This window comes from Eubalaena glacialis, chromosome 1 (assembly GCF_028564815.1).
Source record: "Eubalaena glacialis isolate mEubGla1 chromosome 1, mEubGla1.1.hap2.+ XY, whole genome shotgun sequence".
NCBI classification, from domain to species: domain Eukaryota; kingdom Metazoa; phylum Chordata; class Mammalia; order Artiodactyla; family Balaenidae; genus Eubalaena; species Eubalaena glacialis.
The window spans coordinates 35,977,364-36,121,542 of NC_083716.1; the positions used below are offsets into that span (position 1 = coordinate 35,977,364).

Here is a 144,179-nt window from a genome sequence, read left to right on the forward strand (position 1 = left end):
AGAAACGATCAGGAGACTATTGGGGAAATGGCTAGAGACTTGTTAGCATTGCCTCTGTTTCCTGAAATCTGGATTCTTTCACTACATTGGTTTATTGGTGCCAGTTACTATGCAAATTGTGTTGTGAGGGTGAGGATATACCACAATGACTGTCAACATCCCTCTCAAAGCTCATAATCTAATGGGAGGACAAACAAACATCAATTACTGTGGTTGTGATAAAAGTGCTAAGTGGTACAGAAGAAGGAGAAAGTTTGGCTCAGCCTACTGGAGTTGATAGGATCTGAACTGGGCTCGGTAGGAGCAGGGCTTTGGTTGGTGGGAGGTGGGGGGTGATCGATCATTTGCTATTTCTTCCTTCTGGGCATGATTCTCCATTTGATGGTAATCCTGGCACCCCCAAATTCCACAGCAGGGGTTTGGGTGTCAAGCAGGGCTCTACACGGCTTCCAGCAAAATACTGTCAGCAAATTCCTCGGCCACACAACAAGCAGAGGCTGGCTCTTAAACTCAGCTGGGGTGCGGACTCCTCCGTAACTTTCTAAACTGGTGAAAAGATCAGAGCTGAGCCTGTGTTGACAAAACACTAAGAACTGGGTAAACTGGCTCTGTTCTCAAGTGGAGGCGTGGCAGAGACTGATTAGCAGGTCAGAAAACTGTTTCCTTTTTTCCTTGGTTGTGTCCTCCAGCCTTCCCTGAGGCCTTCCCCTGTTCTGGCCCCTGACATGGGGTTAAAGTAAAATGGGCTACATTTTGAGCACTTTCCATGCACAGTCCTCCCAAGTTCTTTCCCACTATGCAACAGCCTTGCGAAGGGTGATGCTAAAAGGTGAAGGGAGTTTTGCTCAGAGGATGCTGCTTTCCTACCTTGCTGAACGCCTGGGGTCTCTAGCCACCTCCATGGTATCACTAACCTAAGACAAAGCTTCAGGCACTGTAACAATGGGGCAGAGATATGAATCATCGCAATATTCTGACTTAAATGTCTTCAGCCCAACTAGAATTCACAAGGGAAGTTATTAATGAAACAAAGCTGTTATCTAAGTAGCTGAAGAAAGCAGACTGTCTTTCAAATCACTTGGGCCTTTCTTTCGTACTCAATTACTTTCAGAAGATGATTTGAATTAGATTAATTTAACAAAAAAAGAAATTGTTCTAAAGTGTATGTGGACACACACCTCAAGTATTATTCGAGGGCCAGTCTGCCATCTTAAAAGTAAACAGTTCAGAAATCTTTAGAAAATGTTTATCGTCTCAAACATTCAACAAATATTCACAAAATTTGCTACAGTAATACTTAATTGAAACTTTTAAATGAAGGTTATGATCTGCAACTACTGATAATGAAGAATGACAGACAGCAATAAATTATGCCATCAAAATTTTAATAACAAAGATACTATTTTTAACATGGTCAAATATACTTGGCTAAGTCCAGATCTTAAAAAACAAAAGTGTCTAGCCCAACAGTACAACCATACAGCTTTGTACAGAACATTCCATAGATCACCAGAAAATACAGTTGAGCACAAAAATAAAAAATATTTAAAGAGAATCTCTAAGCAGCATTTTATTTCTGCAAAACAGACATATAGTACTGATTAAATATCTACAAGTGCTTTTCCTTTACAAAAATACATATATTCTTAATAGACTAAGTCATTAACAATGACCTGGTAATCTTTCACTTCAATTTGAATGATTTATAAGCTAAATCTTACAACCACAAAAAGGTTTTTATTTGTATTAAGATGTTACCACTTTTGACCAAAAAAAAAAAAAAAAGCTTAAAATATTTTATATTTCAAAGGAAAATTAGCAACATAACTGTACAATATAGTCTATGATGGTTTTATTTAAAGTGAGGGCTACTCTATTGAAAACTGGTGCTTGCTGTCGTGTTGCCAGATGCAGGAACGCAGCAGAACACTGGTGCTCCCCCCACAAGCTCTTGTCGACCACAGCTTCATAAGGACACTTGGGCCCCCATCCCCATTCAAAAAAATACAGCAAAAGAAAACCAACCCCAAACAACGTTAGGCTGATCCCATTCCATTTCTAATGTGCAGAACTCCTGCTCTGCTGGACTGATGTGAAGTCCATGGATACATAATCTATTCACTATCTCTGCACTGCCCAGAAATATTTAATCTTCAGTTTGTACTAGATTAGTTTCTTATTCCGTGAAGCTCTGAAAGATGGAAGAAAACTGGACCCAGTATTTAGTATGTTTCACTTGATTCTAGATTTAAAGGTAATTAAAATTAAAAAGCATTTCTGAATAATGACTCAAGTTTTGAATCCTAGAGAAAGGGGCATAACAAGTATTCGGACACATGCTAATGAGCATTTAAAATAATTTATTTTTGTTTAATTTTGTAACTTTCTGAAAAGGAAGTGCTCGAGCATTTTAATTCTATTTGAAAATATAGTAAGGATAGCAAATAAACACACTTGTGAAAACTACATTACATTAGGAAGAGAATCACTTTTAAATTATTTGGGAAAATGCCACTGTTTTAAGAAAAAACTATGAAAACCCTTTAATGTATATTTGAGTACATTTTAATGAACTTTCAATCTGAACTTTTTTCAACAAAATATTGAACTAGGTATATCAAGTAAATCCAGAACTAGTTGGTTATTTTGTGCTTTCAAAGGGTTTGAGTTTCTAGTATATTTAATATTTTTCAATTTTTATAAACCAGATCTGGCAGACATGTTATATTCCTTATTGTAGGGATAGGTATATATCTTAAAATAATAGCATTTCATGTTTTTATGTTTCTAACCCAGAAAATTAAAGTTACGGCAAACTCACTCATTTTTGTAATTCCCACAACCAATATCTATATCTCACTGGTATAAAGCATAGCCTGCTGGAAAATTCCTTATGGTAAACCAGAGTATATAATGGAGTGCATCCATCTTTATCCAATCCAATGCGGTTTACCAGGTGGCCTGTCAGGAAGACTTCATAATGTGAGCTTCACTTGAGATGGCCCACAGCATGGGCTCCCCAAAAGATCGGTGTGAGGACAGGGCTTAACCTGGTGTATATGCTCTTCATCTGGGGCTTATCTTGCCGAATTTGGCTGTATGGCTAGATTCTAAAAACAAAGTCATTGCTGAGAAACAAGACAAAGAGTTACTTTTAAAAAAAAAACCACAGGCCTTTAGAAAAATTTTGCTTTTGAATACAGAAAAAGCATTTACTTATGTGAATCCAACAGAATGCACTATTTTCTATTACAAGTAAGCATGTCTGCACTTTTACCAAAGTCTGTCTTTAATAAAATTTCTCATATTACTAAGAACCCAGGAACTAAATAAGCATAATTTTAGTCTGTATCGCCTCCATGGAATAAAAAGCTTCTCAAATTAGAATTTAAAATCTCAATTTCAATTTTCTTTTCAAAGTATGTATTTCTCCCACTTTTCATCCAGAGGGAGGCTATTTGTTGTGTTAATCTCTTTTTCACCTTTGAGGATTTCCTAAGATCTGTCAGATGGTGCTGGAAAAACAAGAAACATAGCTGAAAGGAAGTACGTTCTGATTATTGCAAGAAAAACCTGCATTTGATTGATCTTACCATGAAAATTAAGTTTAAAGCCTTTCTTTGGTGATATTTTAGCAATTACTCAAGGTTATTGCCTAATTATATAAAAGTAACTTGCAGTCTAAAAATTGCCAACCTCCAAACAGTTAAACTGTCTCTCTAACATGGTTATTAACAGTAAAATGTCTTTGGTGATAACTATTTTCTTATGAAAATCTTTCAAAAAGAGATTATTCTAACTTACAAGAGCCTATTTAGATACAAAACCATTGATAAGAGACAGGGACAGAAAACTCAAAATTTATGCAGTAAATCTAAAACAGAAATGCACTTTAGCAATGAGGCACTTTCTCTTAAATAGTTCAATAAAGCTAAACAGTTCACAATATTATATAACATACTTTTTTCCCCTTAAAGAATCATTTTAAGTTACACATAGTTGAGCAAACTCATTACATTTATAAAATGTGGCATATTAATATGGGACAGATTTTTAATGCATGAAGAAAAATACTTTTCTAAAAGTAGTTAAAAGACATCACCCCAAGGTATCTGGACCCCAGACTGAATGACCTAATACTACCTCATCAGTGAATCTTTTAGTTTATTTGTTTTTATACTTAAAAGTATTCTGTTAATCTGGAGAAAGGGCCATATTTGGATTTTTCTGTTAACTAATGTGATTACTTCCGTTAAAGTGATATCTATAAATAAAGCACAGGCCTTCTTTAGATCCAAGGTTCCTTGACCCTTGTACATCTATGATATCTAAAGCAGAGAAAACAGATTACAAAATCTTTTATGGAAGTAAAGTTCTTTCAGTTTGTTGCTTAAGAAACAAGAGATTAAAGAAAAACTTAATTTAGTTTTATTCTCCAATTTTGCATTCAGATGATTATTCCTATAGGCTATTTGTATAAGGAGTTTATCTTACTAGCACCCCAAGTTTGTAAAACTAACCACCTGTGTATTTTTGCCTGTAAATTTTTCTATACCTCGTTTCTTACAAATTCCACAACCTGACTCGGGATAATTAACTAGGGATTAGTGTATTACTAGACATGAAAGTAGTCCCATACTTAGAAAACCATAGTTGAATATATATGAAGAAGTCTGTGGTTCTAATAGTAATACCACATTACTCAGGACCATCATAAAACGTGTACCTTTCCCCATATAACTGACGCCCTTCTTTATGCAAGGTTTTCACATGTTTTGGCACATATTCCATTGCATTTCAATAAAAGTGTTAATATATTAACATTAAATAAAGGAATTTTATATAAAAGTATTCTCAGTTCCATAATTGCTTCCTATATATTTCCTTGGAAAATAGTGACATTACATAAGATGAGGCAACAAGCCAAATTTAATGAGATCACGTATATAAAACTCATTTAAGGCTGCAAGTTTTGTCTGGGGACCCAAAAACATCCAGGTCTCATTTGTGGTTTTTAAAATGCACTCTCAATTTATTTTGAGTTAATTAAAATCAGCTTCCATAAGTAATCACTGACCTAGATGTGACAAGTTTACAAGAAATCTAAAAATTTCTTTGGGATGTCAAGGAACTGCATTTGACAGCGTAGCAAAATAATTTCTGTAGCTGGGGAGTAAATTCAGTTTCTGGTTTAGGGTAATGGTCTGTGCCAACCATTTTTAAAGAGTAAACAAAAATCTGCCTTTTAAATTCTCTTTGTGAGCCCCTCCAAGCACAAACACAGTCTAACAAAGTGAAATTTTAAAAGTATTGCCATAACCTTTTTCACAAAAGTCAGGCCAAAAACAACAGAAAACTTTAGACTTTTTGACTTAAAACAAAGATATAAGGAAAAGATAATTATGACGTTTCAGCCTTTTATATTGTGAAATGCATCAAGATTTAGCTGTATTTTGTATGTGTTTCTTGGTGGTACACTGTTTTATTTCTAAGAAGCATTTTGAGATTCAGAAGGCATTACCTTGTGATACATTTTACCGGAAAATGTAGCACATCTACTATGTATACAGTATAAAAACTATGTGTGTAACACACAGATTGTGCTCATGTCAGATTTCTAGAACAAATATTTTTTCCTAACTTTCAAAATTATTTCCTAAGTATATCAGAGGTTAACTTTGAAACTGAGGAAATAGGCCTAAGTTTCAAAGCAATTACTAAAACTTAATTTCCAAAGAAGTTTATGAAAAATAATGTAAATGTTAAGAGGTTTAAAATGAAGTTCTTCATATAATTTAAGGTGACAAGACTTTTTTTGACTTGCAGACTCATCTCAAAATGAATGGAAGACTTAAAAAAAATGCAAACTCAAGGACATTATCATAGCTCTGACCTTAAAGAACTTATGTATAAAACAATAATCCCATTTCCCCCTGATTACTACAGGATCTAAAATGAAATATCCTCAAACCATTAATTCTGGTTAGCATATTTATCTACTACACTGCACTTTTTCTATTTTATGCATATGGTTTGGAAATGTGACAGGTTACTAACAGTTTTAATCTACAATTGCTTTGAGATTTTTGAAATCCATAAAATAGCTAATGTCACCTGCTCTAAAAATCCTAATACTTAAATCATCATAACCTTCTGCATGCCACAATGACACACACCTAAGGCCAACTGAAAAAGGGAAACAATGTACTTCATTAGATAAGAGCCACAGTATAACAATGCACACATAAAGTGGGCTACATGACGGCGATGACATTTCATGAAGCAGCACCCGCTCGTCATAAGGCATCATGAAAGATTAACCTCACTTACACATTAATTTTGTTAGAAGTAAATGTGATCAGCTGCCAACATTTCAAATGGTTGTGAATCTCACTTCAGCTCTCCAAGAAGTCACATACGTTTTCTGGAGGGTGAACAGGCCCTCCCTGTGCGACTGGTAGACTACACAGACAGATGACTCAAAATGCCTACAATTATGATGTGCTCTAATATAAAGAACAATTGGAATTCTTCCCCAAAGGACTTGCACACTCAAGAGTGAACTATTTTGCACACAAAAAGCTTACTGAGAACAGGACAGTGGCACAAGGACCACTTTTCTAAATATATTTCCCATACAAAATAATTTCAAGATATAATAATTATTAGTTCCTTGTACAGTACTCTATTTAAACAAGAATTAATCAAATAGTAAGTATGTGAAAACTGCAACACCACAAAGATTGAGCCATATTACTAGTGTAATCAAACATGAGAACAATCTTGGAACAGGCAAGCAAAATATTCAGAAGGCTGAATCGTGGCTGCACACCTAACTGATTTCAACCATGACTTGTATTGTACACTGTGAGACAGCACAGATACCTTATGCAGATGGTTCAGTAGCAGAATGGCACTTGGTTTGCTCTTAATAGAAACAACAAAAATGCAACTGACAATCTAGAGACAGACAATGGCCTTATTCGCATGCTGCAAGTCTGGTTGTGCCCCCCCAGTCCACACGCCGTTCACTGTGCAGTCTGTCGATGAGTAAACACGTAGTGCAGGATTCGTTCAGTGGGATCTAGGCCCCGTGGTCTAACCAAAATCAATCCTTGGTCGATACTGCAATACCATGGGGTATGACTATAAAATAAAAGCAGATGATGAATAAGACTGCTGATATAAAAACAATATAGATTATACATAAAAGACTTTAAGAATGTGCAGTTATAGCTTACAGTATTTCCTGGTACTGGTGATTATGACAATTAAGGTTGTAATTAAGACTATATTTTTAAACGGCTACTATTTTCTAGAATCAGTCAAGTTTTCCATAACTGGCAACAAAGGTCAAGCTGGAAGGCCTGCAGATGTCATACTGCTTGCATATGTGAATAGTACTAATGTTAATACTTAGGGCGAGGCAGGGCCTGTGGAGGATGGAAAGCTCTCACCTGCAGTCACCTGTGGGGCTGAACAAGACAAGCCCGCAGGCCGGACTCCGTCAGGGCTGCTGTTTGCGAGAGCCCATCGAGTCACGAATTAACAAAGACCTCCTGCTATGAATCTAGGAAAACTGGGATAGTGTTTACAAATCACACATCTTAACTTTGACACTTCTTTTTAGGATTTAAAGCTTAACTGTCATTTAAAAGATGTTGAAAAACAAGTAACTGTTAGACGAAACCGCCTCCTTTCAATAGTTGATACTACTAAATATTTGGACTTGACTATTATATAACTGAATGGTTCAGACTGTCCTTCGGTTTTGCTCTACGTAGGGAAGGTATCATACATCAACATACAGCACTAGAGAGGAAACAGCTTCCTGTGGTAAAAGCCACACTGCTACTTCGTCTTTTTTACCCTCTGTTTTGTCATATCACATAGAACTCAAACATCAAAGTCAGAAAGGGTCTGTAGAACCAATGGTTTTCCTTTTCTTAAAGGTGCAGATTCCCCTTTTTAAAATGAAATTTCCAGGAGCTACTTTTATGAAAACAAGAAAGGGCTGAGATGGCTACTGACTTGTTTCCCCCCTTGTCTCTGTGTAGGTGAATGCAAAAATCCTGTCTTTCTTTCCTATAGACAAAAGTGGTAGACTGAGATTCCAGAACCCTGAAAATGACTGTTTCGGTAGGTATCATCGCTATGCTACATCCTGGGAAGTCTCTCTCACCATTCAGCTCAGGGTTGGACTGGAGGGTAGGAATAAAAATTCCTAGATCTTGCTGTTCCCAGCTGAAGAAGTAAGGTGATGCCCTACAGTTTTCTAAGGACTGGAGTAAAAGTCACAGTCTCTCAGGGTTTCCATGGTCTAAATCTATTGTGGTTAAATTTTGCTTCCTTGTTTTTATTTAAACTTTATTCTGTTCCCTCTGAATCAGAATATCTGTGAGTGGGACACAGAAATCTGTATTTTACAAAACTCCCTGGGTTTTCTGAAGTTCAGGCCGAGTTGGAGACTGCTACCTAGACATCATATTAACCTAACTTGACTACTTCCCATCCTACCTGACCCAACCCAGAGCTTGCCTCTCATTATAATAATCTTTCTAGCTTTGCTTTCCATTCCTGTTGAATCTGCATACTTTCTGCAAATAATTAAGTCACTTGTTCAAAAATCCATTCATCATGCATAGAAGAATCCATCACCAATTCTACTAGGATGTACGAAGAGAGGGAAGTAAAATGGCTTGGTTGTCAGTGGTTGGGATTTTCTCAGTTTTTGGCTGAAAATGGTTTTGTCTTCTCCTCCAAGTAACCATTTGTATGTGTGTGTGTCCTATGACAATGTGAAGTTTAAGAATTACTGGTGTTACAAAACTGGAAATGGTTAAGGTAAACCTTAAGTCCTACTTGTGTTTCAGCTTGCCTTCCGAAGTAAAATGGCACTGCACGCACTGCAATGCAATGTGGCCTATCACTCCCCTTAGTGTCGCGGGACTGCGCTGAGGGGCGACTGCCAGTCCTCGGTCTCGTCATTTAGTAAAAGAATCCATACTTCCAAAGTGTATATATTTCACATGTGATAATTTTAGAAAACGATAAAAATTGACTGGTTGATGTACTATTTTTCTTAAAAAATAAATTATTTACCATAAAAGTAACTTGGTTTTAGATTTAGAAAATATAGAAAACCACCAAGAAAAAAAGGAGAATCATTTAAATCCCATACCCAAAGATAACCACCATAGTCATTTTAATGTACATCCATCTAGTCTTTTTGTCTACATTATTTTTCTTTTTAAAACTGGAATCACGCTACACATATTGTTTGGTAAATAATTTTGTCCATAAAAGAATTTTGTCCATTAAAAAAATTTCATAAACTTATTTCTACAGTATTTAATATGGTCATATGTGATCATTTTTAAAGGCTACATATGATTCCTTTATAGAAATGTACAATAAATTATCAACAAATCTTTTACTGTATATTTTAATTTCTTTTTTTTTGCTATTATAAATTTATTGTGACCCAATGATCTATTCCCCACTCCCCAACCTATCTCCCCTGCACCCTTAGGATTGGTTCCTAGAAGTAGAACTGCTGATTCAGACAGCATAAGCATTTTAAAAGGCTTTTTGGTAAATGCTATCACACTGGACTTTAAGAAAGTTGTTCTATTTTTACATTTCTGGAAGAAATATGAGTGCTCATTCTTCAGTAGCCTCATCAATAATGAGTACTATTCCTTTCCTCTCTCTTAATTTGGAAATTTAATAAGCATAAAATAGTATTTTATTTCTTCTTCCATTTTGACTTCTAAATAAGTTAACCATCTTTATATGTTTACTAGCCAGTTGTGTTTCCTTCTTTTGTGATTTGTCTTATCATGTCTTTTGTTCATTTTTCTATGGAAAGGTGAACCCTGTCCTACAGATTTGTATGGATTCTTTACGTATTAGGGCAGCAAATCTTTCTGTCATATATTGCAAATATTCCTTATTTATGGTATTTTTGCCATGTACTTTTCAGTATTAGTAGTCAACTTGGTTTGTTTTCTTCCCTTTTACAAGTACAATGAGAAAGGCCATCCTCACTCTGAGGTTAGTTAGTTATGTTTTCTTCCTGATCTTTGATGGTATCATTTTTAATGTGTACCATTTTAGCCATGAAAAACACCTATAATGGGAGGTATGGATTGAATCCCCCCACCCCATCACCACCACCAAAAGTCTCAGCACAATTAACTGAAAACAAACCCTACTAGATCACATCCCACCCCAACATATATGCTCCAAGTTCCCCGATTCCCCGGTCAACTGCTGTCTCTGCTCCAGGCCCTTGGCCACCTTGCAGCCCTCAAACCACCAGACACAACCACATCTCTGGATCTTTGCACTGCGTGCCCTAGGCCTAGAGGGCCCTACCCCAGACAGACACACAGCTATTACTCTCACTTCTTTCTGACCAAAAATCCCCAACTCAAAGAGGTCTTCTCTTGGCTATCTTATCTAAAATATTCTATTTATCTACTTTAATTTTTCTTCTAACACTATAAATTTTACTCATTTATCTTTCATCTGTTATCATTAGAGTATAGGTTCCATGAAGGAAATGAATTTTTTTTTACTTCTGTGTTCCCAGGGCCTAGAAGATTGCCCAGTGCATAATTAAGGGCTCAATAGATATTTGTTAATCTTTTTACCCTCCACTAATTTGAAATACTCTTGATAGATTCATGTTCCTGAGCTATTCTTTTTATTCATGTGTCTATGTTTAAGATAGTACCGGATTTTAATTACTTCGGCTTTAAAATACATTTCAGTAGGTGGCCATGCATGTGCCCCGTGATTACTCATTTAAAAATGGGACTGACCAGAGGCACCAAGTTATATTTCCTGATGAACTTCAGAATGACTGACTTTGTCAAGTTAAACAAGAATCTGGTAAAAAATGTGTTTGAAACTATATTAAACTTCATAACTTAATTATGGGAAGAACTGACATCACTATAATATTTAATGTACTAAATTTCCTGTGCGCAAAGTGGGATTGTGGTTACATATGAGAAGGTCTTTGATCTTAGGAAACATATGCTGAAGTATTTAGAGGTCGACTGTCATGATACGTGCAATTTAATTTCAAGCGGCTCTGTAAAGAAACAATAGATATATTTATAAAGAGATGAACAAGATAAGGAGAAGAGGAAGAGGGAGAAAGGGGGGCAAAAAATGTAGCAAAATGTTAATTGGTAAATCTAAGTAAAAGATATTCCTTTGTATTACATCAACTTTGTTGTTTTGAAAATTTTCAAAATAAGAAGCTTGCAGGAAAAATTAGGACTTAACATCAAATTTTATCAAATGCCTTTTCAGCATCTACTAGTATTTATTTGACTTAGTGTTTTTAGGATGTAATATATATATAATTTCCCTCTCCCCAGCATGAAGCCATTCTTGCATTTCTGATTAAAATACTACTTAGTCTTGGTTTATTATTCTTCTAGCATATTATTTTAGTATATTTAGTATGTTATTTATCATCTTTGTTTTTATGTTCAAAATAAGATTTGATACTCATTTTCTAATTGCAGGTTCTCTGTCAGTTTCTGCTTTCACGATTATGTTACCTTTGTAAAATGCATTTGGAAAAATTCCATCTTTTTCAATGACTTAAACCAATTTAGAATGAGAATGATCTATTCCTTGAAAATATGAGAGAACGTGACCATTAAAAGTAGTTTTATATTTAGGTATCTGTAATTTAATTTTTTTTACGTCTTCCAAAATTTACATTTTCTTCTTGGGTGAATGTTGGTCCACTATTATTTTCCTAGAAAACTGTCTATTTCATGAAATTTTCACAAAATTAAAACATTTAATAGTATAAAGCTACACATATAATACCTTCTTATAATAGTGATAATTTTTTCCTTGAAATTTTCTAGGTGATTTTTGGCTAAAGATGTTCTGACAGGACTATACTCTATAATGAAGTGTTGAAGTAAGAAAAGGAAGTATGTGTGGATTTTTGAAAATTTGGTCTTATTCTAGTTCTCTAAAACTTTAGATCAGAGTTTAAGAATATCTCTATTTCTCAGGAAATAAATAGACATCAGTGCCAAGAGTAAAAGCAAAAAGCCATGTATGTATGAGTTATAACTAAAGGCAGGAGCAGCACTACAGTTCATCCCCAAATCAGCCGTGAAGCTAAAGTCAGCTGAAACATCTACGCATCTCTCACCAGCTCAGTTAAATTATTTACTCACCCCTCACCCTCAACTGCATAATATAAGGAGAAGGATGAGTTTTTTTTCTCCAAATGATTTTCTATTGGCCTTTATAGTTGCTAAATGTGCTTACTCCATTACTAAAAACAACAGGACTTAAAAAGTGTGTATTAAGAAACACACATTTTAATGACAGTGTGGGGATTTCCACAATCACAGCACTGACAATGAGACTGAGGGAAATTCTAGATAAAATGCTAATTTAACATTTTTGATTTGAAGTGGTTCTTCTAATACTTAACATATATTTATTTGTCCCAACCCTAAAATTGCAACATCAGAGGTAAGTCTGCTAGTAAAGTTTGTTATATAATTACAATTCTCCTTTCTTGGCTCCAAGGAAATAATTATGAAGACTACTTTAATTTCTGGGATAAAAGAACAATGGAGATTTTTAAGAAATGCCATGGTTAATCCATGGATTAAGGTTGATCATAGATCATCTCTATACTCAACAGTAATCCTTACTATTCTACACTTAGTCTCTTCTGTTTTCCAAATTTTTAAAATGTACTTATATTAGATAAACTTTTCTCAGAGGTATGTTCCCGTTTTCTCAGTGCATTACTAAATCAGTTCACTATCATTTCTGCGCTAGAAGAGGTAACTCAAGTACAGTCCTTAGGACAGGGCCTAGTAAGCAAGCTCACAACTGCATTTAGCTGTTGCTGTTATTTAGCTTCACCTAATCTGGCCTTTTATCTTTCACTTGTGGGTGAATGATTAAAAAAACACACACACAAAGAAGTGTTAAGTATAGAGCAGAGATCCAATACGGAGCAGAGATTTCTCATGGGCTGAAACCGGTAATTATTAAAAATTCCTGAGGCATAAATAATGGCCTTAACATTTATAACTTCATTTTTAGTTTGGCAAAATAAAATAGATAATTCAAGAGAACTAAAATAATGGGAAACTTTGGGGATATAAGTTGAAAAGACGAAGTTTTGTAGCTCAAGTGAGTCTTAGTTTTGCAAAGTTACATGTCTTAGGAACTTGAGTTTGGGGTGAAAGCAGTCACCTTTGTGGCAGGCAGGCATCATAGGGTCATATGTACAGTCGTGAGTGCCTCTTACCTGATACAAAGGGCCATCCTGAGGGCAGACTTGCGAAGCTGAGCAGTTCAGACACCGAAACTGCGGAGGAGATGAACTCATCAGATAAGAGGCATCCACAACTGGATACATATTTAAAATATTTTAACGTCAAACATGAGTCAACATGATTAAGTAAACACTTTCCAAAATATGGTAGTTGTTTTTGGAAAAAGTCTTTAATAACTTAGTGACTGGTAAATTTTAGCTTGAAATTATTTTAGTCTCTAGATATATGAGTTTTGTTAATATTCTGCAAATATTTACCAAAACGGTGACCTATCCTTTCCATCTCCTCTTCAAATACTAAATTCCTGAGAAAACCCTCGCCTTCTCAATCCAGGAGGGGCCCTCTTTCTTCCAACTTTTCCTGTGAGTAATCTCTCCTAGATCTCCTCTTCAACCACCCTGAGAGGGAACACTGTTTGAGGATCTCAGAGCTCTGAGAGGGGCAGGGAACTTGCCTCAGCCTGTAAGCGATCCATGTTCTGTTTTAGATTAGGTTCTTTATATTCCTCCGATTAGACTCTTAGTCTCCATAACTATTTTAATAGCATTAGATTGTGAGCTCTTTGAGTCTGAATCTTATTCATATTCGCAATCTTAAGAGCTAAGGCACAGAACTGGCACACAGCAGCCACTCAAATGTTTTATGAGTAAATCAATGAATGAACATATTTTTAAACTAGTGAGTAGATTCATTTCTAAATCTACCATCTTTTAACGGTTAACCATTCATATTAAAAAATCATTCCTAAATCTTGATTTTTCAATATTATCCTGAACCCTTATTAAGCATAAACATGTTAACTGTAATGGAATTATGAAACATAACACACTTTAAAATTATGCATATATGAATTCAACATCGTGTGCTTTTTCAAAACAGAAAAAAAAAAAGATTAAAAATATGTGAGATACAAATTAACCAGGATAAATCTAACATCCCAGAGCAGGTTTTTAAAATATACTTTGGAAGAATATTTAAGTAAGCAATTATTAAAACAAATACACTGGTAGCTTTTAAAATAAAATTTTAGATATTTTCCATTTCCTGAAAGACTTTAGCAATTTTTTCCCTAGAAGTTAGTCCTTGAATTTCTGTACTGGGCTCATCAACATGCTGTAAGACACGCCCAGCACTGCTATCGTTGACAACCTTCCCCCTTCTCTCCGAAGACTCCCCACACTGGGGCCTATCAGACTTTGCCTAACTACGCAAGTCCCAAATAGCATTTAACAAGTAAAGAGAGTAGAAAGAGGCAAATTTCACTGTTTTTTTTTTTTTTTTTTTCCTATTAATCTCTTTGGTATCAGTCAAGGTAGATGTTTGTTTTTCCTAAAATTGCTTGGTAATGCAAAGAAAGCAAAGCAAGACAAACGTGGTGCGGTAACTTTAGGTAGGGGCTGGCAGTGGTTGTTGGAAGAGAGAAAACCAATCAGGATTATCTGGGAAAAGGGGGAGTCCTGAGAGTAGGTACTCAACCTACCCAAGGAAAGGTAAGCAGGAAGAACATGAGTTCAGGGTGAAAGCTGAGGCTGAAGAGACAGAGATATTAACAGTTAGCTTGCAGACATGAGACTAAGTGTAGGAGGAGAGAATTATAATAATAATGAAAGCAAACATACATACGCTATTAATAAAATAACATTTATTATGTCTGGCACTCTGCTAAGTACTTTATTATATAATATTTCATTCTTACTAAAATTTTTCAAGATAGGTATTATTACCCCAATTTTAAGGACCAAAAAACTGAGGCAAAACTATGCAGCGGGATACAACTGGGAGGAAATAGCTGCAAAGTACATAATAAAAGATGAATATCCAGAATACATAAAGAGCTCCTAGGAGTCAGTAAGAAAAAGATAAACTTCACAATGGAAAAAAGGGGCAATGGATATGGAAAGAAACTTCACACAAGAAATACAAAATTGAAAATATGAAGTGTTGGTGAGGGTATCAGAAAATGGGCACTCATACATTATTGGTATGACTATAAACTGCTAAAAACTTTTTAGAGGACAATTTATCAGTATCTATCAAAATTTTAAACATGCATACTCTGCTGTAAATCCACATCTGGAATTTAGCCAATAAATATGCTTCCACCTGTGCAAAAAGATATACACACTGGAATACAGCATTGTTTGTAATGTCAAAATATTTGAAAAAAATCTAAATGAGTCAAATCAAACGAGTATATTAATCAAATTATGCTACAGCCACACAAGTGGAATACTATCAACTTGTTACAAATAATTATTTTAAAATTTACTGATTCTCCACAAGACATATTAACAAATGAGAAAAAGAAGCTGCAAAACAATACATATGAACCCGTTTATGTTTCAAAAAATGTGATGAACACTGCATGGATATTATAAACAGAATCCATGTAATTAGATTGGTGATTAAGTTCCTTCTAAACTGAGGTCTAATTCTTCAATTCTACACCCTCAATTTATGGATGTGGAAACTACAGGGCAGGCCAGTGGTCATGGATCATGTCCCCTAAAATCATCTTACTCAAAGGGTGGCCCAAATATCAGGTGCACCGGCAACGCCTGGGAGCTTGTCAGAAATGCAGAATTTCTGTCCTCACCCCAGAACTACTGAATCAGAATCTGTATTTTACCAAGATTCCCCAGGTGTTTTGTGATTTGCATTAAAGTTTGAGAAGCAATGGTTTAAAAAAAGGTACATTTTCTCCCACTAATAAGCAAAAGATGAACACCAATCTTGAGGTGCAAATACTGTTATGAACAGAAAAATTTCTGGGACTTAGCTAAGTTTGACTGGATATTTGATTCCTAAAGATAAAAGTCTTTCAAAAATGCATCACAATGAAGACAAGGATCCAGAAAGAGCACAGAGGACAGAAAGCAGGCTGAGCCTGAAGTGAAACCGTCCCAGGATAAAGGGGAGGAGTGGCCCAGATGCTGTGTGGCACAGGCAGAAATGTCCTGCTCCTGAGGAGTGGAGGCAAAACTGACTCCCCGAGGTTCCCCCTAGGAGTCTAGCAAGAGGACAAGGCCAAGAGGTGATCTGAATACGGGGGATCCTGCCTGAGGCAAAAGACCCAGAAAGGCAGAGGTGGCATCCAACATGAAGAGGGAAGAAAACCACAGACTCTACTCAGAGACACAGAGAAGAGTCCAGAACTTCAGAGGGCACCCCACAGCACCAAACAGAATAAAAGACTGCAAATGTCAGCCAAGTCAATCAAGAAATTTAATCCAATGCCAATCACAATCCCATTCTCAAGCTCACCTAAACAATAAAGGGGGAAAACTAGCCAACACAATATAAAAAATAATAATAATGAGCTTTTTCCTAACAGATGCTGATAGACATCATAAAGTAACCTAGAAGGCCCAACTATTTTCCTTATAAGTTAGTTTGGACTTTATTTAAATATATCCCAAAGAAAATGGACAATTGAGGAGTTTTAGATAGGGGTGTTATGTGATCAGATTTTTATAAAAGCTATGATGTGAAATGCTGGTGTAGGATAAGTCCTACTCAGAAGAACAAAACAATGTCCAGGAACATAGATATACACATCTGCATGTGTACACATATGTCTAGATACATATGCACAGATAATGGTGACATCTCAAAACAATGAGGCAAAGTATGACTTATGCAATAAACTGTATTTCTGGCAAAAAATTCTTAGAATAAGTTTTAGAGTCTTAGCCTTGTTGTAGGTGTGTGTGTGTAAATGAACAAATCCCAGGTAGATTAAAATGTTTTAATATAAAAAAGTACCAGAAGTAAGTGAAAGAACCATAAGGCGGTCATTAGTTTAGGAAATATGCCGACCCCAGCCCAAGACAGAGCCAGTTAGCAATGCCAGTAGAGACAGTAACGAGAGCTTTTCAGACAATCTGGCATCTTGCTGGCAATGAAGGGTAGAGATGGGAAAGGATGTGACTGCAATAAATATGCTGGAAGGGGCTTAATCAAGAAAGAATTGTTTTATTGTTAGTTTGTCCATTCACTCCAACTGTCAGAATTCATCAATTATAATAACTCATAATTAACTGGAACATGAGCAAAAATTTAAAATTTGTTTAACAGAAAACAAATGGGAAACAGACTGAAATAAACAAAGTGATCTTTAGGCTATATTTTGCCTAACTACTACCTTATAAAAGACAAAACTTTCATTCAATTTACTCTTCAAACAAATACTTACTGAGTATCTGTACTAGGCACTGCTTTAGGTGCTGGAGACTGAGCAGTGAACAAATAATCATTCCTACCCTCAGGCTACATTTTAGTTGGGGACAAACAATAAACATACAGAAGAGGCATAGTGATGGTATGAAATACTGTGGAGAACGGCAAGGCATGACAAGGGGTTAAGAGTGCCAGATCAGGAGAGGGGTTGGACTATTAACGGAAGTCAGAGGCCTCACTGAGGAGGGGATGTAGAAGCAAAATTCTCTGAGTGAAGGGGGTAAAGGGAACAAGTTAGGTGGATATTTGGGGAGGCAAGGGCAAGCCTGGCATGTTAGAGGAAACAAACACAGAGGCCAGTGAAGCGAGAGGAGGGAGCAAAGGGTAAGAGCAAAGATGTCTTTGGGGAAAACTGTGTGGGGTCCACCATCTATAGGTCCCTGGAAGGACTTTGGCTTTTATCTAAATGCCATTAGATGGTAAGGGAGAATTTAGAGCACAGAAGCGACATGTTCTAACTTGTGTTAAGAGGGTCACTCTGGCTGCTGTGTTGGGTGAAGATGGGAGGGGGCACAGGTGGCAGCAAGAGTAGAAGCATGGGATAGGGAGGGTAAGAGGGAGACGCAAGAGGGAGGAGATATGGGGATATATGTATAGGTATAGCTGATTCACTTTGTTATACAGCAGAAACTAACACACCACTGTAAAGCAATTATACTCCAATAAAGATGTAAAAAAATAAAATAAAAAACTAAAACACATAGCTGTGAGAAATTAAAGATGTTAAAAAAAAAAAAAAAAAGAGTAGAAGCATGGAGCCCAGTTAAGAGACTTTTATAGAAATTCTGAAGAAGAGTGCCAGTGGCTTGGACCAGAGTGACAGAAGAGGAGGTGATAAGGTGTAACTGGATTCTCATTATTGTATTTTGACGGTAGAGGTCAAAGAATTTGCTAAGGATGGATGAAACTCATCAGGACTGACTTTAGGGATTTGGGTCTGAGAAACTGGAAAAATGGAACTATTAATCTTGGAACTGCTGAGAATGTGAAGGCTGAGGGAGAAACAGGTTTAGAGGAGGAGAACAAACAAAAAACAGGGTTGTCAAGCCAAAAAAATGAAATGGGCTATTACTTTACTGTTGTACTAAGTATAAAATGTGGTATTTTTTTCTATTTATTGGTTGTTTTCACCTGAATAAAAATAAGGTACTAAACCATTTTTTTGAACCAATTTTTATTAAAATATGCCTTAACCAGGGAATTTAAACTATTTGGAAATGTGTAATCAGAAGCACAACTGTAGTAGACTGGTTTCTCTTTATTAATAACAATTTCTATGAATTAGCTCTTTCATGCTTTGACATTAAAATAACTGGCAGTGTGGGAGACCTTTGGGAAGGGATCTGGTGAAGGACAAGTGAGTATCAGTAGATGTCTTGCAGTGGATGACGAGTTACAGCTCTTCAACCTTAAGGCAAACCTATTCATAATGATGATATCAAGCACTAACACATACTGAAGTGTCCAATGAACTATCAAAGAAAGCTAAAATTACACCAATATTGTGGTATTACTATTATGTGTAATACCACAATATTTAGGCCCCAGCAGGGCCAGGCAGGAGAACTGACTACATCTGTAATCTGCACTTGGTACCCGAAACATTCTGGTTAGATGGATTAAATGAGAGTGATGTATGTACAACCATTTAAAAATATATAAAATGTCATAGGCAAGTAGTAATTTACCAAATACAAAGACAATTAGAATAAAAAAAAAAAGGAGCCCTAGAGAGGTTTCATGAGTTCCTCAAGGCACACAACCAGTTGGTGGCTGGGACTAGAACATAACTTATTCCTCCTGGTCACGAGAACTCAGCCTCACAAGGAAGGCGTCATCCAAGTGGGATGTGAATAGAAAAAAATTCTGAATTAAGAAGTTACGTGCTTCATTTATTATTGTATCATACCAAGACAGTTCTTCTGAAAAAAAAAAAAAAAAGTTCCATAGATGTTTACATTCAACATAAGTATGTTTTTGAGCCACTGTAATTGTGTGAGGCTGCATTTCTTAATTTTGTGTTTTTTATAATTACTACTGTATTCCTTACTGCTACATATCAGCGTTATAATCCCTAGCCCCTCAAATTTCCCTAATATCAATGTTACATATAACTCAGATAAGATACACTTGAACCTTCTAATTAACCCTAATCAAAGATATAGTTCAAAATACAAACTCTTTTTGGGTTTTTAAAAAAATTTTCTTAGTTTCCTCCTTTTAATCATCTCTCCCATATTGCCTGGGGCCTAAGGTACAACAATCTAATTCTGGCATCAGAAACCACTGCAAACTCACTTACCCTTCGGTCCGATTTTATACTTTCAATGTAAAGGTGGTACCTGAAAAAAAGATTATCTAGATTCTACCCTATCTGTTTCCTCTACCACAAACAAAAAATATCTTAACCATTAAACATACTAGTCAGGGCAGAACTTAAAAGTTCCCATAATTTACTGGGGTTTAAAAAAAGGTAAGTGCTATCTCCTCCGTCTCTAGGTTAGCTGAGTTCTGAACATATTCAAACTGATGTTTTAAACTTACCTTAAATATAACAAAACCACATCTAACACACATCTCAGCCTTGTACTTGGGACCAACCATCATGGAGTAGCTGAGAAACAGTAAGAGGAACCAGTTTCTTCCCTCCCAAGCTAGTTTTTTTTTTTTTTAAAGTGTCTAAGTAACTGTTAAATTTGAATAACATAATGGTAAAGAACTAAATATACACGTAGGTAAATATAAAAGCAATTTACGTTTTCGCCTCTTAGTCGCCATCTTGTCATGTAGATGAACTCCATAGTATGATCCTTCCCCATAATTTCACCATTGCACAGCACATCCAACTTTAAAAAGAATAGTTAAAGATCCATTAACATAAATAATTCTCAATTCATAAGTGTTTTACACTTTTTTTTCCAAATTTCAAAAAAGATTCAAATATTTATATCAAAATAGAAGTAGTGTCCATTATTTGAAAAGAACACTGGATCTTTCTATTAAAAGCACTGCCTCATCTCATAGGTATTAACAATTCAGATATAATTAACATGAATGACTGTCTGTCTTGTCCCACATACCTCTATCTCAAGTTCATCACCTAATTTTGAAACGTAATGTGAACTTTCTTAGTCTATGTCTCTGTGCAGCCTTTGAGATTTAGACATATTTCTGTGATTTCTTACTGAATGAGAAGGAATTGTGGAAACCTTATAATTCCTCATGGCACATTTGGCTTATGAATTCATCTCTCATTTGAAGGAGCTGCTTTCCTCCTCTGCATTAGTTTATATTTGCAGTGGGTAAATGAATGGATATGGATACATGATTTTTGGGGGCTTCAAGGCATTCAAGCTGACAGAACAATTAGGACCAGGCCACAGGCCTGCGTCTCCCAGGGCTCTCCACCTCTCTGCTCTGCTTAGCTGGTAACCTGCATAATATTTACCATGCCGTCTTCCCACCTTGTATGGAACTTCAAAAAAGGGTCATACTTATCAATGCTCACTTTTGCTCTAGAGTTGCAGCAACCAAACAACCCCTGCTCCCCCCAAGTCCTTAACAAGGCCACAGGAGCTGTGGCTATGATTTATGAATTCAACAAAGCAACATTAAACAAGCATTTATCATAGATCCCTATAAATGAAACATTTCTGTTCTCTAGAGATTAAAAGCAAACTGATAGGATTTAATTTAAAGTGTGGAAAGGAGGAAGAAGAATGGCTTTTAAATAATTCTTGTCTGGCTAGAGAGAGACTGGAGTTTTGAACTTTAAGTCTAAAATGAGTATAGTTCCAATTGTACTAGATAAATTATTAGCTAAATTATATTGATTTTTGGATGATTTATGGTGACTTAAATGGACCTCAGAATGTTTTTCAGACACCATTTTATTTTTAAAAGAACAAAGTAGATAGTCTTATTTTCTTTATCTTGCCTGTAAAATAAATTCATAAGCAAAGAGGTAGAGGGACTTACTTAGGATGCAATTCCCAACTAGGTACGCAGCTTCTATTATAGTCATTTGAAAACCAAACCATCCTGTCCCAGTTACCAGTGCTGTTACAGACGCTTCAGCTGTCAGGTATTTCATTAAATCATCCCCTTACATGTGGGGCAGCAAAATAAGGGGGGAACAGTAAATATTACTAAAAATCATAGGGAAAGTTCTTTGCATTGGGATAGATAAGGAGATGTCAGTGAATTCAGTTTCTCCCCCTTCCATCCTTTCTATAGAAAAGTCTATAGAGAAATGTATATAGTAAGTGCCAGCGGTAAGACTCTATGAGAGTAACAGTTCTCTCAGCTCTAACAACTTCCTGAAAACTAGAAAATAACTCAATGAGTCACGCTTGAAAGTAAGGAAATAAAACTGCAGGTGGTATTTTGCAAGAAGAGAATAAAGAGCAAAACCAAATTATAAAAACAATTTCATTTTCTATTTCACTGTGTTTATATCTATAAATCTTTTTTTTTCTTTTACTTTTATCAAGTACATATGGCTTTAACATTCACAATTTTTTTCCTAATGTAAAAGTTACTATCTCTGGAAATTTTTTTATAGGACCAAACACATAAGAATTAATTCTTAATCCACAGATTAATTAGTCATCTGCAAGACATTTTAAAATAAGGTCAGGTTCAGAGGTTTCCTCAAAATACAGACTTAATACTTGTCAATGCCTATGTTCAAATCCTGTTTAATTTCTGCTATGACTGTTCATATGAATACTATTGTACATAAGCCTGAAAAACTACTTTTCCTTTGATGTCTCTGTTTATACAGGAAGCTAGCCTCGATCTTTAGTTGTTTTAGATGCGACTAGTGGAACTCAAAGGGGAGGAAGAGGAAATTCATACAAGTTGCAAGACTGCCGTTTGGGCAGGTGAGAAATGGTAGCCACATCTCCTTGTAAGGGATAGCCAGAGCTATAGGGTCATAAACATTCTCTAACACTGCACACATTACAAGCTGTACTGTGATCAACATCAGGGCAACTGACTTCTCCTGTAAGAAACTTGTAGACTACATGTATGCAGATGCAGTATGTTGGTTTTACTTAGGTCTAAGCAAATATCATTTTTGCATGTTATAGAACTAAATGAACATTACAAAATCCCCTTGATAAAAAGACAATGTTTTACATTCTGAAAAAGAAGTCTATAAAGAATTCATTAAAATGGATTGAAAGGTCTCAGATTGAAAAAAAAAGACATACCATAAAGCATGCTGGCATTAAAAAAAAAAAAAGTATCCATTTAGCTGGGATATTTATTTCAAGAATACTTAATGTTATTTAAATATCTCCTCTAATTATAAAACATTAAGTTTATTAGTATCATGTTTTAGTCAGGACGTTAAATTCAAAAACACAGATTAAACAAATAGAATATTACATTCCAAAAATTTTTAACATGAAAGTAACCAGTTTCCACAAAATTAATTTGTTAGAATTTTACTTCAGATTAGAATTATCAAAATGATCAAGATTAGATTATTAACTTACCTCATAAGAACTTGGAAGTTTTAGTTTTAAACTTAGAAATTTTTTAATAGTTCCCACAGTTACACGTGTAGAACACCGAATGAATTTCTTCATTAAACCCTAAAGGAAATAAAGATTACTAATGAAAATATTTTACCTCGCTTTTAATAACACTACAGGTGTCATTCCCACTATCATTTTGAGTATTTTCAAGACGTATTCTGAAAATGTTTCAATTTACAGCTCTTTAGTACTTGTGAGTAAAAATGTTCCTAATTCTTGGGTACTTAGATGATATTCTTCAAGAATATCATGTACCATCATGTGTACTAGGAAAATCCTTGCAAACATGCAATCTGCATTCCTCTAAACCTTTTGGTAAAGAATACATCATGAGTTTAATTGAAAATAAAGTCACAAAAAGCATATAAAATATTTTGTCACTTTTGAAAGAATTAGGCACCTTAAAAAAAACTATCAAACATAAAAATTTTTTTTTTTAAAAGCAGTGATTTCAAATGGGGCTCTGAGGAGACTTTGGATTCAACAGAGAGAAGCCAGTTAGGCCACAAGATCCCCACCAACTAGAAGTCGTGTAGTATGAACTCTTGGTTGGGGAGAAATATGCCCAGTCAGTGTCTGATGGGCTGTGGCAGTACTTTACTGGAAAAACAATGTTGTATATGCCTTGATTTTTCGCATTTCGTTAGCAGTACTAATTCATTCATTAAGCCTGAACATCACTAAAATATAAGAACCAATCTAGAATGGACACCCAAAATGAGTCAAAATGAGGTTGTAGACATGATAAACATGAACCAATTTGTGAAACAAAACTATATTCCCAAACCTTAAAAGTTATCAATACTAAAAACAAAAACAAAACCCAGCAATTGAATTTTTTAAAGGTATAAAGTGTTACTTCTACTTATGTTTAGGAAATTAGGTCAACAATTTGGAGATGTTCTTTAATCCACTAAGTCAAAAAGTAGAACTCTCCAGTCAAAATATATTCCTAGCAAAATATATTTCCCAGCCAAGACCAAAAGAAACTAACCTACAAATGACACCTGATCACAATTCAGATGGTAAAGTACCCATTAAAAGAAAACAGAAGTTAAAAGTCACATCTAAAGCAAGACGTGTATTCTACCCATTTCAAATGGGAAGACTGACATTCTAGTCAGCATGAAAACAAAGTGACAGATACACACATAGATGTTCTCTCTGTTATCTGCTCACATCATCTCAACCTCATCAAGGTTTCCTATCGTTTTCTTGCTCTAAACAGCTAATAAATAATTGTTAGCATGTTTCATAGGTCCCAGTTAAGTCAGAGAATAATGTGAGGGTACTGGAAGACCCTTTAAGTGTATTCTTATCCGCGAGAAAGTCTAATGTTGAAAGAACCTGCAGAAATGACCTGGCGTCATTACTTACAACCTTCTTAAAATTATTAGTAAGTATAGAGATGTCAGAAGAGCAAAGATTTTAAAAAGTAGGCAAAAGCTTATTTCTGGAATTCATAATCCAATAAGGTTTGACATCGATCGCTAACAAAATTCCATCTTGGATTATTTAATATTTGATTTGTAAGTACTTTGGAAATAAAAATATAACAATTATGCATTCTCTCTATAAAAATGTAACTACACCAAATTAACCTTGTTGTTTCCTAGCTAGGTGCACTTGGGAACTGCTGTATAGCTCTCTGAAAAGTAGTTGACATATCTTAAGAGGAGTAATGACAATTAAGGGCGATCAGTAGATGATGATAAGGCAGGTGGGGCGAACCTTAAAGAGATGACCCTAAGAGCAGTGCTTCTTCCCTAACCATTTCATTTCATGACACACATAGGAGATGGAAACATTCGTACTACACGCAGAGGGGTTAAAAGGGAGACCCCTGGGGCAGTGGATGTGTAGCCCAGACCCTGCTCTGCTGCCCTGAGGGGATCAACATTTCAGCACACCTGTACATTTGAAGAAGTAATACATGGAAAAGGTTTGGTTTGTGTTTCAAGAATGTTAACTTCCCCTTTCATGGAACAATCCCCTTGCCTTTTAACCTGTCCCTTCTAACTCAGGCCAGAAGAGGAACACTTCCAAAAAGGCTCCTTTCTGCTTCTAAGGTGGTTACCCTAGAGGCTTTTTTTTTAAAGAGCTCCTGACTTATTTATTTATTTATTTATTTATTTATTTATTTATTTATTTGGCTGTTTTGGGTCTTTGTTTCTATGCGAGGGCTTTCTCTAGTTGTGGCAAGCGGGGGCCACTCTTCATCGCGGTGCGCGGGCCTTTTCACTGTCATGGCCTCTCTTGTTGCGGGGCACAGGCTCCAGACGCGCAGGCTCAGTAGTTGTGGCTCATGGGCCTAGCTGCTCCGCGGCATGTGGGATCTTCCCAGACCAGGGCTCGAACCCGTGTCCCCTGCATTGGCAGGCAGATTCTCAACCACTGCACCACCAGGGAAGCCCCCCTAGAGGCTTTTTTTTTACTCTTTATCCCTTTGTTTTTAGAAGAGTTATAAAGACTAGATCTGAAGTCAGATAGTGGTCCATGTCACAAGTTAGACGGGCTTCCAGTTCTAGGATACACTTCAACAAATTCTAGTTCTTGTGATAATGATTATTGAATTTTTTGTTTTTGTTTTTAAGCCCAAACACCTTACAATGTTTTTTCTCTCGTCTTCAGAATGGTATGGTTAGTATCTCCACCAGCTAACGTAATTGTCGAGCTTGACTTTTTTTGACTTCTAAACAAATTGAAATATAATTCAAACACTACAGAAGTCACCATTTAAAGCACACAATTCAGTAGTTTTTAGTATATTCGTGAGGCTGTGCAACCATTACCACTATTTGGTTCCAGGTCATTTTCATCACCCCCAAAGAAACTCCATACCCACCAGGTGTCACTACTCATTCTTCCCTGTCCCCAGACCCTGACAACTGCTAATCTAACCTTCTCTGTGTATGGAACTGCCTATTCTGGACATCTCATATAAATGGAATCATACAATATGTGTTTGGCTTCTTTCACTTAGCATAATGTTTTCAAGGTTCATTCATGTTGTACATGTTGTAGCATGTATCAGTATTTAATTCCAGTTTATAGCTGACTAATATTCCAATGGGAAGATTTATCACATTTTATCCATTCATAAGTTGATGGACATCTGGGCTGTTTTCACTGTTTGGCTATTACGAATAATGTTGTTATGAACATTCATGTACAAGATTTTGTGTGAACATATGTTTTCAATTCTCTTGAGCATGTATTCAGGAGTGGAAATGTTGGGTCATATGGTAACTCTGTTAAACTTTTTGAGGAACTGCCAAACTGTTTTTCACAGCAGCTGCAGCACTTCACCTTACCATCAGTAATGTATAAGGGTTCCAATTTCTCCACATTCTACCCAACATTTATTATTTTCCTTTTTTAAAAATTATAGCCATTCTAGTGGATGTGAAGTGGTACCTCATGGTGATTTTTATTTGCATAGCCCTAATGACTAATGATGTGTAGCATATTTTAATGTGCTTATTGGCTATCAGACATTTCTCCAGGGAAAATATACAATTCAAATCCCTTGCCCACTTAAAAAAAAAAGATTATCTTTTTGTTGTTGACTTGTAAAAGCAGTTTATACATTCTGGATACAAAGGCTTATCATACATGTGATTTGCAAATACTTTCTCCCATTGTGCAGGTTGTCTTTTCACTTTCTTGATAGTGTTCTTTGATGTACAAAAGTTTTTAATTTTGATAGTCTAATTTAACTTTCTTTTGATGCTTGTCCTGATGGTGTCACTTCTAAGAATCCACTGCAACATCCAAGGTCATGAAAACTTATCCCTATGTTTTCTTCTAAGAGTTTTATAGTTTCAGCTGTTACATTTAGGTATTTGATCCGTTCTGAATTAATTTTTGTACATAGCATGAGGTAGGGATCCGAGTTCATTCTTTACATGTGGATATTCAGTTCTTCTAGCATCATTGGTTGAAAGATTATTCTTTCTCCTTGAATTAACTTGGCCCCGTGTCGAAAATAAACTCATCATACATATATGGATTTATTTCTGACTCTCAATTCTGTTTCACTCATTTATATGTTTACGCTTATGCCAGTATCACACCGTCTTGATTACTAGAGCTTTGAAGCAGGTTTTGAAATTGTCCTTCAATGTTTTTGTTCTTTAGAGTGTTTTGACTATTCCAGGTCCCATAAAAGGCAGTTAGAATTGTGGTTAGAATTTTCATTGAATATGAAGAGCAATTTGGGTAGGACTGCCACCTTAGCAATATTAAGTAAGTCTTCTAATTCAGAAACATGGGATGCCCTCCCATTTATTGAGGCCTTCTTAAATTCTTTTGCTGTACTGTAGTTTTCAGTACACAAATCTTACACCTTTTTTGGTTAAACATATTCCTCCTAAGTATTTTATTCCTTCTGATTCTACTGTAAAATGAAATAACTTTTTTAACTTTCATTTTTGGATTGTACATTTCCCATTTATTCCTAGTTCTTGTATCCTGTAACCTTGCTAAGCTTGTTTTCTAGCTAACATACTTTTTCTGTGGACTCCTAAGGATTTTCTATATACAAGACCATACCATGTGCAAACAGAAATAGTTTTACTTCTTTTCTAGTCTGGATGATTTTAGTTTCTTTTTCTTGTCTTGTTACTCTAGCTAGAAACTCTAGCACAATATTGAATAGAATTGGTGAAAGCAGACATCCTTGTCTTATTCCTGATCGAAGGGGAAAAGCTTTCAACATTAACTATGATGACAGCTGTGGGTTTTTTGTAGATACCTTTTTCAGGTTGAGGCAGTTCCCTTCTAGTCATAATCTGTTGAGTGTTTTTACCAAGAAAGAGTACTGGATTTTGTCAAATGCTTTCTCTTCATCTACTGAGATGATTATGTAGTTTTCACACCTTTATTCTAGTAATATGGTATATCACCATTGAACCAACCTTGGTCATGATGTACAATCCTTTTCATATGTTGCTGGATTCAGTTGGCTAGTATTTTCTTGATTTTTGCATCTGTATTCATGAAGAAAACTGGTCATAATTTTCCTTTCTTCTAAAGTTTTTTTTTGCAATTTTAATTGTGGTAAAAAACACAGAACACAAAACTTACCGTCTTAACTGTTTTTAAGTGTATACTTGAGCAGTGTTGTGTATACTGACACTGTTGTGAAACAGATCTTCAGAATTTTTTCACTGGGACAAACTGAAAACCTTACACTAACAACTCCTTTTTCCCCCTCCTCCCAGCCCCAGTAAAAAGCATAATACTGTCTGTATTATGATATAGATACCTCAAGTGGAATCACATAGTGTCTGTCTTTTTGTGACTGGCTTATTTCACTTAGCGTAATGTCCTCAAGTTCATCCATGTTGTAGGACATGACAGGATTTCCTTCGTTTTAAAGGCTGAATAATTAAAGGCTGTATCCACTATATACACCACATTTTGTTATCTGTTGATGGATATGTGGAATGCTTCCACCTCCTTGGCTACTGTGAATAGTGCATCTATGAACATGGGTGTCCAGACTCTGCTTTAAATTCTTTTGCATATATACCCAGAAATGAGATTATTGGATCATAAGGTAATTCTGTTTAATTTTTGAAGGAATCGCCACATTGTTTTCCATAGGGGTTGCACAATTTACAATTTCACCAGTAGTGCACAAAGGTTCCCACGTCTCTATGTCCTTACTGACCCTTGCTATTTTCTGTTTTGTTTTTGACAGTAGCCATCCTAAAGGGTGATATATTATTGCGGTTTTGGTTTTCATTTCTCTGATAATCAGTGATGTTGATTGAGCATCTTTTCATATGCCTGTTGGCCATTTGTATATCACCTTTGGAGAAATGTCTATTTAACCCCTTTGCCCAATTCTTAATTGGATTATTTATTTTTGTTGTTGAGTTTCAGAGTTCTTTATATATTCTGGATATTAACCCCTAAAGTTATGCAAATGCTGGAGAGGGTGTGGAGAAAAGGGAACCCTCTTGCACTGTTGGGGGGAATGTAAATTGATACAGCCACTATGGAGAACAGTATGGAGGTTCCTTAAAAAACTAAAAATAGAATTACCATATGACCCAGCAATCCCACTACTGGGCATATACCCAGAGAAAACTGTAATTCAAAAAGACACATGCACCCCAATGTTCATTGCAGCACTATTTACAATAGCCAGGTCATGGAAGCAACCTAAATGCCCATTGACAGACTAATGGATAAAGAAGATGTGGTACATACACGCAATGGAATATTACTCAGCCATAAAAAGGAACGAAATTGGGTCATTTGTAGAGACGTGGAGGGACCTAGAGACTGTCATACACAGTGAAGTAACTCAGAAAGAGAAAAACAAATACCGTATATTAACACATATATGTGGAGTCTAGAAAAATGGTACAGATGAACCGGTTTGCAAGGCAGAAATAGAGACACAGATGTAGAGAATAAACATATGGACACCAAGGGGGGGAAGTGGCGGGGGGGCTGTTGGTGGTGGTGGGATGAATTGGGAGACTGGGATTGACATGTATACACTAATATGTATAAACTAGATAACTAATAAGAACCTGCTGTATAAAAAAAAAAATTAAAAAAAAAAAGGAAGTCTAAAGAAAACAAAACAAAAAAACCCCTAAAGTTATGATTTGCAAATATTTTCTCCCATTTTGTAGGTTGTCTTTTCACTCTCTTGATTGTGTCTTTTGATGCACAGAAGTTGTGATGTCTTTGGTTTTGGCATCAGGGTAATAATTGGCCTATAGAATGAGTTGGGAAGTATTCCTCTTCTATCTTTTGGAAGAGTTTATGAAAGACTGGTGTTAATTCTTACTTAAACATTTGGGATTTGCTTTGCGGGAACATTTTTCTTTTTAAATTACTAATTTCATCTCTTTGCTTGTTATAGGTCTTCAGATTTTAATATTTCTTCCTGAGTCAGTTTTGGTAGTTTGTGTTTTTCTAGGAATTTTCCATTTCATCTAGGTTATCTAATTTGTTGGCATACTATTTTTCATAGCATTCCCTTATAATCCTTTCTATTTCTGTAAGGTTGCTAGTAATATTCCTTCTTTCATTCCTGATTTTAGTAAGTTGAGTCCTCTATCTTTCTTTGTCCAGTAAAAGATTTGCCAATTTTCATCTTCTCAAAGAACAAATATTTGGTTTCATTAACTTTCTTTGCTGCTTTTCTATTCTCTTTCATTTTTCCCCAATCAAATCTTTTAATTAATTGCTTTCTTCTGCTTCCTTTTAGTTTTTCCTTTTTCCAGTTTCTTAAGATAGAAGACTAGGTTATTAATCTGAGATCTCCCTTCTGTTTTAATGTAGGTGTTCATAAGTATAAATTTCCCTCTAAACACTGCTTTCGCCACATCCCATTAGTTTTGGCATGTTGTGCTTTCATTTTCATTCATCTCAAAGTATTTTCTAATTTCCCTTGTGATTTCTTCTTTCACACATTGTTTATTTAGGAATCTGTTGCTTAATTTCCACACACTTGTGAATTTTGACAAATTTCCTCCTGTTATTGATTTCTAATTTCATTCCATTGTGGTTGGACAATATACTTTGTATGATTTCAATCCTTTTAAGTTTATTGAAACTTCTTCTGTAGCCTAACATAAGGTCTATCCTGAAGAATGTTCTATATGAGCTTGAAAAGAATGTGTATCCTGCTGTTGTTGGGTACAGCAGTTCTATTAGGTCTAGTTAATTTTGGTGCTGTTCAAATCTTCTATTTCCTTATTGACCTTTTTTTTCTAGTTGTTCTATCCATTATTAAAAGTGTGGTATTGAAGTCCATTATTGAAAGTGGTATTATTGTTGAATTGTCTATTTTTCCCTTCAATTCTGTCAGTTTTTGCTTCATATATTTTGGGGCTCTGTTGTTAGGTGCATTTATAACTGCTATATTTCTTTGATGGATTAACATTTTTTATCATTATAAAATGTCCATCTTTGTTTCTGATAATTTTTGTCTGAAAGTCTATTGCCATTCCTACTCTTTCGGTTACTGTTTGCATGGTATTTTTCCATTCCCCTACTTTCAACCCATTTGTGTCTTTGAATCTAAGCTATGTCTCTTGCAGACAACATAGAGTTGTATCATGTATTTTTAATGCAGTCTGCCAATACTTGCCTTTAACTGGAGAGTTTAATCCATTTCAAGATAATTACTGTTAGGGAAGGATTTATATCTGCCATTTAAAAAATTTGTTTTCTGTTGTATCTTCGGTCTTTTTGTTCCTCTGTTTCTCAATTACTGTTTTATCTTGTGTTGAAATGATATACTACAAAATGCCTCTTTAACTGCCTTGTCATTTCTTTTACTATGTATTTTCAAGTGACTTTCTTTGTGATTTCCCTGAAGATTACAACTGACATCTAAATTTATAACAGTCTACTTTGGAATAATACTATCTTAATTCCAATAGCATAGAAAAATTTGCTCCTATGTAGCTGCTTCCCACCCCCCAGCCCCCTGCTGTTACTGTCTCAAATTACATCTTTATACTTAGTGTGCCCATTAACATAAATTTAGAGTTACTGCTTTATGCAGTCATCTTTTAAATCAGATAGGAGAAAAAAAGTTTACACACAAAACATACTTTACTTTTGTCTTTTATATTTACTTGTACAGTTACCTTTACTAGTGGTCTCTATTTATTAATGTGGATTTGAGTCCTGTCTAAGTGTCCTTTTGTTTAAGCCTGAAGGACGCCCTTCATTATTTGCAGAGAAGGTCTGGTAGTGACACAGTCTCTTAGTTTTTGTTTACCTGGCAGTGTTTTAAATTCTCCTTCCTTTTAGAAGGATATAAATTTTTGATGGACATAGAATCCTTGGTTGACAGGTTTTTTTCTTTCAGCACTTTGCATATGTCATCCTACTGCCTTCTGGCCTTTATAGCTTCTGATGAGAAATCAGCTACTAACCTTATTGAATATCCCTTGTAACTGATGAGTCACTTCTTTATTGTTGCTTTCAAGATTTTCTGTCTTTTAACAGTTTGATTATGGTAAGTCTAGCTATGAATTTCTTTGAGTTTATCATAACTGGAGTTTGTTGAGCTTCTGGGATGTTTAATGTTTTTCATCAAATTTGGGAAGTTTTGGGCCAAAAACTTCAAATATACTTTCTGTCCTTTTCTCTTCTTCTTTGGGGACTTCCATTATGTGTATGTTGGTAAGTCTGATGCTATCCTACAGGTCTCCGAGTATCCGCTCATTTTTCTTCATTACTTTTCTTTCTGTTCCTCAAACTGAGTAATCTCAATCTATCTTCAAGTTTTGGGGTTCATTTCCTATGACTCAAATCTGCCACTGAACCGCCTCAGTTAATTTTTCATTTCAGTTATTGCACTTTTCAACTCCAGAACATTTAAAAAAATAATTTCTATCTTTTAATTAATATTCTCTAGTTGGTGAGATTGTTCTTGTACTTTCATGTAGATGTTTAGGTATAATTTCTTTTAGTTCTTTGTACATTAAAAAAAATTTTTTTATTGGAGTATAGTTGATTTACAGTGTTGTTAGTTTCAGCTGTACAGCAAAGTGAATCAGTTATACATATACAAATATCCATTCTTTGAGCTATACAGTAGGTTCTTATTAGCTATCTATTTTATATATATTAGTGTGTATTTGTTAATCCTAATTTCCTAATTTATCTGCTCCCCCTCCCTTCACCTTTGGTAACCATAAGTTTGTTTTTTACATCTGTGACTCTATTTCTGTTTTGTCAATAAGTTCATTTGTACCATTTTTTTAGATTCCACATGTAAGTGATATCATATGATATTTGTCTTTCTCTGGCTTACTTCACTTAGCATGATAATCTCTAGGTCCATCCATGTTGCTGCAAATGGCATTATTTTGTGCTTTTTTTATGGCTGAGTAATATTCCATTGTATATACGTACCACATCTTCTTTATCCATTCCTCTGCTGATGGACATTTAATTTGCTTTGATGTCTTGGCTATTGTAAATAGGGCTGCGATGAACAATAGGGTGCATGTATCTTTTCAAATTACAGTACTCTCCAGCTATATGTACCAATTTACATCCCCACCAACAGTGCAAGAGCGTTCCCTTTTCTCCACACCCTCTCTAGCATTTATTGTTTGTAGATTCTTTGATGATGGCCATTCTGACTGGTGTGAGGTGATACCTCATTGTAGTTTTGATTTGCATTTCTCTAATAATTAGTGATGTTGAGCATCTTTTCAGGTGCTTTTTGGCCATCTGTATGTCTTTTTTGGAGAAATGTCTATTTAGATCTTCCACCCATTTTTTGATTGGGTCATTTTTTTTTTTGATATTGAGCTGCATGAGCCATTTGTGTATCTTGGAGATTAACCCGTTGTCAGTTGCTTCAGTTGCAAATATTTTCTCCCATTCTGTGGGTTGTCTTTTCGTTTTGTTTATGGTTTCCTCTGCTGTGCAAAAGCTTTTAAGTTTCATTAGGTCCCATTTGTTTATTTTTGTTTTTATTTTCATTACTCTAGGAGGTGAATCAAAAAAGATATTGCTGTGATTTATGTCAGAGTGTTCTGCCTATGTTTTCCTCTAAGAGTTTTATAGTATTTGGCCTTACATTTAGGTCTTTAATCCATTTTGAGTTTATTTTTGTGTATGGTGTTAGGGAGTGTTCTAATTTCATTTTTTAACATGTAGCTTTCCAGTTTTCCCAGCACCACTTATTGACGAGACTGTCTTTTCTCCATTGTATATCTTGCCTCCTTTGTCACAGATTAGTTGACCCTAGGTATGTGGGTTTATCTCTGGACTTCTATCCTGTTCTGTTGATCTATATTTCTGTTTTTGTGCCAGTACCATACTGTTTTGATTACTGTAGTCTTTGCACATATTTTAAATGGATGATTTTAAAATGTATATTTAGTCAAGTTCAGTGTCTGGGCATCTTCAGGGACATTTTCTATTGACCGCTTCTTTTCCTATATATGGGCTATACTTTCTTGTTTCTATCTGTCTCATAATATTTTGTTGAAAACTGAACATTTTAAATAATGTGGTAACACTGGAAATCAAATTCCTGCCTGCTCCTCAGGGATTGCTGTTGTGGCTTTTTCTTGTTTCTCATTGTTTAACAACTTTCCTAAACTAATTCTGTAAAGCCTGTATCCTTTACAGTATGTGGCCACTGAAGTTTCTACCTAGTGGTCAGCTAACAACTGAACAGAGATTTCCTTATACACCTGGACCCAGTTAAGTCTCCTGGTCTTTGCTGAGGGACTCTGTATGAGTTTTGGGGTACACCTCCAACACTCAACCAGGTTGTTGACAACTCTGCCTAAGTCTTCACTTCCTGCTTGTGCAGAGCCTCAAGGTCAGCCAAAGGTGACAGTTTAGGGCCTACTAGTTGACTCTGAAAGTTTTTGCCAGCTTTTTCACTGCTTTTAGGGAGGAGCAAATTTTTGGCAGTCCTTACCCTACTATTTTCATTACCTTCTTGCTCTTGACTTTTGAACTGAAGTAGGTATACTGTATAAACAATACATGCAACTACTACACCACCACATTTGAGAATCTCATCCTACTACAGAGGAATGAGATGGTTGAGAAGGCTATAAAGGAATGCAGGCATAACTTCTCTGTCTTTAAGCAGTATATAATCCAGTTTCAAGGACAAAACACACACCAAAAAAGAGAAAAGACAATATCAGTGCCTGGTACCTTTAGGAACACAATAAATGCTGATTTAATAAATAAATGCAAGTCTTACAGAATTTCAGAAGGGATTCACTAAGGTGGAAAAAACGTCACAAAAAATAGAGGTCTCTTGGGTCTTGACAGAAGTCTAGGACAATGGTGAGAAGAGGGAAGAATATGCCAAAAAGGAAGGATTATTCAAAGCTTTAGAGGGTTTTAAATATTCTTAATACAAGCCTTTATATATTCTGGATGCAAATCCTTTGTCAAATATGGGTGCCAACTTTTATGTTGGTATTCACAAATAAATGACAATAATCATGTGTCTTAAGAGACAGATTCACTGATGGGAATAATGGGAGATAAACTCATCAAGATAGGGGTTAGTGAAAGAGCCTGAATGCTAACACAAGGAGTTAATACTTGATTCTAGAATGTGGCAAACTATGGCCATGGCCCTCAAGCCAAATCTGGCTATCTGTTTTCATAAGTAAAGTTTAACTGGAACACAGCCAAGCCAGTTTGTTCACTATTGTCTATGGCTGCTTTAGTGCTAAAATAAGCAAGCTGAGTAGTTGCAACAAAGCCCATATGGCCCACAGAGCCCAAAGTACTTACTACTTGACCCTGATAGTGGCCATGAGTGCTTGCACACACTCAGGCTGAAGCCTCAGCCCTCGATAATAAAAGAAATTAAGGATACAGGAAACAGTTCAGACTACTTTCAAAAATCTAGATATAAGGTGAGCAGCAGTGGACTGAGGGGAATTTTGCAGGACTTATGACTGGTTGAAGGGGAAGGGTAGAAGGTCAAAAACGTCCAAGATTTTGAATTTCTATGATTGGTTGAAAGATAGTAGTGAACCAAATGTAAAATAGATAGATAGCTAGTGGGAAGCAGCTGCACAGCACAGGGAGATCAGCTTGGTGCTCTGTGACCACCTAGAGGGGTGGGATAGGGAGGGGATATGGGGATATACGTATACGCATAGTTGATTCACTTTGTTATACAGCAGAAACTAACACACCACTGTAAAGCAATTATACTCCAATAAAGGTGTTAAACAAAAATAAATAAATAAATAAATAAAACTTAAAAAAGAAAAAAAAAGATGGTAGTGATAATTGAAACAGCATGTTTGGAGTAAAGTTAGGTGGAAGTACAGTATAACGAATTTGTCTTTAAACATGTTAAGTTTTATGTATTAGTGAAACTCCCAACTAGGATACTGAAAGTAGTTAGAGATATAATACTTCAACTTGGGAGTGATGGCAGGTTTGGAAAGGGGGATTTAAAAGTTCTTTGAATAGCTGAAAACACAAAAAATAGAAGTGACCTCCTAGGATGACTGTAGAGAAAGAATAATTGAGTGGAGGACTAGGTATTAGCTATACTCACATATATAAAGCAGAAGACAGGAAGAAGTAGTCAGTGGAGACAGTATAGGAGTGGCCAGAGAGAAAAGGTGAGAATTGGGGTAGCACAGTATATGCCATGTAGGCTGTAAAAGTTGTTTTAAGAATGAAGGCACAAGGATGGAGAAAAGTCTATAAAGGAAAGAGTGAAAAGATAAAAAGTCAACTGGAATGGCAAAGCGTCCAAGATGCCAAAAAGAATATCAAGGCAAGGGGTAGTTAATTTTTCAGATGAATTTCTAAAATGCAATGTTTTATAACTTTCATACTAGAAATCCTGCAGAGAAGTAGACTTCACATTTATTTATGAAGAGATATTCCACCTTTCTATTGACTTAATTTTCACTACAAGATAATAACTCATGTACTAGAGAGCTAAAGGATGATCATAATCTCTATTAAGAAAAACATCCGCAAAAGAGGGTTACAGAAATGACTGGGAATAAGAGAGAAATGTTAAGGTATTAAAAATTGATGAAAAGACTGACAAAAAGGAAAGGGTGCTGCACCAGGGCATAAAAGCCAATAGAGAAGCCTGGAAGGATAAATAGGTACAGTGGCCACTTCTCTAAATACTGCTGTACTCTATTACATGCCTTGTCCAACCAACCTCTCTTAACTAAATCAATTATCTTATTGTATTATAACTGTTTGTATGTGTAAGACCCAACCAAAAGTCCTTGAGTGAAAATACTTATTATTTACATCTTCACTGACTAATATCCACATAGTGGATAAACATTCATTGAATCACTATGCTAACACATATTTCTTTTTGCAAGATGCTGGGAAAACTTAATCAGAGTTGAAAAATTTTGTTTTTAACTTCCTAACAGGAAAATTTCATTAAATGTATTAGTAAAAAATTCAACTCACTGGCCTACAGATCACACAGAGGAAGTAAAGGAAAAGTTCACAGGTACTTTATGACATCCATCAAAACCAATTATGTTGTTCATAAAATGTATTAGCCATGACATGGATAGTTTTTTTGAATTGCAAATAAAAACAGAGAAACAAAACAGAAAATCAGAAGAGGATGAATAAAAGGTTGAAGATGCTTCCCAACATGAAATGATCTGAGTCTGAGTTGGTGACTACACTTAAAAAGGGAAAAACAGTGTATATGAACTCCCAACAAAGGTATAAAAGGAGGTTGAAAGAGAAATACAGGCGTGATTCTCCTCATTGGCCACTAGGTGGTGGCAGTGACCCAGGACGGTTCAGTTGTGAGGTTTAGAAATCAGGAGCCTAAAGTAAGCAACTGCTTGGCTATTTGCAGGTAAGAGACTGTCGGAGAATGACATTCTATTTGTTTATGTTAATAAAAATTTGAAAGCAAACATTCTGAAACAGGAAAATTCATCAACAAGTTATGAAAGGTTTACTATAAAATGATGATTAAAAAAACAACTGTACTTGTCCACTCACCTTTACTACATTGTCCCCTGATTGTCCATTATTTCGTAAACAATCTAGACATATAGCAATTTGTGGGTCACTTCTGTGATAGTCTTTATCATCTTGATTTTCATCACCTTCTTCATCTACTTTAGGTTTGTCAACTTTTGAAGTATCATCTGTATAATTTAAATAAAGCTAAGTTAACTCAGTTGATTTTATAGTTAAGCAACAATATACTAACCATGAAAACAAAAATAAACTTTAAAAAACATTTCTTAACAGTTCTTGATGAAGAATAACTGAAACGTTTAGTACCTTTAAATGTCCCAACCACTCAACAATGGAAATATTTTAAAAAAACCATCAGTGACTTATGAACATAGCTTACGACTTCTAGGCTCACTGGGACATCCAAATGAAAGATTCAGGACTAGCTATATTTGGTCACAAAAATGACTGCCATTAGTGATGAGACCACTTAGAAATTGATAAGATATAAAAATACTTCCAAATTCTATGTATATTCAAAATTTAAAACCAAGTACTCTTTTCAAACTAAAATATTCTCTAAGTTCTCAAAATTTCAAATTATTAGATATTCATAAAATTAGCTAGTGAAATAAGAATGAATTAGCTTTTTTAACATGTATGTAACTGTGACATTAAAACACCATCAAAGAAATCTGAGTAGCATTTATAAACAAATGTATTTAACCTATGAAATACCAGAAGGCTACATATAATGCAACTATATATGTTGATTCATTCATTTACTGAGTGCCTTTAACTCTGTTAAGACTAAGCCTGAGGAAACAATATTGAAACTGTAGTGTTATCATCCTCACCCTTATCGTGTCAGAGTATTTAGAAGGAGGTACAGGCAAGTAAAGAAAACAGACGGAGAAGTCAATAAGGACTTTGATATAAGAGGTAAGATAGACCAGGTGGGCACATATAACAGAGTTAATAAACCCAAACTCTGGGGTGAAGCAGAGATTCAGGGGAGATTTCCAGATAAAATGTCTGTAAGCTGAAACTTGAAAGAATTAGTCAGCCAAGCATTACAGTATAGAAAATCCCAGGGAAAAAAAGACCACTTAGCTCCTCTTTAATGACTGTAGTAAAAGCATTACAGATGTATCATACAGGGCAGGTGGGTTCTCTCTTCTGCCTTTTTATATAGAACCCACATAGACAGGAGCGGCCTTCTATGAACCAAGATCCAGCTCCAAGAAAAGGTCCAAATTCTTCACCCAAACTAAAGACCAAATATGATAAAATACTTTAAAAAGGCAGAAATATGGGAAAAGGGAGATAAACACAAAGTAGGCTACAGTCCTTTGCTAGTTAATCTGTAAGACACACAGTCATGGACTAACCCGACCACATAGCTTCTGATGACAAGCCCTGGCTCCTGTCCTCTTGAAAAAGTAGTCAAAAACTGGAACATTCAGTCAATTTTTAACCTATATTTTTAGTATAGAACTACTGTCTAAATTGCAATTTACACTTGGGTAAAACAAGCCTTTAGTTAAGTCGTTTTTTGCCAGGCTTGGCTTCTTTGCCCATTTCGGTGTTTTGATTATAGATTAAAAATAACCCCTTGCTACCTTATTCCAATCATTCAAAACTATTCTCAAACCTCCCCTGCTATAGGAAGCCAGCCCTGCACAGTTAAGTTGAACTAAAAAAACTCTGATCCCCATTTTACATATGAAGAGAGAAAGCCATTTTAATGATATGTAATTGACAATCCTGTGAATCTTAAAACCAGGGATGGAAGACTGAGCTCACAAGTGAGCCTATAAAAACAGACATACATCCTTGAAAGATTTCAGTGGTATTTTTAGGCCATCTTGAAACAAACCTCATATTTAATGTCAATAGGAAAGGATACTACTTCCTTATAATTTCAGGTATGTTGTACTTTTTTTTCTTTTGTGTGAATTATATACATACTAAAAACATTACTCTGCCCAGTAATGTTTGCCACTTTCCTTAATTATTAAAAATTACTGATTTCTGGGTCTCCTGGGACCCAAAAGGGAAATTTGGTCACTTAGCACAGGTGATGGGGAAAATTCCCATAAGTGCCTAGAAATATTTTTCAAATCTTAGGATATATAAATTTGTATCATCTGAGCTCTACCTATGAAAAGTTCATTCCAGATTATCAGAGCATAGCAAGAACCTCTGATCTGGCTCTCAGCTACATCCCAGTTCCCTCTCCTATTAAACATACAAAATAAAATAAAACAGCAAACGCCTCACTGTTTAGTTGCAGGCTATGGCTATTTCTTACTTCAGTCTCCTTTAGCTCTCCAGCTAATATTGCTATAAGCTGCGGTCACTTTTCTGTTTTATCTCCTTTTTCTCTTTCCAATTTCCTCAATTTCCAATTACCTTCAACTGGACTGACTCCAGATTTACATGCATTTATATAAAATCTCATGATTCTATATAAAAAGTTCATAATCAGAGAAAGGTTCAGAATATAAAGGGGTACATGAATTGTACCCCTTGTACAGGAGAAACTTGAGCTTGAAGAGAGAGATTAGTTCACCACAGCTACAAAAAGCTGACCCATTTGAGAGATTCCATCAGATATAGAAGTAAAAAAAAAAAATCACCTTGTCCATTTTCTTGAGGCTTGTTTTTCTTCCAAAATTCAGACTCACGCTCAAGTTCTTCTAATTTAAAAGAAAAAATTATAAAAGTAATAGAAACACAATCATGAAGTCTTTAACAGAAATGGTGATTTCACAAAACACAAAACTCTGCAAGAACCCAAAGAGCAACTTACGTTCTCGTAGTCCAGGGACCAACTTAAATATAATTTCCTCTAATGTGTTATCCAACCTTCCAAAGAGGAAAAAAGAGAATATACAAACAATGAAGACATCAAAATCCAATAGGTAAACCATTTAAGATCTGCATCTCACATATACTACAAAATATAGAACATACACAGTTTTGGCACAAGTACCACACCCAACTGCTCTGCGAGTGGAGCACACCTATTTCTAGCCTGTCCCGGTGGAACACAGATTCCAAAAATGGTCCCGTCCCCAGCTCTCTCTACAACCTTGCCCCTCTGAACAGGACTTTGATAAAGGGATGGAGTCTATTTCTCCACTCTGAGAATATGGGCCAGCCCTGAAACGTGCTCGGGCCAAAAGGATGTGGCACAAGTGACACTGCTTAGCTCTGAGCGCAAGCCTTATGAGGCATATCACGTGCTTTGGTGTGTTTTCTTAGAATCCTGTCACCATTAGAACAAGTCTGGAGGACGTGACACTATGTCCAAGGAGCCAAGCTGCCCTGCTGAGGCCATCTCACACTAGGTCATGGACAGCCCAACCCAACAGGACAGAACCCAGGCTAGGATAAGCAGAGCAGCGACTGACCAGCCTCTGACTGCAGTCACCTGAGCGAGCCCAGCCGAGACCAGCAGACCCACCTGGATCTGTGAACCACACAGAACTGTGAGGAATAATAAATGCTTTTACTGTTGTGTTCAGCATGAAATTTAGGGGTGGTTTGTTATACAGCAATAGCTGATGCAGCCAGCTATTGCTTTCAAAATCTCTACCACAACTCTGGCTCTTTCCTATGAAAGAAATAATCTCCAGTCTTCTCTTCTGAGAAATTTAGACCATTTTTCCTAGATAAAAACCGTAAATATTTATCTCGACATTTTTCTCGTCTCCTTTTCCTGCTGTATCTGAGCATAACTCTTCCTTTCCATGGCTGTCATTTCTTTATCTTGTCCTCCTGAAACACCCTTTCCGCTCGTCTCCGTCACCCTGCTCAGCTGCATTACTCTCCTCCAACTGAAAACACGGATACGTTTCTCACATCTACAAAACCCCCAAACCCTGGCTTAACCTATTGTCTTTTCAAGCTGTTAGCAGATACGCAACCTCTTCTTCCAACTGGAAAAACTATGAAATCACAGTTGACATTATTTCTGTCACATATTTTTGCTTCTTTTACTCGACTGAACTCCTCAAATCATCCATAACTTCCATAATGAATAGATTTAAAATTTTTTTGAGAGCTAAAATTTAAAAAATCTTAATTACTTTTAAAGTCATTTTTCTCCTCATTGCTCTGCAGCAGTTTATCAGTGCTGCCTGACGCTGCCTCCTTGAAAATTTCCTTTCCTGGTTTTTCTTTTTTTCTGTCAACTCCCTTTGTCCCCAAGATATTTTTCTTTTCCAACTACCTCTACATCTGAGTATTCTCCTTTGCTCTGCTCTCTGCACCCTTTGACCTTTTCTACAGGTTGCCTTCCTTGAAGATCTCACCCACTTTTGTGACTTCAAAACTAACATATAGGCAGATAACATATATATACACACACACACATTGCATCTCTCTGCTGAGTCAAGTTCCATACTTCCAACAGATGCTGAATATCCCAAGCACCTCCTTTTGTTCATATATGTCAAGACTATCTTATCTATTCTCCTTCAACAAAATACTGAATACCTCTGTCTTACTTTTTAAAAATTAAATTTAGAAATGATACCATATCATTCCCAAATAGGCTCAAAATGCAAGCATTATTTTAACCTACCTGTCTCTCCTGCTTCACATATTTACTCACCAAGCCCCAGACAGCTGCTTCTCAATGTTTCTCCCACCCAGTCTTTCCACATTTCCCATCCTTCCGTTCCCTCAATTACCACCCTATTTAGAGGACAGCATAGAGAGATTTCCCTTTACCTTGACATGCTCATGATGAATTTTCCTTAAGCACTAATTTGATCATTATTTGCCTGCTCAAGAACTAATTTCTTCCTACCACCTGGCTTCAAGTGTTAATATAACTTGAGTCCAACCTACAAAGTGTAACTGGTGCTGCTCTCTTGTCACTCTTCTCTAGCCAACTGACTTGCTCAATTATCCCCAAGAATGCCTTGCCTTTTCCAATCTGTTTTCCTCCCTCATGCTCTTCATCCTGGCTCAAATACTCTTTTCCAGTTCCTACTCTCCAACCAAGCTGATGTTACCTGATTCTTCAGGACTTACCTACTAACTCCTTCACAAAGTTTTCCCAGACTATTTAATAGTAGCAGTGTTGAAGAGAAGTATTATTTCTCTTCTTCTTAATATTTGTTTTATCAATGTAATACACATGTATAATTTACAAATAAAACTTCCCCGTAACCTTATATGAAAATACAACATTTTTATGCCCCGCCCTCTCTGTTCCTGATTCTTACAACCCCAGGGGCAACCGCTTTCAAATCCAAGCTGTTTCGTCTAGTATTTACTTTCATATTTCTATATATATGATAGATAGATAGACAGATGATAGATTAAAAAACAAAGCCATTCTTTCTCTGCTGTCTAGGTTTTTCTGACCTCCTTCTGTGGGAGATAAAGGTTTATCTCTCTGGTATCATCCTGCCATGCCCCTTTCCCCCCAACATACGTTTTCCCAACTCTCATCTTCCTAATAGTCTTACTGCCATTTTTAAAATAATGAGTGTTTACATGGTTAGGATTATCTAAATATTCACAGTGTACTCTGATTAAAGATATCCCCTCCTTCAACTTTTTTCTTTCCCTGGCGTTAGTAATTGCTTTCTTTTCTTCATCTGCTACATACCCATTCCCAAATTCTCTGAAAGAATTTCTTCTTACTATGCACAAATGGTTCAGGAATCAACTAGTTCCATTCCTGTCCCCGTGGGACATCACTCCTCACCAACGTCATGTTCTCGCTGCCCTCGCCGTCCATTCAGGATTACCCCACAGCAGCCATTACAGCCACAGCGTGCATGCACCTTTGACCCCCCTGTCCCTCCCTCACTTGCTCAAAATCATTTGGTGTGACCACACCACCAGTCCAATCCAGCTCTCTATCACCTTCTACCCATGGGCTGGAAAGCCCAACCACACCCCTTCAAATTCGTAACTACAGCCCAGGTGTGCCTTTCAGGTGGCCAGGACTCACACTACACTTCCCAGTCCATTTATTCTCTTACTTTCCTGGACAACACACTTTCTTCTCTCGCCAACCCCTACACCTGCCTTTTCCGTCCTTACTCTTGGCTGATAAACATCTTCTCCTCAGTGAGACACAAACTTGCACAGACTCTGACCACCACATCTACCTATGGCATCTGCACCCATGTCTACTCTGCCCTCCTACCTGCTGCTACACATGCCCTGTATGAAGCCAGTCCCTTCTATTAGATTTCACTCCCTCTCAACCACCCAAGAACACTGCTTCAGCAATGCCCCCTCTCCCCAACTCTCCTATTATTACCTTTTTGCTCTTTCCTGGATTATTCCCTTCACACATGCCATTATTTCTCCCACATCACAACAAAATAGAAAAGCCTTCTTGACTGTACTTCTCTGAATGGTTACCACCCCATTTCTTTGCTCCCACTCCCATTTGTGGCAAAACTTTAAAAAGTTGTCTATACTCACTGTTTCTAATTCTTCTTCCTCCCTTTCTCTCTTGTAACAATCCAGTTAAGTTTTTGCCTCGCAGCTCTACTGAAAGTGCTCTTGTCAAGGCTGATGACCTCCAAGTTGCTAAATCCAACTGTCAACTCTGTCTTCACCTTACAACATCAGACACAGTCCATCACTCCCTCTTCTTTGCTTGGCTTCCAAGCCGCACACTTGGATCTTCCCTCTCCTATACTGACTGCCTTTTCAGTTTCCTTTGCTGGTTCTTCCTCCTCTCCCTGACCTCTCAATGTTGGAATGCTCCAGGGATCAATCCTTGGTCCTCTACTCTTCTCTCTGCACTCACACCCTTACATGATCTCATCCAGTCCCCCAGTTTTAAATACTGTGTACATGCTGAAGACTACCAGATATTTAACCCCAGCCAGACCTCTCCCCTGGAATCACAGACTTGTATATTCACCTGCCAACTTCTCTCTTCTCTGAAATGATTAACAGACTCAACTTGTCCAAATCCAAACTCCCCATCTACCTGTCCCCCAAACCTGCTCTATCCTTAGTCTTCCTTATCTCAGTTAATGACAACCCCATTCTCTAATTGCTCAGGTCAGAGATCAGGTCCACAATCTCTGAGCTCCTGGCCCACTACCCAGGCTCCCTTGCTGCTCCTCAGACAAGTTGCAGGTGCCCTCCTAACTCCTGACTCAGGCCGTGTGCACTGGCTGCTCCCCTGATCTGAAACAGGCACGCTTTCCCCAGATTTATGCATGGCTAATTCCCTCAGAGACAGCAATTCTGTGCTCAAATCTCATCTTCTCAATGAGGCCTATCCTCACCATTTTACTTAAAACTGGCATCTGTCCCTCCCTTCACACCCCTGATGCCCCTCACTTGCAGCACCTTCTCAGAGTTGCTGATTCAGAGGGTCTGAGGCAGGGCCCAAGAACTGTCATTTCTAATAAGATACTAATGGTTTGGGGACCACACTTTGAAAACCAATGGGCCAGACATTTACTTATAGACAAATTATTCCAACTATAGGCACTAACATAAAAAAGAAGTCTAAAATGTAAGACTTGCAAATCCAGACTTACAGAATGATGGCAAACATCACATAGAGATGAAGTTAATAAGGGCTCTCTAGAGAATATCTAATTCTGTTTTACAATGGGTACTTTCCTGAGATTGCACAGTTGATCTATGGTAGAGCTATGGTAGGAACAGTGGGAAGAAAACGGGCTTAGTGGTGAGGACACCTGGCTTGTAGCTGGGAAGTGACATTTGAGTTTGCTAGGACCTTAGGCAATGTTGTCACTTCTATAAATTTCAATTTCTAATCTTGAAAAAGGATTTGGATTAGGATCTTATGTAGCACTTCTATCTTTAAAAATACATGATTATACTTCTTTTTATTATTACTCTTTATTTGGTATAATGATTATACCACTAAGTAAATGGTAAAAAGGTAGTTATTTTTAAAATTCTTTTAAGTTTTACATGAATGGTTGTACACTCTTTTTGAATATATGATACATTTTTAAAAATTAATAGTATCAAGATTATTCTCCCTGACCATCAGGTCTGCCCTCTTTCCACTACGGTGTAGCTCAGCAAATATAGAGTATTTTGTAGAATATTAAAATACTGAAAATAGGGGACTTCCTTGGTGGCACAGTGGCTAAGAATCCGCCTGCCAGTGCAGGGGACACAGGTTCGAGCCCTGGTCCAGGAAGATCCCACATGCCGCGGAGCAACTAAGCCCGTGTGCCACAACTACCGAGCCTGCGTTCTAGAGCTGTGAGCCACAACTACTGAAGCCCGTGTGCCTAGAGTCCGCGCTCCACAACAAGAGAAGCCACCGCAATGAGAAGCCTGCACACCACAACGAAGAGTGGCCCCCGCTCGCTGCAACTAGAGAAAGCCGCGTGCAGCAACGAAGACCCAACACAGCGAAAATAAATAAATAAATTTAAAATACTGCAAATAACTACAACTTAAGTAACTTAAGCAACTTAAAGTAACTTAGAGCCTGAGACAAAGTTATAATTTTTAACTTGGAAATGTGTTTCTTAAATATTTAATATGCACAGCCTTATTTTTTGTTTCCTCTTAATAAAATACTTTAAATTGAAATAAAATGCTTTAAAATGAAAATCATAAAACCTACATTAACTGAGTCAAAGAGCTAACAAATATGATGCATATTAAAAATTAAGAGTTTATATAATTTATTTAAGTTAGTTGAACTAAAAATACATTTACGTACCTCAACATTTCTAACGGGTTTGTCTCATGAACCTGGTTGCCACACCTTGGACAATCATTGCTGTCTTCAAAGTGCTGGACAATACAAGTCTTACAGACTGAGAAGAAAAAAAGATGTTAGGTTAAAATACATCACTTGAACTTAATGTAATTAGAAATAGTCCTTAAAAATTATCTACTACATGTAAAATACCATTCTTTAATCAATAAAACCTTAACATTATAACACTATAAAAAAACCCAACTGAAGTAAAGCCTGCTGCCACAATATAAAAAGTACAGACTATTCTGCTTATTGTTTTTCTTAAATATATTCACAAACCAAACAATTTATTCATAGCACTATAAAAAAAGCTGATGCGTTGCCATGATATGATAGGATGATATGATGAAACGATGAATTGATAGGATTTTCATTTAAAGAAGTAGGACAAGGAAAGGTAAAAGCTGGTAAGTCAGGCCCATCCTTTCTTCTCCAAATAAAAATCAAATCTGAAGCACAAAATCTGCGTAAATTAAAGATTCACTTTCCATGCAATGTTGAAAAAACTTGAAAATCTAGTACGTTATCTTTAGAGATTTTAGAAATTTACCCCCAAACTGGAAATATGAAAAAAATATTCTTGTTAAAATTATCTCAAAATGAAATAGGGCTAGAAAGTACTCATAAATGTAAGCTTTGAACATACAGAATCTCAAATTCAAATATTTATGTGTGTGTGAAATTATTAATTACAAAACCATGGATTTTCTATGTAGCTCTATTTAGAAGACTGATGGTATCTGCAGATGTGGAACTCGCGGATATGGAGGGCCGACTGTAAGGGACTTGAGACTTAGAAGATTTTGGTATCCACGGGGATCTTGGATAAATTAGCAAAATTGATGGATGGCAAAATAAAAATATACATATTATAAAAAAAAAAGCTGGTAAGCCTGCATTTATTTCTTTTACTAAAAGTTTATCTGAATGCAACATAAATAGTTCTTAATAATACTTGAGAGTTTTCAGTATGTCTGGATTACTTTTTACTGGCAGGGTGCTTCTGGGACAAGCCAGGAGCTACAATGGAACTCCTGGCCTGTGCAGAGTATGATGAGTCTGTGCTCACAGACACTATAATTCCAAGGGGCACGAAGTATGGGTAGTGACATCAAGCTGGTACAAAAGCATAAGAGGTAAACCGAAAGAATGACTGAGAATCTGAAAGGGATAATTAAGATTTTAAATAACGATTATAAACAAAGACAACAGAAATATGATTTGTGGCTTTTCGGCCACAAGCCTATACAGCCTATACTGTAATACTCCAAATAATACTCCAAATAATACTAATCTTTCTGGTTATGAATCTCTCCCACCTTTTCCCTAAGCTTCTTACCTACCAACTGTCTTGCTCAAAAACCTTTGACATATTTACAGCATCTGAACTATAAGAATTTTTCAATCCAATTCCCTATTCCAATACCTCCTCCTGCATTTTATTACCCTGTGAAATCTTAAATTTTCACCTGGTACTGATCAGCTCCCCCTTTTACAACTCCATTACAAACTACTTTCCCCCCTCCTTAAGCCCCACACTATCTAAAAGAAGTAAAAGTTTATGTAAACAATTGATCAAGAGTAAACACTAGGATTCCTACCACTGAGATTAGGTCTGAAAATTCAAACACATCACACATACTGGTCAGAGCAACAATGGTCAGGGAAGAATTCTCCTCAGTAACTAATTTTAAAATGATCAGTACATACAGAGAATAATATCTTGGTATTTCCTTTCACTTATTTATTCATTGATTCAATAGCCAAGCATTGTACTAGAAGTTGGGGGTGCAGGGGTAAACAAAACAAAGTCCATACCCTTATGGAGCTTATGTTCTATTTGGGAAGTGAAAGAATTTTAGTTAGTAATAAGCGATATTTACAAAACAAACAGAAAAATGATAGAGTGGGTGTGTGTTCGTGTGCAAGAGAGAGAGAGAGAGAGGGAGGGAGGGAGGGAGGGAGGAAGGGGGGAGAGGGACGGAGGGGGCGAGAGAGAGACGGAGGGGAAGAGGGAGGGAGGGGGAGGGAGAGAGGGAGGGGGAGAGAGAGAGGGAGGGGGAGGGAGGGAGGGGAGGGAGGGGAGGGAGGGAGGGGAGAGGGAGGGAGGGAGGGGGGAGAGAGGGAGGGAGGGGGAGAGAGGGAGGGAGGAGGGGGAGGGGGAGAGAGAGAGGGAGGGGGAGAGAGAGAGGGAGGGGGAGAGAGAGAGGGAGGGGGAGGGAGGGAGGGGAGGGAGGGGAGGGAGGGAGGGGAGAGGGAGGGAGGGAGGGGGGAGAGGGAGGGAGGGAGGGGGGAGAGGGAGGGAGGGAGAGGGAGAGGGAGGGAGGGAGGGGGAGAGGGAGGGAGGGGGGGAGAGGGAGGGGGAGGGAGGGGGAGAGAGGGAGAGAAAGAGGGAGGGAGGGGGAGAGAGAGGGAGGGGTGAGAGAGGGTGGGAGGGAGAGAGAGAGGGAGGGAGAGAGAAAGAGAGAGAGAGGGAGAAAGCGCGAGAGCGCACACGTGCATGCTGGGGGCTGGTAGCTATGTTAGGTAAGAGTGATCAGGGTAGGACTTCCTAAGAAGGTAACATCTGAGCAGATTTTTTTGTTGTAAGAGTACACCCGAGTCCCCTATTCTCTACCTCTTTTTACCATGACATACAGCTATTAGGGTAACAACCCTTTACTATAATTCTCACAAAATTTGGATGAAGACAGTATTAGAAAACCTTAAAACAGAAAAAGCGTAGATATGAATATATCTGTCCTCCAAATTTCTTGGCCTCCAAAACATTCTAAATGTCTTTTAAAAAGTTAATGTTTGGGAGGGAGGGCTGCCTTGCTAAGCCATACTGAGGTAGAAGGAAAAAAAGCTCAATTCTTTTGCAGATTGCTGGTATTTGCTCTTTTCCCAGGGACACTAGATCAATCTCTGAAATTTGGGAAAGAAGGCAAATAGTACAGATAAGAGGCAAGAATGAAGGGGTATTATAAAGCCTGATCTTGTCCTGAATCTCTGATCCTGCCCTGGGGCTCTGTTGTTCAAAAGGTTTATCATGATCAAGGTATTCAGGAATTCCTGGTTGTCTACCGGCCTTGGCCAAACAGAGAGGCACATGACATGCCCAGAGCAAGTCTTCATCTGGGTCAGCCAAAAGGCTAAGGGCAGGAGCCTATCCTCCCAGGGGCAAAGATACTAATCTAGGTTGTTCAAGAAAGAAATGTGAGGCTCATTTGTCCAGAGGTGCACACAGTTTCAAGAATAAGGCTGCTTAAGGCCAAGGCAGCCCCAGTGCTCAAGGATGCTGATGGGGAATATTAATCTGTATTCTAGATCTGGACTGTCCAACATGATAGCCACTAGCGGCATGTGGCTCCCAAGCACTTGAAATGTTGCTACTTCAAGTTGAGATGTGCTGTAAGTGTAAAACACATGCCAGATTTTTAGAATGAAAAAATGTTATATTAATTACATGTGGAATTGATAATATTTTAGACATTGAATTAAATAAAATATATTAAAACTAATTTCATTTGTTTTTTTTAAGTGGCTACTGGAAAATTTAAAATTACACAGGTGGCTCACATTTTATTTCTACTGAACAGTGCTGAACAGAGGGAGATAGAAAGCCCCATCAGGAGGTGAATTTATTTTTCACATCAACATTTGAGATACAGTATCTTATTCTTCTTTTGCAGATGAAGGAGAAGAGGTTTTTACAAGCTAGGTAACCTGCCTTCCCTGATGAATGGCAGCACAGAGACTTGAATCCAGGTTTTCTGATATGAAATCAAATTTTGCAGATTAAAAAAATGTTTTTAACTTTACAAAGGAAAAGAATGTAATGTAGAAATACCATCCCCCCAAAACATCTTTAGCATCTCTGCTAAATCTGACCACCAAGTAAACATGACAGATAAGCCATCCCATAGGGCGTAGGAATTAACCTTACTACATAAAATATTACATTAAAAGAACTTAAAAAAATTTTTTACAGAGGCTAAGGCCCATAATTGTCTTTAATTAAATTTTTTTCAAATAATTTAAGAGAAAAATTTAAGATGTTGAAATATAATATTTTTACTCTAGTTTTCTTTTTTGTTCAGATGATTTGGTGGTGGATGCCATCATTTTCATCATAATCATTAACAATTAAAAGGTTTATGTAACAGGTACCACCCAAACACTTCAAAATATATTTAATTTGACACAATTTCATAATTTAATATTCATTAAAACCCCATTAATTAGGTAATATTATTAGGCCTCTTACAGATGAAGAAACTGAATAGAGAACTTCAGCAATTTGCCAAAAATCATGGAGCCAGTAAATGGCGAAAGCCAAGATTTGAATCAAGAGCCCATTTTCTTACCCAATGCATACCTATATGCTACATTGTCTTCTAATTTTATATCTATACATCTAAAGTATACAGAAAAAGAATGCCTTATCCCTTGATTTGGGAGCCTTAAATATGTCCACTTGTAGAATTAGAACTCCTTTTAAACTGAATATTTTGCACAAAATAGCCCTTTTAAGTAGCTTATATATTCTTAAAAAAAAAAATTCTAGAAAATACATCTCCCACATGCTTTTAAAAGCTGTTAAATAAAGCACAAACTTATATAAATTAGAACCTGAGGAAATACAGGCCAGAAGTTCAGTGAAACTGAAAAAAAAAAAAGTTAAATGAGAATTTGCTTTCCCTTAGACGCTTAAAAAAAAACTCATCACTACAAAACTGACCTTTGATTCTTAGTTTATAATTTGGTTTATACGAGCTGAAAAACACATTTTAAAAATATCTTAAAGACTTAATACTAAGCTGTCTAACTGCTCAACTGCTGTACTGGCTAACTCAATTGGTCCAAGAATGATGTTTAAAAAGGTCCCAGTCTGCGGTTAAGACTGTGTGTGGAGACCAAGGAGAGACTTCATCCTCACCAGCCACTGTATAGAGAGATGCTGGAGCCAGCAGAAACACCTGGTCAGAAAGGGAGTTAGGCTCACCAAAGATATCCCCAGTTGGAAAAACACTTAAATGGTAACAAGTGTTAACATTTACTGAGCATTAACCAAATATCAGGCTCAGGGCTTTGTATGGCTTACTGTACGGACTGCTATCATCCTCCTCTGGCAAAGGAGGAATGCGATACCGGAGAGCCTGAGCAGGCTGCCCACATCTGCCCAGCTGTGTAGCAGACATGGCACCCAACCCCAGGCTGGATGTGCAGCTCAAGGCCTAAAATCCAAACCACTACGCAACACATCTTAAAATCAATACCATTTGGTCCCGAGCACCAGGATTTCATATTTTTACCTGATCTTTATATTTAGCTCATCACAACCATCATTAAACTTCTGCCCAAAGCTTACTAAGTGAAATCGTTCCTTTTACCATGTCTTAGATTTGAACTAGGTTGTTACACAAATTAGCAGGGAAAGAGTCATTGTGTCATCTAAAGCAGTGGTTTTCAAATTCAGACGGACACCACAATCACCAATGAGATTTTTTAAAAGAACGGATTCATGGTCCCCATCCCAGACCAATTAAATCAAAATCTCTGGGAGATGAGCGCCAGGACTCTAACTGTGCAAAGCGCTCACTGAAGCAGCCAGAAGACAACCGGGAAAACCCCGCCACAAAATCCTTCCCGGCTAGTGCCTCAGTGAGGCCGCCCCATTCCAGGATGTGGCCCTCTGCCAAATCCTAACCAGAAGCCACTTTATCATTCACCATTAGGGAATCACCGACACAGGACAAAACATAATCAAAAGAATATGCGATTAATGTGTTATCTCTCTATAATGCAGACTTACATGAGAAGCCCAGGCAGTATGGCACAGTTGTTCTAGATAAAAGATAATCTTGAGGCAGACAGCTGGATCTGAATCCCAGGTTCTGCCATTAGGCAAATTACTTTGTGCTTCTCTGTACAGGGAGATAAGGGTATCTATCTCACAGGGTTCTTAGAAGGATTAAATGAGATAATATATGTAAAATGTGTAAACGAGTGGTAACTTAAATAAATATGAGCTATCACTAAGTTAGATTGCTGGATGAGCATAAAATCATAATAAAAAGAATCAGTAATCGAATATTGAATGGCATCAGACCATGATTAGTTTGACGCATCTATCTTAAGTAACAGATGACCTTGCTAATGGAACTTGAAATGTCTATCATGTACTGGTATTAACCCTCTGCAGCCATGTTCACCCTAGAGATAGTTTTGCAACTCAAGTATGATATTTATGGCACACTGCTTCACCTGAGTGGGAACTGCCTATCTTTGCATGTATGATACTTCTTTTTCTGGGGTTGAGGGTCCAAGATTGACCAACACTTTCACATTATACACTCCTTCCTTAACTTTATATGTTTAGTACAATTCTAGCACAGTCCCACTGGTCTAGGAGAAACCCTGTTGTGTCTCTTCCTGATCACTTTGCATATACCTGCTCTGAAGCACCATTTTATATTGATTCCATAGTTTAACTATTAAAAGGCTATCCTATTTTTTGTATTTTCAAGTTCTTGAGGGGAGCGGGTTCTTCACAACAGGTACAAAGCCCATTTGTTGTTGCTATCTTGGATGTATGGTCTGCCCACATCTCTCATAGAAAGCTAACTTCCCAGCTTTTAATGACACAGTGATCTACGGAAATTTCTCTTCTTGAGCACCAATTCTGTTATCACTGATAATAAACCAATAACAGTCTTTTCTCTCATGTCCTTGGTCGTGTCATTCATTAGTAATGCTCTGTTTATTAAAAGTGATCAAAGGCTGACTTCGTTAAAATCACCTGAGTGTGTTGGTTTTATCTGTCAACATAGAAGCATATTTTTTCCTCCTTCCTCAAGCACATCACTATCTTCATGTGCCTTTCTTAATAACACTCATTTGATACAGTTCACCTTTGAAAAATATGTTATCTACTAACAGTTTATAAGTAAACTGTGGTCATCTGCAAAGAGAAGAGGTATCAATTTGCTTTTGATACATGCTTACATGTGAAACTGACATAATTTATTTTTAAAGTTTTCCAGAATAGCTGTAATTTGCTTCCATGAGACAGTATCTCCTGGTTTTACTCATATAAGGAAATAATGAACATCTTATGTTATACATGGCACAGTTCTTTCAAAGGCCTACATGAGTTGCAATTTCTTGGAGAACACTAAGGATAGCATTACTTTCTACTGAGGAGAATGCTTTATTCTTGTTTTTGCCAGGACAGAGGGACAGGCAGCAAGGCAGAGCCTGCTGGACAGGGTCAGGACACAGTCTTGGGGCTTCAGCACAGTAGGGGAATCTGAGACCAAGCAGGTCAGGAGACCACAAAGTCCAGGAGGGCCTTCCACAGACAGGCTTATGGAGTCAAGTGGGACTCCAGGGTGAGGGCAGACTCTAGTAGGTCAGTGAGTGTAATAATGACCTCATTCCCTTCCTTATCAACATAAATTCCATGACCAATCAGATAATCACTTCCTCACACAGACTCTAAATAGCTTTGCTCTACTTCAACTCTTCTTCCCTTCTCTTCTTTTGTCATACTTGCTCAGTTAAACTATTAACCCTAGCTAAATCCAACTCTCTGCATACTCTGCTCTGCAAGATTACAGATGAACATTGTGGGAGAAAAACATGCATCATGCTGATTGGTCTCTCACCTTAAATTCATGACCATGACCCTCAAAAATGGGTCCTTCATCTGCCAGGCAGTCACCCTCAATGCCCTAATTCCATATGCTCTTCACCAATGCTTCATACCTTTTCTCCTCTCTCCTCAAGCCCTCACTTATCCTCCCCCATCTCCACTCTCCACTGATGACCTCACTTCCTGTTCTACTGAAAACAAAAGGAAAGAAGAAAAAAAAAGGAAACAGAATTTATATCACCATACCTACTCACTCACTAACATCTAAACTTTGTGGTCTTGCCTGTTTCTAGAACTTTCATGTGTCAATCTCTGTTCACTAGACCCCCTTCCAACGACCCCAGAACATTGCTCCATTGCTTCTCTCTCGCCTGTGTCAGTCTTCTGCTATCTGCTGAAGATTCCTATCAACATTCAAACACATTATTTCCCCATCTTTAAAAAAAAGAATCAAACTTCTGTTGACCCTACTTCCCTTGTCAGCTATCACTCCATTTCAGAGTTACCTATACTCTCTCTCTAATACCTCTCTTCCCATTCTTTTTTCACCCCTTCTTTACCTTCATTAAGGTGAAAGACTTACATAATCATTGTACATTATCAAAACAATGAAATTAAAACACTTCCATCCTCTCACACCCACCCAGACTTCCACTCCTTACCACTCCACTGAAAGTGCTCAGCGAGATTATCCATGGCGCCCGTGCTGCTCAGCCTGGGCCTTCCTCAGTCCCATCTTACTCAACACAACTGACTCGGCCGGTCCCTCCTCCTCGACACTATGTGTTTGCTTTGTCTCCCAGGACCCACTCTGTTTTCCTCCTACCTCACTGCCTCCTCCCCCTCCGCACCCAGGGCTCAGCCTTGGCCATCACCCCTTCTCCATCTGTGCTCACCCCCTTGACGCTCTCACTGATTAAATATGATCTAAATGCTGATCATCTCCAGACTCATATGTCCAACTCCCAACTGGTTGGGATCAGGTATCTGATCAGCCAACTCCTTTACCTTCTTAAATCTGTTCAACTGCCACCTTCCTGATGAGGCCTACCCTGAGCACAGGCTTACCTTAAGTGGTCACACCTTCTCACTGACTGCCCAATTCCCTGTACCCAGCTTGACCTTCCCTTTTTCTGTAGCATTTATCACCAGAGTGTACCATCATTTATACACTCTGACTTACTGCCTACTATGCTGCCTGATGTGTCCCAGGTGCCCAGAGTAGTACCTGGAGGAGGAGGTGCTCAGTAAATATTCGTGGAATAAATGAGGACACAGGGGTTAGGAATAGCAGAGGGAGCCACGATTTTAGGACTCACAGGAGCACTACTGTAGTCAAGTCAGAAATCAGCCTAGATTTTCAACTAAGGCAAGGGAAGAGATTCTGAATTCACTAGTAATTTTCTTGACAATTAAAATGAGTTAATTCAACATAAGCTACATAATTTTCTAAAATAAAATGATCATTTTCTATTAACCGAGTAATGTCAGCGGTTGAGCATTCTGAGAGAATATAGCTTTGTTCACCGGTTTCTGAATTTCTGATATATATATATACACACGTCTGGCAAAAACCAGTATGTTATAAAACACCAGTAGATATGATACATCTTCAAAGTACCCAAACAGAAATTATCTTTGGCCTCCTCTACACTGGTTGGACTCTACTTGTTCATAATGTTTACACTCAACCTTTGTGCTAGACTCTTAAACATACCTGTACACCGACCACGATTTCTAACTCTGAATACATTTGGTTTTTAGGTTACATATTTTTCTCTCAATCCATCACTGGTATCAGTTCCAACTCATCCTGACCTAGATATAATTTATCCTCAGAAACCAATAAAGAAGACAACTTATTTGTTATCCCCTAGTTTTGTCTTTTAGTGTCCACTATGAATCTTTGCTCAGCTGTTCAAACATTCTTTACTATCTAATGCATAGTTTCAAAAGCTAAAAGAACCATACATCTGATATAATTCTTCTTAACATTATTACCAATAATAGATGACACCAAGATTGTTTAAGGCCTATAATTATTCTTTCCTATTTAAAAAGAATCATCAAAATGAACACTATAATCATTTTCATGAATGACTAGTTTCTGCCAAAATATTGTTTGAAATATGTAACATCAGTTATACCAATGACCTCATTTCTACCACAACCCTAGAACATTATATTTGCACCTACTGAAAGTACAGTTTCAAGCACGGTTTCTATTTAGGTTTAAGTACGGTTTAAGTACGGTTCCTATTTAGGCCTTTGATTATTACTCTAAAAACAAGTAAGTCTTGACTCTAAAAATCAAATTTTATAAAGAATACATTCTTGGAAAGTTCAATTTATATCTCTTCTTCATTATAATGGCTATCATTCAGAATTATTAATAAATTCAGATCCTGATTGGGTACATAATGACAGGTATACAGTCATGAAAACATAGTTAGAAGAGGCTTACTATATATATTTTGAAAATTCACATGCTGCTTAAAGAAATTTTAGAAAATGTAGACTAGCAGAAAGAAGAAAAAATAAAATTAGCAAATATCCCAATTTATTATGAAGAGGTACCTGAGTCAGACAGGAATAGGAACCTAGCTCTAGCACTTATTAGCTGTGTTACTTAACCTTTCTGAGTTTTGTCTCTGTGAAAAACACTAGCATGAGAATCTGAAATACTCTTCCCTCAAACTTTTCATAGCGTGCTCCTTCCTATTATTTACGCTCTCTGCTCAGATGGTAACTTCCAAGCAAGACCTTATTCTGTCTTATTTTTCTTCATAGTATGTGTTATACATAGAATCTAAAATTATATCATTCACTTGCTTTTTGTCTGTTCTATTGCAACATAAATTTAGGAGGACAGACTATATCTGTATTGTTTATTGCTGTCTTCCCACTGCCTAGAGTAATGACTGGCACAAGGTAGGTGCTAATAAACATTTGCTGACTGATTTAATAATACCACCTAACTAGAAGGGTTCTTGGGAAGATTAAATAAGGCAATGCACGTAAAGCCCATGACCCCCAATATAACATTCAATAAATAACAGCCATTATCTTAATTTTATTAGCATTTACTTCAATTACTGTATGATTAAAAGTACAAACTGCTTACTTCTAGAGACGCTGGTTATTATTAATGTCTGGTCCACAGCGTGCTTCTCAGACTTTAGTGAATCACAAAATCACCTGAAGGGCTTGCTATTACACCAATTTCCGGCCCTCTCCCCAGATATCTGGATTCAGTAGGTCTATGGTAAGGCCTGAGAATGTGCACTTCTAACAAGCTCCCAGGTGATGATGCTGCTGGTCTGGAGGCTGCACTTTGAATAGCAAGTATATGTGGCATAAGATTTTTAAACACTGAGTATCAACATATCAACAGTTTTCTGTACCTTAATTAAATACTTGTGTATTTATGATACTTGTTCAAAAAACAATAAATGATGATAGAACTTAAATTTTACCATCTTATGATTAAATTATTCCTTCATTCTTACATAGTACTACATAAAATTACCGAGTCCCTTAACTGTCACATCAATTATATTTAATTATCAATTAACCCTTCTTCTTTACATAAATTGAAAACTAAATACAACGTTTTTCCAAAGAATTCATCTTAGTTAAGGGACTACCACCATAATTTCTGAAAAGGCAGAAAGAAGAAAGCTTTCTTTTCCTGTACCACAGAATTCCATGTCTATAACCTTCCTTTTTTTCTGAGGAAAGAATCATCAGATTCTTAAAGAGGCCTCTAGCCACAAAAGAGTTAAGAACCAATGCACTGTGTTCTGCACATTTTAGCTGCTGGAACAAAGCTCCTTTGTTCTTAATTTAAGTGAAAAGTCTTTCATTTTAAGTCAACAACCTATACAACCACCAGCAAATACACTCTAAGCAACCTCAAAGATTTCTCAGGACCCTGGTGCAAGAGACAGAGCATCCCTTAATTTAGAACCACCAATCTCTACTCCCCAATCCTGCGTCTCTCCCTCTCCCTCTCCCTACCCATGACCCACAAAGCTCCCACCTATATTTTAGAAGACAGTTTTTGAAAATCCGTAATTCCTAACCCACACTATCTACATGCCTTTCAAGCTACCTTTCACTGCATTTGAATCTTGGAAAGGAAAAACACACAATAAACCAATCAACTGATTGACCATTTATTTATTCATTTAAGCTTTTACTGAGCACTCAAGTACCAGGTACTAAGGATACACTTAAGCTAAATCTGCCTATGGGAGTAGACAGGTGGCATATGTTGGAGTAGACGAGCTTTAAAGGATGGGCGGCTGCTAGCCAGGCATACAGGAGACGTTCCAAGCAGAGCAAGCAGCTGAACCATGTGTGTGCAGTGTGTGTGTGTCAGGTGGTGGGGGGAGGGAGAGGGCAGAAATCAGTCACAGCTGCGTAGCTTTAATTTATCCTGAGGGCAGTAGAGTACCTTTAGGAAATTTTGGGTTGGCTGAAGTGTGAGCGATGAAGACAGTAAGCCCTTGTAAATGATCACCACTGACACAGCTTAGGAGTGGGCTGCAGGGACTTTGGTGAGAAGGAATGAGGGACTGAGCGAGAAAGGTCACAGGGGATGAGAGCGAAGGGACAGATTCAAGAGAGATTACAGAGAGAGACCAGACAGAACTTTGCCCCTGTTTTGTTAGTGAGGGTAAAGAGAGTCAAGCATGGAGCATATTTCTTGCTTGGACAACTGAATGTTGGCATCCCGTTCATTCACTTTTAGGTAATGTTAAGTTCCAGGAGGCTTCAGGACATCTAAGTGGACATCCAGTGGGATTCTGACGCTCAGAATAAAGATTTGGGAGACATCAGCATAGGTAGTTGAAGTCTCAGAGGAGGTGAGTTCACATAGAAAAGAAAAAAATAGATCCAAATACACCTGTAGAAATTTCTTCTTGGCTTATGAGTTTTGCTTAGCAGAGTTTAAGTTCCAAATTTATCTTATTTACCACTCTACTCCACCGGCTAGCAAAGTGCCTGACATCTAGTTCTTTATTTTAGAGAATTCAATAATTATTTGTGTGAACAAGTTTATTTCCTTAGGTTTGTTACGTTGTAAAAATTACCTCATAGACATGTAACCACATGTAACCTAACAAACCACACATTTGTTAGGTTGTTAAAATTACCTCATAGACATGTGGATTTAGTTCATCTAGCATTAAGTGATCATTTAAACGGAAAACTCATCTGTATTTTAAATTTTTACCTCATTTTAAAGTTTTATTATCTTTTTATCAAACGTCCTTGGTCTGCTGAAGGGAGCTGGTATTAGTAGTTGAGGTATGAGCCTACTTAAAGATGGGGCTTTTATAAGCCCTTTTTTTTTTTTTTTTTGCGACTCCTTGTCAGAAGTGTGGGACATTCTGCGCTGCCATCTCTGCCTCCCCCTTCCTTCTGACTGGCTTGCCCCTTTCTCTGTCTTCCACAGAGCTGAGTGCTAAGAACACCAAGGGCTGCTGCAGTCAGACAGAGTCTGCTGTCATTTTGTCCCTTGTTTCTACATCCACAGGGAAGCCAGGCAGTGTTAGCTCCAGAATTTCTTAATGGGAGAACAGGGGATCAACAAACTGATTTGAGGAGAGAGAAGAATCAAGATGCATGTGCAGAGTAATCTGAAAGAGTAAAGTAACTCCGTTTATCCATATCAAAGCAGGGAGAGCCACTCATGATCTCTACACCTCCCACCCCAAAGCACCTCCACTGTAGCCAGGCCCAAGCGTTTATGTCCCTGCCTGAGAAGGCCTTGGGCCCATGGCTTTAGGAATTTCAGAAAACACTCTTTTTGGTTCCTTCTCTGGCATTCATTCTGCTGCAACATCCTGACATATATCTGCTATTACATCATTCTGTTTCCTTATTTTCATCGCACTTACCAGCATCCAAATTTATTGATATTTTATACATTCCCTAACTTGATTACTATTCCTTCACTTGACCAGAGTTCTGAAGGGACTGGTCCTAAAGTCTGATTTTGCTCACCAATAATAAAGCTCCATTTACACATTTCAAACTCGAATAGTAAGAACAAAATCTTTCTCTTTTATTATGAGTTTTCATAATAAGAACTATTGTTTACCCATTCTTTACTTACAGTATCATAAAATTATAGTCTATGTACACAGTTATTTTAATAAGATATTTTTTATATGCCAAAGTCAAGATGGAAACTATTAGGGGGTACCTCAATGTCACTTAACACTTCTCACTTTCCTCCTGTCCCATTTGGCCATCTTCTCTATTGTATACTGATCCCAAATCATTGTACCACATATATCTGTCCCACCTTATACCTAAGAAAACCAGGTAACATCAAAGAGCCAACCAATGATTAAGGAACATGCTTTACAGTACTATTTATTTTATCAACACAAATAGGGGAATATTTTGCAAGTGGGATAGTTTTTGCCTGTAAGCCCCAGTATGAATACAAACCAAAAAATATATAGAAATCCAAGGACCAGAAAGTGCGTAAAGCTTAGCACTACAGAATCCTCAGGTCTCCTAAGACACTGGGTTGAGTGCCTGACTCCACCATCATTTACTCTACTGTTCTGTGTTCTCTGTGGATCTAAGAGGCCATATTTGTGTCTTTTAATCACAACTCTGCCATGTTCATTCTCTCTCAGTAAAGGGGCTTGCTGACTGCCAAAGGACTTCTCAGGCCAGAATGACACGAGCTGTTAAACGGTCACCTATCCCTTTAGACCGTAAATTGTCGTTGCAAACATAAACATAACCCTTGCTTATAAACTTATTGTTTATACTTCTAGAATCTTTTGTTTTTCCTTCAAAAAAGTAACATTTAGGAAATTCCGTGGTGGCGCAGTGGTTGAGAATCCACCTGCCAATGCAGGAGACACGTGTTCGAGCCCTGGTCTGGGAAGATCCCACGTGCCGCAGAGCAACTAAGCCCGTGCGCCACAACTGCTGAGCCTGCGCTCTGGAGCCCGTGAGCCACAACTACTGAGCCTGAGTGCCACAACTACTGAAGCCCACGTGCCTAGAGCCCGTGCTCCACAACAAGAGACGCCACCGCAATGAGAAGCCCATGCACCGCAATGAAGAGTAGCCCCCGCTCGCCACATCTAGAGAAAGCCCACGCGCAGCAACGAAGACCCAACGCAGCCAAAGTAAGTAAATAAATAAAATAAATAAATTTATATTAAAAAAAATAACATTTAAACTGGGATTTCATTATGTCCCAAAGAAAATTTTCTTTCAGAAGAACAAATATAAAATCTGTATTATATAGATAAAAACTGGAGAAGTTGTGCTTTCTTCTCATCTGCCAAACAGAACTGGCAGGTTTTGCTGGAGAAATCCAAATATAAAAACAATGCACTAGGGCTTCCCTGGTGGCGCAGTGGTTGAGAATCTGCCTGCTAATGCAGGGGACACGGGTTCGAGCCCTGGTCTGGGAAGATCCCACATGCCGCGGAGCAACTAGGCCCGTGAGCCACAACTACTGAGCCTGCGCGTCTGGAGCCTGTGCTCCGCAACAAGAGAGGCCACGATAGTGAGAGGCCCGCGCACCGCGATGAAGAGTGGCCCCCGCTCGCCGCAACTAGAGAAAGCCCTCGCACAGAAACGAAGACCCAACACATCCAAAAATAAATAAATTAATTAATTAATTAAAAAAATTTAAAAAAAAAAAACAAAAAAAACAAAAAAAAAAAACAATGCACTAATGTCAGAAGAAGCAAAACAAAACAGACAGTGGACCATGTCCAGGTGCCATGTTTCGTGTAGTGGGAAACAGGAAAGTATAAGACAAAGTCCCCACTCTAGAGTAGCCACATCCTACTGGTTCTTCCTCCAAAATACATCCACAGTCAATCATTCTTCCCTGCCTCCATCTCACACCTCATTACCCTGGCTGAAGGCCCCATAATCTTTCAGCTGACCTGCAGCAATAGCCTTCTCACTGATTAGCTGTTCCTTAAACTTGCCAAGGGCATTCCCACCTCAAGGCCGTGTACTTGCTTTTCCCTCTGCCTGGAATGCTCTTCCCATATATCCAGAGTTCAATCCCTTCAGGTTTCTGTCCAAATGTAATCATATCAAAGAGGTCAACCCTGACACACTATATAAAATAACCCCAACTCTCCTATCTACAATCCTTCTTTGTTCTTCATAGTATTTAACACAATCTAACGTGGCATGTTTATTATTGGTTTTCCCCTTTCTTGAGAGCAGAGATTTTTGACTACCTTGTTCAGTGCTGTATCCTCTGTGCCTAGAATGGTGCCTGGCACATAGTAGGTATTCAATAAATATCTGTTTGATGATGTTTAACTGATAACTGTTCAAGTTAGATAATGATACAGTGCAACAGTAAATGAGCATTTCAAGACAGTTCATAGTTAACTGGTAATTGAACAGCATGGGCCCAGTGATACCTCCAAAAAGTATACATCAACATCACTTGGAGAGGTTTTCCGAAATACACATGTCCAGACCTCATCACAACACCCACCAATCTCTCCAGGTGGAGTTGTGAAAAAGTTTACGTTTAAACAGCTTCCTAGGTGACTATTTTTTTTTGTGGTAAAATATTTATAAAATCTGCCATTTTAACAACTAACAGGTGATTCTTTTTTTGCAACCCTGTTTAAAACTACTGGTATAATAGTATGTAAGTTAAGCAGAGGGAGAATAGCTGAAGGGGGGATTAAAAAAATGTCCCAGGTTATCTTAGAAAGAGCATGGGCTTTGGAGCTGAATACAGGTCTACTACTCATAAGCTGCGAGACTGGGCAAGTGACTTAGCTCTTAAGCTTCCACACCCACAAGTGAAGATAATCTCTATACCCTCTCTGTCTCCCCACATCCCCTCCAAACTGCTTCAAGGTTACTGTAAAGCTAAAATGAAATCAAGTATATAAAGTATCTACTTTGGTGCACATAACAGGCATTAAACTAGAACTTACTGGAATTACCTTCACTGAAATAGGAAAATAAATTCATACTGGCAAAAACACAAAAAATAGGTGAAATCCTGGCCTAAGTGGCTATAAAAATGTCTCTTTCTCTACTGATAGGACAGGTGAAAAAGAAACTTGTCAGGAGTTCCAGATATGATCATTCGTTAGAACAGAGATTCTCAAACTTGTGCGTGCTTCAGAATCACCTGGAGGGATTGTTAAACACAGATGTCTGGGCCTACTCCCAGAGTGTTTCTGTAATTCTGGGGGAAGGCCTGATAATCTGCATTTCTAACAAGTTCCCAGGGGATGCTGAGGCTGTTGGTTACTGGTCAAAGGGTACAGTTTCAGTTATACAAGATGAATAAGTCCTAGAGATCTACTGTACAGCATAGTGCCCACGGTTAACAATACTGTGTTGTACACTTAAAAATTTGCTAGGAGGGTAGATTTTACGTTGTGTTCTTATCACAATAATAATAATAATAAACAAGAGGGTAAGAGAAAACTTTTGGAGGTGATGGATAAGGTTTATGGCATTGATGTGGTGATGATTTCATGCGTATATACTTATCTCTAAACTCATCAAGTTATACACATTAAACACATATAGCTTTTTTATGTCAACCATACCTCAATAAAGTGATTTTAAAAAACCCACAATGAACTAATAAAGTATGCATATCCTAAAAAAATCTGAGCATATTAACTCTTTCAGTAAAATTTTTAAAAAGAGAAAACCTAAAATAGTTCACATAAAAAAAAACTATAACCAATAAGTGCTTATGATTTTCAGAACATTTTAAAATCAGATAAAAGCCAACTATAACAATTTAAAAAAGAAACAAGAAAAAATTCATACCACTGGAATCCCAGTGAGAAATTCAATTCTGAAAATAAATTCAAAGTTAATTCTTAGAATACTCATTGCTTTAAAAGTTAAAATCTAGAGGAAAAAGAAACCCAAAATGTGGTAGTTTTAAAAGAAGAAGTGTAACCCAAAACTTCTGATAGGTAGATGACAAAATAAAGAATACTTACAGGTATGGAGGCATTCCGTCACTGTAGTTGGCTTGATCAGATACCCTTTACAGATATAGCAAGTGATGTAAGGATTGAAATCTTTCACCAAGTGTTTCCTCTGGGTAGCCATTCGTGGTTAGCTAGGACTGGCTCTAGTAGTTCAGGCAAACAGGGGTATTAAGTGGATGAAAGTCTGATCCCAGGAGCTGGTGTGGAGTTCCCAACTGGATGTCCTGAGGCATGAGAACTAACATCCAGACTTCTCATGAGATCGCTGGTCATCACTCCTTTTGGTGGTTCTGCTTTCCCATATCTTCTTCCACAGTAATTTTAAAAAGACGAGAAAAAAAGGTGTCAAATTCCTCGTACTGTATTAACACCAATGTATTAGCAGCAAGTATTACATGTTCCAAACTGGGTGAACAGGTGAACAGAACATTTCCCTCACTGTAACATTAATTTGTAAACCTGCTATGATTAAGTCAGAATAAGGACAAATTCACCCAATCCTGAGGCCTCAACTATCACCTCTATACAAATGACACCTGAGGCTATTAACTCTGGTTTTGATATCTTTACCTCTTGAGTAATGCATTTTAACTATCTGCTTGACTGCTCTATTAAGAGTTTCTGCCAACACAAGCTAAAAGATTCAAAATTGAAGTCATTATCCTCCCTATCGAAATGCTCCCTATTTCCATTCTGTACTCCACACCTAGTCGGTAATCAAATCAAATGGATGTCCTTTTCCATTCCATCCACAGCCATCCTACTCAAATATTACCTCTCCACCTGCAGCCCAACTTATGTTCTACGAAGTTTATTTTATTCTGTCACATTTGGATCCTCTTCTCAAAGAATGTCAGTGTCTCCTCTTTACTCTGTAACAGAGAAACCTTTAAATTTCTCAGCTTGTCGTATAAGACCCTCCACAGACGGACCTTAACATACCAAAGCTCAGGAAAACGGGAAGGATGGCTCTTTCCATAGTCCATTCTGCAGGTCCTATGCCTTCCATCCAAACAGCCCTTCTGCTCCCCTATCTAGAGCCTACCTATTCTTCAAACCCTTTGCCAAAGCTATCCTCAGTGTAATCGCCCCGGTTTTTTTTACCCTTATTTCTCTCCTGTTACGTTTTCCTTCTATTTTTATTTACAGTTACATTCATTCTTAATCTCCTCTATTAGACTGCAAAATCTTAAACAGACAGCAGTCACATTTAGTAAATGTATAACCTGGGCAATGTTACTTATCGTCTCTAAGTCTTAAGGTTTTTTAAACTGTAAAATGAAAACAAGAATGCGGGCCTCCTACAGTTGTGACGACTAAATGAGACAACATACATATAGCTAGCACACTGTAAAAACTGAATGTCATTAATTTTTTTTTAACTTTTAACTTTTTTTTTTTCCAGAAACGTCTAGCATGGCTTGTCCATATGGTTACTTTAAAAAGTTTTAAAGGTTTCTTACAACAAACGTGTCCTCTTAGATAACACAACATGAAAAAGAGGTGTGGACTTCCCAAGTTAATTCTATAAACAAAAACTTTTCTATCTCAGCTATTAACTCATAGGTTAAGTATAAAGCAACCGGAGAGGTAAAAGGCATCGTTCCATCTTCCATCGACAGACACATCGCCACTGAGAATATGCACGTAATAGGTTCTGCAAGTAATCATCCTATCCGCTCAGGAAATCGTGTCGAGGGTGTAACAGAAAGAGAGCGTAATTATGAGACGGGGGGTCTGGGTTCTGGTCCTGAGCCCCTGTATGACCTGCAGCAAGGCACTTATTATCCGTGCCTGGATCTCGGCCTCCTCCTCTATATACTGGGATTAACGGCCCTGCCTTTCTCACAGGTTTGCTACGAAGCTCCAAAGTCAGACAAAGTCCTCTGAAAGCGGACATGCACAGTCCCGACCCGGGGTGGGATTATGATTTTAAGCCATAGAGCCCTGTCACCAAGAAGGTTAAAGGAAACAAGTACTTGCAGTGACGGGGCGGGGGCAGGAGGGAACTTTTCCTCGTCCTCCGGCAGGACCCGGTAGCACTGCCCTAGGCGGTCCCAGCACAAGCCTCCCCGCCCGCCTGGCAGGTGCGCGGGCCAGGGCCCGGGGGACGCGCCGCTCGGGCCGGGCCGGGGCTGCGCCTGGGAGGACGCGCCGCCTCTCCCAGGGCCGTGCGCCCGCCGCCTTCTCCGCCCCCGAGCGCAAGGCGCGACCTCGAAGCCCCCAGACCCCAGCAGGCCACCCCCGTCCCCGCCCCCGAAGAGCTCTCCCGGCTCCAGGCGGGGCCTGCCGCGGCAGGTGCTTGGAGGTGCCGCTCCGGCTCCCGGCGCAAACTTGGGCAGGGAGCGCAGGGGCGGCCGAGTTCCGGCCCTTCGGCCGCTCTCCAGCCAGCCGGGTACCTACCCCGCGGCTGCCGCCACCGCCGCTCCTCGCCGCCAGCGCGCCGGCCTCCGAGGGAAGGAAAGTGAAAGAGAAACAGCGCCTGCCGCGGCCTGGCCGGTCCCCGCGCCCCGTCCGCCCTCCCCCTGCAGGCGGGAGCGCGCCGGCTCCGCGGGGCCACTCGACTCGGGCCCGATAGGGCGCGGCGGGCTTCGGGCCCAGGGCCGGTGCCGCCTCCAAGGGCAACTCCACCCCCTTCCAACCGCCGGCCGGCCCCGCCCCCGCCACGCCCCCCGCCGCCACGCCCGCAGGCCACGCCCGCCCGCCCGAGCTCCTCGCAGGTACCCCGGCCGCCCCGCCGCCCGGGTTCCAGGGCGACGGTAGATTTGACCAAATTTTATCTCAGTTCTTCTCCTCACCACCGACCCCTCCCAGTTGTTTTCATCATAACAATGTCTAGCATATTTTCCCTGGCGGGTTTACAAGCGATGGTCGGTGCTGAGAATGAGTCACCCTGCGAAATTGTCTACTCAGCTGCGTCTTCCCCAAACTAGCCCCACGTGGGCCGCGGTGGGGACGAAGACCGCTTGATTTGCACCCTATTTAAGAACCACTAAGGAACTCGTTACTGGGCGGGGGTGGGTGGGGGGTCTGGAGATCAGGATCAACGACAACTGGAAGCAAGGGAGAACGATGGGGGTGGGGGGGTGTTCGTGGAAAGGTGAAGTGTTCTTACTGCTTGCAAGGTTCAAAACCAACCAACCAACCAACCCCAGTTCTCTTTCTAGTGGACTTTAAGAACTACAAGAGCAAAAAATTTATTCAAAAGCATACATTAAAGGATTCCTCAAAGTCATTCAATCCTAATACACTGCATTTCACAAACTTACAAATTTCTACTACAGCCAGTATTTTGCTAAACATAAATTAGACTTGGTTCTTTGTTGCTTAGAAGACTGCAATCCAGTAATCCTAAAATAGCAGGCAAATCAGCGTGGTGTCCACCAGTAAACAAAAGTTCAAAGGAACATCCCAAAGGGTATCTGCCAAGGGCAACTTTCAATCTTGTGTGTTAGAAAGAGGAAAAGGTGCTGCAATTACATCATCTTTGCCTCTGGAGAAGTGAGGGCAGTGATGGCTAGGGAGCTGACAGTAATGGAGAAGGGATGTTGGGAAATTAGTGCAAAGTATTTGCCTTACCTCCAAATGACATGAGTCACCTTACTTACTACCAGAGTGGAGATGGCTCTAGTGGCAAAACAAGGAACCCAGTGACCACTGGTCTAGCAGGGTGCAAGTGTTCAAAGATCCATTTCGAATTTAAAATACACCAAGAAGAAGACTAGACAGCTTTAAAAAACATCCAATTTATAATTAAACTTAGGTAGAGTGGACATAACCTTTAAAAATTACCATTTTTAACATCATAGCAGGAGCAATACATTTTCTGAAACAGTTTTCAATGACCACATTTTCATTGTCCTTATAAGAACCATTCTGCAAAAGTATACATGCCAATTTCCAAGCTGGGATCAACTTCAGCAAGTCCCGGCAATCACAACCAGCAAAGAAAACAAGTCCGATAAAATGACTTTATAGCGGCAGGATTCCTCTCCAGATCTTTCATCTTGGAAACGAACTAAACATATCAATATGTGAAAAGTCACCCTATTTCTAGTATATTTAAAATATGTAATGGGGGACTTCCCTGGTGGCGCAGTGGTTAAGACTCCGCAATCCCAATGCAGGGGGCCTGGGTTCAATCCCTGGTCAGGGAACTAGATCCCACATGCATGCCGCAACTAAGAAACCCACCTGCCGCATCTAAGACCTGGCACAACCAAATAAATAAATAAAATAAATATTAAAAAAAATAAAATATGTAATGGAAGATATCACTGTATAAACTACAACATATACATTATGACTTATTTTCCTAATTTGCATCTGAAGCTATTTTAAATGTATTTTTAAAGAATAACACTTAATGAAGTCCAGGGGGCTTAAGTGTTATTGGCAATCAACACTAAGTGGGGTTAATCAGCATTCCCTGAGGAGACGAGCTTGAGACGGATATTAGGAGGACTTACATTAGCAATGGAGGGAGGGGTCACAAATATGCTACAGAGCAGTACCTGAAGATAGACATGGAGGTGGGGTTGCCATAATGAAACTGCAAAGGGTGGACTTGGAAGTGGGGAGAGAATGACAGCCTTTGTAAGAAAATCTGTGCTTCGTGTCCCGAGGCAGCATGGTTTGTAGTAAAGTGTTCAGTAGTTTCTCCTTTCCCCTCTTCAGCTACCACCCCACCTTGCCCGTTTCAAGAAAAAAAATGCACACACAAAAAAAAGAAAAAACAAAACCTCAAACATGTGTCTGGTTAAAAAGATAACAAAAAAAATGGCGAGAGGGAATGTTAAGAAGGGGCAAGTTTCCTGACTCATGTGTAAGTTCTGAGGATTTAAACATAGGATGTTTAAACATAGGATGTTCTGACTGTGGGGACTGGAACAAACCATAGAAGCCTCAGTATGAGGGGGTGGCTTTGATAACAAATCTCAAAAACCAGTGGGACCCTCAAGTAAACAAAGGCCTGGGAGCAACTAGCTATACAGGACCAGGAAAGAGAAGAGGCAGATAAAAGATCATAGCTGAGAGTCCCCTTATCACTAATCTACTTGAGCTGTCTCATTTTACAGATGTAGAAACCAAGATCCTGAGAAGTGGCAAATTCATAATCACAGAGCTCATTTTGGTAAAGCCAAGACCAAAACAAAGGTACCAGTTCCATATTATTTACACGTCTTAAGAGAACTTCTCAAACCCAAGAAGTTAAGAGGGGTTAGGTAAGAAAAAGATGAACTTACAAGGAAATAAAGGAACAAAGGGAGGGAAGAATAAATGAAGGGAGGGAGGGAAATAGCGACTACAGAGTACTTAGCAGTGAACTGGCCAGTGGTGATTTCCCATCAAAGCAGCAAAATCCCACAGTGATAACTTCTTTCATTTGATCATTGATCCAGATTCTTCCAGGAAACCACAACTGGCTCTTGACAACCCTTGGAACTACTTGAAGCTATCTGCGTACCTAACAAATGTTTTCATTACTTTATACTTTATGTCTAGAGTTTTATTTCAGTTAAGGCTGGGCCATGGATGGGTAATTCTCTACTGAAAAGTTCACATTCCTTCCTTGCCTAATAAATACATCATCGATGAACAGATGTTTAATAGCATAACATTTTAAAAGAGTTACGTCTTTACATTTCCCTGAAATATTAAATGACTTTTCCATGATTGTCAATTATTTTATATACCTAAGTATGCTATTTAAGCTTTTAACATAGACTATAACATAAAACTACCCTCTGTAATCTAAAAGTCATCCTACAGAGATTTTAGAAAATATTAAAATTTAAAGTGTCCTACTGGGCCTAAATGTATTTATTTTATGACCATGGATATTACAGCTCAAAATCTATGACTGCCTAAAATCAATGATGGAGGAATGGGAGGGAACAGAGAACTGAAGGACTTCCAATCACCCTTGACCATGTGTCTTTTTCTCTTAACATAACCCTCCCTTGTAATCAATAATTCTCAAGGACTCTCTCTGCTAAATGTCCCTTGAATCCTTTAACTTAACCTACCCTGGTTCAGATCACCATCATTTCTACCCCCACCCCCCATTACTTCAATGAACTCTTAGACTGTCTCCCTACAGCTCTTCTCTGCCAAACCACTCTCCATAGCACAGAGAGAGGACCCTTTCTAACTGACAATTTGATCATGCTGCTCCCTGACTTAAAAAACCCCTTGCTCTTAAGATAAAGCCCAAATACCTAATAAGCCCACCCCATATCCCTGTCACTTCTACAGCCTCTCCATTGAACTCCATGCTGCAGTCATAATGAACCTTTTTACCCTCTAGCGCTAGAGATGGCTGTTCTTTCAAATGAGCATCCTGTCCCAATCCCATCCCAATCCCCTCCCCACCCTTGCTAAATCTGCCCAACCCTTATTTATTCTTTGGGTATCCGATGATCTCAAAGGCCACATTCTCAGAAACCTCAAAGTAGCTGAGGCGCCTCCTTGATATACATACACTATATATATATATACACACACACACACACACACACACACACACACACACACACATATAGTGCCGTGTGTGTGTGCGTGTGTATATATATAGCAACTCATCCTTATTCTCTCAAGTCCCACATTACACTGTCTTGTATTACCTGGTTAACTTGTCTGAACCAACTGCTAGCGCATAAGCCCAGTGGATCCATCACTTGACTGTGCATGCCTAGCAGAGTGGATGGCAAACAGTAATCATTCAAATAAATATTGACTGAAAAACTGAATAACTGCACACACTCTAAGACATTCTGTGTATTTTGGGGGGGATTTCTTCTTGGAGGGATCCTTACAAAGGATACGTTAATCCCTGCCCTCCAGGACTACTAATTAAAATCACACCAGGGAGTAGAGACTTATCCACAAGAAACAATTATGGAGCAGTACACCAAATTTATTAAAAAAGTGTCAAATGAAAGAGAATCAAATGACAAAAACTCCAGTTGAAAGAAGTACTGTGGGTGGCCAAGAAACTAGCCCTGCATGCTTAAGATGCTGCCAGTTACAAAGACAGCAAGGCAAACTACCAAAAGCTATGGATATGAAAAATAAATGAGAAGTCAGTCAAAATACTAAAAGTGAGAACAGATAAATAGCATTAGGAACAGAGACAAGATTAGTCTGCTAAAGACTGTGCAACTAGCTTAATAAATATTTTAAAGTGCTTTAGATACATTACGCTGAAGGGACAAACCAACCAAATTTTCTTTTCTCCCTTGAGAGGCAGAAAAAACTAGCTGTATTTTCCTCACTGTGATGTCAACAGTTGGCTGGAGCAAGTTCCACTTATACTGGAAGAGCAGAGAATGGAACTAAAATAGGCACAGACTATAAGGAAAAACTGGATTTACTCCATCAGGGCTACCATAGTTTAAAACATCAGTACAGGGCTTCCCTGGTGGCGCAGTGGTTGAGAATCTGCCTGCCAATGCAGGGGACACGGGTTCGAGCCCTGGTCTGGGAAGATCCCACATGCCGCGGAGTAACTAGGCCCGTGAGCCACAATTACTGAGCCTGCGCGTCTGGAGCCTGTGCTCCGCAACAAGAGAGGCCGCGATAGTGAGAGGCCCGCGCACCGCGATGAAGAGTGGCCCCTGCTTGCTGCAACTAGAGAAAGCCCTCGCACAGAAACGAAGACCCAACACAGCCAGCAATCAATCAATCAATCAATCAATCAATCAATAAATAAATACTCAATACAGAACCACAACTGTTATTTTGAGAGGTCAGATTAAATCCCTGAAGATCATAAATGCACAAATGACTTAAATGCAGAAACTTAGAAACTTAGAATATTCCATCAAATCTGAATGTAGATGATTCTAAGTTAGAAGTGACAATAGAAAAATTAGGAAAAAAATGTTCTATCCAAAAAAAAAAAAGATATGAAATTCAATTGGGGCAAATGCAATATAGAAACTTAGTGACATCGACATTCAAATATCAGAGAAAAGCAGGCACACGAATTGAAAAAGTCCTAACTTTACAGGTAGCTGTGGTTTAGAAGAAAGGACACTGTACCCAGAGTCAAGAGAACGTGGTTTTAGTAAGAACAAGTCCCTTAACTTCCCTTGGCTTCATTTTCTTCCTATGAAAATTGAGACTAATATTACCTTAATCACTGGCCTACAGGGAAGATTTTCTCTTATACTTGTGCATTGTTATAATGAGCATATATAAGATTACATAAGTGAGAAATTTTTTTGTAAGTTGTAATTGATAAAGGACTGCAAAAATATAAAGTATAAGTAGGAATTCTGTGGACCACCAGCAGTTGAATAGTACCTAGTAATCCTGTCCCACCCAACAGAGGCCCTGATAGTAAGATATATCCAAGAATGTTTGTAGAATGAGTGAGACACTCCTGGCAGGGCAGTGGAACCAGGACACAGCATAAAGTAAGGCATGCAATGGTCAGAAAGCACTCCTTCCTCTGAGCTCAATACTCATCACACTCGATTTTTACAAAAAAGATGGGGAAACCTAAATAATTCACTGAGCAATTCAAAGTTGTACAAAGAAAACTAGTTCCACAAAAATGCTTAATAATTTGGGTTAGTTCAACATTGTCGAAGTGGTATGTTAAATCTTTGTTCACTCCCCTTGAATGAAGGGGTAGCAAAAATGTTTTCCATTAAAATGCAAATTCTCCAGGCAGGGTCATAATTAAGCCCTTATGAGCCATCTCAAGCTATCTGTTCTCAGCTAACGAGGATTAGTAGGATTCTTAGTCCATAGGCAGGGAGAACAGACAGGAAGGACATGAGGCTCTAGTTATGAGTTAACACTTTAGCAGGGTATTAACTGTAACACTTTGTTGGCTGGGAGGCTGGGGAGCCATCAGGAGGAAGGAAAGCAGATCTGAAAAGAGGAGGATGCCAAACCACCAAAGGCAATCTCCTCTCTTGTGCTTCACAGTTCCATCTTGGACTAAAAACAAAAACAAAAACAAACAAAAAAAGGACGTTTTGAAAACAAAAGGCAAGTTAGTGTCTTCACACTGTCTTGAACTATTCAAAGACTTAATGACTAAGATACTGAACAAGTTTTGTCCAGGTTTGCAGAAAAGCTAAGAGAAAACTGGCTTTAATTAAAGCAGTGGCGGGGAGGGAGGGATTAGCTATAGTATTAGATAGGCATTCTTAATTCTTGACCTGCAGGATGACAAACCCTGTAATAGTCTCAGAAGCTTCTTGATGGTTCAAGAAGAGAGAAACAGTATTTGTCTACAACGGTTCCTTCATTTCTGTCTGTTGAAAGGGGTTCTCCCGGATGACTGGAAAAACTCCTGCCAGTTATCAAACCTTCTTTTGATACCTTCTTGAAGAGAAGCTGAAAAAAGCACCAGTATCAAAGCGTCTCTGATTAGATGATGAATGAGAATACAAGATGGCTGCATAGAAAACAGTTAACAGAGCATAAACCCCATGAGGGCCAGGACTTTATCATTACTGCTGTATCCCTTGAATCAAGTCTAGAACATAATATGGGACTTCCCTGGTGGTCTGCACTTCCACTGCAGGGGGCATGAGTTCGATCCCTGGTCGGAGTTAAGATCCCACGGGCCGCACAGCACGGCCAAAAAAAGTCTAAAACCTAATAGGCTCTCATTAAATATGTGTTGAATGAAGGAATGTATAAGCAAATAAACGAATTCTGACTTCGCAGCCAACTGCCCATGTTCAAATTCTGGTACAATCTCGTACTACTCTGTGTTCTAGGGCAAAGAACTGTTTTCTGCCTCAGTTTTCTCACTGCTTAAATGGATATAATATAAGTACATACCTCAGAGGAATTTTTATGAGGATTATATGAGATACTATAAGTAATACACTTAGTACATAGTAAGCTAACAAATGCTTGCTGAGTTAATTTTAAGAATTTCATATCTAGACAAAACAATGAAAACATAGGACATAATTTAAGGCCTGATGAGAAACAAATACTTAGAACAAATGCCTTCATACAATTTATCTGCTTTTAGGATGTACATGGAGGTAACAGTTAGTCACCTAACTTTCCTACCAGGTGTCCTTCCTCCTCCTCCAAGAATTTTAAAAGATTACTCTCTAAGTGGTAAGTGTGTAAAATATGAAAACCATGGCTTAAATTACTCATCAAGATGAAATCAAGAAATAGGATGTACACAGCAGTGTAGAATTTTATGAACATTTAAAACTTCAACTGAGTGACCTGGGTATAGTCTCAGATATTAAGAAAAGCTGATCAGCTTACCCTGGTCCAAGACAAGTGGTGAGTCAGTCAGGGAGAAGGCTAGGATTTTCCTGTTTCTGTAAAGCATAGTTCCTTCAATTAAAAAGTTATGGATAAGCTAGTCACAAAGGATGAATATCGTATTTTTCCACTTATATGAGGTACTTAGAGTAGTCAAATTCATAGAGACAGAAAATAGAATGGGAGTTGCCAGGGGCTTGGGGCTGGCGGGGGGGAGCGATGGGAACGAAAAGTTATTGTTTAATGGGTACAGAGTTTCTGTTCGGGAAGATGAAAAAGTTCTGGAGCTCGATGGTGGTGATGGCAGTACAACAATATGAATGTACTTAATGCCTCAGAACTGTACACTTAAAAATGGTTAAATGGTAAAATTTGTGTTATGTTTATTTTATCACAATTTTTAAAAAGTTCTGGGAAAAAAGATCTTCCTTTTTTAAAAAAGGAAAAAGAAATCACCAGCAAACAGTAAGACCCTTGGCAAGTCACTTCATGAGCCCTGATCTGCCCATCTATAAAACCGCTTTAGACTTGGGATACATCATCTCTAATGGGCCTTGAAAATCTTCAATTATATGGTTGTACAACTTGGGAGCACTACCTAGAGCGAACTGCATCTGTAATGAGTCAGGTGGGAACATTTTATGCCTCGTGGGCCATATGATATCTGTTTCAACCATGCAACTCTGACCATATAGGGCAAAGGCTGCCAAAGACAGTATGTAAACAAATGGATGTAGCTAATTTCCAATAAAACTTTATTTAAGAACCAGGCAGTGAGCCAGATTTGGCCCTTGGGCTGTAGTTTGCCAGCTCCTGACTTAGAGAATATCTCTGTGAACATGCATAGATGACTGCAATTAAAAACTTACCTATATCCCAGGGTTGAAAACTTCTATAGTGGCAATAAGCTTCTGACGACAGTCTCAAACCAAAATGTTTTTAGTGCAACATTTTAAACTAACTTTAAGATTTCTATTTTCCAGGCAATGAGGAGGATATAGTGGCTTAACTATGAGAAGGGGGTCATCCTCATCACTGTCATCATCATCAAACAGCTAGGAGAGTTAGAAACAATCTTTTATTCCTCTTTGTAAAGGTTTGCATAATCTGATATTTCTCCTAAGTCACGATGCAGAAAGTTTACCAACAAAAGGAAAAGGAATATTAAACAAAAACATTCTCTCCTGTTTGCCAAAGAGCAGGCTTAGTCTCTCACCTCCGACTTCAAAACACCAAATTGTCCTAGTGGCATTTAAAGAAGTACTTCCCCATTCTACCTGGGATTCTAGAGTGCTGATCTGAGAGAAAACACAGGGCTTCGAGGGGTAAGCCTTCTGCTTACATACTGATGGACAGTGCTGCAAGCTGGCCTGACCCGGGGAAGCCATGCTGGAGTGTGTGTACATGTCATCTTCAGCCTCACTGCGGCCTGGACCCTGGTCTCAGAAGAAGGCCTGAAGGACAGGGAGGTGAGCGTTCACCTTCCCATCTCCTTTGCCCTTTGAAGGACAACAGCTGCAACAAGAGAGAGCACATTTGAAATAAGAATACTGAGTCTCTGGGAACTAGATCTGGCCTCATAGCCTAGGGACAAGGAGGGATGCTTCGATTTCTACAGATGCTAAACAAAGAAATTTACACAGCCCAAGTACTAATGATATTCGCCCCTTCTAGCTTTTTGGATGACTGTTACATGTAAATCAAGAAGGATCTGTGAACAGGGGAAAAGAGTTTCAAAGTACTTTTCACTCAAGTCATCAAGACTGAGGACCATTCACTACTATATTGTTGAATTACAAAAGGGGAGGCTTTGACATTAGATCATGTAAATGCTGGCATTTTTAATTTACTAAATTAAGAACACTGCAGAAAAGTCCAAGGAAGAGAGGTAATTACATGTATTCATTTATGCTTTTAAAAGGTAAGTTTTGTCAAGAATTGTTCTTGATTTGAACAACTTACAATGATATTTCACTTCCTAAAATTCAAGAAGGATGATATTTATCACAAATACTGACAAGGAAGTTAACTGGAATTTGATGATTATAAATTAGTAGACCACCATTTCCTTTACAGTATTTCCTGAACAATTTGTTCTTTAACCCTCTTTACCAATGAAGCCTGAAGTTTTAGGTGAAGTACTCATTTCCACTGGAAAAGGAGAGAATTTCTGTAGTTAGAAACTGAATTTATTAGCATTGGCATGAATGCTTGTATGAAGCCTTTATGTCATATAAGTTAATTCACTTTAGAAGTATCCAACAATAAACACTAGTCATTAATAAAACTGAATAAATAGAATCTAACTGTTAAAAGTTGAGGGGCTTCCTTGGTGGCGCAGTGGTTGACAGTCTGCCTGCCGGTGCAGGGGACACGGGTTCGAGCCCTGGTCTGGGAGGATCCCAGGTGCTGCGGAGCAACTAGGCCCGTGAGCCACAACTACTGAGCCTGCGCGTCTGGAGCCTGTGCTCCGCAACAAGAGAGGCCGCGATGGTGAGAGGCCCGCGCACCACGATGAGGAGTGGCCCCCGCAGCTAGGGAGGGCCCTCTCGCAGAGGCGAAGACCCAACGCAGCCATAAATAAATAAATAAATAATTTAAAAAGTTGACATTTATAATACCCATACTCAACAACAATGTGAATATTTCATACTTTTGTATTTTATTCATTAACGTCATTATTTTAATTGCCACATTAAAGATTAAATATTAAAAAAAAAAGATTAAATATTACATGTTAAACATCTGCACAGATTTCTTCTAAATGCCTGTTATGGGTTGAATTGTGTGCCCCCAAAAGACACATATAAAAGTCTTAACCCCTGGAACCTGTGAATGTGACTTTATTTGGAGAAAAGGTCTTTAAAGGTATAATCAAGTTACAATGAGGTCACACTAGAGTAGTTGGGCTCTTACTTTAAGAGGACTAGCGTACTTATGAGAATAGGAGACAGACAAACAGGGAGAACATCATGTGAAGACACAGAGGCGCAGAGAGAAGACGGCCACGTGACGAGAGCAGCAGAGACTGCAGCAGCAGCAGCAGAACTGCATGCTGCAGGGGAGGAAATTCTCTCCAGGCGTGTTTCCACGGGGAGGGGGGGGGGGGATACAACTCAGCTACCACTGGGTTAAAGAACTCAAGGACACTGATCAAATTTCGGATCATGGCTACAGGAAATGAGAGAGAATCTGTCCAGGCACACACAGAAGGATTTAGAAACAAACAAACAAAGAAACAAAAAACCCAGCATGGAGAATCCATTTGAATTGGTTACCATATTTCCAGTAGTACTGACTGGCAGACAGCCATGACGGACGAACGGATGAATGGACTGACCAAAAGGCTAACACGTGTGGAGACACATGGGGTATAGGAATGGAGCTGAGAGAAAGCTAAGGGTGATTACGCTAGGGTCTGAGGAAGACAAAGAAGAAAAGGGGTCAACTGAACTGAAAAGCAAGGGAGGAGTAGTGAATCCCCATTCACATTAATGTAATCTTCCCCAGTGTACAAGCCAGAATATGGTTGTTTTAAAATCAATTTATACTGCACTTAATTCTAGATATTCTTTTTGATCAGTTCACAGGAAATCTGATATAGATTAACATTTACAATATCTGGCATAGAATTAATTTGTGCTACATATAACCAAACAGTTACAGAGATTACTTGATACATATATATACAAACACACATGTACACACACATATGCATGGTATATTTTAAAGACTGTATGGGCTAAGAACTAGAGAGATGTATTTCTTCAAACATTAGAGTCACACTCACTTTTAACTGATTATCTCTTCTATGCTTTATAAGAGACAAATATCAAGACTAATTAACAGCTGATGACGCCAGTCAATGCCTGGCATTATGTTTGAAGCAATATATCAGAACTACTAGCATTTGTAAACCTTGACCCTGTAAACCATTTAAACTGCACATAAGGACACTCTATACCACATATGGTAACATCTATAATATTCAGAATCAAAATATAGACAAGTAGCACTTAGGAAGTAAAACTTACTGTGATAAACAAAAATGTGAGTGTTTTGTAGTGCTATCCTTTGAAGATACTGTTTCTTCATGTAGTATAATGCTCATGCTGTAAGTTTTCTCATACAGTTTCTACCATGAAGATAGGACTGAAGTGCAACTTATATCTTTACAAAGACAGATGACACCAAGCTTAGTAAAAATGCAAACTTCCTAGTACAACGATGAATTCAACTTATTTTCAGCTAAAGGTTTTATAGTTAAAAGAAAGAAAAGCTTCAAGAAAAGGCATGAAACAGAATTCTTGTTTTTATATAAGGAGCTGCCTTCCATTTTCTTACCCACCCAAAGTGTAAAGACAACAGACAGAAGTAGCATGCAGGAGTTAACCGCAGTTAGACACTACAATCCTTGTAGGGATATTCATAGTTATTTTCCACTTTGAGTTATTCAGATTCAGTTCTCTATCTCATCCCTGTCAGCACAGCAGCCTCTGGGTACACAGTACGAAATATTAACCAAGTGGGGACAAAAAAAAAAAAAGCAAACAAACTTCCAGTTACTTCTGGCCCAATAATTCATTTCCTCTAACCAACCAGCGTAAGAGTTCCCTGTGGCCGTTGAGGGACACTGCCAATTACTCTGACCAAATCATTCCTGAATGACTGTCAAGCATGATCATTCCTAAAAATCTGTGAAATGGAGATGTGGTGGGAACGGAATGGCCTCACTCAACACGTCATCCTCTATGCTTTCCTGTTCCTTCTTGTACATAAAGGCTGGAATTCGGTGACACCTTTAAAATCCTATCTCAGATGCCGTCTAGGCAAAAGGCAGCCCCACGAACCCTCCTCAAGCTTCACTCAACCTATCCTGCAGGTCAGAGTCAGCTTTCTAAAGCCACTGCTTCTCTCCCTTGGTCAACAACAAATAATGTAGTGAGGTCTACCAAGTACCCAGCAATGTCCTCATCTAACAAATGAAACCATGGCACAGAGAGTTTGCATGACAACTAGGACCATACAGCTCACGATGGATGGAGGAGGCGTGGAACCCCGCAGGGCAGTTCCAGGACTGCTCTGGTGCTGCTGGACCACCTTCCAGACCACTTTGCCCTGCATAAGCATAGCACCTCTGGAGCCTGGAACCAGACAACCTTCATCACCCTAGCTCCACTCTCTCCAACACAGCACCTCCTCTCCACAGCTGCAGCGAGCTTCTCACTGTCCCGCAAACACAATGTGAACACCAACCTCTAACCTTGGCTTATTTGTACTGCTCCCCACCAAATGGGATGCTCTAGTTCCTCCTCCTCACCATCCAGGAAGGCCAACTACAATTCTACATCTTCTCAAATTGTTCCTTCTTCCAGCCTTCCCACCTCATTTGAGTCTCTCTTTTCTGAGAACTGCTAGAGACCCGTGCACCCGATGTTTAATGAGTTTTGGATGAGTACTGATGTTTGGTGTTTATGCGGTCTACCAGGTCAGGTGGGAAAACATCCTGGAGGCAGGGACAGACAGGACCCAGCATAGGTTCGTGAACCGAGCAGATGCTCAATACATGCTGCTGATTTTATAACAACCTCACGGCAATACACTAAGTAAAATGAATGCAGCACACTGTCATGAAACACCTGGGAAATCATCTCAAGACTTCTGGGGCACAAGTAAGGCGCACATAACTTCCAGAGTATTCTTCAACTGAACAACCGATTTCCCCAGCTGATCATGCCAACTAAGAAGGCATTTCTGTGTTTAGATAGCACCAGTCTATGCATATGTGAGAGTGTAAACAGCCAGGGACTGACACTTGAGCAGTGTTCAAACACAGCACTGGAAAGAGAATGAGGGATCCCAGTTTGTTGGAATCAAAATGATGTTTTGAAAAGGCTGATAAGATGGAAAATGAAAATAAAATGCACCCAGTTGCCGTTCTTTTTCGCTCTGGATCATTTATTTAACAAACTCTTCCTAGTACCTCCACGTTAAACACTGTTTGGGGCACTGTGAAGGATGCTGTCATAGTCCCACACAGGTTTTGGTGAAGCAGCTCACCTGAGAATTTTTCAATGTCAGAATGAGCTATTTATGCTTTTACATTTGAATGAGGTGAAACTTGCACTCTGAATATCATCAGAGTTCAAACACAGTTTTGAGAAGTTATAAAGATACACAGAGATATGGGTCAGAATCTGAAGCATTTCTGATTTTCCGTGATTTTTTTAAAGAGTAACTCACAGGAGAGGGAAAGAGAGGGACCAAACACAGCAGAAAGCAGGTGTGGTCTAATCGGTACCAGGTGTCTAGCACGAGGCACTAGGATAGCCTTTCTGCTTCCCACAGGGCCTTGGCACCCAGCCACGGCCCAGCCCCTGAGTACCCTAACAGTGGACTGCACAGACCACAGGTTCTTCTGGCCCCATGCTTCTATGGCAACCACTGAACCTCTGTGGGACAATCATCTCTTACTGGGCTAAGCCAATGATACAGCCTGATATTAGAAACCTTCAGGTGGCATACTCTAACAAAGAACACTTAAAGGGTATCTACTTGTTGATATATCTTACTAGGAGATTGCCAGGTTAGCTTTTAGATGTAATGTTTTCATAGTGTGGCTATATTAAATACCCTTCTGTAATACATACATGACTCAAAGAGGGAGAATAAAATCCCTACTAACTTCGCACAGTTCAAGGAGCACACAAATATGTGCTGTGACCATGAGAGGAATCACAAGAGCAGTGGCACTTTCTGGCAGAGAAGGGGGCTCTGACAGCAGGTAGATTCCCTGCAATAAGGGGAAGAGGGCCTAGCACCCCTCAGCAGGGAGGTGGGAGCCAGCCTCCTGGAAAGAAGGGGAAGCTAAGGGAGAGCCCTGGGATGTACGAAGTTGTAAACCATTCATAAGTGAGAAAGTGCCCAAGCTTTTCTGAAGTCTACTACTATTATCACCTGTCTCCTTAAATGTGAGAAAGAGCAGAAAATACAAATGGTAGAGATTCAAGCAAACAAAAACAAACACTCATTTTGGAAATCTTCTGAACTCCATTAAATGAGCTGGCATGTGCACATTGGTTCCACACTCACTCACTCCCCAAGCCTGATCAATACCTGCTAAATGAGGATGACTATAACTTGATAACAGCAGGTGTCTTAGTTCAGGCTGCTAGAACAAAATACCATAAACTGGAATGGCTTATAAACAACAGAAACGTTTCTCACAGCTCTGGAGGCTGGAAGTCTGAGATCAGGGTGGCACCATGGTTGGGTGCTGGTGAGAGCCCTCTTCTGGTTTGCAGGTGGCTGACCACGGTTGTATCCTCACACATGCGAAGAGCAGAGTAGAGGAAGCAAGCTCTCTCGTGATTCTTTGGCTGCACTGCAAGGCATGTGGGATCTTGGTTCCTCGACCAGGGTTTGAACCCTTGCCCCCTGCAGTGGAAGCCCAGAGCCCTAACCACAGGACCACCAGGGAAGTCCCATCTCTCATGATTCTTATAAAGGCACTAATCCACTCATGAGGGATCCACCCTTAGGACTTAATCTAACCTTAATTCTCTCCCAAAGGCCCACCTTTTAACACCATCATATTGGGGGTGGGGAGACATGATTTCACCACGGGAATGTTGGAGGACACAAACATTCAGCCGATAAGATTAGGTGTCCTCTGATTTGTCATGCGTCCTCTAAGACCACCATAGAGGGATTCCCACACTTGTAAAGTTCACTTCTATGAGGAAGACACCATCAATTTTTAATAGGATAAAGTAGGGGAAATATGAAAGTTAGAGGCCAGATGTTAGGAAAAAAAAGATTACTGATAAAAATGTAAATAGATTATACAAGATGACTAAGCAGTACAAAATACCACATACATTTGGAATTTTTATGAATGTAGTGGTCACAAACTGCAGATGGCCAAGGTGCCAACAACCATCTGTCTAGAAATACCTTTTAATGGGAAAAAGGAAATTATTTGACTAAAGGCCACTGAAATCTACCAATGACAAGAAGCTCATAACTCCGACAGAGAAAAAAAAGGGGGGGAAGAAAATGAACATTTATTTTTTGATGAGGAGAGTTGAAACTACCTATCTCCCCTAGGTATCAATAAAGTTCCATCTGACTAATGGAGAATACCAGTAGAGACACCCTCCACTGAGGTTGTCACTATTTCTCCTGATCCCAGGAATCAGCTGAAGCCAGCTCCCTGGAAGGTCAGGATTTCTAGAGAAATGCAAAAATAAGATGAGTGAGAGGAATACAGCTTTCCTCATCATCATGATTTCTGGGAATCAAGTAGCAGGGGCATGGCTATTCTCTCCCCCATGCCTACCAGAGCTCATACACTCTTCAAAAGATCAGGCTCTACAACTGTGACCCTATTTCTGTTTCGTAAAGAGGTTCATTTATACCATTTTTTTAGATTCCACATATAAGTGATATCAAATGATACTTGCCTTTCTCTGACTTACTTCACTCAGTATGATAATCTCTAAGTTTATCTATGTTGTTGCAAATGGCATTATTTTGTTCTTTTTATGGCTGAGTAATATTCCATTGTATGTATGCACCACATCTTCTTTATTCATTCCTCTGCTGATGGACATTTAGGTTGCTTCCATGTTCTGGCTATTGTAAATAGTGCTGCAATGAACACTGGGGTGCATGTATCTTTTCGAATTATGGGTTTCTCTGGATATATGCCCAGGAGTGGGATTGCTGGGTCATACAGTAGTTCTATTTTTAGTTTTTTAAGGAACCTCCATACTGTTCTCCATAGTGGTTGTATCAATTTACATTCCCACCGACAGTGCAAGAAGGTTCCCTTTTCTCCACACCCTCTCCAGCGTTTATTGTTTGTAGATTTTTTGATGATTGACATATACACACTACTATATATAAAATAGATAACTAATAAGAAGCTACTGTATAGCACAGGAAACTCTACTCAATACTCTGTAATGACCTATATGGGAACAGAATCTAAAAAAGAGTGGATATATGTATATGTATACCTGATTCACTTTGCTATACAGCAGAAACTAACACAACATTGTAAATCAACTATACTCCGCTAAAAATTAATTGAAAAAGAAAAAATGTCACTAAATTGTAAAAAAAAAAAAAAAAAATCAGTCTCTTCCATGTTAATGAGGGGAATTTTTCATGGTAATACAGGGAGAGCAAGACAGTTTTAAGTCTTCCAGATCAGCCTACAAACCCCTACACCTTTGCTCCTTCAACTGCGGTCCAAAGACTGCCAGCATCAGCACCATCAGGGAGCTTGTTAGGAATGCAGAATCTGGGGCCCCAGGTGATTCGTATGCAATTAAAATTTTAGAAGCACTGTGAATGTACTAAAAATATTTCTTACTCCTGGGATTAGGTATTTCTCCCCACATGCTAGGGGTCAGTGCAGTTAGGCCAAGTCTAGGACGATCTGAGCATCAAAATGAATGATAGTAAGGGATTATAACACACTGAATTTAAAGAAGCCATGAGTCCATATTTATAACAAATGACTGAATGGGTAAGTGGAAGCTCTTCTTTACAATGGAAGGCCAACTTATAACTATATAAGTGACGAAAGAGTTAGAAAAATCACCATTTTGCAACTACCATCATTATAATGGTTCAGGCAAGAATCTCCAGGGATCCTAAAGCCATTAGGTGAACGTTTGTTGGGGGACTAGGATATTTACACAGTTTTGCAGTATCTCTCCACATACTATTTATGAATTACAAAAGGATAAAGGCAACTTTACAGTGGAGAAATCTATTGGACACTACCTAAACCAAGTGATCAAATTTAACACCACTAGGAACGGGACCACCTGACATATGTACCTGCTGAGGCGATGCACTTAGGAGGATACAATAGCACTTATGTAATATTTCTGCCCCCAAATGTAAAACCTGACTCTAATCATGAGGAAACATAAATAAGCCCATATTGAGGGACATTTTACAAAGCAAACGACCTGTACTTTTCAAAAATGTTAATGTTATGAAAGACAAAGAAAAACTGAAAAAGATTAAAGAGGCTTGATAACTAAATGGAATGTGTGATCCCAGGCTTCTTCCTGGATTGAGACTTCCTTCTTGTTGTTATATGGATATTACTGTTAAAGAGTTCATCATTGAGACAGGTCTGCACATTAGCTAATGACACTGTATCAATGTTACATTTCCAGAATAAGGTAACTATATCTCCTTTTTAGGTGATACAAACTGAAGTATTTAGAGGTGAAGGGTCATATCTGCAACTTATTCTTAAATAGTTCAGTGAGATCTGTAATAATATGTATACACATAGAGAGAGATAAAGCAAATGTGGCAAAATGTTAACAAACGGCTCATCTAAGTGAAACGTACATGGGTGTTCATTGAACTATTCTGTCAACTTTTCTGTAGATTTTGAATTCGTAGAAATAAAAAGTCGGAAATAGAAAAAAAAGTGCAAAAGATCAAAAAGTAATGCAATTAAAAATGGCCCTCATCCTACAACCTTCTAGAAGAGTTAGAATACCACTACCGACTGTACCCTCCCCCACCTAGAGTGGTCTTGAAATTGAATACAGGTAAGTGCCAGGCTGAATAAAACTCCTCTTTATAAGAGTTTTAGGAAAAAGCATTTTCTAGGCTACAAGCCTCTTCTTTGAAAGTGCAGCTCCTAATTCCTTCTACAATGTGCAGGGGGTGTTCCTGACACAGGAAATAGAGCAGTGAAGCAGGCAAAGGGCCGGTTCTCATGGAGCTTACATTCTCATAGAAGGAAACAGACAATAAACAAACAATGTCAGGTAGTAGTTAAGTGCTATGAAGCAAAATAAAGCTGACAGGGACAGAGACGGAGTGCTATTTAAAACAGATGGTTGGAGAAGGACTCTAGCCAGGTGACACTGAGCAGAGATCTGAATGAGGTGAGGGATTAAACTGTACAGGTGGCTGGGGGGAGTGCCTACCAGGCAGAGGGCACAGCACGTGCAAAGGCACTATGGCAGCATAGTGCTCAAGCTGGCGCAGAGAGACTAAGGGGGAGATTGGAGGTGGTGAGGTCATGGAGTCCCTCCCAGACCATCATCAAGACTTTCTTGTTTACTCTGATACGCTGACTGGTACCTCCCACCTGTCCATCTTACTCTGGACAGCCAACTACCCAGCCCTGTAATGAAGGGACTGCCGTGGGGAAGCAGCCAAGTGTGCTTGCTCAGCACGAGGCTCAAGCACGCTTCCCCTTTTTGCCAGCCATCTCAGGTTGTTTCTTCCTCAGGCTCCATACTCAAAAACACTCTGCCTAATTCCTTTCTCCTTCCACTCCCATTTAATCCTCATGCAAAGGTCTCCAAAAGGTTCTCTTTGGGTTGAGAGGTTTAAAAAGAAAAAGAGACCCATCATAGCTGATCAACCTAAGAGCCATATTTATAACATCCAGTGCTGGTTCTCACAGAAGTCATTATCCCTTCCCAGATGTTAAGTTCTGAAGGGGGCTGAGTCACAACAAAGCATTAGCGCCATTAGCATTAAAAAAAGTCTTCGAAAATGCCCAGAAAGTGCTTCAGAAAACACTGGCACCTACCTCTCCATTCTCCTTTAACCAAACCTGCTTTTCTTCAAGTTCTGCTGTTAAGCAACTTGAAGGCAGGGGTCATCATGGTCACTCTTTTATTCCTAGTGACAAGCGAGGGACCTGGCATATAGTAGTCCATCAATAAATATTTGTGGGACAGTATTTTATGGGAAAAAGATTAAAAAGCCAATTTCTTATTAATTAAGCTGATGGAGGTTGCCAAAATGTTAATATACTGTACCTTTCATCTCTATTAACTGTAAATATATTGTAATTGATTCAGATGCAGTCTGATACAGGACGTGGTGCTCGGCACACAGTAGGAACTTACTAGGTATTCGATGGATGGAGGGATGGTTAACTTGATGACCGACCACACATCAGATAGAAGCTGTGTGGGCTGGCCTGTGAAAGCCATCATTTATAATACTTTTTTTTTTTTTTTTTTAATTATTTATTTATTTATTTATTTATGGCTGTGTTGGGTCTTCGTTTCTGTGTGAGGGCTTTCTCTAGTTGCGGCAAGCGGGGGCCACTCTTCATCTTCATCGCGGTGCGCGGGCCTCTCACTATCGCGGCCTCTCTTGTTGCGGAGCACAGGCTCCAGACGCGCAGGCTCAGCAACTGTGGCTCACGGGCCCAGCTGCTCCGCGGCATGTGGGATCTTCCCAGACCGGGGCTCGAACCCGCGTCCCCTGCATTGGCAGGCGGACTCTCAAACACTGCGCCACCAGGGAAGCCCCTATAATACTTATAACATTGTTTCTAGAGGAAAAAATGTACCTTGAGCTTGGTTCATAACCATTAGTTCATAAATGAACTTCAGAATACAACCTTGTCACTTGTAAAATGGATATCTGGGATGGCAGGTATGTTTTCACTCGCAGACTGTTTATGAGGGATTTAGAGTACCATGACTGATTTGGGGAGGAGTGGCGGATATCTGCTCCCTGTTAGCTGAATGAAGCCAAGTGTATGAGATTAAATTTTTGTAGTAATTTGGAAACTCAGAAAGAAAGGAGATTGATTTAATAGTATCCTTTCAAACTATTTGGGAGCAACCGTGCTCAAGGATGGATGACATGGAGAATCAAAGAAATAAAGATTTTGCCCAACTTAGTGACTCTAATGAGAGACAGAAATATATCAGATACTTTAAAAACAGTTATATTTACAGATCTGATCTCACTGGACTTGGAAGGACTAGGGTCCTAAACCTGTTTTACATACGATTTGATTTACACCCATAAAATTTTTAAAAATTGTTTATATAGATAAAAATTACAAACTTACTAGATAATTTAGATATATACTCAATTTAAATATAGCTACACACTCTGAATTTTACGAAAATCTTCATTTTTTTTTGGCATTTTATGAAAAAGAAGCTAAAATCTGAACTCCAAAGAAACCTTCAACATTGTGCCCAGATAAAGGCAGTTTATTACCTTTCTTGAACTTGGTGACCTACATAGTACCAAATCAATACCAAAAGCACTCATTTTCAGAAAAAGAAACTGAGGCAGTCAAAGGGGAATGGGGTTTAAGGAAGAGAGAGAAAAAGGACACAGGAACAATGAATTGGGAGTGGGGGAACTTTTGCTATGTACAAAAAGTTTTATTCTCTGAGCTATCCCTCTTAGCATTTTCTGGGTTCTTATGTGTGTCACTTTCCAAAACTCCTGAGAGGCAAAGGTTTGCCTGGATAGAAATGGCTCCACCATTTCATAGCAATTTATTCTCCATTTTAGTAATTTCCAAGCAGCCTAGTTAAAAACAAACAAAAACAAAAACACTGCAGAAAATAGAAGAGTTTGATACAGATGACTAAAAAGAGAATGTAAAGGATTATGCTATATGGCTCTATGGTTCTCCTAGCTTGGTAAGGCGCTGGATGAAATGCAGTCAGCGTTTGCAGCATTTGAAATCATCTATTATCAAGGTCTAAACACGGTCCTTATTTTGTAATGGAGTGAAAGTGAGTATGTAGTCATTCAATCACCCCACAAATACTTTGCTGCAGGTCTACCCTGTACCAGGCACTGGGCCAGGTGCCTGGAATACACAGGTGAATTAGGCAGACATGGCCCCGTCTTCATGGAGCTTACATTCCAGAGGAACTGAATATTAATTAAACAAATATCTACTAAGTACATATCAGTTAAGAGGATCTAAAACAGCTGAGAGCAAACTTCTAACAAAAGGAGAAGGGACTAATATAAAAAGTTTTTCATGAAAACCCCAGGATCACATAACTTCAATGATTCAAATGACCTTAAAGGTCATTAAGTTCAATGTATTGTATTATCCAATTCTGGGATCCTGTCTAAGACATCCCTAACAAATAGCCCTCTTCTCTATTGCAAGGTTTGTCAGAATATTCTATAAGGAGTAAAGAATAGAAATGTATACAAATTACACACTATATTCATAATTTTAAAAAATTTCTTTATAAAAGCCAATAACTAGACATGTTTAAAAACATGTTCTTTAAATTTTATCACTACCTCATTTGTAGTTCTGGTTACACTAAATGGAACACTTTTACAATTTTTTATGTCATGCTCCATAAACTCAAACACCTTCAATAAACAGTAACTAGCTGCAAAATCACATTATGAAAACTGTTATAAAAGTGTCACGTTAGCTTATATTAACATAACACTCATTTTAGAAATGTGGATCTTACTCAAATCATTAGGTTCACAACTAAACAGCCTAAAAAAAGTCAGGTTTAAAGCTTTTGACTACCCACCCTTGCTTCTGCTCTTCACAGAATGCCTACATCAAAAGAATGAAAGAGCTATAAAATATATTTCAATTTTGAAATTACAATGTAGAATAAACAAAAATGTTAGAGAAAGCAGGAAACAGTAAGAAAGGAAATTCCCATTAACAGATAAATAGTTTGTTAGGATACACTGTCAAGGAGTTAAAAACATTAAGTCTCGGGGCCTCCCTGGTGGCGCAGTGGTTGAGAATCTGCCTGCCAATGCAGGGGACACGGGTTCGAGCCCTGGTCTGGGAGGATCCCACATGCCGCGGAGCAACTGGGCCCGTGAGCCACAATTACTGAGCCTGCGCGTCTGGAGCCTGTGCTCCGCAACAAGAGAGGCCGCGATGGTGAGAGGCCCGCGCACCGCGATGAAGAGTGGCCCCCGCTTGCCACAACTAGAGAAAGCCCTCGCACAGAAACGAAGACCCAACACAGCCATAAATAAATTAAAAAAAAAGATTAAAAAAAAAAAAAAAGTCTCTTTAAAAAAAAAAAAAAGTTAAGTCTCATACAAATATAAATTGAGCATGTGTCAAAAATTTATTTAAATCGTTAATGATGAAATCAGCAGGATGATATATCTGGTTCAGTGGAGTATAGGAAAGCCTTAAGTATATATAGTCAATGAAAGACAGAATACTGAAATAAGATTGCTAATACATATATAAAACTGGTTAATATGCTATAGGTCAATAAAACTATAACTTTCAGGGTTATCTTCTCTATCAGACAAAAATTATTTGCAAGTTATCAATCTACAATGAACATCGAACTTCACAGAATCTGGGTCCTAATCAATAGTAAACAGTAAGTTAAACAAAGGTACAGTTTCCTAGCAAATTATGTGATCCGTGACTGGGTATGTCTGCCAATGCTTCAGCGTATCATTGAAAGGACATGCAATCACCCTTGTGCCTCATTCCCAAGTGTTGGATGATTTTTCTTAACACTTTAATATGCAGTAAAACCTTGACTATACAAAACCCTCATGTATGATTAGTCTTGATAATGGCATGGTCCAGAGACCTAAATTAGCCCTTACAATGCTAGTAGCAAGGCATACACTGGTGGCTGGTAGATGAACACCCCCTGCCCCCCGCCAAGGCTGCAAAATCACTCTTTATTTGCTTGCCTGCTTTTATCACACTTGGCCTCTCTTCTTCTATCTCAGAAAATTTGCTGCCTACCTTGTGTTGCTTCTAGTCATTTCCACCAACACATTTCCTTACTGTTTATTTTCCTTTAGAAATATCGCTTTGTATGAATACTAATCATGTCAACCTTTTAACCAAAAAAAAAAAAAAAAAATCTAACTCTTTCAACATAAATACATCTAAAAGTTTGAGTCAGAGTTTGATAATAAGCATCATATTCTATAGCATAAATGGTTAATCCCTCCACCCATCCACCCCTTATTCTAATACTAAAAAACATAATGAAATGTTTGTTATTTAAGATCAATAACTTAATTCTACTAACTGAAAAACCATTAAGAAGGAACTTTCTAAAGGCTTCTTCCTAAGGGGTCAATATAGTAAAAACTTCTGGCTCTACATTACATTACAGTTACAGTATCCCTCATTTAGAGCCTTAATAATTTATAGTAATGATGGCTATGCTACAATGTGCCAGATACTGTGCTAAGGGCTTTCCAAATTTCATCCTGTTTAATCCTCACAACAATCTTGTGAACTAGTTTGTATTATCAGCCCCATTTTTCAGATGAAGAAACTGAGTCACAGAGAATTAAATTAACTTTCCCAAGATCACAACGGTGGTGGGATTCATATCCAGGTTATTCAGCTTCGGAGCCCTCTGGTTAAACCACTATGCTACATCAATGGAGAAGACAGAATTATAAAAACAGATACATTAACAATAACAATAACACTTGTATGATACTTTTCATATGTAGGCACTATTCTAAGCAATGAACATACAGAACTTATTTATTTCTCACAATAACCCTCTGGGGTATGATTATTATTTCCTATTTACAGAAGAAGAAATTGAGGCAAAGAGAGGTTAAGTATACTTGCCCAAGGTCACAATGCTAAGAAGATGCCAGGCTGAGACGCAAACCGGGACAGCCTGGCTTCCAAGTCCAGGACCTTCCCCTGATGCCGTGCTGCTTCTTGTAACAATTTGAAAAGCATAACACAAGTAAACAGTCCTAACTCTTTAGAACCTCTGAGGTTGGAAATAACCACATTAAAGCACAGACCCATAATGAAATGTTCATTACTATAATCAAAAGTCATCCAGAACAGGTTAAAAGGTTTTCATTCAGCCTTGTTAAGAAGGCAAAAAAGTAACACACTTAAGCAAAATTTCATCCAAGATGAATTTCTAAAAAAATATTTTCCTGGAAAACAATACAGAACAAATGAGGTGCTACAGTAGCTTTTAAAAACCTTTCTGTAGAAATTGTTTTTGTTCTTGTAGCTTGGGGTTTCTCAGAATTCCCTCAGGGGCTGTGGGTAGACGGGGAAGGGGAAGAGATAGGACCCCAGTTCCCCACTCCACCTTCAAGCAAGCAGTTCTGTTTATATTTTTTACATATTGGATTTCCCCGTAAACTTTTGCTTTGATGGGACCTAGGCTCCCGTGAGAACTCGGTCTGAGTGGGCAGCCCTTCTCAACTTCAGAAAGCTTTCCCCATCACTTCCCCAGCATCCCAGAAGGTATATTAATACTTCACAGCATTTCTCCTCTGCCTTCTCGAATCTCATGCCCTAATCATTCTCCCACAGGACCTTACCTTTCCATCCTCCTCTGTCAACAATCATCACCACCCCTGCTCACGTTTACCAAACTCCTTCTACACGGCAGGTTCTCGGTTAAATGTTTTCACGTAACTCCTTCACTGACTGTGCTCAACACCCCTGTGAATTAGATTCTACTATGGCCCTACTTTATATAGAGGAGCTCACTGTCCAATGGCCACGGAATGATGGAAGTAGGATGAAAAACTAGACGGCCCACCCGAAGGGCCCCCAACTCTTAACCAGTATGCTATCCTGCCTCTCAGTCAGGAGATCCCTGTTCAAAATTTCCCTGAGACACTGTTCCAGACTCAACCTCTCAAAACCAAAACAAAACAGAACACAAAGCCCCTTTCCTTCTGGAGCAGCCCTTCATAGCAGCACCTCACACACGCAATGCTCAGCTCTCAGTACAATATCATCTACACACGCTGATGCCGACACTCATGAAATCATGTTGCGTGTTCTTTCAGACACGCACGTGTGTTTGGCCCTCCAATTAGGCTGTTTCTCAAAACGAGGGACTACCTCCCCTGTGCCTTCTCTCCTCATCCTCACTCTCCTCACTAGATCACCTAGAATGGGTTTGGGCACAGTGTCGGAAGATGTCCAACCCTCAGTGTCAAGAGTCCTGGCCATAGTCGGGACCCCTGAGTTCTAGTCTCACCTGGGGCAATGCCCTGTGGAAGATGCCGTTGTTGTCCCCCACCCCTCCTGGTCTTCAGGCCTCCCCTCTCCATGCTGCAGGCAGCCTTCTGTGAGCCCTGTGCTTAGGCTGTGGCTCTGGGCGCAGGCTGGGCCGGCTCAGAGAGTGAGCTGGGAATGCAGGGCAGCTAATGGCTCCGGGAAATGGCCCTCAGTCAAGAGCAAATATCCCCGCTCCCTTGCCCTTTGGGGAGGATAACTCTCAAGTGCGTGGACTGTTTCCCCCAGTTCCCTCGAGGGACTGAGCTCCAGGTACCCACAGCAGTAATTCTCTTGAAAATGCACCTTGATTTAAGGCTTCCTCCTCTGCCCTGTCCCACTTGCCCACTTCCCTGCTGACATTCCTGGGAGAACCTCTCACATAAACCGCTTACTCTCAAATCCTTGTCTTGGGGTCTCTTTCTGGGGAAGCCAAACTGAGATCTGCTCTCCTTTGTGACTCCATTTCTCCATCTGATAAACACCAGCGCTGGATAGAGGATCTCTAGGGCCTCTTCAGGCTCTAACATCCTTTGCTTTCAATGAAGTAACGCACGTTGCAACATCGAACTAAAACTGACGATGGAGATTACTTCTTAAACGAGACACTATACCCCACCTTGGAGCCGCAGCTCCGTGAATGCGGAGGGAGCGGGCGGCACGGCCCGAATGCCCATCAGCGAGGTCCTTCTGGCCGTGCTCACAGGGCTGCGGTGGCTGCTGTGGGGATGGTCTCCAGTGCAGAGATCCTCTCACCTAAGGTCACACACTCCCAAGGTCGCCATCATGCACTGACTGAGGGATGCTCACGTGGAAAGGCCTGGTCATCTCAGCCCCAAGTCAAGCCAACTCTGATGGGCCACTCTAGCCCCAGAGCTCCCCAGGGGGCCGCCAAGGTTGCCGCTGGGCTGGCCCCCTTGCCTCCTTCCCACCCTTCGAAGGGCTGATAAACATCCTGAGCGCTCAACTCCACTTCACAGTCTGCTTCCTAGGGGACCCCACCTGTGACAATTTCATTTTAAATTTTATTTATGATGTCATGAAAATCACAGACTCTGGAACTCTGCCTGGGGAAGCAGGGAGGTTCCTTTTAATGCTGTAAGACCAGGAAGTGGTAGAGACAAGGGGGAAATAAAGCAAAGTTTTTAATAAAATGGGAATGAGGCAGATACAGACAAGCTATGTATGGTATGAGATGCAATTTCGGTTTCTGAACAAAAACAAGAAATACATAAAAGGTCAGCATAGTCAGTGAAACTGAATGCTGAGAACTCAGATGAAGCAGTCACAGAGGGCGATGAAAGAGAGAAATCTCTCCCAGAGAAGGAAAACAAGAATGTCCTTGCCAAGGAGAAGAAACAGACTAAACATACCATACACACCCAGTCAAAAATCATGGGGTAGAAATAATCCATCTGAAAGAGGGCCCTCGACTTCAGAAGACTACATCCAACCCATAAGAGGTACTCTCCCCCGGTATGACCAAGGCAAATGCCATTCCGGGAGTTCCCACTAACGAAGCTCAGGGTTAGATCACGCTCCTGAACAGGCTGGGGAGAGTCCCATCGTGCTGCCACAGGCAGGGCCTTTCCTGAGACTTTCCCAACAATACTGAGTGACATAGCTGGCTCTCCAACTACAGGCAGAGCTGCTCCCTGGAGAGAAAGCCACTGATGCTGCTCTGCCAATGGCTGTGCCCAACTGGTGGCATCCAGTCACCCCCTCTGCTGGGCTATGACCTCCTGGAGAAGAAGGGATGCCAGGGGTGGGTAAGGAGGGAGACTGAAATGTAAAATAAGATGTTAAGTTGCAAAGGCACCACTGAGAAGATGACATCTGGGCAAAGACCAAAAAGAGATGAGGACTTAGTCTTATGATTACCAGAAGGAAGAGTGGCTACGCAGACAGACACGAAAGTGCCATAAGCAGGAACGACGCCGATGCCCGAGGAACAGAAGGGAGGCCGGTGTGGCCGAGAACTGAGAGGGCCTGAGGTCAGGGAGATGAGGGGCGAAGGCATGCGGGGCCTTCTGGGCCATGGTAAGGACTGTGGCTTCTACTTGGAGAAGATGGGAAGGCCCGGGAACACAACTGGGTAGAGTGACATAATCTGACACTTCTATTTCCCTTCTCTGGATTGATTTTTCTCCGCAGCATTTCTCACCATCTGACAAAGTATACACGTTATATATTTACTGACTGTCTCAACCCATTAAAATGTAAGCTCCATGAGGGCAGATGATTTTTGTCTGTTCTGTTCACTGCTGTAGATTCCCCCAGTGTCTGGCACTTAGTAGATAATCAACATTTATTGAATGAATGAATGAATGGGTCACCTTGAGAAGAACCTGAAGAACTCTTCTAAATGGCAAGATAAATTCAGACAAAGAGAATAATGTTTCTACTTCCTCTGAAGCTGTTTAAATCAGTGCTGTGAGGCCAAAACAACAAATTATCTACTTGTTCTTTTAGGCACCTAGGCGCCCACGATTAAAAACATGTTTCTAATTTCTAAAAACTGGAGGCTTAAATGCGGGGAAAACCACAGATGCATCAGCAGTTTGGGAGGTTTTACATGTATGGAAATCATTCATTAAACACATATTGAGTGACAGTGTCTATGAGATGCTCAATAATGAGGTTTAAAATGAACAGGATTCAGAGTGACTGCCTTTCTGGATGCAACAGGCTGGCCGTTCTCAGGGCTGGAGGCAAGCAGGGGAAGGGAGGAGAGCATTTACAAACGACACCAGTTCCCTCCCTATCAGGACAGAGAATCCCCTTTGAAAATCGCTTACCTAGGTGATTCTCAGGGGTGCCTTCTGGGTGCAAAAAAAAGTTTGAGATGCACCAGTATAAGGAAGTGTGTCCTTTTTATATATAAAAGTTTCTAACATACCAATAGTTTATGATCTAGAAAGTTTTTAAAAATCAGTTTAGGTGTCTTTTCATAATACTTATGTTTCCCTATCAATCCACAGACTCAAAACATAACTGAAATGATCTACGTGCACAGTAGGGGAAAATGGTATAGGAAAACATCACTGAAATTTAGTTGAACAAAATGGAAATATATTCATACTGGAGGGAAGAAGAGGGAAGGGACGGGGGTCGGGGGAGTCTGTCAGGAGTTGCTGAAGAAGGAGTCAGAGAGGGACCCGAGGTTCCATTTCCCTCTGGAAGTAAGCTCCCACCTCCTCCTCACCAACTTTAGCCATTTCATCACTGAATTCAGAAATCCTCTGTGAGCTTACACCAGTCACTTAACCTAGCTGAGTCTCCCTGTTTCATTGTAAAAAGGGGGCTACCTTACAAATCGCAACTGCTGGGGGGTAAATAATATTAACACATCCAGCACTTAACACAATGCCTGGATCACAGTAAGCCCTCAGTAAATGTCAGCAGTCACTGCGATGATATTACTGTCCGTGAGATTTTATTTTCCAAAGATGGCCACACCAACATGTACCTTCCATCCCACATGGCTCCTTACACTGCGGTGCAGACACTCCTCCCTCAAGAGCTGTGTCTGTGAACCCTCCTCTTGAATCTGGGCAGGCCTGTGACCAGGCAGAAGTAACTCTATGTGACTTCCAAGGTTGATCATAAAAGGCGACATAGCTTTCCTCTGGATCTTTCTCTCTTGGGACATGCTCCTTGGGAGCATCAAGGCACCATGTAACAAGCCTGGGTCCCTTGACGCCTCCATGCTGGACAAACCACATGGAGAGGTCACACAGAGAGATGGACATGTCCGAGGAGCCCAACTGTCTCAGGCCAGGCACCAGGTAAGTGAGCAAGCCTTAAGATGATGCTGCTCCCAGCCTTGGAGCCTATGGAGACAGGCTACATAGGCAACCAGATTCTAAATTCCTGACCCACAGAAACCATGAGAGACAAGTTTTGCAGTGGGTCTGTCACCCTATGCATTGCCATTAATGACTCCCTGTCTGCTTCTAATATAGAAACCATATCATGTTATTCTTCTGTTTGAAAAGGACTCCAGTGGAGCTCAATGTCATGCAGAGGATAAAAAGAACCGGGAAGCTCCACGGCAGACTGGGAGACTCGAGGGAGGGACTGTGTCTTATCCACCCGTGAATCCCCAAGGCCTCAGAGATCCTCACTTAGTAAGCGGCTTTGCTGGGCAAGATGAGCCACACGGCATGGAAAAAAATGAACAAGAAGATGAATTATGAAAACCATGTATTCAACAAATGTAGACTTAGCTCCTTGCATGTGGTGCTGGGGATCCTGTCGTCAAGCTACCCTCATGGAACTTTAGCTGCACCCTCATGTCACCTGCAGGAACCACTGAGTATTCTGACACGTGCACAGTCCTGTGATGGACTTAACACCCCATGGGACAACCCGTGACCAGCAAGGGATGGGAGCAAGTGAATGAAAAATGAATTACCACCCCCCCAGTCTGTCTCTCCATCAGGCAATTCTCAGGCACATTCCTGGAGGGTCCCCTCTGGGATCAAGTCCCAGCTACCCACAGTGGTGACCAAGTTGCTGAACAAATCTTGGATTGAGTTTCCTTCCTTCCCTGTTAACTCTTCCCAGGGGCCAATCCTGTTCTTTGGGATTACTCCTCAAAATAAACTGTCCATAAAGCCTTGTCCCGGTTTTGTTACTTAGAGGAACCCAGGCTAGGACAGCATTTAAATTTGATTTCGTAAAATATGATTTATATTCAACAATTTAAGAATATTAATAACCCTTTAAGGCAAGTTATCCTCAGGAATGTAGGCAGTGATAGAAATGATAAGAAAATAAGGAAATATTGGGTTTTCCTTGCATAACTGCACTTCATATTTTCCTTTAATATTTGGCTTTTTTTTTTGAGGGAGGCGATATCTAATATTAGGAGGCACTTTTCTCTAAGGTGTGTGGTGGCATTTAGTCCTTTGAATTCATGATCACAGATTTCTAATGGGCTTTTAATGCTGCCAGGTGATCCTACCATATGTCCCTAATTTGTTTAATCCCCCAAACCACCTTCTCCATTCTCATTCTCATCTGCTTCCTATTCCACTAAGATGGAAGCATCAGAAGAGAATGCCCACACCCTCCCACCATATTCACCCACCCTCCACTATGAACTCACAATTCTCCTACCAAAAGCAGATACCAACTCATGCCCTACAAACATACCATCCTTACTGCCTACCTGAGGACATTTCCCCACAATTCTCCCTTTTCCTGTTACCATCAACTCTTGCTCTCTAGTGAATAGCTCCCATCAGCATACAAACATGCCCTGAACGCTACCTTTAAAAAATAAAAACAGGGGCTTCCCTGGTGGCACAGTGGTTGACAGTCTGCCTGCCAATGCAGGGGACACGGGTTCGAGCCCTGGTCTGGGAAGATCCCATATGCCGCGGAGCGGCTGGGCCCGTGAGCCACAACTACTGAGCCTGCGCGTCTGGAGCCCGTGCTCCGCAACGGGAGAGGCCACGACAGTGAGAGGCCCGCGCACCGCGATGAAGAGTGGCCCCCGCTCGCCGCAACTGGAGAAAGCCCTCGCACAGAAACGAAGACCCAGCACAGCCAAAAATAAATAAATAAATAAAAATTTTAAAATAAATAAATAAATAAATAAAAATAAAAATAAAAACAAAGTTCTCTTCACACCACTCTTCCTGACAGTTGCCACCCCTTTTCTTTGCTCCCCTTCACAGCAAATCTTTTCATTAGCATTGCCTCACTCTTCGTCTGAACCCATCAGCAGAAGCTCTCACAAGCAACCACTCCCTCTTCCTTGATATGCTGTCTTCACTTGCCTTCCAGGACAGCACCCCGTCTTTGTCTGCCCCCTATCTCCTTGGTTGATCGTTCTCAGTGTGCTCTGCTATTTCCTTCTTTATCCCTGACCTCTTGATGTTGAGTGCCAACGGTTCAGTGCTGTGTCTGTCCTCTTCTCTTCTCTCTCTACTCATTCTATTGGTGATCTTCTTCAGCCCCCGGGGACTTTAAATACCATCTCTATGCTTTCAGACCTCTCTCCCTCCCCTCCAAACTCAGGTCCAACTGCTTACTCTGTGTATTAGTTTTCTACGGCTATTGTATCAAATTACCACAAATGTAGTGCCTTAAAACAACACAAATTTATTATCTTACGGTTCTGCAGGTCAGATATGAGTTTCACTGGAATCAGATGTTGGCAGGGCTGTGTTCCTTTCTCAAGACTCTTGGGGAAGATTAGTTTCTTTGCCACTTCCAGCTTCTAGAAGCCACCTGCATTCCTTGGCCCATTGCCCCCTTCCTCTGTCTTCAAAGCCAACAACATGGCATCTCTCTGACCATTCTTCTGGAGTTGTATCTCTCTCTGACCACCAAAGGAAAGGCTCTCCACTTTTAAGAACTCATGTGATTAGGCTGGACCCACACAGATAAACCAGGATAATCGCTCCATCTCAAGGTCCTTAACTTAATCACACTTGCAAACTCCCTCTTGCTACCTAAGGTGGCATATACAGGATCTGGAGATTAGGATCTGGACATCCTTGGGGGCCATTATTCTGCCTACCACACGCAGAGATCCAGATGGATATCTAACAGACATCATACTCGCTACATCCAAACTGAATTCCAATTCTCCCCCATCACAGATCTCCTCCACCCACAGCTTTCCACATCTTCGTTGATGGCAACTGCATCTTTCCAGTTGTTCAGGCCCCAAACTATAGAATCATCTTTGACTCCTCTCTCTCTCTCATATCCCACATCTAAGTCGCAAACAAGCAGACTTTATCTTCAAAAAATATCTATAATCTGGCCACTTCTCATCATCTCCACTACCACTGGTTGAAGCCACCACCATCTTGCATCAGGATTTCTGCTGTCACTTCCTAATTGGTCTCTGGCTTCTCCCCTACGGTCCATTTTCAGAGCAGCCAGCATGATCTTTTTAAAAATTAAGTTGAATCACATTGTTTTTCTGATCGAAATGCTGCAAGGACCCCCTGGGTCACTGGGAATAAAAGCCGAAGCCCCCTAGGGTCCCTACCCTCCTCCCCAGTTGCTTTTCTCACTTACTTCTCCTACTTGTCCCTTGCTGCCTCCACTCCAGCCACGCTGGCCACTCACTATCCCTCTAACCCTCCAGGTGGATTTCACTCTAGAACTTGGCTCTCCTTGTTCTCTCTGCTGGAACACTCTTTCCCTTGGCTAGTTGTCCTCAGCCACTGTACTAGTTTTCTGTTGCTGCCATGAGCAATTACCACAGAATCAGTGGCTTAAAACAACATCCATTTATAACCTCCTAGTTTTGTAGGTCAGGAGTCTGGGTACAGCCAGGCTCTGCTGGTCCACTGCTCAGGGTCTCACAAGGCCAAAATCAAGGTGTCAGCAGGGCTGCATTCCTTTTTGGAGGTTCTGGGGATTAGTATGCTTCCAGCCTCATTCAGGTTGTTGGTCAGATTCAGGTTCTTGCAGCGGCAGGACTGAGGTCCCGTTTCCTTGCTGGTCTTTGCTCCTCAAGGCTGCCCTCCTTTCTTCTCATGCTTTCCACGTGGCCCCTCTCCAGCACTGGCGGGTTGAGTCTCCCTTACATTTGATCTGCTCCAAATTCAGCCACATCTCTCTGACTCAAACCACTTACTCCACTTTTAAGGGCCACCCAGATTATCCAGGATGATCTCCATATTTTAAGGCCTGTAACTTTAATAAAAGCTGCAAAGTCCCTTTGCCATGGAACTTAACCTATTTACAGGTTCCAGGGATTACAGCATGGACATTCTGGGAGCCTTTCTGCCCACCACACCTCCTTTCCTGACCATGGCATTTATACAGCAACCCAGCTCTCCACTCCCCATCACCTTTCACCTCCCTTTCTTGCTCAATTTTTTCATTTTTCCATAGCTCTGACCACTTTATAACAAACCATATAACAAATATTTATTATGCTTACTGATTATCATATGTCTTCCCCTGCTAGAAAATAAACTCCTTTGGGTCAAGAATCTTTGTTCTGTTCACTGATAATCCAAAAACTAGCTCGAAGGCACTCAGTGATTATTTATTGAATGAATAAACAAACTTGTCCTGTCCTAGAACATTCTCTAACCCTACTTCCACAGATTGTTTTTAATTTCAATAGTTTGAAACCACTTATTAGAACAAAGATCTAGACTGGTGATGAGGAATATGGATAAATATCAAAGGACTGCTCTCTTAACATTGCTCCATAGCTGAGGTCAATAGTATCTAACTAGCTCAGTTCTCATTTATAAAGACAGCAATGTTTGCTAGAAAAAAATGTTTGTTATTGCTACAAAAATAAGAATGTTTTATTTTTATGCTATTATCCAGGTACACAGGCAAAACAAATTGAGTTGTTGAGTTCATCTGGTCTCAAAATGCACAGAAAAATAAATGACTAAATTCATCATAAATGCTTTTTAAATATCTCCATAAATGCCTGTGTGGTGGGAAAATGAACCATACTGGTTTGAGGAAGTAACCATGAGAAAGAATTGATACTTGCTGAAGTTTAAGACTACTGGTTGCCATCAGTCAGTTTAGGGTTAGAGGGAGTATGACAAAGCAAGAAAGAAAAGAAAAAAAATTTTTTGAAGCCGAAGTCATTTTAGAGATCAAATCCAAACTTCACAGAGGAGGAAACTGAGGCTCAGAGAGGGTAAATGACTTGTCTAACCTCACACAGCTAGTCAGTGATGTGATACTTTGGATATACATTCTTACAGACTAAAGACAGTGAAAATTAAGTTTCTGTAACCTCTCTAGGTATTTTAAATGTTCATTTAATGAGCTGATTCTCTGCTTCAAAGGGTTGGATCCAGCACAGATGCTGACAGACAGGAAGACTCTGCCTACCAGCACCGTACTTGGCCCAACTAGGTCAAGACATCTCAGTCCAGGCGGAGTGCTCCAGAGAGGGGACAGTCCCTGAGGTCTTGGCGTGGACACAGACCTTGCGACCTCAGAGTGATTGGAGGAGGCCCCCTCTGGACATCACTGCACTGAGGACAGACTGATGCTGCAACACACTAAGAAATCAAAGGGCTTAGGGATAAAACATAATGATACCTCACTAGATTACTTATATGTTAATAGAGGAAAGTAATTGTTACCTAAGGATCTTGACAAAACCTGGAAGTATATATAGACATGGACTTGTTGCCAGCAGAAAGGCAAAAATGAAGGAAAGCATATTTTAAGGGAAGAATAAATAAGACATATTTTGAATGGGGTTCTCACACAAACACAAAAGACAGCAGGAACTGATGCGAAATAGTTTCTAAATTTACCAAATCACCACCTTCTGCTTTCTGAATACCTACAACAGGAATGCAAAAGAGCACAATAATTCAGTTCTATTTTTAAAACAAGAGACAAGAGCTATTTGTTTGGTGTTTCTTAAAACAATCTTTCATTCACTTTTGAGCTCTTGGCAATAAGAAAAAAAAAGTCAAGAAATTGGTTGATTAAGGCAATATACACAGAGTGACTTCCTCAATGGGAGTGCATCAACATTATGCAGGAGGAGAAAATAAGTCTATTTTTGGAGTCACCAATCAACTTTCCTCTCCATGGTTACAGGACATGTTTCATAAGTTTCCAGAATCACAGATGATTCAAAATGACCTTGGTAATAATTTAGACCAAATCTCATATTTTATACATGGGGAAACTAAAGCTTAGGGAGGTGGGGAGACTGTCTGACACCACAGCCCTTTAATGATACATCACGACAGAACTCAAGTCCCCTCACTCCTAAGGAAAAATGTGAAATTGTTACCTCTGAAAAAAAAGTATCCCTTAATTTCTCTCCAGGTTTTATTCATTTGTAAATGCCATGAAATTGTTTTGGCAGTTAAGATCTCCATATGTTTCTACACAATTGGGAAAAACCTTTTCAAAACTACATTTTTATACACATAACTTCAATGCAACTTGAAAGCATAGATGTGTTTAATACTGGCTCACATGTTCCTTAAGGTTTTAACCTGTTTCCTACTAGCCAAGGAGGCCCATCTGAAAGAGAACAGATAAACCATGTGCATTGCGCAGGCCTCTGTGACATCTATTATCCCAGACATTTAATATTTATTTATACTTTCCTCCATTTTCATGTAGATAAGTATGTATGTATACACACATGCACATATGTGTGTACATTTGGAAAGATCTTGTTAACCTGAATATTTGGTAGGGGTAGATCAGACTAAAACTTAAAGCAACACAATTTTTCGTGTCATTTACTACTAAGTGGAATTCACTTTTAAAGTGACCTCCAATCCAGCAAGAACAGATTCTCAACACTTTACAGAGAAATCTTGTGTTGATTCATCCAGCATTTATTATATGTGTCTACTTCGTGCCAGGCACTGTGATATGAACTGGACCTCAAAAGATCGCATCCCTGCCCTTGTTAAGTCCACAGTCTAGTAGAGACAAGTAAGAACAGATACTTGCCATGGCATGGTAGCGCAGTAACAGCGGCTGGCTAATGGAACAGTGGGGACGGGATGGAGGGAGATGACCAGATATCATGGGGGTCAAGGGAGAACGTCTGGAAAGGGGAGAAAATTACCAATGGGGTTTCTTAAGAGACTTTTTTCCAGGCAAAGACAAGGGAAGTGTTTTAGATGGAGACCCAGCATGTGCAAGAGTAGAGACAAGAAGTGGGATGGCGTAGTCGGGCAACTGGCAGGATGCAAGGCTTCACATTCCCCACACCTGTACCCCTGCAGCCAATGCCAGCCGGTCTCACTCTACATCCGTCATCACCTACCTCAGGAGACCGTCACTGCTGCACAGCAATCACAGTTCATGTCCCTAGTGCGATCTACTCCCCCCACCCCGTCCTAAACCACTCTTCCATGCCGTTACCTTCTTTCAAGCCTCCAATATTTTCTCCCCTACTTTCATTCTCAGCTAAGGAATGAATAAACTGCTGTCTAGGGAAGCGACAGGTGATGAGGGTAGAGAAAAGGTAGGGCCAGGTCAGAGAGCTCTACATGGTACACTGGAGATTCCGACTTTATCCTCAGACAAGGGAAAGCCACAGATTTACCTCCACAATAGAGGACTCTGGCAGAACGGCTGTAAGGAACAAGAATGGAGGGAGGTCCAGTAAGGAAATTAACATGAATGAGAAGTAATGAGAATCTGACCGAAGTCAGAGGCCATGAAGTAGACAAGTTAATGTTAAGGAAATAAAATCAAAGTCCTATTTTATGACTGAATGGTGGGGAGGTGGAGGAGAGGATTGCAATTTCTTAGCAGCACAATTGTATTTAATTTTAATCCACTGGTTTTAATGCTTATTGTTTCCAAGAAATTGTAGTTAACATAATTTTAATACACAGAAAATTGTATCATCTGCTTGTAGGATCATCTTTGTAATAATAACAAAACAATTAACATTTGAACTGAGCTAAGGCCTATGATTTTTGAGCAAATCGAGTCATCAATTGCCATCAGCATTGGAAGATCCTGAGAATAACAACTGTTCCTTCACCAGGATGGTAAGTCACTCAATTTTTAGGACAAGTTAAGACCTAAAAGTAAACGTATAGGAGATAATCTAAATTTTTCTAAGTATTTGGCAAAGGAAAAGTACTAGAATTCTAGCTATGCCGAAACTTTGCAAGTACATATATTTATAGGTAAACATATACATAGTAAGTAAATGTATAGCCTTCTCTGGATAAAACATAAAGCATCAAAGTTTATAACATAATTTTCCCATGATCTCTTACTGAAAGGATGTAGAAGACAGAAGGATCCCCTGAAAAAAGAGATACCAACTTTGTATTTATTCGTCACTTTAAATATCTTTCCTATTTCAAGTGACATGTGGTTTTAACGAAAAGGCCTTTTTTTCTTCTTAGGTATGCCCCCTCTGATAGCCACCTCTATCTGCTCTCTAGGAACCAAGCAATCCAAGAGGAATCCCTTCTCCATGGACTATCCATAAAGCAGGTGCATCCATGCAGGTGTATCCATATGTAAAGGCTATGGACACTTCCCAGACTGCTACAAAGTCCACATATGAAGATCTTTACCTGTGAGTCACAGCTAAAGTGTGCAGAGCTTGTAAGAGTGGTTCCCAAACCTATTTGCACACTAGTGTTACTTGGGGAGTTAGGAAAAAAATATATATGTACACACATGTACACACACATATATGTACACACACATATGCATGCACATATATGTACACACACATATATGTGCACACACACATATATATGTACACACATATATATGTACACACACACACATATATATGTACACACACACACACACACACACACACATATATATCACATCTTGGCCTCACTCTAGACCAATTGTATGGGAATCACCAGGGATAGGTCCTAGAAGCCCCCAGATGATTCTACAGAGCAACCAGAGTTGAGAACCACTAGCCAGAACCTTGTTCCTCTAAGTGTGGTCTGAGGACCAGCAGCATCCCCTGGAAGCTTACTAGAAATGCAGAATCTCAGGCCTCCCCTGAGAGCAACTGAACTAGAATCTGCAGTGTAACGCCATCCCGAGTGATTTGCGTGCACACTGAAGTGTGAGACGCACTGAACTAGAAGAGACTTGCACTAAGTGGGCAAGCTCTGAATAAGACTTATTGATGGGATTTATCAAAGTGTGATAAAGATCACACTTTGGCCCCGCTGCATAAATGTATTAAATGTAAAGTAACCCCTCAGAAACCAGCCAGGACAGCTCTTTATATACTGAACAGAATGCTAGAGGTAAGTCCTCTCACTGTATGGTGCAGGGCATTGGCCCGATGTGAAACAGTTACAAGCAGATCACTGATGCCTGATTCACAAGAGCAGTTCAATCTAGGGAGGCAGAAATGGGACTGGGAAAAGGTACAAGAGAAACTATGTCTATAATTATTGATATTTTAAAAAATCTAAAGTTAGGTTTCTTTTTTTTTTTTTTTTTAAATAAGTTCTTCCCTTAGGTCTCAACTGTTTCTCTCATCCACACAACAAACATTTCTCCTTTAAGGTATACAAAATCCGGGACTTCCCCGGTGGCGCAGTGGTTAAGAATACGCCTGCCAATGCAGGGGACACGGGTTTGAGCCCTGGTCCGGCAAGATCCCACATGCTGTGCAGCAACTAAGCCCGTGTACCACAACTACTGAGCCTGCGCTCTAGAGCCCGCGAGCCACAACTACTGAAGCCCGTGCGCCTAGAGCCCGTGCTCTGCAACAAAAGAAGCCACCGCAATGAGAAGCCCGTGCACCGTAACGAAGACCCAACGCAGCCAAAAATAAATAAATAAAATAAATTTATATTAAAAAAAAAAGTATACAAAATCTCTGTAGTCAAAGCCTAATTCAACAAGACCTCTAACCTTGGGAAATTACATAATTCGTATATTCCTTCATCTCTTGCTTGCTAATCTCCTTTTTAAGAATTCCCTCACAGAAAACTAGAGAGCTATGAAAACTGTTGGTGATCCCAGGTGCAAAACGGAAATGCTATTGGCGAACATCTGACAGACCACAGCTGGGAGCGTTGGGGGCAAAACCTAGGGGAGATAAAAAAAACTTGAGGGCAACCTAAGTGTGCAACAGATTTAGCCCCAGGAGGCAACACTAAAGGTAAAGAAATAACAAAATGTCATAAACTTCAAATTTACTTGAACTCTAAAATTATTCCATCAGAGATTCAAGATAAGGCCATCAATTTAAGTAGTTTCTGCAAAACAAAAGGAAACAAATATCAGCTCTCTGTACAGCCATTCTCATTATTTAGTCATCCAAATGACCTCTCCCATATCTCTTCTTTCTCTCCTCCTACTCTTCCAACCCCAAATAGACCGTATTGGTTCAGAACTGAGAGACAGAGAAGATCAGACCTGAAGCAGAAGCAGTGAGAGAGGATAGGAAGAATACAGGAAACATTTAAGCAGCAGAAGCAAGTGTATTTAAACTACTTGGCTGGGAGTCAGCCCTAGATATACCTCAGAAGCAGCTGGGGTTCTTCTAAAACTTAAGGATTCCCTGGGGCCCAGCCAAAGCCAAATAAGTCCGAATTTTGGGATGGAGGGAGAATTTGAATTTTTTTAAAGCTCCCTCAAATGATTCTGAGACAAGGTGATTCCAGAGGGCTGGAATCAGTTGTGAGGGAGGATTCTAACTTCGAAACAATATTTCTTAACTTTAAACGTATATATTTTAAAGCTCTGGATCCATGTAAATCATTCTCTAATTCACTTATTAGAACTGCATTACCTTTTTTTTCCTACTAACTTTATTTTTACCAATATAACTCATGCAAATTACTTAAACAAATAGTACTATCAGGCTTAAAATGAAAACACAGCAGTAACCTCTCATGTCTCCACTCACCCCCAAACCCACTTCCCAAAGGCAATCTATTTTAAAAATAGTTAGCTATTTCTCTCTTGATATTTAATTTTATATTCCTAAACAGTATGCATATACTAATATTTCTTGATTTACTTTTGACTTTAATTTAGTAATTAATAAAATTAGTGATGTCCTATTATGCACTAGCTTATCCTCTCCCAGACTCCTAACATACAGTTATGTCAACATTTTTTCCCAGCCTCTTTTGCAGTCATGTATGGTCAGGGTTAATAGTCTGTATGTTTCAGTACATTTATGCCCACATTTTGATGTTATCCAGTAGCCTCCTGTAAAAAGATGCACAGAGAGTAAACTTTTGAGAACTTTCACACCTTCAAAATGTCTTTATTGTATCTCCCACTTGACAGTTTATGTTTGAAATTCTAGATTAAGAATAATTTTCCTCAGAATTCTGAAAGAATTAATCCATTGTTCTTTAGGTGCCATTACAATTCCCAATCTTTTTGTATGTGATCTGTTTTTTCCTCCACAGAATTTAACTTATTCCCATTTTCCTTAGTATTCAAAATTTTACAGTGATATGTCTTATACACTGATTGTGTGGATCTTTTTTCATTCATTCATGTGGCTATTTTGTGAACTCTTTTAATCTACAATTGTATGTCTTCCAGTCCTGGGAAAATATCTTGTACTATGTCTGTGGTAATTTCCTCTCCTTTACTTTTCCCTGTAATCTCTTTTTTTTTCTTTCTTTTTTGTAAATTTTTGTTTGATTAATTTATTATTTATTTTTATTTTATTTTTGTAGTCTCTGCCTGGAACTCTTGTTACTATGATATAATACCTGATCAACTGACCCTCTAATTCTACTTTTTCCCTCTTTTTTCTATCTTTTTGCTTTTGTTTCTACTTTATCTTCTGTCCTTCCAATGATTTTTTTTTTGCCATCTTATTTTTAGTTTCCAAGACCTATTTCTTATTCTCTAATTATTACTTTTTTACAGTCCAGTTCTTATTTTATTAATTCTAGGAGGATTGATTTTGATTATTTCCATTTTTCTTCTTCTTTTTGCATTTCTGTTTCCTCCATGATTTTTTTCTCATTTATTCTGGTTACTGCCTTTTTTGTTGTTGAATGCTTTCTTCAAATGTCTCATATTCACTGACTATTTGTATTTAAGAGTAAGGTGCTAAAAACCTGGCTGCAAGTTCCATGTTCACAGAATAGGGGGAGTTGGGTTGTTGCCGAGGGTTCACCGTAGGAAGAATGGGTAGTAAGTCAGTTTTCTCACTGTGGGACCTCATATATCAGTATCTGTAGGTCTTTTCTCTAGGGCTGTTCACTTTGCCCAGAAAAGAGTTCCTCAATATGCTGCCTGGGTTGGTGATTACCTGGCTATCCTAGGATTGGGGTTGGGTTAAAAAGAACACACCAGGTCTCACTGTTTGGTATGCATAATTTCATTAAACTCCTCTGTTTTCAGTTCAGCATTTCACCCTTACCCTCTTTTTTTTTTTTTTTTGCCTGCTATCCCTAAATCCAGAACTGTTAATATATTTCAATTTCTCCAGAGAAAAAATGTCCAGGACTTCCTCTTGCTATATGGGATGGGGAAAGTGAACTGAGAGTCTAGTTCCTTTTATGGACTCTCAATCAATCCCTTATTTTCAGCCCCATGCCCTGCTCCAGAGCCTCTAATTCCGGAGCCCTCCTGGGATTCTGAGGGATAAATTGGCTGTTTCTTCCCAGTATCTATTCCCAACCTCCTTTAAGGGCACTTAGGTATCAACTTTTTCCACTACACTAAGTCAGCTGCCACAGGTCTGTCTGCTTTTCATCCTCCAAAAATGTGTTGGTGTCTCCCATCTCTTGTTTACCATCACTATAGTGGTGCTTCAGGAGGGACAGACAATAAACACAGGTTCAGTCCACCAAATTTCTGAATCCCAATAACTCAATCTTACAACCACAGAAACTGCCCCCAAAAGATGATCCTTTCCTTATCAATTTTTGAAACACTTATGCCTTTTCTGTTTTTATAGACGCATCTGATTAGCTAAGATACTTTCTCAATTCTTTTAATGTTTACCATCATTTTCTGTCTTAATCATAAAAGCATAAAAAGCAAAACAGAGAATCCTTTTCTGGATACCACAAAATACTTCTGATTTATTGACTCATTAATTAAGCCTTAAAAGAAGGTAGAATTTAGAACACTAGATTATAATTAAAGAAAATACAGGTTGTTTTCATGCAATAAAGCTGTTTTCATTGACTCCTTCCTGCGACTTCAAATCTAGCCTATGGTGGCTGAGCTGAAAGGTATTTGCCTTGATAATGTTCAAGTATTTCCAAGAAGACCTTTGACTACTGTACAAAAAGTCATCATCAGTACTGGAGTCTTAGTTATTTTGCTTCTAAAAACAGGCAAAGGAGGGATGATCAGAACAAATAATTAGGCATTAGAAGTTTTCTCACATCCAAAGGATCACAACTTTTTCACTCCCATTCAAATCTGAAGGCTCTAAGCCTGAAGATTTTGATCTTTAAGGCTGAAAACCCAGGACTTGTTTGAAACACTAAATTCATAGTTATAAGAAATAACTACAGAGTAAAACACTAATATTACACCTTTGATCTAATTCCACTCAAAGAAGCACATATTCTGGACCTGTCAATATTTATAATTGCCTCCTGCTACTACTCAAAACTTCCCTGAAAAGAAAACCAAGCATCTAACAAAGAAAAAAGACTCCTATGGTGGGTAGGGGTGGGGGATGAAATTGTCCTATTTCTTGAGCTGGGAGGTAGTTTCATGGATGTTCACTTTTTAATAATTCATTGAACTATACATTTACATTTCAAAAGTTATATATGTGTTATATTTTACAGTAAAAAAAAAAAAAAGACCTTTTTAACAGTTAAAAGAGAAACAGATAAAAAGGCAAATTTTTCATTTGCCATGAAACACAGTGCCTTAATCGCACTTGGCCAGAATTGTTATACACACTGACATGGATAAAGGGAGAAAAGTTATCATGATTTACCTTTAGTGCCTAAACCAGGGTCCCATCAAATTTCAATAGTCATCTTAGTTGTTTTATTTGAAACATTTTATTTTTAAAAAGTTCCTAAACTTCAAAATTTACCTTGTATACCATATGGTGATACTGATACCTTACATTTGCATGACACTATTTATTTGCAAAGAGCTTTCACATCAAATACCTGGGAAACAGAACAGGCATTATGTTCTCCCATGCTGTAGATGAGGAAACTGAGGCACGTAATAGTTAATTAGTAAGGTCACTAACAGTGACAGAATCAGGACAAATTCCAAGTGCTGTATGTCCAATGAAAGGCTCCTTAAACATTTTATGAGGAGAAAGAACTTTCCACTTTTCTAAAGTTCTGGATTCAGAAACAGGATATCAAAGCTGGTGGTCTCTGCGATGATATCTGTGAGCTTCCTGAGATTCCCCAGAGAGGAATGAGAAAACAACTAGGCATTTCTATGAAATCGATGAACTAAGGACTATGCTCAAACCTTCTGAGTCATTTCACTCACTCCTAGTTAACATAAAAATGCACCTGCTGCCTCAGAAGTCAGTTTAACTCAAACACAAACACAAAAGTTATGAGTGGTCTATAACCTGTTTCAAGGGGAACAAACGCCTCTCTGCCACTCACAGGGTTTCTAAAGGGGGGATATCCCCTATCCACGCCTGTCTTCTTGCCCTGCACCATACTCTCCCTACAGAGGAGGAGCAATTTATTTGCTTGGTGTGTGACAGCCATGGGTCTGTTTCTCAGTCTACAAATGGATGGAGTTTTTCTATCAAAGATACTTGGCATGAGAGATTTGGCCTCTTTTCTCTTTCTCTGTCTGAACAGTGAAAGGCAGAAACCTGGGTATTTCTGGCTGCTCTGCAGCCTCAAACTTTCCATCCAGTAGGCTGTTTCAAAGTCTAGCCTAGGGTGTAGAAGGTGCACAAGACCAATGTGGGCTTCACACCAAGCTGTGTCTTCCACCCTAGGCTGCATCAATAACGAAGTTAATTTTTTGACAACCTGCTGCTTCTTATCTATTTTTTAATTAGTGGGGAAGAAGGGGTGCTTTCCATGTGTCCTCCTCAAAGACGCCATCACCTGCCTTTCGGTTAGAAGTGAGAGCACGTGGCCACGACTCCACAGCTCTCCTCAGTGGCTTTCTGTGCCCGCAAACACTGGTGCTCTACAAGCAGTAGGCAGGCCGTGTGGTGAGGAAGCATTCTAAAACTTTGTTTAGTGGATACTTTAATTACTTCTTCTGTCCTGGAGGGCAATACTGAACTGAAATTCAGGGATTCCGGTTCTTTCCAGAGACAGCTCTGCCACATACATCTGCAGTCTGGGGCAGGTCTCAATTTTCCTAGGAAGCCTTTAAAAGACTTTAGCTTCCTCATCTTTTAAATGAAGGAATAACTTCCCTCTTTTAGGGTACTCTCCAACTCTACGTACTAAAAGCTCAGAAAGGCTTTAATAAATGTATTCCAGAATTTTTACAACAGCTATCGACTCTGATATACATAATATAATCATTTGACACCCTGGCCTCACAGTTCCTGAAGATCAATGAGCTTCTACCTCATGCTTATGTCATTTCACCATTCCCAGGTTCAGCCAGGCTTTGAATTCACATCATTGCTCATTACTGATCCCTCCATCATGATAAGCTACTCAAGAAGTCCCTCAGGCCCTTGGCCACCAGCCCCAGGACTCCCCTCCACACTCCCATTTCTCCCTTTCCTCCGTTCTTGCCCAACCAGCCACTACACAGTCTAATCTCACATCTCCTGCTCATTCTCCCAGCCCATCAACACTAGTTTCACTTGCCTTCCTACTCAACCCGGGACCCATATGGAGTTGGCAGTTTCAACGATACTCACACCATCTCCACTTCCAATTTTCTCAGTATTGCTGGAGAAAGTCATAAATACAGGCATGACTCGTTCTATCACAAGGCTAAGGCATCTTTGCGACCTGTCAGGCCCTCATCACCTTTGGCTCTCGTCATGCTCATATCCACAGCTACTCCAAACCTTTCCCCTTCTCCTCCACCTCCCAGCTTTACCTCTCACTCTCAACGTACTCTCAGCAAAGAGAACTGGTCTCCTCTGTTTTTCTTTCCTTTTTAAAAAGGGGAACCAACCCATTTAAAATGCAGTCACACTCCCTCCCAGCTTCCAACTTTCCTCTCTAAATCTGTTTCTTTTTGCCTTCATTTAATCTTCTTCCCTCCATGTCACATCTGTTTTTCCATGAATAACTATCTTTGTCATGATCAAATGATTTAGTATTCCAAAAGGGACTTTGTTTTAGAATAAAAACAGGCATTATTTGTTATCCTATAACTGAACTGGGGTAGCAGGTGTGAACAGAGGCTGTCCTGGGCAATCGGGTGTGTGGTCACCTTCTCCAGCTCCCATCCCTCCTACTTGAGGAGCACTAACCTGGAGCACGAACCACCCTCCCACTCCCTCTCCTGATGCTCAGCCTCTTCCTCTCCACTGACAACCACTCGACCCACAACACTCTCGGGCCTTTCTCACGGTTTTGTTTAAGACCGTCTCACTGGCCCTCTCATCACCTCAAGTGATCGTCCTCTCCAATTTTCACAGACCAATCCTCATTTACACTTACTCTCTCCGCTTCCTTCCGGCTCAGGCACCTCTCAGGTACCTGGCTGACTTCCATCTCCACTGCCCAACTGCCCCTGATCCTCAAAGGCTACTGACAATGGTCTCATTGACAAATCTAATGACCTCTTCTCAGTCTTCAATCTCAGTGCCTCGACGTTATTTGTCCCGTCTAAATTCTCTTTCCTCACCTTCCTTTACCCTACCTTTTCCTTGTTCTCTTCCAGCTTCTTTCCTCTCGGCATCCTGTCAGCCTCTTTCTGTCTCCCTCCAAGCCCATAAACATGGTTTTTCCGACTCTGCCCTGGTCTTTTACTCTTCTCACCCATACTCTGAACCCTTCTCACAGCTTCACCATCCCCCCTCATAAGGATGCCCTCAAATCCATCTCTGTTTTTAATGGCTGCCATCCATTTGGATAGCTTCATAGGCACAAAGAAATTAACATATCCAAATCCAAACTTCCATTAATTAGACAAATATTTACTGATTGCATACTACTTACAGGTGCTTTACTAGTGGCCTTTCCAACTATTTCAATTTCTGCCATCACCATCCAAAGTCACTCCGCTTCAGTCTCTGACTTCTCCCTCAATTCCCTCATCCAATTAGCCAACAAGTCCTGCTGCATTTACTATTTCTACAGGGTCTCACCCACCCAACTGCCCCCACTCTAATTTAGGTTCTCACTGCTTCTCTCCCAGGAACTATTTTAATAGCTTTCAAAGTGGAATTATCCATGACTCCCCCAATACAGATTAATCTTCTTAAAGCATAGCTTTAATTCCCCCACTCAAACTACCTTTGATAGCTATCTACTGCCTACTAAACAGGCTCCTTAGCCCAGTGTTCAAGATGCCCACAATATGGTCCTAACTCTGCCAGGCAGCCTGCTGTCCCACTATCCTGCCTCAAGGCTCCTCACCCTCCAGCTTAACCACATTCCTCTCCATTCCTGGATATGCTCATATACTCTTTCCTTCAAGTCTTAGCACAGGCTGAGCCCTACATCTCTGCCAGTTGAAGTTCTACCAATTCTTTAAAGCTCAAGATTCCTTCACTAAATCTTCCCCAATTTTTCTGCCTAGAGATAGTGTGTTCCTTCCTTGAAATCACAAAGCATTTTCTTGGGACTTCCCTGGCGGTCGGTCCAGTGATTAAGACTCTGTGCTCCCAATGCCGGGGGCACACTTTGATCCCTGGTGGGGGAACTAAGATCCCGCATGCCACCCGCCATGGCCAAAAACAAAAAACGAAAAGCAAAAAAAACAAAGCATTTTCTTTATGCCTCTGTAACAGTGCCTCCATATAATAAAACCTTTGGTCACCTGTCTTATGCTCCCTACATGCCTCCTAAGCCTCTCAAAGAAAGGGTGCCTATGTCTGATTAACCCATATACTCCTTATACTGCCTTATATATAGTAAGCTGAATGAGAGGTGGATATATTCAAGTTAACTCTGTATCCACCATATAGCATATAAAATAATGAAGATGTACTTAATATCACCAAAGCTAATTAAGCCAAATTCTTAGGAAGGCCTAGAAATTAATCATTTTTGCAGTTCCTCTTGTTAGATCAAGGATATATGAATCATTTCAACTAAAATCGTAGAACTGTGCATTCTTTATCAATTCCTTAAACTATACAGTTAGATAAGATCTTAGAGATCATTTAATTCCCCTCCTTCCATGCCAATCACCAACTCTCCAGCTGATAAAACTGAAGTTTTAAGAAATTAAGCTGCTCCCCTGGTCACTTAAATCAGAAATCATAATACAACTGTTACCATTTATTAAGGGCCTAGTGTACATGAGGCACTTTCCACACCTTACCCCAGTGTCACAACAATCCTTCAAGGTAGGTGGTATTACCCCCATTCAGAGACAAGAGAATGGTCAAAAAAGTTAAGTAACTTGCTACAGAGAGCCCTGCTTGTTAGGGGCAGAGCCGAGCTTAGGTCCCAATTCTATCTGGCTGTACAGTCTAGGCTTTTCTAATTGGACACCGTGGCAAAGGCAAGACCTACCAGGTGTCCTGAAACAGCCTCCGATTGTTTCTTCAGTGAATAATTATGCTACCTAAGCAAGTGCACACACTTACAAGTTGTAAGCCATTTTATTTGAAATTCTGGAGGCGTGAAAATTAAACAGCAGCCTCATTACTATAAAAGTTCTAAGGTTAATTACTGCCAACATTCTGACTTTCTTATCAAAAACATCTTCATTCTGGAAAAGAGATATGTTTTTCTGGTTTCTCAATTCTTAAATATATTTTCAACTTAAAATACATTTGTCCAACTACACCCAACAAGTATGTGTTGAGCCCCTAGATGTCCAAGGCACATCGGAGGCTACAAAGTTGAATACGACCTCACTTCACTCCCTGAGAGTTCACCAGCAAGAGGCAGACAGTCCACTAACCATAGGGACCACTCGTCCCCCAACTATAGGACCTCTGGCTGATTTGACGACTTCCAACAAGAAGTCAGGACCCTTGGTTCTAATCCCAGACCTGCACACCGGGCAAGTCATCTCACTGTGCCTTAGTTACCTCAGTAAAGGGACTGATAAAAAGGAATGAACTATGCCAACCAATTTCAAGGTCCCTTTTAGCTTTCAAACTGTATTATGTCTGAGCTCACTCTTGAGATTACACTTCTGAAAGTGCTCGCAGCTACTGCTATGGAAAGGGAACTCCTGGAAGCCCACTCTTCTTTGGCAGTGACTTTGGAGGCACTGAGTTCTGAAAATATTCCTACAAGTACAAAGCCAACTAATATGCCTCCAAAGTTTGTTATTTATAATAAAAAAGTTTACTAAAATTTATCCTCAAAGGAGGTAGTATGAAGCACGACATTCTAATCCTTCTTCCATTATATCACTGACATAGTTTTAACTTAATTCTTTACAATTCATTTAAGATGTTAAAATTAAAATACAATTTAAAATAACTCCTTCTATCTACTCTTCTACGGAGTTAAGCCATTGACACTAACAACAACAGAGTTAAGGCCCCTGCAGAGATGTATATCTTGTATTTGTTTAGTTAAATTAATACTTCATAGTAAATGCTACCTACTATGGACCTTCCCAAACTGCAGCTCAATTTGAGGTTGGTGTGCAGGCAGTGGAGAGGGAGGAATATAGAAATATCAGTATTTCAAATACAAGTGGAAACATATAGCACTGTGGGAATCTGACTTTGCCGATTCCCTTTCAATATCCTGTACCTTTTTTTCAACTAGCATAGATAATATTTTTAATCATCCATTAACTTATACAGCTAACACCCTTTCTCTCGACAAGGCTCCACATGCCTTGTACTCAGCATCTTAGGATATGATGCTCAAACCCATCTTGTGCTGTAAGTTAACAGCATAGAGGAGGAAATTAATCAATCAAAAGAAAACTGGAAGAAAAGAAATTAGAACTGTACCATCTTAGTGCCTTGCCCACACAAGGCAGTAAATTTCAACTGTCAAAGATAGTCCCACCAAGAAATCAGGAAAAAGGAATTTATTCATTCACTAGTCAACAAATCCTGACTGCCTAATATGCCAGGCACTGTTCTAGGTGTTAGAGTTATAGCAATGAACAAATCAGGCAAAAATTCCTGCCAGAGTAGAGCTTACCTTCTAGTGCAGAGGGACAGGACTTAAAGAACACCCAAGAAAATCCTTTCAGATAGCGATTAAGTGCTATGAAGAAAATAAAATAGGACTGGGGGTGGTCCCTGGGGTGAGGGGTGAGAGGTTACTTAAGGTGATCAAGAGGGCCTTGCTGAGTAGATGCCATTTGAGGTGAGTCCTAAATGATGAGAAAACTTTATTCTTAATCCTACAAGTGTGGGGTATGGTGGGAATGAGTCAAGTTGAGTCTTCAAGGGTGGTCACAGTGGTCAAAAGTTCTTAATTTCTGGCAAACTATGTTCCTTTTAGGATTTGGCTTATTAAAACAAAACAAAACCCAAAACCTAAACCTTTAAGTAGAACTCCTCTACTTAGGAGCCACTGATTTTTCTTTTAAGATCCACTAACTTTTAAACTTTTTGCTAATTACTTTATTGGTACTTAAGTAGAGTCAATTACTAGAAGGATTCCTTCAGAGCCATCCAGATTCTGAATGAGAGAGGATCCAACCCTGCAGCGAATCAGCGCTCCTCCACCGACTCATCAACACAGCCAGGTGTAATCTTGTAACTCTTCTAAGAACGGGAAACAAGCCTCGGGAAATGTGGGGACTCTGACACCCCCAAAGTTCCCCCAAATTGGGGGAGGAGGGGGGAAAAACAAGCCGCCGCCCTTTTGCATTCCCTCTCCCGCGGCCCTCCAAGGCGTCACCGCCGAGGAAGGGTCGCCGTCCCTGGGTCAGAGGCACACGGCGAGTACGCGCGGGGTGGACCCCGCAGGAATCATCGGCGCCCGGTCTGCGGGGCGATGATTCATTCACCGCCCCGGAGCCCACGGCCACACGTTCCGGGCGCACTAGGACGGCCGCACACGCAGCTTCTTTAATATTAAACAAATGTTTCAAAGTACAAACGCCCGGAGCTAGAAACGAGTCGACCCAGGCAAGGCGGCGGAGAGGAAACGGCACGTTTCGGCCGCTGCCCGAGTGTTCCCGGGGCCGGGAGGGGAGCGGCGGGCACGTCGGTCCACCCGGCCGCCACCCCACACCTCCCCGTCCCCGGCAGGCGCGCGGGCAACACCCGCAGGGGGCGCGGAGAGCGCACAGGTGGGTCCCCGCCCGCCCTGCCTCCCGCCCCTCCCCGCCCCTCGCGGAAGGCCAACGCGCCGCCCGCTCGCCCCTTTCTTCTCCGTGACATCTTATATAATAACCCGAGCTAATCAAAACGGAAGCGACGCGCGCTGCCGGGGCCCGACTCCCGGCCTCCCCTGGATGCTCGCGCCCCGAGCCCCCAGCCCCCCAACTAGGCGCCGGGGCGCGCGGCTCCGGGCGGGGGGAAGGGCCCGAGCGCCGCCTCGGCTCGTCCCTCCTCGGAGAAGACGCTGCCGCTGCCGGTCCCCGTCAGGAAGCCGCGAGCGTCACAAACTGCGTCAGCTTCTTCAAACACGTTTCACGGGCTCCCTCCAGCCGGGGAGCCAGCCGCTCCGGCGGCCGGGCCGCAGCCGGGGCTGGCAGGAGCCCCTCCGGGGAGGAGAAAGTTCCTCGGGGCCCTCCCCTCGCCCGCCGCGCTTCCAGCCCCTCTCGGCGCGACGCCCGCCCCGCCGCGCAGCCCGCCAGCCCGCCCCGATGGCAGGTTAGGCAACTTGTGACCCCCAGGCGCCTGGCGGCCCCCTCCCGCTCACTGGGCTCCCCTGCCGCCGGGGGCCTCCTCCCGGCCCGGCGGAATACGGCGACGCCAGAAACTTCCCCCGGCCACGCCGGGCGGGGGAACCGCCCGCGTCCCGGCGCATCGCCCTTACCTTGCTCTCGGGAGGCCACGAGCCGGGCGGGCCGCGCGGGGCGCGTGGTGCGCGAGCGCGCGCGCGTGGGGCGGTAGGTGAGGGCGCCCGCGCCGGCGGGGGCGGGGCGGGGCCGCGGGCGGGGCGGTTGGGGGGGCGGCCCGGCGGGCGGGCGCGAGGCGAGCAGAGCCGGCGGCGGCGGCGGCGGGCGCGGGGCGAGCGCGCCGAGGGGGCGGAGGAGTTGCCGTGGGTTTGTTTACGCATTGCTGCCCGGCTCGGGGCACAGCCCGCACTCCCTGATTGGACACAAACTGGGGCACAGCCTCTCGCCGCCGCCCGCCAGGCCTCCTTGAGCAGCCGCCGCGCAGCTCCCGGAGCGCCTTGCCCGGCACGGCCCGCGGCGGCGTCCGGGCCTGGAGGGGACGAGCCGCGGCGGCGGCGGCCGGGCGCGGAGCCCGCACGTTGGGCCGGGGCTCGAAAGCGCCCACCTGTAGGGGCCCGACCTTGGCAAGCAGAAATTCGAAACTTCGGAGGCTGGAGTCCGCGTATCTTCCAGCCGTAGAAGGAACCCCCCCTCCCCCTCTCCCCCTCCCCCCCCGCCAACACACACACACACACACACACACACACACACACACACACACACACAGAGAGAGAGAGAGAGAGAGAGAGAGGGAGACGGAGGACGCTTGCCCTTGGTGGAGAGAAAAGCCGCTCAATTGAGGTTTACATGCCCCTTTGGTGATGGTCAAGCTGAGGCTTCCCATGTATGAGCTATCTCTGGGACCTCGCAGTTCCTTCGCCTGTCTCCAGCTTCTCTGCGTGTAAATCCGTCCTCCGCGCAGAATTCAAAGTTGCCATCCCAGAACTGACCTTGCCACATGATGCTCAAGATCCTCCGATGACTCCTGTAGCCTCAAACCCCAACTCCTTAGTCTCAGAGTCTTCCATAGCTGGGCCTCCACCTTTCAGCCTCTTTTCCAGTGCCCAACCCTCACCCCCAAAACCCTTGTCCACAGACAACACCTCAGAGGCCCCTTTTCTTTCACAATTGATTTTGATACTGCTCTGTGCTCTGCCAGAAGACTCGTAGCCCCCTCTACCTGTCAAACTTTAATAGACTCAACTTGTCCACCATCTCTGTGCAGCCTCCCCGACCCCTGTGCAGAATCCTCCCTTGTGGCTGCCATCAGCCTGGCCTGAGGGTCAGTCGTGTGCCCACTCTATGTCCCCACTAGGCTGTGAATTCCTAAGAACAGGAACCTGGTTTTAACAGGGCTCTGGGGATGGGAGAGATGAACGCCCGGAGAATAAAATTGAGTGTCTGCAGCTCTGCTGGAACTGCAAAAACTCACGAGAGTATCAAAAGAGTCTCTTGATAGACCATCCACAAACCTTATCTTGCAAAAAGCAAACACTTCCAAAAACTGAGAATGTCCTCCCAACATGTCTCTGTGTCTCCGCCTCACCACACCTAGCTATGGGCCCTCTATACTCATCATGGGCACTTAATAACCCTTGGAGGAATAAAACTGAGATGTTCCCTATACTGAGGCTCAAGGTGATCAAAGTGAGTACAGTAAATCATGAAGGAATGGACACGAATGGCCACAAACCCAGTCATTTTACAGATAATTCCCTGGCTAGAGTTCCTCAACTCTGGCAGCCTCTGTGGATTCATCACTCTCTAATCAAACACTGGAGAAGTGGCCCCTGACCCTTCGTAACTCTTGGGATGGCTGGATTTCTTTCTCTCACAAAATGCATGGCTTTCCCTGAGAGAGCTGTTTTTGAACTCCAAGGGTGAATCCAAGTGAAAGTAAAGTTTTCTTTTCCAGGTACTTCAATAGTGATAATTTAGTGCAGTGCATTAGTTACAAAGCTGTTGAAAGAACTAGAATTACAACCAGGAGAAGGTGAGGCAACCCTGAGATTAGCAACTGCTGGGTACATCTCCTCCCCTAGGGCTGGAGGGACAAAGGGAGGAGGCTGCCAAAACCATGAAGGCTTGTCCAGTGGGAGCTGGAGCCATGAAGGAAGTGCAACTACTGCTGGAGATGCCTCCCAAAGCAGAGAGAGTGGAAGGAATCCCCTGGCTCCTTCCTTCCTCTCACCTTCCAGGACCACCCAGTGGTAGAAAGCAGCAGAGGGCAGGGGTCAGAACCCCTCCAATAACAGATGAGAACAGAGAAACGAGAAGGAATCTGAGAGCGCTCTGGACTTGGGTGCTTCACTTGCTTACCTCCAGGACTCTTCCTCTGGGGGTTGGGTTTTGCCAGGGCAGCACAAACTTTTTCTTTCCAAGCCCCAGAACTCCCTTCCTCTTTCTTTTTATCTTTGCCCTTTTGCTTCCACTTCTCCTTCCATCCTGTTCTCTCCCATGACTCCTGTATGTTTACTTTTTCTCTCTTCTCTATCTCTGGCTCTCATTTTTCTCCTTGCGTTCCCATATACCTCCTCCTGACCTCTTTTTTCCCCACTGAGTCCCGTCCCACCTCTGCTTGGCCTACTCCTTCCTGGGCAGGTGGGCAGCTTTCTTCAGCATGAAGGAGATGAGCGAGTTCCTATGTAGGTAATGGAGTTCGGAACTATCACATTGTTGCCTCTCTAGACACTATTTCACCTATGTTATCTCATTTTAATCCTCACCTCACACCTACTAGCTAGGCATCATTGAATAGAACTTTGGTGGCTTCATGATTGTGCATCTCAGGAAAGGGTTTGCTGGTGTGGGTCACCAACGACACTGCTGATGGTCCTCTTAACCTTCCTCATCTCCAAGTGTTTCCCTCCACCCTTTCTTCTCCTTATCCTACATCTTTTCCTTTCATTAACACAGATATTTTTCCTAGATCTCAACCCCCAACAGTCTAATACATCTCCAGTGTAAATTTCCAAAGATTGAGAATGGCTACTTGAAAGAGGTGGCATTTCAGTTGGTTTTTGAAGACTGGATAGAATTTCAATAGATGGAGATTGAGGAAGGACATTCTTGGTGGAGCAGTGAATAATATGGTCCAACTCGAATGAAACACAAGAGATGGCTAGGAAATAAGACCAGATTTCAGAAATTTGTCTTTGGAGCTCAGTTCTCTAAGACAGACCACTCAGAAACAGAGATTAACCCTAAGTATATTAAGTACAGGTATAATTCATATAATTAGAATCATAACATTTTAAAGCCAGAAAGAAATCTAGACATTGTCTGACCCAACATGTCATTTTTAAGGGAACTGAGGCCTCAAAGACTTAGGTAACTAGAGTATCATAGTAGTTAACCACGGGCATTAGAGTTTGACTACCTGTATTCAAATCCCTGCTTTGACAAATGTTAGGTAATATGATCTTCAAGTTATCTGTGTTTAAGTTTCCTCATGTATAAAACAGGAAACATGATAGAACCTACCTCAGTGGGTTGTTGTAAGAATTAAATGCTTTTACAAGTAAAACACATAGCACAGTACCTGTCATATAGTCTGTCTTCAATAAATATAGGTGAGTATTGTAACGTTTTCCTATTGTTATTCAGCTAGCAAATACCAGGGCCACAACTGGTCCCCCAAATCTTTTAAGCCGTAGTTGAATATCCTCTCCATTACTAGAAGTTATGTCTCAGGGTACTTGTTGAATGCCATCTGTGGGACTGTGGTGCTCCTCTGGTATGCTGTTTAAAGAAGTGCTCAGTTATCCTTCTAGCTCCCATTCCTCTACATTTCCACCAGCCTCAGCAATCCCACTGTGCGGTCAGTCCTGCATATGTGCAGTTCCACAAGAGGAGAGGGTCATGAAAAACAGCAATGGACGTGTGTTTCGTAGTCAACAATATAGCTGACAAGTTCTGATATAGTCAAATTTTACTAATTTACATTTCAAAGGACCAAAAAAATCATTGAAGTAAAGGAGTTGGGATGATCTGTCATTCTGCAGCCAATGGAGTATCAAACCTGCCAGTTTAAATTTTGGTGGTTCCTTAGGGGAACTCACTGAGATCAAGAAAAAGCCTTCCTTGAATCAAGTGTCCAATCCTTCAATGAGATTGTGATGGTAGAGAATCTTCTTTGTCCCTCCACCTTTCCTCTCTGAGTCTCTGGTCCCGCTTTTCAAAACTCCCCCAGCTCCGTGACCTTCATGCAGCCCACTCTCTGGACTGTAAGCATCTTGAGGCAATGAACCACAATCTACTAACCTTTTCACCTCTGGAACGTAGCTCGGGACCTGGGCACAACAGGAGCCCACACATTGCTGAACTGACTGATGTGAGCAATGCCACACATATCAAAAGGATACGGAATCTAAGGGGAAAAAAAAAAAGGTCATGAAGAACCTAGTGGCAAGAAGGGAATAAAGACACAGACCTACTAGAGAATGGACTTGAGGATATGGGGAGGGGGAGGGGTAAGATGTGACAGGGTGAGAGAGTGGCATGGACATATATACACTACCAAACGTAAAATAGATAGCTAGTGGGAAGCAGCTGCATAGCACAGGGAGATCAGCTCGGTGCTTTGTGACCACCTAGAGGGGTGGGAGAGGGAGGGTGGGAGAGGGAGGGTGGGAGGGAGGGAGATGCAAGAGGGAAGAGATATGGGAACATATGTATATGTAACTGATTCACTTTGTTATAAAGCGGAAACTAACACACCATTGTAAAGCAATTATACTCCAATAAAGATGTTAAAAAAAAAAAAAAAAAAAGGATCCCTTCCACCTCCTCCTCCAAAGCTTTGTCTCCTCGGTTGGTTGTCCTTAGCTAGTTGTCAGCCTGCTTCACTAATTCACCAGAAAGCATGACAACAGCTGAATGTGAAATAAATGTGCATTTTACAAGACAAACCACATTCAAAGGGATTTATTTTAATGGTGGAAATCCAGGCAACATCTTAAGAGGATCAGAAAGATATTTTTGGGGCAGCTGGACTTTCGTAACACCTTCACATCACACCACGCAAACTGAAGTTTATCTCTCTGACAAGTAAAGGCTACTTGACTTTGATTCTTATACATTTTAGTTTAGATTTCTTGGGTTAATTTGGAGACAGCCTCCATTCTAGATATGACTGTATTAATTATCCCACCTAAGTAATTTCTTAAAAGGCACAGTTTTCTTTAATCTTAAAAATGTCAATCATTGTCCCATTTTCCTCTTTTACATCAAAGCCAGACTAATGACCCAATACCTTGAGCACTCACTGACTCTTTAAGCCCTGATATTTCTTCCACTTCCTCTATTTCATTTACATGCATCCTCTAGGAAGCTGGAAGGAATCCAAAGGATTAATTCTAGATCAACTCCTCATTTTGCAGGAGAAGAAACTAAGGCACAGAGATGTCAGTGGCAGAATCTCGAATTCCCAGCCATCACCCCATGCTCTATCCATCTAAAAGCGAACTCCCCATTGCCAACTGTCCTCCTGACTTCCCTGTTTCTACCTGTTACCACCATCTTTTGGGCCCTTTAAGATTAAAATGGGTGGTCTTTGACTCTTCCTTCTCTTCAGGCCTCCCCCTTCCACATCAGGATATCTCTGACTTGTTATTCTAGTCTGAACTGGCCCATGATTCAGGGCATTTTCTCTTTACAATTGTGTCACTACAATAAGGTTGCTAATGGTTTCATTGTCTCTCGCCAATCTCTTCCTCTTATACAGAGTGAACCTAGCCGAACCATCTTAATATAACTTAAATTTTTTAATAGGTATAATAAAGTGGTGACATTTTGCCATATAAAGTCAAATCCAACATGCATTTATACTATCAATGAAATACAAGTATATTATTGTCAAGCTTTTCCAATTCTGAAACATATACCAGTAACTAGCTGTGTGACTTTAGGCAAGTTATTTAACTTCTGTGAACTGCCATGTCCTCAGTCTGTTAATTGGTGATATTATTAGTATATGTGCCTAACTCATAGGGTTGTTTGAGAATTAAGTGAAATAATAAATGTAAAGTAAATAATAATCATTGTAATAGGTAATATTGGTTGAGGTCTTACTATGGGTCAGGCATTATTCCAAGCTCTTTAAATGAATTATATCACATTGACCCTTTAACATAGATTCCATTATTATTTCTAGATGAGAAAACTAAGGTCCAAAGGAGTTCAGAAACTTTCCCAAGATCAACAAGCCAAGAAGAGGCTGAACCAGGATTCAAAACTGGGCAGTCAAACCTGGGCAAACCTGTAAGCCACAGACTGGTACATAGAAAGCACTTAGTAAATGATAGTTATTTTATTGTTGTTATTTGTTATGAGTATTATCACTTTAAAGAGAGGAGAAACCCTTTTCTCTGCCTTCCTTCCAGATTTCTTTCAGAAGTTGAGCCTTAGCATCACTTTGGGAAGAGGTGGATAATTCATGATAATCCAGTTGGCTTGGTACCACTTGTTTCTTCTTCCCAAAGAGAGGTTGGAAGGATGATCAGGGATTCTTGCACTGCTAGGGCCCTGTAATCACCCTGGTCCTCCCCGTCCGCATAATATTCTTGATAAAATGGGAATCACACAGGCAATCTCTAGTCCAGGAATAGTTCATAGTGACAGGTCAAAGATTTGTTCTCTGATTGTACTTAGAGTTCCTTTAGGGCTTTCTCGTGGATGGGACCAGAACATTCTCTCTGTCTAGCTCTGTTTGTTTTTCTGCCTCAGAAGACAATTTAGGAAAGAGAATCTCCCCAGTGGTTTCCCAACAAACAATTCTTTTGGTCTCTATTATAGTATTTCATTTCCTTCCCTTAGGGCACCTTTTGCACTGTGATCATCAAATGGTCTGATTTAAGTCTTCTTCCCTTTGATGATGCTAAAAGCAAAACAAACCCCTCATTACTGGTTTTGATGTTCCTTTCCAGGTGCTCCATCAATTCTTCTTTGGCCCAGTCTAATTCTGAATTTACTTGACACACCATGCCTTCCTTGCTCCCTTGCCTTCCTCAAGTGTCATTGCCCCCTGGCATCTGGTTGTTTATATTTGAACATCTGGTCTTTTTGCTTCATAGCATTTGACCTTGGCCTTCCAATGATGAGATTTTCATACATCCTGGAATCATACAATTTTAAAGCCAGAAGGACTTTTGTAGATAACAGAGACCATCTGATTCCTTTTATATGAAGAATCAGGACCCAAGGAAGCCAAGGTCGGATGCAGAGCTACACAGCCTATGATGGGGAAGCTAGAACCAGACCCAATACTTCTGCTTCATTTGTTTCTTGCGAGTTAGTTAGATTATGATACCTGGAAATAATAATATGAGGAATTTACAAGTGTCTTCTCCCAAAATGTTTAAATTTTCATGTCAGTGGTTTTCCTAATACATTTCCAGGAGGCTCAGAAATAATATGAGGAATTTACAAGTGTCTTCTCCCAAAATGTTTAAATTTTCATATCAGTGGTTTTCCTAATACATTTCCGGGAGGCTCAGAAGAATAGGAATTCCATGATTGAAAAAATGAAGCCATAAGAAGACATGAGTTTCAGAGCTGGGACCATGTCCCTTAATGATCATCCTTCTTTTCTAGTGGTACTTTGTACAGTGCACACAGCAAATTCTCAACAATGATGACAATGGTTAATGATGACCAGATCTCATATTTGTCTGCTTTCAATTCTCTTCTACCATTTTGTTCTCTATAGTCCCAGCTGTTTCTGGGTTTCAAGCCTTTTGGAAGCCTGGCTCATTCAGTTTATGAGGGTGATGAGTGGGTATTCAGTAGCTGTCTTCCAATAGTGATGATGATGATGATAACTTCAAATGATTAGAGATCTACCCCCAAGCACACATATGTATTTTGAAACTCTTCTAAACTTGAGGAAGTGTGTTCTTAAAATAATACCAGCTATTGCATTCTCTAGTCAGGTAGTTTGGAAAATACTGGATGAAACAGAATTAAACTGTTGGGTTGATTTGTTTCTACTGGAATTCACAGGATCTTTAAAACATTCTATGAATCCTAAATTCTTAAAGGAGGGTGATAAAATATGTAGAGTTTCCCAAACATATTTGACCATCAAATAATTTATTCCTTGAACATCTTTCTCATAGGAGTGGTGTAACATGGAACAAATTTTGGGAAATGTTAAATATCCTTTGGGTTTAAATTAGAGTATATAGTACTCCATTTGTCCTAAAACTATCTGTTTCAAACGTTCAGAGACCTTTCCCTAGGGTTTGTTTTCTTAGATATAATGACTTAGCCTGTACCGCTGCTTCACATATCATTTCAGGACCTAGACGCTGTTGTTCTTCAGCCTGAATTTTTCCAGACAGAGAATCGTAGCTTATTTAACTCTGGTCTTATATGTGAGCCACTCAATTCCCATGATCATTTCAACTGTCCTGTTCTAATCTACAGTTTGCAAGGTGCAGGGTCAAAAAGTTAATGATAACTATAGTAATGACAACTAGCATTTTTGAATATGTATGATGGACCAGTTATTTAACAGCTTTACATGTAACAACCTACTTAATTGTCACCAGAATTCTATGAGGTAAATATTTCTATTTCCATCTTACACTTGAGGAAACTGAAGTGAGCGTATGTAACTTAAGTAACTTTGCCCAAGAAGATCCCAGTTAAGGAGGGAAAGCTGGACTTGAACCTGATTGTGTTCAACTCTTAAGGATTACTGTGCACTGCCCTTCCCATGTTACTCCTATTTTTTTTTCTTTATTTATTTTTGGCTGCGTTGGGTCTTCATTGCTGCGTGCGGGCTTTCTCTAGTTGTGGCGAGCAGGAGCTACTTTGTTGTGGTGCGCAGGCTTCTCTTTGCGGTGGCTTCTCTTGTTGCGGAGCATGGGCTCTAGGCGCGCAGGCTTCAGTAGTTGCAGCACGCGGGCTCATTAGTTGCGACACGTGGGCTTAGTTGCTCTGCGGCATGTGGAATCTTCCAGGACCAGGGCTCGAACCTGTGTCCCCTGCATTGGCAGGTGGATTCTTAACCACTGTGCCACCAGCGACGTCCCTACTGCTATTTTTAAATGTATGTGCTGCCTCCTCAACCAGAATCCTTTAAGAGCAGAGGCCATATGGTCCAGACCTCAGTACAATCTTCTGTGCTTGACAGCTCCTGGTATGCGGTAGCCATTACTCCTTTGAATATAAAGCTTATGCAACCTGCCTAAGCCATTCAGCTAGTAAAATGATGGGCCTGAGATTTGGAACCATCCCCCATACCATGTGTGCACACCTCATGGATTTCTCACCAGGACCATGCAGGGTGCACCAAGTGAGCTTTCTCCTTCAGGGGCACCCTCACCAGGCTTTTGAGCATCCCAAATAAGGAGCCTTTTGTCCCCCAGAGCCTCCAACACATTCTTTCTGCCTTCTCCCAAACAGATACTGGTCCTAGACTAGTGAACTAAGTCTACCCATAAGGCTAATACCCTGCTAAGCAAGAAAGCACTTTTGTTGTTGTGTGCTGATTTTGTTGGTGGTGTTTGAACAATGTTCTCAACCCTTTAGAATCCCTTCCAGACGTTGAAATCTTTCAATGTAATGAAGTACAAACGCAGCAATGGCCCCAAGGGGGCGCTGGGCGGGGTTTGTGGTGAGGCCCTCATCCCCCGCTGCTCAGCTGTGCCGTTGGCCCCCTACTGGCAAGTTCAGGAGCCCTGCCCTTGCGACTGGAAGCGCCCCACCTGAGAGCAACGGAAATCCTTACAGCCTGCTGGGTGGTGAATGGCTGGACACTGCCTGGCAAAGGCTTTAGCGACCGTGTCTCTCTCTGTGGCCTTGGCCTCTGTGGCAGTCAGGCCCAGCAGCTGCCCTAACATCTCAGCCGGCTAGAGCCCGTTTTCCTCACATGGGTTTCCTCCAAACTTCATCATGTCCATTTCAAACGGCCCTGCTGAGACGCCCCACAAGAAGGCCAGGACATCGCCTTACCCTGGCTCTAAAGTGGGGCAAAGCCAGGTCCCCAACGAGAAAGTGAGCTGGCTGGTTGAGTGGCCAGAGTACAAGGCTGTCGAGTACGCTTCCGGCTCAGTCTTGGCCGGACCCAGGTGGGCAGACCCTCTTTTGGGTGAAAGAAACTTCTCTCTTAAATTTAATGAAAAGGATGGGCATGTTGAGAGAAGGAGCCAGAACGGTTGGTATGAGGTTGAAAATGGTAGACCTAGAAATCCTGCACGTCAGCCAGGGCTGGTTGGCTGAGGGCTTTTGGGGCGTTGGGGCCCCAATCATGCTGCAGATCCCATCTTAACCAGGTGGAAAAAGGATAGCAAGGGAAATACAGTTACCCACCTGTTTCTGGGAGAAACATCCTGCAATTTGTAGCCAACAGAAGGAAGGACTGTGGGGCATGGGCCATCCCAGGGGGGATGGCAGATCCAGGAGAGAAGATTAGTACCACAATGAAGAGAGAATTTGGTGAGGAAGCCATGAACTCCTTACAGAAATCCAGAGCAGAAACACAGGAGTTGGAGAAACAATTGCACAAACTATTCAGCCAGGAACACTTTGTGGTCTATAAAGGCTATGTGGATGATCCTCGGAACACAATAACACGTGGATGGAGACAGAGGCTGTGAACTACCATGATGAAACAGGGGAGGTAATGGATCATCTTCCTCTGGAAGCTGGTGACGATGCCAAGAAAGTGGGATGGGTGGACATTAATGATAAACTCAAGCTTTATGCCAGCCACTCCCAACTTATTCAACTTGTGGCTGAGAAACAAGGTGCCCACTGGAGTGAAGACGTGTACCCCAACTGCCATGGGTAGTGGCATGGAGTCTCATGCAAGCCAAAGGCCTTCAGATGAACACAGGTAGATAAGAAGCAAACAGCTCAGAACGCCCATTGAACAGGACAGGAGGATCACTTCTTTTGGTGATTATTTCCCAAACTGTTCACAGGCTGGAGGCTTTGTATCAGGGAATAATATTAGACTCATATGGGGGAATGGAATCACAAACTTTTTGGCTTTCTAATTGGAAGAAGAAAAATATAGTATACATTGTATACACTGTATACAATGTATACAGTGTATACATTGTATACATGGCTGTATACATTGTATACAGCCATGTTGTATACATTGTATACATTGTATACATGGCTGTATACATTGTATACAGCCATGTTGTATACATTGTATACATTGTATACATGGCTGTATACATTGTATACAGCCATGTTGTATACATTGTATACATTGTATACATGGCTGTATACAATGTATACAGCCATGTTGTATACATGGCTTTAACCAAATCATACAACTAATGCTCTTTGAAGAATTACGGGTAAAACAAAGATAAATTCTTACCCACCATAGCCTCTACTTTTCATCCAGCTTGCATTTGTCAGTTCTTTCTTTCTCCTGATGTGTTAGACTGTGGTTTAATCTAATGTATAATCTGATTTTTGGGTTAACATTTGTTTTTCAAATTTAGCTATATGTGATCTTGTATTCACTGCTTTCAAGTACAGAAGCTCTTTGGTTATTCTTGTTTTAGAACCTTCAGTTTTATGGGAAAAGTTCCATCTCTATTTTAGTCCATAAGGATCAAGTACTTATGAACCAGGAAAAAAAAAATGCAGTGACAAAATGAGCTTAATATCCATCCCTCCCTCTGGTTATCACAACTGTTCTGTCTGAACAGAATGGGCTAAGCTCAAGACATTTGTTCCCTCTCATCTCAGAGGATGAGACCCTCATCTCAGAAGACCCTACAAATGCCAATTCCTGGCATGAAGAAGTCTCTATCAAGGAGATGTATGTAATCACAGCCTAATAATATAATTCACATCTACCTTTTCTCCATTAAAAAAAAAGCCCAATGTATAAATGAGAAAGTGTTTATAGTCAGTTTGCAAACAGAGATGCCCCCTGACAATCAAGAATGAGGGGATCTCAGTAGCAACAAATAGGCCAGAAATATATTTCTCCCCTCTCATCACCTAAAACAAGCAAGTTAACTTTATTTGTATGTAACACAATTATGGAAAATTAACTCAAACCACTGTGATGAACCTTTTATGGCTAAAGGGGAAAACTATTTGTAGTTTTGTAGGCATTGATAATCTCATAAGAAAAGACTTCCATAACAATATCTAACACTTATATTCCACTTACTGTGTGCACACACTCTTTTAAGTGCCTTATTATAGTGACTTATTTATTCCTAAGGATCCCCCTAAGAGGAGGAGGGTACTCTTACCTCACAGGCTGGGCTCTCTAGGAAGCAGACTCTGTGAGGGTGATTAGCATTGCAAGTTTCTCAGAGAGAGGTCTTGGGAGCCACTCTTGGGGAAAGGAGGAGAAGGAAGCAGGATTGGGCAGGGTGAGATGTTGAGGTTGAAGCCCAGTGAAGCCTTCAGTCAACCCCACATGGAGCTCTGGAGCTGGGAAGGCTCTTCCAGCTGCCCTGAATTGGGGCGAAGGTTCAGGCCTTTCTACTCTTTTTTGATCAGTCATTGGATGTGGGCTGCCCGTGGAAGGGGGTGTGACCTTAGGAGAGACAGTTTTCCTCAGCCATGGCAATGCCCAAAGAGGGCTAATAGGTGAATGCCATCTTCTGGAAACACTCCAGCAGCTGAGAAGAGGAATCTGGGGAAGGGAAGGGGCAGGCGCTACAGGGTCTACTGTATATCGTCCCCCTATTTTACAGATGATATAACTAAGGCACAGGGAAGTTACGGAACTTGCAAGCTACACCACCAGTGAGTGGCGGAGTGGCAGGTTTTTGGGCTCAACAGTCTACCCCCTTGGACGCAATACCATAGTCCCTCCAATAGTTACCCTCCTATAGTCCCCAGGTGCCCTGTGCACTGTTCCTTTAAGAAAAGAAAAGGAAAAGAAATCACCATGATATCTCTAACTACGTGCACATTTGGTCAGAGTTTCCTTTCCTAAACCTGAAGGACATGTGCACGGTTTCATTTATTTTCCTCGTGAAAGATGTCGTATTTACAGGGGTGATGACAATTGTAAAAAGGTTCACCCATGGATGCCCACCATTGTTCACACGCAGGAACAAATTTAATACATCACTTTTCTTTGTGACTTCTATAACTGCTTGTTTTAAGGATGGAGCCATCTGTCCTATATATTAGTCTCAGCTCAGTAACTTTTCCAGGTGAGATACGCTCCCTGTCTTTTTTTGAATCATTGGGGCACCTGGTTGGTCTAACATATTTTGAATGTTCCTAAACTTCATTATTTTTCCAAAATGTAAGTTCCTGAAAAATATACACTTACACACACACACACACACACACACACACACACCCTGAAATAATGAAGGTCTAATGTCTCTAATGTATCCAAAACAGAATTCTTGATTTTTTTTCCCCCAAGAATACTATTCCTCCATCACTCTTCCAAGGTAATTGGCACCAAAATCCCTCCAAGTTGCACAGGAAAACAAGGAATCCTAGATTCCTCGCCTTCCCTCACCTCCCACATTCAATCCATCTGCAAAATTTAGTCAGCTCCACCTTCAACACAATATATCTGGAATCATTCACTGCTTTCCACTTTCAGTGACCACCCTAATCAAGCCACCACCCTCCTTCTCTAGACTGTCGAAGTTGCCCCCAACAGGCTTCCCTCTTTCCACTCTTGTCTACCTGCTGGTCATTTTCCACAAAAAATGAAACAACATTTTTAAGAATGTCAGTCACATGTCCAACCCCTCTTAAAACCTTCCAGTGGTTTCATTTTTTATATAAAACACAAACTCTTTACCCAGGCCTACCTACTATGGATAATGCCTATGCTCTAGTCTGACCTGGTCACATTCTACCCTGGCTAGTCTAGTCTTTCTCTTCCTGGCATTCTTCATATTTGCTTCTGCCCCAGGGCCTTTGCTTTGCTTTTCCATGTCTAGAATGCCCCTTCCATATCTTCACAAAGTTGGTTTTTTGGGTCAGTCAGATCTCATTCAAATAACACTTCCAGAAAAGAGTTTTCCTGGCTACCTAATCTAAAGTAGCTCACCCAATCCGTTACTACTCTTAGCCTGTTTTATTTTCTACATAGTATTTAGCACCAGCTGAAATTATCCTGTATATTTCTATTTACAAGAGAGTCTAGTGATTTTTCTGTCTTGTTGATTACTATACCACCAATATCTAGAATAGTGCCTGGCATGTCAACACATTATTTGCTGCTGTTAACAGTTTTTTATATACTCTTCCCTCTTAAAAAAAAAAAAAAAAAAAATATATATATATATATATATATATATATATATATATAAATGTGATCACATTACCCTTGGCCTAACTTTCTTATTTAAAAAGATTTTTATCTTGAAATAATTTTAAACTTAGAAAAAAGTTACAAAAATAGTACACAGAGTTCCCATATAATCTTTCACCCAGCTTCTACAAATGTCGAGAACTTATTTATATAGAACAATTATTGAAACCTAAAATTAACATTGATTTACTACTTTTTACTATTAACTAATCTACAGATCTTATTCAAAATTTACTAATTGTTCCATTAATGTCATTTTTCTGTTCTAGAATCCAAGGATTCCACATTTCATTTAATTGTCATGTCTCCTTTATTTCCTCCCATCTTGTAAAGTAGCTCAATTTTTTGTTGTTGTTGTTGTTGTTGTTTTGTCTTTCATGACCTTAACACTTCTAGGTACCAGCCAGTTTGTTGTTGTTGTTGTTTTAACTAGAATGTTCCACAATTTGGATTACTCTGACATTTTCTCATGCATAGATTGAGGTTATGCTTTTTTTTTTAGCATGAATGTCATATCTGTGATGTTGTTTGGCTAAACTTTTATGCTGAAAAAATTAAGGTAAAGTTCTCATTTTTAAAATGTCACTGTGGAATTTCCAACCACCTTGTACTACTTTTGACCAGTATTTTTATATTTTTATGTATGTTTTTGTGCACACACACACACAATTGAATATATGTATTCTAATCCTTCCACCCCTCCTCTGTAAGAGAAGGTGACTAGGAAGCTCTGAATTTCATTCATTATCCTATCGCCTTCCTTCAAGTTTATGGGACGACACTTGAATGCTGTGTTATCCCACTGTATCAGTTACCTATTTCTACCAAAAAAAAAAAAAATCCTGCAAACAATCTCAAAACACAGTGGCTTAAACCAAAAATATCGAGTTTGTAAATTTGAAGGTTGACCACTAGGGTTGGGCTTGACTGGGTGGTTTTCTGGTCATGACTGGGCTCATGTCTGGGAGTTGGCTGGCTTTTGGCTAATCTAGGATGACCTTGGGATGATTAAAGAGAATCTGCTCTGCACCACATGTCTCTCTTCTCCTATCTAAGCATGTTCTCATGGCAATGGCAGTGAAGCAAATGTCAAATGGAAACATGCAAGTGTTCTTGAGTCCCAGGCTCAGCACTGGCACCAAGTCATTTCCCTGCATTCTATGAGAAGTAGCAATTCATAAGGTGAACCCAGATTTGATGGGTGGGGAAATGACTCTTTCATTTCCCCACCCATCACAGGAAAGTCACATGGCAAAGGGCATGAACACAGAGAGGTGTGAAGTATTCAGGCCATTTGAGCACTCAAGAAACCAACATCTACTGTGCCTTTTTTTCTAACAGTTTCATTGTGATAGAATTCACATACCATACAGCTCACCCATTTAAAATGTACAATTCAATGGTTTTAACTATATTCACAAGGTTGTGCAACCACCACCAGAATCAGTTTTAGAACATTTTCATCAACCCGTAAAGAAACCCCATGATCACAGAACTCTATTACAATTTCTTTTTTTGGAGCCAAAGACTGTCTCTTAATCATTTTTACATCCCTAGTGTCTAGCACGGGGTTTGATCCACAGTAAATGCTCAATATATGTCTGCCAAAAAGAATCGAAGAGCTATCAGGTTTTGCCTGCTAAACCCCGCAGTTTGCCTATAAATATTACTCAGGCTTCTAGCATCAGCCCAAAAGTATTTGTTTGTTTTGGTGCAACTTTCTGCTACTTTCTCCACCTGGCAAGCGTTGGGCAATTGTTCCCTTTGATGAATCATTTCCAGTTACTGCTGCTGAACGTTCTTTTCTTTTCATCAAGGTCTTTATCAAATAGGATGAGAAACTGTTGAAAGTTAAATTATGGGTAATTATGAAGTAATAGGGTGGTGAGGTTTGGTTCATCACTTGCTTAAAATTTGTTACATACTGTCCCTGGGCACCTCCCTTGTCCCTTCCATTTGGTAATAACAGTAATGGGTACATTTACTCTGTGCCAGGCACTTTGCATGCATTATCATTTATGCTTTCTTATCAGGGCCAAATGAAACATTTTAAGACAGCCTTATATTAAGCCAAGACATCTATCTGTGCCACTTCAAACTAGCAGCTTTTTGAGAGCAGAGGCTGTGCTTTCCTTCTTTTTCAGCATCTCTTATGGCTGCATATGTATTTAATAAGATCCTGAGTAAAATATAAAAGCTAAAAACCATTTTCTCCTTTCTTATTAAAAAATTTAGAGTGAAGGAAGGAGTCAAATACAATAAAAGCCATTTGATTCACCTTTGATGAGTTTCATAATGCTAAGTTCACATGTGGCAGTATACTTTCTAGGTGAGAAAATTTTTGCCTTTTGGGAGTTCTCGAAAGGTTTTGATAGTATACACTTTAAAAGTGGAAGATTGTCAAGACTTTCCTATATGTTATGTGAATGTGAAAATCACATTTCAGTGTGGTAAGTTTTGTTCTTGGATTTGTCACTAACTAGCTGTAGGAACTTGGGCAAGTTGCTTCACCTATCCAAGTTTCCTTGTAGCTTATAATTCTATAAGTGTTAAATTGACAGATATTTGCAATACTTTTATATGTATGTTATTGGAAAGAGTATATAGACTTACACATTTATAAATATTATATACTTATAAAAAGCAAAATTTTCAAAACAGGAATGGAAATTTATATATGGGAGAAATCTGAATCCTGTTACGACTATATTTTCTTTTAAGAAAATAGTTTAAGAAAATTGGTGTATTACTTATCTATTTCTGCTTAGCAATATTACCTCAAATATACTTAAAATGACACATTTATTATGTCACAGTTTCTGTGGATCAGGAATCTGAGCTCAGCTTAGCTGCCTTAGGGTATCAAAAAGCCACAGTCAAGGTGTTGACTGGGGCTGCTGTCTTATCTGAGGCTCGACTGGGGAAGGATCTGATTCCAAACTCATGTAGTTATTGGCAGCATTTAATTCATTTCAGGTTGTTGCACTAAGGGCCTCAGTTTCTTGCTGGCTCTTAATCAGAGACTGCCCTTAGTTGCTGCCATTTGGCTCTCTTCATAGGCTAGCTCATAATAAATAGCTTGCTTCTCCAAAGCCAACCAGAGAGAGAGTTTCCTAGAAAAAAATGGGTTACAGTGTTATGTAATGGAGCCATGAATATGTGTTCATGTACATTCTGTCACATTTGCTACTTTCCATTGGTTAGAAGCAAATCATGGGTATCAATACTCAAGGGGAGAGGATGACACAAAGCATGAGCAGCAGCAAGTTGGGATCATGGGGACCACCCTAGAGTCTACTGGCCACAGTTGAAAAATGTATGTGAGCAGTAGAGTAGGATTAAATTCTAGGAGCCACTCCATCCCCCAAGCATGCACACATATAAATCTTGCAACAAGGGAAGCATCCTGCTTCTCTCTTATTCTCCGTTTCAGAAAATGCTGCCATCCATAGCTCAGTCCTCAAACCTAGTAGCTACCTTTGACACTTTGCTCTCTCTAGCCAGCCCAACCTTCAATTCAACCCACCAATAAGGTACCAAACATGATCCTTTCTGTTTCCACTGTTTCCCCATCATTTTCAGTTACCACTGTCTTTTCCCTAACATTGACCACACATCTCAACTGGCCTTCTGGATCCCACTCTTGCCCTGCTTTGTGATCCACCCTTCATATGGCAACCAGAGTGCTTTTCTTTTCTTTTTTTTCATTTTTGGCTGCGTTGGGTCTTCGTTGCTGCATGGGCTTTCTCTAGTTGCGGCGAGCGGGGGCTACTCTTCATTGTGGTGCGCGGGCTTCTCATTGTGGTGGCTTCTCTTGCTGCAGAGCACTGGCTCTAGGCACGTGGGCTTCAGTAGTTGCAGCACATGGGCTCAGTAATTATGGCTCACGGGCTCTAGAGCACAGGTTCAGTAGTTGTGGCTCAGGGGCTTAGTTGTTCCGCGGCATGTGGGATCTTCCCGGACCAGGGATCGAACCCATGTCCCCTGCATTGGCAGGCAGATTCTTAACCACTGCACCACCAGGGAAGTCCAGAGTGCTTTTCTTAAAACATAAATCAGATCATGTTATTCTCCTGCTTAAAATCTTCCATTGGCTTCCTACCGAATATGAGTCAAATCCAAACTCCTTTATCTGACCCACAGGACCAACATAAACTGACCTCTGCCTGTTTCTCTAACCTCATCTCTTCTATAACATTTCTCTTTATACACATCTGAATTGTTTAATTTGTGATAATGACATATATTTTAGATTTCATAACCTAAAAATAATTTAAAGTAAATAAAATTAGTATTTTAAAATAATCTAACAAAGAATATAATATAACAGGGTAAAGTAAGTTTTAATAAAGCTAAGCATTTGAGGCTAAATATTTTTTGAATGAAAGAAACATTATTTAGCAATAGTGGCTTTATGGGTGATCCATTGCATCATGTATCAGATAATTTGGTCCAAAATGAGATATCCTAAATTAGATGAACTTCTGAGATAATATAAAATCCCAATTTAATCTACTAATATACACTGAAGCTAAAATAAGAGAGCAGATTTATCTACAAAGTGGTGAGTTTTATTATTTGGGGAGAGGGGCAAGCAAAATTTATTATATAGGTAGCTTATTAATTGACCTTAATCAAAATAGGAAGTTATAAAATCATGTCCATAATAAAATCTAAAAGTAGGATTACACATTTATAGAAGGTAATTTTCTTACATTTCTTATTAGTTAAAACCAGGAAAATTCACTTTCTAATTATGTGGGTCCAAATTATTCATTTATCATAGACTACCAAGCCACCTGGGTATGTTCACCCAGATAAGATACAGTGGGAGAGCATAGCCTTTAGAGATAGACTGACGGGAATTGAATCTGAATTCTACAGCTTGGTAGCTGAATGACCTCATTCAGTATATTCAAACTTTCTGAGCCTCAGTTTCCTCATAAGTCAACAGGGATAACAATACCCCCCTTGCAGAGTTATTTTAAGGATTAAATAAACTTATTTATTGGCACATTGTAGGTACTCAGTACATGGTATTTTCTTTCTTTCTTTCTTTCTTTCTTTTTTTTTTCATCACTGCTTGGCTAACAAACCCAAAAATACTATAAATTGATCCACTTTCTATTTCTATTCTCATTATGTTAGACCTAGGATCAACTTGGGCAGAAGAAAAGAATTAGAGAAGTATCATAAAGGCAGACTCTTAAGACTTGTCTGACATAGAGGAAGAATGAGGCAGAAGCCACATGTGAGACTAAGATTTCAGTTGGAAGTGAAAAGTTATCAATACATAGGAATGCTGAGGGAATCTGTGTTTGTGGCTGGGTAAATCATGGAAAATTACAGGACACTTTTTAGTAAATGATATTATTTACTTATTAAATAAGCTATGCTGTTGTCCCCTCCCCCACATTTTGAATGTAATAAATATTCATTTGAAATAGAAAATCTGTGTGGCTGTTCAGGGTATCTTAGAAAAATTGTCGAGTCTTGAATGTAATACAAATTCATTACTTATATTTCTCACCAGAAGTAGTTGTTTTATTAGACGAGTATTCTTTCACTATTATTTCATTTCCAGAGCAACAGGGCCTTTGATTTTTTTCAGGTTACTTTTGGGAGAGAAGACATTGCAGTGACTTGCAATTTAATGAAGAAAATTCTTTTATGGTTTCTCACTTTAGGATGCTGTTAGATTGTGTTGGCATAGTGTAGGGAGAATCTTATATTTATAAGTTCTGCAAACTCTTGGTGGTTTTAATGTTGTTATAGATTCTAAAATACCACTGTATAATTTGTATTATGGAGAGGCACTGTTTCATTAAGTTAGCTTGATTTGGTTAATAACCTACAAAAACAAACTCAATGAAAATTTTCACTTTCTTTTTTAATCCTAAATGCAACAGCTTATTCCTCGGTTAACCATGGTGGGAGACAATAGAAAATATGTATTGGTTTCTGCCCCCAGTTCCTGGCACAGAGTTTCTAAAACCTTTGGAATTCCCTTAGGAATTAGAGCATTAGGAGCATCTTTTATTCTAATGGGGTGACTCTGGGTGGGCTCCTGGATGGGGGCTGGTCAACAGAAAGACCAAGCTATGATTAGAAGCTTGGAATTGTCAGCTCCACTCTTCATTCTCCAGAGAAGAAAGAGGGGCTGGAAATGGAATTAATAATTGATCATGCTTACATGAGGAAGCCTCCATAAAATCCCAATAGTATGGGGTTTGGGAAGCTTCCAGGTAGGTGAACGCATCCACATTGGGAGGGTGATGCATCCCACCTCCATGAGGACAAAAGCTCCTGTGATCAGGATCCTCCCAGACCTCACCCTGTGTATCTCTTCATCTGGCTGTTCATCTGTATCCTTTAACATATCCTTTAATAAATATGAGTAAGTGTTTCCTGAGTTCCGTGAGCCACTCTAGCAACTTAATCAAACCCAAAGAGAGCGTCATTGAAACCTCTGATCTATAGCCGGTTGGTCAGAAGCACAGGTGATAACCTGACTTTTGACTGGCCTCTGAAGTGTGGGGGATTTTGGGGGGGGTGGGCAGTCTTGTGGGACTGAGCCCTTAACCTATGGGATCTGAGCCCTTAACCTATGGGATTCATACTGTCAGAATTGAGTTAAATTGTAGGACATCCACCTGGTATCAAAGAGAATTGTTTGGTGTGGGGGAAAACCTCCAAATATTTGGTGACCACAAGTGAAGTGTTTTGTGTGAATAGTAAACAAAAATCACAGGGACGAAGCACACAGTACAAAGGCAGTAGACTAAACTGAATTTTTCAATACATGTGGACACTCATTCTTTCGCCCATTTGGGTTTATTGATAAGTAGGGTGACCAACTGTCCCAGTTTGCTCAGGACTGTCCTGGTTTTAGCACTGAAAGTTCCATGTCCTCAGAAGCCTCTCAGTCCAAGGCAAACCAGGACAGTTGGTGACTCTATCAGGTTTTCTAGGCAAAAATATTTATTGAGTACCTACTATGTGCCAGGCATTAGAATTACAGTGATGAGCAAAACATACACTGTCCCTGCCCTCACGGATCTTAGAAACATATAACTAGTCCACCCACATCACGTGGAAATAGTCAAGCCATCTCCATCAAGACTCCTATTTGCATGGGAGACTTGATTCCTGGGATAAATCTTGAAGGGACTTTGAAGCTGATAGTCAGATTGTAGGATCCCTAGGTAGTATAGCTCAACAGAGAGGAGATAAAATTTCCCAACCTCTGGGATCAGTATGCCTCTAGGAAGGCAGAGCATTTACTGTGAGGAGAAAAAAATATACTTATGAGTGCTCAATGCATATGATGATGACTCTTAGGTCATCTCTCCCACCTCCATCCCCACTCTGCAGAACTTTCACCAAGTCCCTCTCCTGAGGGCTAAGCAAAAGAGGCCATTATAAGCACTTAAAAATATTGGGTTGGCCAAAAGTTTCATTCGTTTTTTTCCATAAGATGGCTCTAGTAGCACTTAGTTGTCTTTAACTTCATTCAAAACAATTTTGTTAGATTGTATATGACAGCTGTCATATCAGTGTGCATTTAAAAAAAGATATCAAAACTGGTGAATTTTTGTGTAGCCATTTTAATATTGAAGATGGAAGAAAAAAAGCAACATTTTCAGCATATTATGCTTTAGTATTTCAAGAAAGGTAAAAATGTAACTGAAATGCAGAAAAAAAAGATTTGTCCAGTGTATGGAGAAGCTGCTGTGATTGATCAACCGTGTCAAAAGGGGTTTGCAAAGTTTTGTGCTGGAGATTTCTCGCTGGATGATGCTCCAGGGTCGTGTAGACCAGTTGAAGTTGATAGCAATCAAATCGAGACATTCACTGAGGACAATCAACGTTATACCACGCAGGAGATAGCTGACATACTCAAAATATCCAAATCAAGCGTTGAAAATCATTTGCACCAGCTTGGTTATGTTAATTGCTTTGATGTTTGGGTTCCACATAAATTAAGCGAAAAATCCCTTCTTGACCGTATTTCCGCATGGGATTCTCTTCTTAAACGTAATGAAAACGTTCCATTTTTAAAACAAATTGTGACAGGCGATGAAAAGTGGATACTGTATAATAATGTGGAATGGAAGAGATTGTGGGACAAGTGAAATGAACCACCATCAACCACACCAAAGGCTGGTCTTCACCAAAGAAAGTGATGTTGTGTATACGGTGAGATTGGAAGGGGGTCCTCTATTATGAGCTCCTTCCGGAAAACCAAACAATTAATGCCAACAAGTACTCCAACAATACTGGGTATTCTTCTTTGATACTAGACCAACTGAAAGCAGCACTTGACAAAAAGCATCCAGAATTAGTCAACAGAAAATGCATAATCTTCCATCAGAATAATGCAAGGCCGCATGTTTCTTTGATGACCAGGCAAAAACTGTTACAGCTTGGCTGGGAAGTTCTGATTCATCCACCATATTCACCAGACACTGCGCCTTCGGATTTCCATTTATTTCGGTTTTTATAAAATTCTCTTAATGGAAAAAAATTTCAATTCCCTGGAAGACTGTAAAAGGCACCTGGAACAGTTCTTTGCTCAAAATGATAAAAAGTTTTGGCAAGATGGAATTATGAAGTTGCCTGAAAAATGGCAGAAGGTAGTGGAACAAAAGGGTGAATACATTGTTCAATAAAGTTCTTGGTGAAAATGAAAAATGTGTCTTTTATTTTTACTTAAAAACCGAAGGCACTTTTTGGCTAACCCAATAACTGTAATTGACTACTTTGTCAGACCTCAAAGACTGGATTAAAATATTTTCCCAGCTTCTAGAACTCCTTCAGTGATTGCAGTAAGGGCAGTAGAGCCCAGCACCAAAGGCACTGGAAGGCATGGTCGCAGTGTTGGGGTACAGTGGGCTTCTGGGCATGCATTAGAAGAAGCAGTGCGGAATGACAACAGCCAAAGAACCCACCGGAAGGGTGTACATGGGGAAGTACAGGGTGTCAAATATGGCCTCTTGAGGTGGATAGACACAAATGCCCTTGTACTTATCACCTGAGCCTCTTAGATGCGAAGACCGGTATAGTTCAGGGAAGCAAGGTCTACACAAGAGGTTAATAGAGACCTTGAAGGCAGTCACCTCCGGTAATGCAGCAATGGCACCACAGTTCCTGTCGCCCTCCTTTGTGCTCCCAAAGCACTTTGTAAGTGCCGACTGGAGTTGCTCATGTCAGCCTTGGTCTCCCCCATTAGAATGGACTCTTGGAAGGTCAGAGACCATGGTGTGCCTAGGCTTTTATATCGTCTTTGATATTTGTGTCCCCATAGCACTTATTCCAGTGTGTGTTCAACACACATTTATTGGATCGAATGACGAGCATGAGCTGGTATTTTGTAATAAGAAGGGAAGCTACAAAATTAGACCAAATGATATAGCCAGGGACCTAGCCTCAAAGAAGGATTTATACAAATTGTAGCAATTCTTCCTGAATCAGGACCAGATAAAGAAATAAAGAGTTTGGGAAAATACAGATTCTTTCTTTAAAAAGTTAGTCTTTAAATCCACAGGAAAGAAACATATTGTATTCTGTCCTGAGTGGTGATTAGGAACAGCTACAGGAAGTAGCTGTGGGTGAACTGTTACGTAACAGTGACAACATGATTGAATTCAGGATCTAGAGGGAGAGGAAAAGGAAGGAAAAAATCCATTAAGTTGCTTAATTTTAAAAAGGAAATAAGATTAAATTGTTAGATTGAAATAAATACCTGTAGTTCACTTTTTAAATAATACAAAGAATTTAAAAATACCTTCTTAAGAAATGAATGTCACCAATTGTACAAATTAGATGTTGGAGGAAAAATCCTACGCTGTTCACTAGAGCAGTAAATGAAATCACTAGAGAGAGGTAAAGAGTTTCACAGGAGAAGGGAGACATCCACAAATGACAGAAACAGGAAAGCATATAACTTCTATCAGATCAAATTCACATCAAAAATTAGTCAGAAATTCAAGGATCATGTAGAACGAGGAACATCATTTTCATATGAGCCATCTCTGAGTGACTAGGACTCTGAAATAAATCACTCAAGCTAAGAGATCAAGGAATACTGAATCAAGCATAAACTCTCTGGGGAAATTGTTTTATAAGGAGAAATCATGCCTGAAAAATGCCCTAGGAACCCCCAGAGGGGTCACATATGTCTACTGAGAATGGGGTCTCCATGGATGTGGTCTATATCGACAATGATCAGCCTTTCACTAGATTGCACACCACAGACAATCCTGATGTTAAGATTTCATGAAACTGAGGGCAACGTTTAGTCAAAGGCAGATGTCTTTGAGACAGCAAACATATAAAGCTAAATGGGTGCCTTTCAAAGGTAATAAGTATAGAGGGATATTCTACTCAATACCTTTATGAATAACCTGGAAAGGCAAGACCTCCAAATTTTCAAGTAACTCTAAGCACCTCTGAGAAATGGATTGAAGACGTTCTTCAATCATGCCTGTGAGCCATCATAAATGCCACCATAAACACCACTCAGGAGCCTCAGTGTAGGCCAGGGTCAGGTCAGACACATGGATAAAAAATAATCTGGTTTATACTTTAAAGATGTTGGGTGTATACGTTAAAGACGTTATGCCCTGCTGGTAAGTTATGATCAAAGAAGACCTACAAGTTGAGTTATCCTAGACCAGTGGTTCTCAAAAATTTGGGTCCCAGGACCAAGAAATTAAAATTTATTGAGGACTCCAAAGAGCTATTTATTAGTTTATTTTAAAATTACAATAAATCCATTACATGTTAATATAAATAAAAAATTTTAATTAACTATTTTTTCCAAATTAAAAAATTAGTGAGAAGAATGGAATTGTTTTTTTATTTTTAGAAATCTCTTTAATATATGACTTAGGAGAAAAGAGTGGTTGATTATATTTGCTTCTGTATTCAATTGTTGCAATGCTGTTTTGATTGAAGTAGATGAAGAAAATGTGGCCTCACACAGTAGTATATTTAGAATAGGAGTATATTTTCATAGCCTTTTTTAGGTAATTGTGGGTATTCTTCTTTGATACTACACTAAAACTCACCAAGTGGTGGTTTTTTAGAGGTTAGTTGTAATGTGGAATCTGAAACCATATTAACTATCTTATGATATTCTGTTATATTAAAATCCATTGGTTTACCTTGCACTTTGAATTTTTTAAAAACTTTAAATCCATGCGTAATTTGTGTAACATAGTGGATTATTTATTTAGAAATTATTGATTGACTGAGTTCTGTAGATCCTCCAAATGTTAATATTTTATTCTACAATATAAACACCCACATTTGTTAATATCGCCACAGATCTCATCAGAAAAGGCTCTAGGCATTGAAAAGTTGTCCAGTTCTCGGTAAAGGATATATGTTTTCCAAAATTCTAATTTTTGCTTGAAAATGCCAATTTTATCATTGGCAACAAATACCGTCAGTTTTATTTCTTTGAAGTGACAGGCTTGCTTCATTCATTTTGGAGAAAGTATCTGCCAGATACTGTAGCCATATTTGGTCACGCATCCTTCAAGTAAAACTGGTATTCCATGAAAAAGCGCCAAGTGTAGCTCATAATTCGAATGCCTGAGTGCTTTTCCTCAAGACAACCTTCATATTTATAACGCAGCAGAAGTTATGTAGTTTTCATTTTGCCGCACAAGTTAGTGTTCTCAAGGGTTAAAACTTAATACAATTAATAATTTTTACTGCATTATCAAGGACATTCTTAAGTGAAATTGGCTTTTTTTTTTTTTAACCAGGAGTGCATGGTGGTGAAGAACACAATGACCACCAGAGCTAAGGTGATGGCAGTTTTACCCACCATTGCTTTTGCACCATCAGTGCCAATCCAGCACAGTAACAAATGCAAATAATTTCTCAGTATTATTATGAAAATAGTTTTTGCTTTGCTGATCCTCTGGGAGGGTCTCAGGGACACCAGGGACTTTGAGAACCACATGCTTAGGCTGATCCCTGAGTACACTGTCTCATCTTAGATAGCCAAGAAGATGCTCTGTCTCATCAGCCTAATTTTGGAATTTAAATACAAAGTATTTCATAAAAAAATACCTGTGTCTCTAAAAACATGACTCTTCTGTAGCTGAAACACTTTTCTTTGCATGTAAGGGAGATTATTCGGAGATTAGTAACTAACATTATTCAAGACTGGAGGAACCACATATAAGAGAAGAAATACTAAAATAATCAGGATCTTACTTTGGAAAGAGAGGGGGTTTGTCTAAAGTGTAAAGAGTCACAGTTTAATTTGATTGGTGTTTATCAAGCACCTGTAGAGTTTTGTGTGTCATATAAGGAGGTATATATCCAGATCCCTGCTCTTAGAAGAATTAGAGTGTAGTTGGCAAGGTAGGATATATAACTGTAATAAGGGAAATGAGAATTCAAGAACTAAACTGGGTTGCAAGACAATAACAGAATCGCCATGAGGCAACATGTGATCCAAAGCTAAGTAAGCAGT

At 39.9% G+C, this 144,179-nt stretch overlaps 1 protein-coding gene and 1 pseudogene across 5 annotated transcripts; one reads left to right on the plus strand and one right to left on the minus strand.

Annotated features, from left to right (window-relative positions):
- Positions 1-5,715: 5,715 nt before the first annotated feature.
- Positions 5,716-117,585, minus strand: PCGF5 (polycomb group ring finger 5). Of its 5 annotated transcripts, none has more exons than XM_061195227.1 (10): positions 117,498-117,585; positions 63,993-64,287; positions 46,311-46,407; positions 40,413-40,468; positions 40,240-40,296; positions 37,637-37,785; positions 23,093-23,191; positions 20,342-20,431; positions 13,319-13,378; positions 5,716-7,146 (listed from the first exon to the last, which is right to left on the minus strand). In XM_061195227.1, the coding sequence occupies exons 2-10, from the start codon at positions 64,102-64,104 to the stop codon at positions 7,099-7,101; spliced, it is 768 nt and encodes a 255-aa protein (XP_061051210.1). In that variant the 5' UTR covers positions 64,105-64,287; positions 117,498-117,585; the 3' UTR covers positions 5,716-7,098. The 5 variants fall into 5 exon arrangements, with proteins under 5 accessions (XP_061051210.1, XP_061051187.1, XP_061051195.1 ...); XM_061195204.1 differs by having other exon boundaries at positions 40,240-40,299; XM_061195212.1 differs by lacking the exon at positions 117,498-117,585 and adding an exon at positions 66,387-66,484 and having other exon boundaries at positions 40,240-40,299.
- A 9,567-nt stretch (positions 117,586-127,152) lies between these two features.
- On the plus strand, positions 127,153-128,197 carry LOC133094605 (ADP-ribose pyrophosphatase, mitochondrial-like; annotated as a pseudogene).
- Positions 128,198-144,179: the final 15,982 nt, after the last annotated feature.

What these genes read in the sequence shown, in the direction of transcription:
- PCGF5 (XM_061195204.1), bottom strand. Translation starts at nt 64,104, where the DNA reads ATGGCTACCCAGAGGAAACACTTGGTGAAAGATTTCAATCCTTACATC. An exon ending in GGTCCCTGGACTACGAGAAC is followed by an intron (nt 40,300 to 40,412) that starts GTAAGTTGCTCT and finishes CTTTTAAATTAG; the next exon opens with AAGAACTTGAGCGTGAGTCT. An exon ending in CAGGGGACAATGTAGTAAAG is followed by an intron (nt 23,192 to 37,636) that starts GTGAGTGGACAA and finishes TATTTCCTTTAG; the next exon opens with GGTTTAATGAAGAAATTCAT.